The 144,179-nt window shown below is 37.7% G+C and overlaps 1 pseudogene; it reads left to right on the forward strand.

The window, feature by feature from the left end:
- The first annotated feature begins 95,252 nt into the window (after window positions 1–95,252).
- On the forward strand, window positions 95,253–95,660 carry LOC141501910 (large ribosomal subunit protein eL28 pseudogene; annotated as a pseudogene).
- The last annotated feature ends 48,519 nt before the right edge of the window (window positions 95,661–144,179 follow it).

The raw sequence follows: 144,179 nt of genomic DNA on the forward strand, positions 1-144,179 counted from the left end.
GGGGGCTTATAAGAAATATGTTAAAGTAGTCAGGAACATGGACATCACAATCAGCCTTTAGTTTCTGGCCCTAGGCACCTTTTCCTTATGGATACATACTTAAATACATACATACATACATACATACATACATACATACATACACAGAGAGACAGACAGACAAGACACATAGAAAGAGATAGAAAGAGACAGAAAGTCAGAGAGAGAGAGAGAGAGAGAGAAAGAGAGAGAGAGAGGGAGAGGAGAGATAGATAGATAGATAGATAGATAGATAGATAGATAGATAGATAGATGATAGATAGAGAGATCATGTGTCTTCCTGAATTAAAAATCTGGCTTCAGACAACTAGTTGTGTGAACCTGGATAAGTCAATTCATTTTGTTTGCATTTCCTCATCTGTAAAATCCCAAAAAGTCATGAAGAATCAGAGTTGATTTATAAACAACAAAATGTGTGCATATGTGTCTCTGAGTAATATACATACATACATATATATGTATATAAACACACACACACATTATTATATGCATATATATGTAGAGGTAGATAGTCCAGATATTCAAGACTTGTGATTCCATTAGTCTATTGAGCTCCCCAAGGAGGGACTTGGGCTTCACTGGTGTGGATTGGCAACTTTTTTGCAATTGAGTTACTGAGATGTTAAGTGATTTGCCCAGGGTTAGAGTCAGGGTGTGTGTATGTGTGTGCACATATATGTATATGTATGCATGTATTCTTGTTATTTTCCATCTTTTGCTCTGTAAGAGAAGCAATGATATCAGCAGAGTGAAGTCTCGACTTTCCAGTGAATTGAAGTTCAGTGAGGCAGAGCTGTACAGAGTTACCCGCCGCACCCTTCCCTCACACTGTAGCCAAATGGGCTTACTTACAGTACCTGAGCCCATGTGGTCTAATGGGCACAGCCTGCAATGGCCTCTGCAGCCTGGAAGGTCCATCACACTTAGAGCTGTCCTTGCCAAAGTTTGCTTGTTCTGCCTTGAATCTCCTTTTAGGATTGTAGCACCCTGACTATAGAACTAGAAGAGGGATCCCAGAGGTCAGCAGTCTAATCCTGCCATTCATAGAGGAGAAAACTGAGACTCAAAGGGACTATATGACTTGGCCAATGTCACCCAGTTAGCATCAGAGGCAGAATTTTAACTCAGATCTTCCTAGCTCCAAGGCTAGCACTCTCCAAGGCTATATTGCCTTGAGTCAATACTTAACTATAATACTATTTTTTTGAATCTTTACAGTTTTTTGAAAGAAACAAAACATAACTAGAAAGGGAGATGGACAAGAGGGACAGGAAGGGATAGCACAGTCACTCTTCTGACCCAGTAGAGTGTCCACTGCCCCAGATGTTAACCAAGTATTGCTCTCATGTCCAGGACTAATTTTATAGAACCAGAAGGTCTCCAACATGTTGGGGAGGCACCTGCATGAAGGAGCCAGAGGAAATAAATTCTCATATTGCTTCATGTTGTGTGACCTTGGGAAAGTCACCAGTCTGACTGAATTACCTTCTCTATAAAACTGATGGACTGAATCAGTTTATCCCTGTGCCTCTTGCTAGGTCTCCAACCTATGATCTGATGGCATGACCAAGAAATCCCTTGGGCAATGGGAGACCTGAATGGGTAGCTGTCTGTGTGGGTGAGTGTAAACTGATGAGATGGTTGGTCCATCATGGTAGAATTATTGCTATTTTTCTTTCCCTGATGGTCCTTTGACAATGACATTGTAAATTCCTTGAAGCATCATGGAACAGTGGACTAACTATACTGGATCAGAAAACCAGACTTTGACTTATGGCTTTGACAATTTAAAAGCTGTAAGATCTTTTTTTTTAGGTTTATTTTTTGCAAGGCAAACGGGGTTAAGTGGCTTGCCCAAGGCCACACAGCTAGGTAATTATTAGGTGTCTGAGACCAGATTTGAACCCAGGTATTCCTGACTCCAGGGCTGGTGCTTTATCCACTGTGCCACCTAGCCACCCCAAGCTGTAAGATCTTGAACAAGTCACTTCCTCTCTAGGCTTCAAGATCCTCCTCTGAAAAATGAAGAGGTTATATGAGATTCCTTCCAGCATGCATACCATGGCCAAGCATTTGAATGAGAATAAGGATTTCAAATCCTGGAGATCAACTTTAAAAAAAATCAAGTTGAAAGAAATTGGCATGAATTTAACTATATATTTGCATTTGCAAAGAATCTGGCTTGATTTAAAAAAAATTTTTTTGACTTGATTTCTTTTTTAGGTTTTGCAAGGCAGTGGGGTTAAGTGGCTTGGCCAAGGCCACACAGCTAAGTAATCATTAAGTGTCTGAGGCCAGATTTGAACCCAGGCACTCCTGACTACAGGACCAGAGCTCTATCCACTGTACCACCTAGCCGCCCCTTGGCTTGATCTTTAAAAATTTCTTAGCACCATTTTAATATCAGGGAAACTATAATAAGCCCCATAATAATAAACTATAGAAATATAACCAAGATTTTCATAGATTCTCAGAATTATTTTAAATTGCTCAAATAAACTGCCACTGAGAAGGAGAATATCATTTTACCTGTAGAATAGGGGATGGAGAACTGGGAGACCACCCCCCCACCTGTTAATTTCAGGAGTCCTTTCCATCAGCTAGATGGGATTACAGGGTGACAGGGTGTGGACCTTTATCAAAAGGGCAGAACTCCTCTTATTTTTTAAAATAGTTTATGCAGAATAGGAATTCATTTTTCCTTCAATGTTTGGTAGAATTCACTTGTAAATACATCTAGACTTGGAGACTTTTTCTTAGGGAGTTTATCAATGGTTTCTTCAATTTCTTTTTTTTTTCTGAAATGGCGTTATTTAAGTATTTTATTGCCTGTTAATTTGGGAAATTGTTATTTTTGTAAATATTCATTCATTTCACTCAAGTTTTCAAATTTATTGGCATACAATTCAGCAAAATAACTCTAAATTATCTCTTTAATTTCCTCCTCATTGGCGGTTAGTTCATCCTTTTCATTTTTGATTCTGGTAATTTGGTTATCTTCTTTCTTTTTTAAATCAGATTAGCCAGATTTATCTATTTTATTGATTTTTTTCATAAAATCAACTCAGTTTTATTTATTAGGTCAACGGTTTTCTTGCTTTCAGTTTTACTAATCTCTCCTTTGATTTTCAGAGTTTCTAATTTGGTATTTAATTGGGGATCTTTAATTTGTTCTTTTTCTGGCTTTTTAAGTTGCTTATCCAATCCATTGATCTCCTCTTTCTCTGTTTTATTCATATAAGCATTTAGATATATAAATTTTTTTTTTCTAAAAACTGCCGGGGGGGTGTTGCCAAGATGGCAGTATGAAGGCAGGAATTCCCAGAAACCTGTTCCCCCCCCCAAACTCCAAAAGCCGTCAAATTATGACTCTAGCCAAAATTTTGGGGGGGCAGAACCCACAGAACGACTGAGTGGTACAATTTTCCTGTCCAAGACAACTTAGAAGATCCTCAGGAAAAGTCTGTTTCAGTAGGACCAGGGGTTGGAAAGAGTCACAGTTTCAGCACAGCTGGACTGGAGCAAATCAGCTCCAGCCTTCCAGGAAAAGCCCATGGAGTACCTGGGGCCATGGAGGCACTTGGCTCCTTGGTAGAGGGCCTGACTTCCAAACATCTTGTTCCTAGGGATCAGTAGGGACAGCCTGAAGAGGTGGTGAGAGAACTCTACCACACCAGAGTGAGCGTGGAGCACTGTGCTGGCCTCAGAAAAGTCCTGCTGTGAGAACTTGCAGCAGGGATTGGGGAAGTTAGCTAGCACTTCCAGAGGTCCCAGTCCACAGATGATAAGGGGGTTGGAGGACACTGCAGAGGTCACACTGCTCTCCCTGGGGTAGAATTCTGCTGTTTTCCCACACTCAGATACAGGTTTCAGTCTATACTACCCATATTACCCATACTACCATAGCCAAGCAGGGACACTCCTCACAGCTCCAGGGCAGAGGGGAGGGGGAGGGCCTGTGGTCATCCAATACTAGAGCATGCAAGAGAACAGTCAGAATCTCTCATAAGACCTTGAAGGAATTAAGGTCCCAGTGGAGTGTCCCAACCCCCCCCCCCCCAAAGCCTTGGAATTGTGATAAATCAGTCATAGGCTGAGGAAATGAGTAAACAACAGAAAAACAAGAATCTGATCATAGAAAATTACTTTGGTCCCATGGAGGATCAAAATACATACTCAAAAGATATCAAAGTTGAAGCTTCTGTGTCCAAAACCTCCAAAAGAAATAGAAAATGGGCTTAGGCTATGGATGAGCTCAAAAAAGACTTTGAAAAGCAATTAAGGCAGGTAGAGAAAAAGTTGGGAGGAGAAATCAAAGTGATGCAGATAAATCATGAGAACCAAGTCAGCAGCTTGGTGAAAGAAATACAAAAAAAAATACTGAAGAGAATGAAATGTTAAAAGCCAGTTTGGACCAAATGCACAAAGCAACACAAAAGACAAATGAGGAGAAGAATGCCTTAAAAAGCAGAATTAGCCAGCTGGAAAAGGAGATAAAAAAGCTCCCTGAATAAAATAACTCCTTCAAATGTGGAATGGAACTAAAGGAAGTTAATGACTTCGCAAGAAATCAGGAAGAAATAAAACTATACTAAAAGAACAAAAATGAGAAGAAAATATCTCATTGGAAAAACAACTGACCTCAAAAACAGATTTAGAAGAGATAATTTTAAAATTATTGGGCTACCTGAAAATCATGACCAGGAAAAGAGCTTAGACTTCATTGTTTAAGGACTCATACAGCAAAATTGCTGTGAGATCCTAGAAACAGCATATAAAATAGAAATTGAGGGAATTCACCCATCACCTCCTGAAAGAGACCCAAAAAGAAAAACTCCGGGGAATATTATAGCCAAATTCCAAAACTCCTAAGTCAAAGAGAAAATACTAAAACTGCTAGAAACAAACAATTCAGCTATTGTGGCTCTATAGTCAGGATTACACAGGATTCAGTAGTGTCTACATTAAGGGCAAATAGGGCTTGGAATATGATATTCTGGAAAGCAAAATATCTTGATTTACAACCAAGAATCAACTACCCAGGAAAACTGGACATCCTCTTTCAGGGTAAAAGATGGATTCTCAATGAAACAGGAGACTTTCAAACTTTCCTATTGAAGCAACCAGAGCTGAATAGAAAGTTTGATCTCCAAGTACAGGACTCAGGTGAACCATAGAGGGGGTGAACGAGAAGGACTAATTATGAGGAACGTGATGTTGAACGGTTTGCATTCCTGCATGGGAAGAAGATATTGATAACTCATATGAACTTTCTCATGTATAAGAACAGTTAGAAGGAGCATATATAGACAGGGCACAGGAAGGAGCTGAATATAATGGTATAATATAGTAAAAAGATGGAGTCAATGGGTAATAAAGGAATGTACTGGGGAGAAGGGAAAGGAACAGAAGAGGGGGCTAAGTTATTTCACATAAGAGTCAAGTTAAAGCTTTTACAATGGAGTGCAATGAGGGAAGGCAAGGGGGAATGAGTGAGACTTCATTCTCATCAGAAATGGCTCAGTGAAGAAATAACATACACACTAAATAGGGTGAGGAAATCTATCTTACCATAGAGAAAAATGAGAGGAAAGGAATGGGATAAGGGGGAATGGGGTGAGGGAAGAGGGGAGTAGGTGAGAGAAGAGATTAGATAGTGGGAGACGGTGCTCAGATACAACACACTTCTGATCAGGGACAGTGAAAGGAGAGAGATAGAATAGAATAAATGATAGTGGGGAGGAACAGAGTGGACAAAAATATAGCTAGTAATAGCAACTGTGGGAAAAATAGTGAAACAACTTCTCTGGTGGCCTTATGATAAAGGAGGCAACTCATTCCAGAGACAGAGCCATTGGAATCTGAACACAAACTGAATACACTTTTCTTTCTCACTATTCTTGGTTTCTCTATCTTTTTGGGGAGCAGGAGGGGGGTTATGTTTACTATTACAAGAGGATTATTGTAATATTATAAAATAAATAAACCAAAAATAACTGCCTTGGCTGCATCCCATGAATTTTGGTAGGATGTCTCATTGTTATCATTTTCTCAGGTGAAATGATTGATTATTGCTATAATTTGTTGTTTGATCCACTAATTCTTTAAAATTAAGTTATTTAGTTTCCAATTAATTTTTGGTTTTTCTTTCCATGACATTTTATTACATGCAATTTTATTGCATCATGATCTGAAATGTATGCATTCTTAATTTCTGCCTTTCCACATTTGATTGTAAGGTTTTATACCATAGTACATGATCAGTTTTGGTATAGACACAATGTACTGCAGAGAAAAGGGTATATTCCTTTCTTTTTTTAAGGGTTTAAATTTATTTTTATTAAAGCTAATATTTGAGTTTTACAATTTTCCCCCAATCGTGCTTCCCTCCCCCCAACCCCCCCCCAATGAAAACACTCTGTCAGTCTTTACTTTGTTTCCATGTTTACCTTGATCCAAATTGGGTGTGATGAGAGAGAAATCTTATCCTTAAAGAGAAGGGAAGTCTAAGAGGCAACGAGATCAGACAATAAGATATCTGTTTTATTTCTACATTAAAGGGAATAGTCCTTGTACTTTGTTCAAACTCCACAGCTCCTTTTCTGGATATAGATGGTACTCTCCTTTGCAGACAGCCCAAAATTGTTCCCGATTGTTGCACTGATGGAATGAGCAAGTCAGTCAAGATTGAACATCACTCCCCTATTGCTGTTAGGGTGTACAGTATTTTTCTGGTTCTGCTCATCTCACTCAGCATCAATTCATGCAAATCCCTCCTGGTTTCTAATAGAACAATAGTGTTCCATAACATACATATACCACAGTTTGCAAAGCCATCCCCCACTTGAAAGACATTTACTGGATTTCCCATTCTTTGCCACCACAAACAGGGCTGCTATAAATATTTTTGTACAAGTAATGTTTTTACCCTTTTTCCTCATCTTTTCAGGGTATAGACCCAGTAGTGGTATTGCTGGGTCAAAGGGTATGCACATTTTTGTTGCCCTTTGGGCATAGTTCCAAATAGCTCTCCAGAAGGGTTGGATGAGTTCACAGCTCCACCAACAGTGTAATCGTGTCCCAGATTTCCCACATCCCTTCCAACAATGATCATTATCCTTCCTGGTCATACTGGCCAATCTGAGAGGTGTGAGGTGGTACCTCACAGAAGCTTTAATTTGCATTTCTCTAATAATTAATGATTTAGAGCATTTTTTCATATGCCTATGGATTACTTTGATCTCCTCATCTGTAAATTGCCTTTGCATATCCTTTGACCATTTGTCAATTGGGGAATGGCTTTTTGTTTTAAAAATATGACTCAGTTCTCTGTATATTTCAGAAATGAGTCCTTTGTCAGAATCATTAGTTGCAAAGATTGTTTCCCAATTTACTACCTTTCATTTGATCTTGTTTACATTGGTTTTATCTGTGCAAAAGCTTTTTAATATAATGTAATCAAAATCATCTAATTGGTTTTTGGTGATGTTCTCCAACTCTTCCTTAGTCATAAACTGTTTCCCTTTCCATAGATCTGACAGGTAGACTAGTCCTTGATCTTCTAATATGCTTATAGTATTGTTTTTTATGTCTATGTCCTGTAACCATTTGGATCTTATCTTGGTAAAGGGTGTGAGGTGTAGGTCTAATCTAAGTTTCTTCCATACTAACTTCCAATTATTCCAGCAATTTTTATCAAAGAGGGAGTTTTTATCCCAATGGCCAGACTCTTTGGGTTTATCAAACAGCAGATTACTATAATCATCTCTTGCTTTTACACCTAGTCTATTCCACTGGTCCACCACTCTATTTCTTAGCCAATACCAAACAGTTTTCATGACTGATGCTTTATAATATAATTTTAGATCGGGTAGGGCTAAGCCACCTTCTTTTGCACTTTTTTTTTCATTAAGCTCTTGGCAATTCTTGACTTTTTATTTCTCCATATGAATTTACCTACAATTTTTTCTAACTCTTTAAAGTAATTTTTTGGAATTTTGATTGGTAGGGTACTAAACAGATAGTTTAGTTTTGGTAGAATTGTCATTTTTATTATATTAGCTCTCCCTATCCATGAGCAGTTGATATTTGCCCAGTTATTTAAATCTGATTTAATTTGTGTGAGAAGTGTTTTATAATTGTTTACAAAAAGATTCTGAGTCTGTCTTGGCAAATAGACTCCCAAATATTTTATATTGTCTGAGGTTCCTTTGAATGGGATTTCTCTTTCTAGCTCTTCCTGTTGTTTTTTGCTAGACATATATAGAAAAGTTGAGAATTTATGAGGGTTTATTTTATAACCTGCAACTTTGCTAAAATTGCTAATTGTTTCCAGTAGTTTTTTAGATGATTTCTTGGGATTCTCTAGGTAGAGCATCATGTCATCTGCAAAGAGTGAGAGTTTTGTCTCTTCCTTCCCAGTTCCAATTCTTTTGATTTCTTTTTCTTCTCTAATTGCTGATGCTAACATTTCTAATACAATACTGAATAGTAGTGGTGATAATGGGCACCCTTGTTTCACCCCTGATCTTATTGGGAATGCCTCTAGCCACTCCCCATTGAATATAATGCTTGTTGATGGTTTCAGATAGATACTGCTAATTATTTTAAGGAACAGTCCATTTATTCCTATACTCTCTAGTGTTTTCAATAGTAATGGATGCTGTATTTTGTCAAAAGCTTTCTCAGCATCTATTGATATGGTCATATGTTTCCAGATAGGTTTGTTGTTGATATAATTGAGTATACTAACAGTTTTCCTAATACTGAACCAACCCTGTATTCCTGGAATAAATCCTACTTGATCATAATGTATTATCTTAGTGATGACTTGTTGTAATTGTTTTGCTAAGATTTTATTTAGGATTTTTGCATCTATATTCATCAAGGAAATAGGTCTATAATTTTCTTTCTCTGTTTTAACTCTTCCTGGTTTAGGTAACAGTACCATATTGGTTTCATAGAAAGAGTTAGGCAGAGTTCCATCTTTCCCTATTTTTCCAAAGAGTTTATATAGGATTGGAACCAATTGTTCCTTAAATGTTTGGTAGAATTCAGTTTCCAATTTGTTCTGGGACTTTATCTCCTTGGCCCAGTATTACAAATGACTTTTATTGCATTGTGATCTGAAAAAGATGTATTCACTATTTCTGCCTTTCTGCAGTTGATCATTAGGGTTTTATGTCCTAGTACATGGTCAATTTTTGTATAAGTTCCATGTACTGCAGAAGAAAAGGTATATTCCTTTTTATCCCCATTCAGTTTCCTCCATAAGTCTACCATATCTAATTTTTCTAACAATCTATTTACCTCCCTAATTTCTTTCTTGTTTGTTTTATGATTCGATTTATCTAGATCTGATAGCGGTAGGTTGAGGTCTCCCACTAGTAGAGTTTTGCTGTCTATGTCTTCCTGTAGTTCTTTCAGCTTGTCCTCTAAGAATTTGGGTGCTGTTCCACTGGGTGCATGTATATTCAATATTGAAATGACTGTATTGTCTATGGTACCTTTTAGGAGGATAAAGTTTCCTTCTTTATCTCTTTTAACACTATTTTTGCTACTGCTTTGTCTGAGATAAGGATTGCTATCCCTGCTTTATTTACTTCAGCTGAAGCAAAATATATTTTGCTCCAACCTTTTACCTTTACTCTATATGTTTCTCTCTGCTTCAAATGAGTTTCTTGTAAGCAGCATGTTGTGGGATTCTGGTTTTTAATCCACTCTGCAATTTGCTTACATTTTAAGGGAGAGTTCATCCCATTCACATTCAAGGTTATGATTACTGATTCTTTATTGCCCTCCGTGCTATCTTCCCTCTGTTTGTATTTTTCCCCCTTCCCCCCTTTTATCCATATTCCCCAGTCTTTTGTTTCTGAAAACCACCCCTTCAGTGTGTTTGCCCTCCTATATCACACCCTCCACTTTCTTTCCCCTTTCCCTTTTTCCCTTTTCCCTTCCCTTCCTTTTGTTATTTCCCCTTATTTCCCCCACTCCCTTTTCCCTTTCTCTGTCCCCCTTCCCCTTTACCCCTTTTATTACTTGAAAGGTTAAATGTTTTATAAGTTAACTGAATATGTGTAGGTTGACTTTAAGCCAAGTCTGATGAGAAGAAGATTCAGATGTTTCTCCTCTGCTCCCTTCTTCCCCACTATTACCATAGGTTTTTTTGTGCCTCTTAGTGTAATGAGATTTACCCCTTTCATTCCCCTCCCACCTCCAGTCTCTTTCCTGTCCCCCTTTTTAGTGAGGTAGTGTTTTTTAAGGTCATTCTCTCCAAGTCATAGAAAATTCTGAGTGTCTGTCCCTTCTAGTTCTGTATATTCTATCGAATAGAGTCAAAATTCCTGAGAGTTATTAGAGTCTTTCTCCCAAGTGGGGTTAAAGCCAGTTACATCCCATTAGATAGTAGTCTCATGGATAGGTCATGAATGACCATCATTTCTGGCTAGGTGTATTCTCTCTGTTAGAGTTACATTTCTCAAGGTTTATGAGAATCTTTTTTTCCCCCAATGCTGGGATATAGCCAGTTTCAACTTACTGGATTGCATTTTTTTTCCTTTTACCCCCCCCCCTTTTTTTACCTTTTCATGTGTCTCTTGAACCTCCTGTCTGATGTCGAAATTTTCTGTTTAGCTCTGCTCTTTTCATCAGAACTTTTTGGAATTCTTCCATTTCGTTAAATGTCCATCTTTTCCCCTGGAAGAGAAGGCTCAGCTTTGAAGGAAAGTAGATTCTTGGCTGCATTCCAAACTTCCATGCTCTTCAAAATATCTCATTCCAGACCCTTTTATCCCTTAAAGTTGATGCAGCCAGGTCCTGCATGATCCTTACTGTGGCTCCTTGATATTTAAATTGTTTCTTTCTGGCTGCTTGCAGGATTTTCTCTTTTATCTGATAGTTCTGGAGTTTGGCCACAACATTCCTTGGTGTTTTCATTTTAGGATCTTTTTCTGGTGGGGATTGATGTACACTTTCAATAACTACTTTGCCCTCCGTTTCGATGATGTCAGGGCAGTTTTCCATCACTAGATCCTGTAATATTAAGTCCAGGCTTTTTTTCTCTTTAATGTTTTCACGAAGTCCTATAATTTTCAGGTTGCCCCTCCTCGATCTATTCTTAAGATTAGTGGTTTTGTTGATGAGGTATTTTACATTTGCTTCTATTTTTTCTATTTTTTGATTTTGTTTAACTGACTCTTGCTGTCTCATGGAGACATTAGTTTCTGTAGACTCCATTATTTTTTGGGGGGAGGAGTTTTCTTCATTAACCTTTTGCAACTCCTTTTCCAATTGGTCAATTCTACTTTTGAAAGAGCTTTCCATTTGACAAATTGAGGTTTTGAGAGAATTAATTTGTTTTTGCATTTGCTCATTTGAGGATCTGAGAGAATTATTCTCATTTCGTATTGGTCCAATTGATGATCTGAGAGATTTATTCTCATTTTGTAATTGTCCAATTGATGATCTGGGAGATTTATTCTCCTTTTGTGTTTGTCCAATTGTACTTTCTAAGGTTTTGTTTTCTTGTTGCAAGGTATTAATTGTCTCTCCCAAATTTTTAAGCTCCTTTCTTATTTCTTCAAGGAAGTCTTTCTGTGCTGGAGACCAGATTGTATTCTCCTCAGAGGTTACAGGTCTCTCTGAGTTGGGGCCTTTCCCTTCCATGAATTTTTCTATGGATCCACCTTTCCACTGACCCTTCTTCATTATGCTAAGACCTTGCGTTGGGGGGGGGGGGCTGGTTCACCTGGGCTTGGGATTGCTAAAGACTTTACTGAGTGCAGTTTCTCTGGCTGGCCACTAGGAGGTGCTGGTTTCCCTCTCTGGAGTGTCTGTGACCTTGGTTGAGAGACCTTCTCCCTTAGCCGGAAGGGAGGAATTGGAGCTACTGAATTCTTTTGCCTTCAATCAATGGTGGGCTTTACCTTGGCCTGAGGTCATTCCTCATCTGGGCTGGTTCTTCTGCTCACACACCTGGGCCTGAGGCAGAAGTAGTTTGCATTTGTTTGGGAAGAGGCCTCTGTGCAATGGAGGCGTGCACTCAGAGTTTCTCAAACCCGAGGAGCCTAGGGATGGTGTCCACAGCTCTCCTACACCAGAACTCTTCCCCCAGCCTGGTCTCCAAGCTCCAGGGGGACAGCACCAACACCAGCACCTCTGCTTCCCCGTGGACCTAAGCCCCTTTCATCCAGCCCCACCGCTGATCCAGCAGGTCCAGCTCTCCAGCCCTCAGACTCCCAGTTCCAATTCAGCTGTTAATCTGGCTGATCCGGGGCTGATCCTCCCTCTGAGCCCAGACTAACCCGCCCGAATTCGGCCAAAGCTGCTGAGGGAGACAGATCCTGAGGTAGATGTTCTTTCTCCTGGCTTTTCTTTCTGGGTTTTGTGGGTGGGATTTCTTTTAAGAGGTTTGTTTCATGTGATAGACGGGGAAAGAGCAGGAAACTTTAGAATTGTGCCTGTCTTCTCTCCACCATCTTGGCAGGAAAGGAGGTATATTCTTTTCTATCTCTATTAAGTTTTCTCTAGAGGTCTATCATATCTAAGTTTTCTAAGATTTTATTCACCTTCTTAACGTCCTTCTTGTTTATTTTGTGGTTAGATCTATCTAGTTTTCAGAGAGGGAGGTTGAGGTCTCCCCTTATTAAACTTTTGCTGTCTATGTCTCCTTGCAGTTCATTCAGCTTTTCCTCTAGGAATTTGGATGCTGTTACCACTCCCTGGATACATGCTTAATAATGATATAACTTCATTGACTATGGTGTCTTTTAAGAAAAATATAGTTCCCTTCTTTATCCCTTTTAATGTGATTGATTTTTGTTTTTACTTTATCTGAGATCAGGGTCACTAACCCTGATTTTTTTTACGTTTCTTGAAGCATAATATATTTTGCTCCAGCTATGTAGTATCTCTCTGCTTCAAATGTGTTTCTTGTAAACAACATATTGTAGGATTCTGGTTTTTAATTCATTCTGCTATCCACTTCCCTTTCATGGGACAGTTCATCCCATTCGCATTTACAATTAAGATGATGAATTCTGTATTTCCCTTAATGCTATCTTTCCTCATTTATATTTTTCTTTTTGTTCTTTCCTCTTATTCTTCTTCAACAAAGTTTTACTCCCTTTCCCCTTTAACTTTCCTTTTAAATTTTAACTTTAAGTTCATTTTAACTTATACCTTCTCCTTCCCTTTCATCAGTCCCTTCTTCCTTCCCCCCCCCAGTAGGATAGGTTTTTTTTAATAAGATTTTATTATTTTGAGTTTTACAATTTTTCCCCTAATCTTACTTCCATCCCCCCTCCACAGAAGAAAATTTACCAATCTTTACATTTTTTCATGGTATACATTGATCCAAATTGAATGTAATGAGAGAGAAATCACATCCTTAAGGAAGAAACATAAAGTATAAGAGATAGCAAGACCAGACAATAAGATATCAGTTTTTTCTAAATTAAAGGTAATAGTCCTTGGTCTTTGTTCAAACTCCATAGTTCGTTCTCTGGATACAGATGGTATTCTCCATGGCAGACAACCCCAAATTGTCCCTGATTGCTGCACTGATAGAACGAGCAAGTCCATCAAGGTTGATCATCACCCACATGTTGCTGTTAAGGTATACAAAGTTTTACTAGTTCTGCTCATCTCACTCAGCATCAGTTCCTGCAAATCCCTCCAGGCTTCCCTGAATTCCCATCCCTCCTGGTTTCTAATAGAGCAATAGTGTTCCATGTCATACACATACCACAGTTTGCTAAGCCATGCCCCAATTGAAGGACATTTACTTGATTTCCAATTCTTTGCCACCACAAACAGGGCTGCTATGAACATTTTTGTACAAGTGATATTTTTATCCTTTTTCATCATCTCTTCAGGGTATAGGCCCAGTAGTGGTATAACTTGATCAAAGGGTAAGCACATTTTTGTTGCCCTTTGAGCATAGTTCCAGACTGTTCTCCAGAAAGGTTAGATGAGTTCACAGCTCCACCAGCAATGTATTAGTGTCCCAGATTTCCCACAACCCTTCCAACAATGATCATTGCCCTTTCTGGTCATATTGGCCAGTCTGAGAGGTGTGAGGTGGTACCTCAGAGATACTTTAATTTGCATTTCTCTAATAAGTGATGATTTAGAGCAATTTTATATGACTATGGATTGTTTTGATATCTTCCTTTGTGAATTACCTTTGAATATCCTTTGACCATTTGTCAATTGGGAAATGACTTTTTTAAAACTTGACTCTGTTCTCTGCATATTTTAGAAATGAGTCCTTTGCCAGAAATACTAGTTGTAAAGATTGTTTCCCAGTTTACTACATTTCCTTTGGTCTTGGTTACAGTGGTTTTGTCTTTGCAAAAGCTTTTTAATTTAATCTAATCAAAATCATCTAGTTTGTTTAAAGCAATGTTCTTCATGTCTTCCTTAGTCATAAACTGCTCCCCTTTCCATAGCTCTTACAGGTAGACTACTCCTTGATCTTCTATTTTGCTTATAATATTGTTTTCTACATCTAAATCCTGTATCCATTTGGATCTTATCTTAGTATAGGGTGTGAGGTGTTGGTCTAATCTAAGTTTCTTCCATACTATCTTCCAATTTTCCCAACAGTTTTTATCAAAGAGAGAGTTTTTATCCCAATAGCTGGACTCTTTGGATTTATCAAATAGCAGATTACTATAATTATTTCCTGCTATGGTAACTAGTCTATTCCACTGATCCACCGCTCTATTTCTTAGCCAGTATCAGATAGTTTTGGTGACTGATGCTTTATAATATAATTTTAGATCTCGTAGGGCTAAGCCAACTTCTTTTTCACTTTTTTTCATTAAATCCCTGGAAATTCTTGACTTTTTATTTCTCCTTATGAATTTACTTACAACTTTTTCTAACTCATTAAGTAATTTTTTGGAATTTTGATTGGTAGGGCACTAAACAGGTAGTTTAGTATTGGTAGAATTGTCATTTTATTCTATTAGCTGGACCTATCCATGAGTAGTTGATGTTTGCTCAGTTATAGGATAGGTTTTTAAACCCATGTGTGAATGTATCTTATTCTTTCTCTGGGTCAAATCTATTGAATAGAATTTACTTAGTGTTCGAACCCTCCCTTCTTTCCCTCTACTATAATGGATCTTTGTCTCTCTTCATTTGGTGTTGTTTATCAATAGCAGTACTATCAATCATGTACTATCAATCAAATGTTGATTGCTTGCTTGCTTGATTGATAAGCAGCATTGCCCAATAGTTACTAAGTACTCTCCCTTCTTCTGTCTAATTAGAAATACACTTCTCAAGAGTCATGAATCATATCAAATTATAATTACTTTATACCTTACCCCTTTTTCAAATACCCTCCATGTGTATACAATTCTCATGAGTCAAAGCATCATGCAAAGCTAAATCATTTCATGAACCATTTGTATCACCCCCACACTCTCCCTCTTTATCTTCTCATCTCTTTATGTCCAATCCTTCGAAGTAGGTTCTCACCCTCTGCCCCTAAAGTCACTTCTAATTTAATTAACTATAGAATGTCTACAGACTCTAAGTACTGAGACACTCTGAAGCTCTCTTAAGACATTTACAATTGATTGTAAGGTATGGGAGACACTGGTTCAGGACCACCCAGAACAGGATGCCTTCATCATAGAAAGTGCTAATTCTATGAGCAAGGCAGAATTAAAGTAGGTCAAAGAGAACAGACTCATAACTTTAGAGTAAACAGCTTTACATCTGGGCTATTTGTCTCAGACATAGTGATGCCATCTTGGTCCTCCTCATTGGAAAGACAAGAACCAACCATATCCATATCCTCTAAATCCAATCTCTTCAACTATATTCAACCCTTTTACTATCCTAAGAGAAATAAAATTCTTAAGTTACAACTGTTATGTCTTCCCTTATAGTGTTGTATACAATTAAATGTTCTTGACTAATATTTGGTTTTTGTTTACCTTTTTGTGTATCTCTTGAGTCTTGTATTTGGGGATTGAATTCTGTGTTCATTCTGGTCTTATTATTAGGAAAATTTGGAAGTCCTCTATTTCAGTGAGCATTCATCTTATCCCCTGACAGAATATGCTGAATTTTACAGGATAGTAAATTCTTATTAAAAAAAATATATTTATTTATTTTTTTGAATTTCGCAATTTTCCCCCTAATCTCGCTCCCCCCCAACCCCCACGTTCCATGGTATACACTGATCTAAGGTGAATGTGATGAGAGAGAAATAATATCCTTAAGGAAGAAACATAAAGTATAAGAGACAATAAAATTACATAATAAGATAATATTTTTTGTTCAAACTCCACAATTCTTTCTCTGGACACAGATGGTATTCTCCATCATAGATACCCCAAAATTGTGCCTGATTGTTTCACTGATGGAATGAGCAAGTCCATTAAGGTTGATCATCACCCCCACATTGCTGTTAGGGTATACAATGTTCTTCTGGTTTCGGCTCATCTCCCTCAGCATCAGTTCATGCAAATCCTTCCAGGCTTCCCTGGATTCCGATCCCTCCTGGTTTCTAATAGACCAATAGTGTTCCACAACATATATATATATATATATATATATATATATATATATATATATATATATATATATATATATATATATATATACCATGGTTTGTTAAGTCATTCCCCAATTGATCAGGGTGGTAATTTTTTATTGTAATCCAAGATCCTTTGCCCTTCAAAATATGATATTCCAGATTTTCCAGTCCTTCAGTGTTGAAGTTGATAATTCCTGTGTAAGTCTGGTTGTGTTTCCTTTGATTTTAAATTGCTTCTTGTTTGCTGCTTGCAGTATTTTCTCCTTTATTTGGGAATTCTGGAATTTGGCTGTGATAGCCCTTGGAGTTTTTATCCTAAGGTCTCTTTCTGGAGGAGTTCTGTGCATTCTTTCTTTTTTTTTTAGGGTTTTGCAAGGCAGATGGGGTTAAGTGGCTTGCCCAAGGCCACACAGCTAGGTAATTATTAAGTGTCTGAGACCGGATTTGAACCCAGGTACTCCTGACTCCAGAGCTGGTGCTTTATCCACTCTGCCACCTAGCCGCCCCCTGTGCATTCTTTCAATGACTATTTTGTCTTTTTTGCTCTAGAAGATTTGGACAGTTTTTCCTGATAATTTTCTGAAAGATATTTTCCAGGTTCTTTTTTTAATCTAGGTTTCTAGGAATCTAATAATTCATAAATTATTTCTTCTGGATCTATTTTGTTTTTCCTAAAAGTTACTTTACATTTTCTTCAGTTTTTTCAGTTTTTTTTAATTTGCTTGATGGAATCTTATAGTCTCATAGATGCATTGGTTTCTATTTGTCCAATTCTAATTTTTAAGGTTTTATTTTCTTCAGTTAACATTTGTGTTTTCTTTTCCAATTGGTTAATTTTGCTCTTTGCTGAGTTGCATTCCTTTTCTAGATGTTCATTTTGGGTTTTAGATAAGTTGTATTCCTTTTTAGCTGGTCAATTTTATTTTTTGAAGTTATATTCTTTTTTCCAGTTGGTTAGTTTTACTTTTGAAGGAATTGATTTCTTTGGTTGATTTTTCATATTTTTTCTGCATGATTCTCATTTCTTTTTTCTATTTTTCTTCTTCCTCTCATCTCTCATCTTTGGTTTTTAAATTCTTTTTAAGCTCTTCTATGACATTTTGGATGTGAGTCCAATTCATAGACTCTTTTCAGACTTCCCCTGTAGATAATTTTTCACTGTTTTCTTTTTCTGAGATGGTATTGTTAACATCTTTATCTGCATAGTGGCTTTCTACAGTGAGTACTCTTAGTTTTTTTGGCTCATCTTGATTATTTGAGCTCTGCTCCTGAGGTTTAAGGAGTATGGAGTCAAGCTTTTTATGCTGGGGTTGGGGTCTGATCCCTGGTTTGTTGTGGGCCAAGATGTTGCCTATGCAGTCTGGGTGTTGCCTTTGCAGAGGTTGTTTACTCCTTTATGTCTGGATTCTGCCTGTGCAGTGGTTTGTTCCCAACCCAGTCCTATCTTTTGCCCTAGGTTTCCCAGGTTTCAGACATGCTGGCTTGCTATCTAGCTTCCGGGACCTATGTTGTTGTCAAGCTGTCGGGACCAGGACTACACAGGACTGCTAAAAAAACCTCTCACTGGCTTTCCCATTCTGCTACCTAGCTGGCCTTTACTTCCCACTTTCCCCCAAAGAGACAAACCTTCACTAAAGATTCTCCACAATGTCTACAGTTGAAGACTTCTTTGGATCTTATTTTTCTGGTGGGATCTGTAGCTTTAATGTCTGTGCAGCAGCTACATTTTGGGTTATATAGGGGAAAACTCTAAGAGCATGCTAACTTCATGTCATCATCTTGATTCCACCCTGGAAGTGTATAGACTCTTAAAGGCAAGTAGAAAACTATGGAAAAGTAAAGTGCCATTTATATGTTAAAAGTGTCTACAAATTAGACCTCATGAATTTTACTATACCTGCATTCTGTAGTTATTCAACAAATTTGTCTAATGGTCAACTGCCAGAGCATCATCTCAGGGGTCCAGAGAACTAATTCCAAATTGGAAGTGCAAATAGACCAATGGTGTCCAAAGAAACCTGACAAGGAGGAGAACATAATGTGGGGTGAGCAGAGAAAACTCTTATTGATTTAAGGAGGTCCTCATAATGCAGAATAAGATATGACTAAAGTGGGAATTCGTTTTGCTTGATAATGCATATTTGTTACAAGGGTTTTGTTTTCACTTTTTAATGGGAAGGAGGGGGATAGGGTAACAGAGAGAGAGAGAGAGAGAGAGAGAGAGAGAGAGAGAGAGAGAGAGAGAGAGGCAGAGACAGAGAGACATATACATAGAGAGATGCACAGAGAGAGGCAGAGAAGGAAGAAAGGAAAGAAAGAAGGAATGGAAGGAAGAAAGGAAGGAAAGAGATGAGGAAAAAGAAAAGAAAGAAAATTCATTGATTGAAGCAATTTTTTAAGATGCACAAATGAGAACAGAAGAAAGAACAAAAAGAATCACAAAGTTTTTTATACATTTCAGTAAGAAAGTCAGTTGTTCAAACTAGATATATGCTGTTCAAATATAATCCTCTTTTTCTCTTCATTTTTCTGTATATGTGTAAAAGCTCATTTTATTTTTGGTGTTTGCTAAGTTCAACATAAAAACAAATGAAAAGGCACTGGTAATGAGTGCCTCCCACCCCCAATCAGCATGATGAGACTGCAGGATATGGACTTTTGTCATGTGTACTTTGCAGGACATATTGATCTCCTATGAATTGTGTATAATGAACCAAGCAGAGACACTGATCCTTTAGGTTCAGGCCCCCCAGGGTCTTACCTGAGTCCAAATAGCCTGAGGAGTCCATAGGGAGTGAGGAACAGGATGAAGCTGAGCAATGGATAACTATTATTAATTTCTACATTGTTAACTTGTTCAGCATGCTTCTGCTGTTTAATTCCTGCTGTTGATAGAAAAATTATTCCATTAGTTGTTTGAAGCAAAGAAGTTTGATTCTTTTTAAAATTTTTATAGAAAGATTTTATTTTTAGTTTCACAATTTTCCCCCTAATCTTGATCCCCTCCCCCCACCCCCACAGAGGCATTGTGTTAGTTTTTACATTGTTTCCATGGTATACATTGATCTAAGTTGAATGTGATGAGAGAAATCATATCCTTAAGGAAGAAAAATAAAGTATAAGAGACAGTAAAATTACATAATAAGATAATGGTTTTTTTTCTAAATTGAAGGTAATAGTCTTTGGTCTTTGTTCAAACTCCACAGTTCTTTCTCTGGGATACAGATGGTATTCTCCATTGCAGACAGCCCCAAATTGTGCCTGATTGTTGCAAATGAGCAAATCCATTAAGGTTGATCATCACCCCCATGTTGCTCTTACGGTATACAATGTTCTACTGGTTCTGCTCATCTCACTCAGCATCAGTTTATGCAAATCCCTCCAGGCTTCACTGAACTCCCATCCCTCCTGGTTTCTAATAGAATGATAGTGTTCCATGACATACATATACCACACTTTGCTAAGCCATTCTCCAATTGAAGGACATTTACTTAATTTCAAATACTTTGCCACCACAAACAGGGATGCTATGAATATTTTTGTACAAGTGATGTTTTTTCCCTTTTTCATCATCTCTTCAGGGTTAGACCCAAGTAGTGGTATTGCTGGATCAAGGGGTATGCACATTTTTATTGCCCTTTGGGCATAGTTCCAAATCGCTTTCCAGAAAGGTTGGATGAGTTCACAGCTCCACCACCAATGTAATAGTGTCCCAGATTTCCTATATCCCTTCCAACAATGATCATTTTCCTTTCTGGTCATATTGGCTAGTCTGAGAGGTGTGAAGTGGCTCCTCAGAGATGGTTTAATTTGCATTTCTCTATGAAATGATTTAGAACAATTTTTCATATGACTATGGATCACTTTGATTTCCTCATCTGTAAATTGTCTTTGCATATCCTTTGACCATTTGTCTGGAGAATGGCTTGTCTTTTTAAAAATTTGACACAGTTCTCTATATATTTTAGAAATGAGACCTTTGACAGAAAAAATTAGTGGTAAAGATTGTTTCCCAATTTACTACATTTATTTTAATTTTGGTTACAGTAGTTTTGTCTGTGCAAAAGCTTTTTAATTTAATGTAATCGAAATCATCTAGTTTGTTTTGGTGATGTTCTCCATCTCTTCTTTAGTCATAAACTGCTTCCCTTTCCATAGATCTGACAGATAAACTACTCCTTGATCTTCTATTTTGCTTATAATATTGTTTTTTTTTATATCTGATCCTGCATCCATTTTGATCTTATCTTGATCTAGGGTGTGAGGTGTTGGTTCAATATAAACTACTGTCCAATTTTCCCAACAGTTTTTATCAAAGAGAGAGTTTTTATCCCAATAGCTGAACTCTTTGGGTTTATCAAACAGCAGATTACTATAATCATTTCCCGCTATTGCACCTAGTCTATTCCACTGATCCACCACTCTGTTTCTTAGCCAATACCAAACAGTTTTGATGACTGATGTTTCTAATATAATTTTAGATCTGGTAAGGCTAAGCCACCTTCTTTTTCACTTTTTCCCCCATTGAATCTCTGGACCTTCTTGATTTTTTATTTCTCCATATGAATTTATTTACAACTTTTTCTTTTGTTTTTAGGTTTTTGCAAGGCAAATGGAGTTAAAGTGGCTTGCTCAAGGCCACATGGCTAGGTAATTATTAAGTGTCTGAGTCCGGATTTGAACTCAGGTACTCCTGACTCCTGGGCCGGTGTTCTATCCACTGTGCCACCTAGCCACCCCTACAACTTTTCCTAATTCATTAAAGTAATTTTTTGGAATAGGTAGTTTAGTTTAGTTAGAAGTTTGATTCTTTTGTCATAGTCTGACATAGTCTGACACAAAAATTCTCACCATTGGACTGCCCTTATCAATGATGGGGAGAGGGGAGGTTTGAGCTCAGTATATGAAGGATTGTATCTCAATGTAAAGTCTTAAATGTAAGCACAAAAAAGATCAATGTAACAAGTATAAATCTGGGGAAGTCTGGATAAAGAATAATTGTTTTAAAAAAAGATGTGGAAGTTAGTGGACTGAAAGCTCAAGTCGAGTCAGTAGTGTGATATGAAAGCCAGAAAGATAAACATGACCTTATGTTGCATTAAGAGAGACCAAGACTTCAGGAATAAGAATACTCTGCTTTTGTCAGATGTCATTTATCTAAAGGTTTGGATTCATTTCTGGGCACTGTAGTTTACGATGGGCATTGAAAGATGAAAAGCATTCAGACAATGGCTACCAGCATAAGCAAGGCTCTTTGGAATCTACAAGGATTTCTTGGTTAAATGGGGAGAGGAGATGACCTTGGACCTCCTATGGACATCCTATCAGTGTCTCTAGAAGAGGAGTGTGGCAGGAATCGAGGACATACCAGAGACACTGCAGGACACTTCCAGCATCCTACAAAATACTCAATAGAAGGCTACAAGAGGATTTGGGAGATACCCCTTGGCAACCTATAGTCTCCATGGATTCTAACTCCTGTTGACACAGTGTGCCCCTACTTTAGGGGATTGCTTTGTATTAACTGTTCTTCCTACACATCTTTCTAATACTTCTCTCTAAAGTTTCATTTCTATATTTTGAAATACTAAGTCTAAAATCTAGTAAATGCTTCTTACTAAAGCCTAATCTCTAAATTTCTGATTTCTAAATTTCTGAGTCTAAGTCTAATAGTAAATACCTCTTTCTAAAGTCTAAGTCATTCTGGTTAAAACATATCAACTGATAGTCTTAGAGCGGTGCAGACTAACCAGACCTAGTTTGTGAAGGAGGGTACTTCATGCTGAAGATGAAACTTGATCTATGATTAAATGAAGAGAGAAATTCTATTATGCAGATACAAGGAGGAGTTCTAGGCATATCTAATAGCCAGCATTTTAAGTATGGCCAATAGCCATTGTAAAAGCCAGGGGACAGGCAATGCAATCCTGTTTGTGAGGAACAGAGAAGGACCAAAAGTCAGTTTGGTTGGATCACCAAGGGGAGGGTGAGCATTATCCATATTGGTGAGGCTGAAAAGGTGGGCTGGGGCTAGGTTGGAAAGGGCTTTAAAACTAAACAAGGGGAGATGAGATTTGATCCTGGAAGCAATTAGAAGCCATTGGAGCTAATTAAATATGAGAATCACATGATCAGATTGGCACTTAAGGAAAATTACTTTGGGAAACAGATATGTATTGTAGTATATGGGTTGACTTAGACACCAAGGTCCTTCTAACCCTTGATTCTGTGATTCTATAATCAGATTTGCAGCTCTGAAGCAGACTCTACAAGCCTTATTACTAATCACCCCATCATTGCTCCAAGCCCACCTTGAGTGTGCAGTATAGATTCATCTTCAGATCCTACAAGATTTTCAGAGAAAAACTGACTATAAACTTCCTTGTAGGGGGCACTAACTGGATCACACACAGCCAGGCAAGAAAAAGACATTCTTTGGGACCAGCAGAGCTGCTGGAAGCTTCATAGAGATAAACTTTCTTGCCTTTAAACATCACAAGATAGCTTGTAGAAGGCTGAACTTATCAGCTAGCCCCTGAAAGCAGATCTTCCTAAAGCATAGGTCTTATCATTCCCCTCCTCTATCCTTGTACACCTATGGTACACACTCAGTGGTTTCCTGTTGTTGATGATGATGTTGATGATGATGTTTGTCCTTCTTTCTGGAAGAAGACCATAACCTCATGCCATGACAAGCACAAGAATTGGATGTGAATGAGGGGCTGTGCTAAGTCCTTCAGAGCCATCTGGGTCCAGTGTCCAGATATGAATCAGGACAACTGGAGACGGTTTGGGATGTGAGGCAATCAGGGCGAAATGACTTGTCCAAGGTCACACAGCTAGTAAGCGTCAAGTATCTGAGACTGAATTTGAACTCCTCTCCTCCTGACTCCAAGGCCAATGCTCTATCCACTCTATCCACTTCACCATCTAGTTGCTCTCAGCTCCCTATTACAGGATCAAGTACCACCATCTTCTGCTTAACTTTAAATCTCTGCACAACCTAGCTGCTTCCTAACTTGCCAGTCTTTTTACACTTCCCTCCCCCTCTATATTCTCTACCTTACAGGAACACTGACTTTTATCTTGTTCTCTGCAATGGATGCTCCCTCTCCTGATTCTGTCCATGCCTTTTCACTGGCTGTCTCCCATAACTAGAATGCTCTCCCTCCACATCTCTACCCCTAGCTTTTCTAGCTTCCTTCAAATCCCCACTCAAATCCTATCTTCTGCAACAATCTTTTCTCAAATCTCCTTAATTCTAGTATCTTCCCGATGAGATTACATACTACTTACTATAGGCATAGATCATATTATAGAATATTGTTTCATTATATAACTATTATATGACTATGATCTCATTTTGGGTTTTCTTGGCAAAGATACTGGGAGTTTGCTTCTTTACCATGTGGCTCTCTGGATTTGAGCCCACTTTCCTCTGGACTATTATATGTATTTGTAAGAAAATGTGTCACAGACTTTGGAAGGGGAAAATGTTGTAGATTAAGTGTTCTTAGTATACAACCTTAGTATATTTTGGTTATTTAGTCTCATTTTCAGTCATATCCAACTCTTTGTGACCCCTCTTGGGGTTTTCTTGGGAAGAAGCACTGGAGTGGTTTGCCATTTCCTTCTCCAGCTCATTTTACAGATGAGGTCATTAAGGCAAACAGGGTGAAGTGACTTGCCCAGGATCATATAACTAATAAGTGTTTGAGATTAGATTTGAACTCAGGAAGATGAGTTTTCCTGACTCCAGGTCTGATACACTATCCCCGCAGTACTACCTAGCTGTTCAAAATATGATATATACATATATACATACATATACACACACACACACACACACACACACATATATGTTTTGTACATGTAGATATACTTGTTGACTGTCCGTCTGCCTGCCTGCTTACCTAAATAGATATTGGCATCTGCTCTTGCTCTCCTGGGTGTGGGTGAAGCCCTTGAGATCCCTCTCTAAGCACACAGCTGAGTGCCTCCACTTCCATGCTGTTTGCTATTAATTTTGTATTTGATTTTATGAAATTCATCAAGAGCAGAACAACCAGAACCCCCTAGAGATCTGTAAGTTGACACAGCTGCTTCTCCAGCTCCTCCTTTCTTAGCATTCATTTCTCCACCTCCCTAATTGTGCCTCTCAAACCCAAAGCACTGATCCTGCTAAGACCAGCAGTCACTCCCCCCTCCTACCTAATTTGAATTCTTTGCTCAGCCTTAGTGCCATCAGATCCTTTGGATCCAAGATTCAATCAACCCCTTTCCACCATCCCAGACTCCCTCACTCCCCTGCTTTCTGTAAACTCCTTTCACTCTTCTCCAATTCCAGATCCACTCTTCTCCCTCTCCTCTCTTCCTCTCCCACTTTTCTCCAGTCTTGCTCATAGGTCAAAGAGCATCTTGTTGGGGACAGATAAAACAGATCACATAGATTTGGCTTTTAACCATTTTTTTCCTGTTCCATTTGAGTAAGGCTGCATGCCATAGGGGAACAAGTTCCTGCATTTGGAATCTGAGGACCTGGATTCAAATCCTACTTCTGACACTTAACTGAATGTGTGACCTTGGGAAAGCTCTTTTCCCTCATTGGACCTTAGTTTCCTGCTCTGCAAATTGAGGGAGCTGCACTTGATGGCTTCTGATTTCTTTGAACTCCAAATCCTGTACCCATGATTATGGGAGCTTAATCATTTACAGAGTGTTGAATATTTCTGTATTATTCCTTAGCTCTGCTGCCATCTCTACATTTGCTGTGTAAGAGGAAGTAACTGCTGCATCATTCACTATGCCAATATTGTACATTGCATTCCTATTCAGATGTGGGGACCTTGTCACACATATTTTGGGAGACCTAAACACAAACTGCACACTAAGCTTACCATAATGCTCTCTACTCTGGCTTTCTTTTCAATTTTCCTTAATGTCTCAGGAAAAAGTTTCTTGCCTAATGGAATCTAATCTCATCACTTTACCCCATGAGCAGAATGACTTTTCCATTTGAGAGTAAGTCATATCTTTTGAAGGGGCAGAAAGTGGGCTAAATTGGGCACAAACTTCTATTCTGAAGCCATTCGTCTTTTCCCTCATTTACCATCTTTTTCTAGCATCCTCAAATCGCTTCCTTTCCATGGTTTCCTTCTCTTCTACCTTCATACTTGACTAGAATATCTACCTTGATAATCTACATCTATCTATCTTGATATATCTATATTTATCTAGATAAATGCATCTAGACCTATCAATCTTTCTAGATAGAGATATATAGAAAGATAGATAGATTAGATGGGTGGATGGATGGGTAGATAGATAGATAGATAGACAGTTGAGAGCTAAAAGAGACCTTGGGGATGATATAGTCAAACTTTGCATTTCATAGGTGAGGAAATTGAGGCACAAGTTCTCCTATAGTGGAGAAAAGCAAAAAGTGTTCAGGTAACTCTGTTATGCCTTCTAACCACCTTCTCATCTCTCTGTTTGTTTCCAATTTAGGGTCTCAATCTTCTGTCACTTTATATTCACCTCTTCCCTTAATCCCCTCCCATCTGCTGCATTTTCTCCCCATGTCTCCCATGATTTCTATCTTGCTTAATTTGATGGTTTCTTCTTAGTGATAACCCTCCTGGGTCCCTCAGTGGCTTTTGATGCTATTAATCTCTCCTTTAAAATAATCTCTGCCCTTGGTTTCCATGACAATCTGATAGCCTAGTTCTTATTAATCAATTAATCAGCACACATTTATTGTATGACTACTTTGAGCCAGGCTCCCCCTTCTCAGTGGCTCTTCCTCAGCTGATGCCTCCCCCCCTGACCTTGGGGGGGGGTCCATCCCAAATTTTCTGAATAGGACCCTAGACCCTCTCTATTTTCTCTACTTCAGGGAACTCCTTGACACTCAAGGATTCACTTCTCTCTGCATCTAATTGCCAAATCTTTATACCAGGGAGAATAACAGGCCCTAGAAGAGATGGAGGAAAATGAAACTCAGATAGAGGAAGTGATATTCCCATGACCACATAGGGAACAAATGACAACGGGGATTTGAATCTCTTCCCCTCCCCTGACCTTTTCTTTCTTTTTTCTTCAGTATTGACAGTTACTTATAGGACATCTGTACTTGAATCTCCCAGACTAGAAGTACCTTTGGCTCTATGTTTTCCTTTTCTCATATATCACCAGGTGATAATTTTTCCTTTCCTCAAACAATTTGTCTGATTCATCCCTTTCCTCTTCCTTCCTTCTATAAGCACAAAGAGTCCCCATCAATTCAAGCTTGGATTATTGCAGCAACCAAGACATAGTTGTCTCATCTCTGTTGTTGGCTCCAACCTTGGCCCCCTCCAGGCTGACCTGAGGACCACTGTTGGACTCTTGTTTTCTGAAACACAATTTTGGTCATGTCATTCTCATGCTTGAGGAGCTAGGACCTTTCTAGATTGTCTTATCTAAAGATGGGCAAAACTGGAATGGGCTTCTTTGGAAAAGTAGTGAATTGTTCTTCACTTAAGGTCCTTGAGCAAACCCTGGAAGACCTCTGGTTGGGAATCAGAAACTCAGGAACTGAGAACTAGGAGGGTTCTTACAGGTCATCTAGTCTGGTTGCCTCATTTTTTACAGTTGAGGAAGCTGTTGCCCAAAGGTAAGGTGATACCCAATGATAGTGAAGGATAGATCCAAGAATTAAAACTAGGTTGTTTGACTCCATAATTCACTAATAATAGTTAATATTTATATAGTGCTATAGGTTTACAATGCATTTTATAGACTTTTCCTCTAACTTGGTTTGCTGTAGAGAAGTCTATTAAGCTATAGGTTGGATGGTATGACCTTTGAGATAGCCAGACAGGATATGTAGATAGCTAGGCAGACAGGTAGATAAATAGATGAGAGATATTTAGATAGATGGTAGATAATAAATTGATAGATGATATCTAAATAGGCAAGCAGATAGGGAGATGATAGATTGGTAAAAGACATAGTTTAGATAGAGAAATGAAAGATAGACAGACAGATGGATAGATAGATAGATAGATAGATAGATAGATAAAAAGATATTTATTAAGTGCTTGTATGTCTCAGGCCCTCTCCTAAGCACTGGAAAGACAAATATCACTAAAGAGAAAGAAGTCCTATCCTCCAGGAGTTAATAGTCTAATGGGGAAGGGAGTGAAGGTCCCCACAGGGGTCAAAATCCAGAAGGAATCCGAGGAGTCATGGGCTGAGTTGTAGTTGGAGAATGACTGGCATGTGTACTTCCTCCAATGGAAGTACTAGCAAGGAATCCACCAATTGGAGAAAGGGATTGTAGAGGTGGGAGCACTGCCATTTTAAAGAAGGTCACTGGAGCAAAAGCCCAACTGGAGTGGGGTGAATCAAGGATTGGGAGTGAGGAGCCTTCCAACGAGTTCCTAGGATTCTAAGACCAGCCCCCTCCAATTGAATTTTAAATTTCTTCAAAATCTGGGTCAAGCCAACCTTATCCAACTGTATTTCTTCTAATTTTCAAATATTTTCTGTTGGACCAGTTTATTCTTGGTTCTGCTTTGTTTTTACATTCTGATTTTCCCTCTCTCTGCCCCCCAAATGAATTTCTTTATATTATCCATTTGTTCTAAATTCTCTCCATCCTTTATGGTCCTGATGAAATTTGACTTCTCCTATGAATCCATCTCCAATACCTCCTGTCCATATCCATCACTCCTTTCATTGTACTCTTTTAAGCTAATCACTGGTTTCATATATGTTAGTCTTCATACTCCAGACAGTTCCTTGGGGAGAATGATGATTTCTTATTCGAGAGCATATCAAATAAATGAAATGGGCGAAGAAGAGGTGGGAGATGGTTGGTGAGCAGGTGCAGTGGGTTTGGCTGTTGCAATCCCCACATGGGATTTGTAGCAAGTACAATTTCGATATTTCGCAACTGTTTCTGCTTTGCAAACCACGTGAAGAAAATGAGCCTCATTTGATTGGTTGTGGAACTGGCACTGGGGATGCATTAAATAACCAAGCAAGTCTTTTGGTCAGATTCATTCCTTCCAATCTGAGGGTTGGTTTTAATTATTTTTGCTTAACAACACAGAGATAGAACTAGTTAGAATATTCATATACAGTGCAAACAAGTAATTTCACACTTCGCTAATTTCAAATTTGATTGAAATTTTATAATTCAGATTTTGATTTATTTTGCCATTTGTAACCAATCCTTAGCTTAATCATAAAAACATATTTTTTTCTTTTTAAAAAATAAATTGTCATAATACACCCAAGAAAAACAATTGCAAGAGCAGCAACACTTGCGTAGACTTTGAAAGAACTGATAGCATTTTTTCAAACATGAAGTTTTGTAGATGAGAATGGAACAAATTCATAAAAACATCAACCAGAAGCTTTAGATTGTGTAGAAGGCCTTTGCAGAAAGTGATAGCCATATCACTAATGAACCAACACTGTTTCCATACAGCAGTAGTAATTTCATAGAGATAAAAAAGAAATCTAAAAATACTATCCAACCAAACATTGAAATTATCAAAATGTGATTGTTTATAGATGGTTGTGAAATCTATGTTTTTATATGCTATACATTTAATGCTATACTTTGTTCAGATCAAGACATACATCATTATCATTCTCATCATAATCAACACCATCATCATCATCATGATCCAGAGATTTCAGTAAACTGGGTCCTAAGGCAAATAAATCTGCAAACTTAGATAAAAGTGATCCCAGGAAATAATTAAAAGAAAGGGAGAGGAGAGATTCCTATTACTCTTAGAGCAAGTAAGATACTTAGGTGTTTTGCTTTTCTTTAATTTAAACAAATAGAATTCTGTGGAATGAGTATTTAACAGGGTGAGATGCACAAAATCAGAGTAGTGCCATCTCTGCTCCAAATGCTCATTTGGACCATTTGTTCTCCACCTGTAGTAGAGTCTTTTGAGTTCATATTGGTCTGATCAGTTACAGTCAGACATGTTGGCTCCAACATAGTCTTTTTGTCATTTTGGTCTTCTTCAAGAATGAAGGACAACACCCAGCAATGTGTACAGTGCTCAAATATGTCCTCATGGCCACAAGGAAATCATATGGTGATGAACACTTTCTAGATTGGCTAATTATTTCAATGGGAAAAAATTATGTACTTTTATAGGATAGGCATAAAAGCTGTTAGCATTAGAGAAAGATACTCTAAATCCAAGGGGCTTCCTCTAGAATCCCAAAGGGCTACTGTCCCTGCCATAGAGAAGGAATTCAGATTTTGATCTCATGTATTTTTGGTCTTTGAGAAAATAGTTACTCTTTAAAGCAGGGGTGAAGAATGTAGGGCCTTCAGACCACAGAAAGCCCATTGTGTGGTGCAGGTACACATAGGCAGGATTTGAAATTCAATAAATCTAGGAGCTTTTTAGGGGTGAATTAATTACATGTTTGATCAAACATAGCAGATGAATGATGTTATAAATACCCAAATAGCTCTTGGCAGAAAAATGGTTTTCCCATACCAGCTTTAAAGCTTGATGCCACAACTTTGAAACACTTTGGTTATTGTGAAAGTAGAAAATTGGGAGTTTGTGTGGTGTACTCTTGCTTCATCTTTTTTTTCTCAGAGTTATCAAAACTCAAAGAAATGAGAAGCTGATTAAATGTTTTCATCGAAAAATCTCTTCTCATGGTTTCTTGTCTTATCTAAAAGGTGCGAATTCGTGACACACTGACACTTATTTTTTGCCTCCTCAGGGTGCCGGCACCACTATTCTGGAGAAAGAGATTGGAATTGAGCAGTTCCTATAAATGTCCCAACACTTTAGTCTGGCTCTAAGGAGACTGTTCTTATTTTTAAATGCTATTTTTCAATTTTATCTTTTCAGTCAGATAAGATTCTCTTTTCAAAACTTTATCTGGGGCTGTGGGATTTTTTTCTAGCATTAAGTTGAAAATTATTTAAATCATGGTTTGGAAACACACACATATATGTATATGTATATGTATATCTATATCTGTATCTATAGATATATCTATAGATGCTAATTTATTGAAAATTTTCATTTCTACAAAAATATTCTGTTATAGTTCTATAGATTGGGTAGGACAAAGATGTGATTTTGATAAAGTGGAACGAACAGTCTGAAGTCAGAGGACTTGGTTCAAATCCCACCTATGATAGTTCCTACCTATGAGACCTTGGACAAGTCTTATTGGCTTCCAAGTTTCCTCCTCTATAAAGTTTAGGAATTGTATTAGATGGTCTTTGAGATCCTTCCTTCCTTCCTTCCTTCCTTCCTTCCTTCATTTTTTCCTTTTCTTGGGCTTTAAACCTTCACAGGATCTTACATTTAGATCTCGAACCATTTAGTTCATCTCTCCCATTTCAGAGAAGAAGCTACTGAGGTCTGGGGAAGTTAAGTAAAATCATTTTATTACAAGTGACAGTGTCAGAGGCAGAATTTTACCCTATATTCTCTTTCTTCAAGTCTCGTGCTTGTTCTATTTTCTTATGCCTACCTATGTAACTTTGGTCAAATAACATAATTTCTTTATGTCTCAGTTTTCCTATCTGTAAATAAGAGGAAGTTGTATAAATGACATCTAAGGGACTTTCCAGCTTCACGGTGCTCTTATTCTAGCAATATCGTTATTACCTTAGATTCCTTCAGGAAAAAAAGAATGCTACCTCCTCAGTATGCAAACTTGCTATCTCATGATCTCTTTTAAACAGTTTAGGTGGTGCAGAGAAGACAGTGCTATCTCTTGAATCAGGAAGACCTGAGTTAAAATTTGCTCCCAGATTATTCCCTAGCTGTGTGACCAGAGACAAGTCACTAAAGCTTTGTCTGTCTCAGTTTCCTCATCTATAAAATAGGGATAATAAAAGCACCCCCCTCCCCTGGCTGTTGTGAGGATCAATCATGATCATATTTGTAAAGAACTTAGCATAGTGCTGAACACATAGTAGGTGCTTAATAAAGAACTATTCCCCTCCTCAAAGCCATTGAGATTTAAGTGAGTTTTTAAAAAGCAGCTGGTTCTTGCCATTCCACTTATTTCCCCTATTAACCAAAGTTGCTTTCTACCCTCACTATTATTCTTCATTTTCTGAGAAGTCCTCATGGGTGTGGCCATAAGGATCACTGTTTAAATTCACTTGTGAAGAAGCATTCCCTGAAAAAATGAGAAATAAACAATCATTTCAAAAATCATCTACTGCCTTCATGAAACTTAATGAAGCAACAAAACAGAGACATAAAATAGGGGGTTGTTGCTATGGGCCAGAGAGCAATGAGACCTAACATTTATACTACTAAACAAATCCTAAATCTTTCTTTAAAAAATACAAAAGTAAATTGAGGACAAGAAACCAGATGTATATCCAATTCTCGACCATTTGCAGTAAAGAAGAAAGAAAGGGGGAGTGGGGAGTGTAAATCTTAAAAAATAATGGAAAATCATAAAAGTTCATTTTAGCTAAGTTTTGCCTTCCTATTCTACCAGATCGGGAATTGCTCATAGAAAACAAAATTGAATGATGGGAGTTTCATTTCCTTTGTACATCCTCTGGCAGAGGTGCAAACCAACAGCGAATTGTCCAAATCGAATCCGTGGGAGGGAGGAGGAGATGAAACCAGCTGGCTAAGAAGTTTGGGAATACTTGAGAATTGATGTTTCTTCATAGGTCATCTTCATTATCCAACCTTGTTCATAATGGGCTGCGAGCCCATTGAAGAGGAAGTTTCAGGCAGTGGGAATTTGGGAAATCTGTCTGAGTTAAATATGGGTGAGAGTGATCTCCATGCTTTATTTTAGAGTCATGAAATTCATGCCAAAGCTCCCTTCCATGTACACTTTGTTTGGACTTTGCTGTCTGATGCAGCAGTAGGAGAAACATACCCACAAGGGAGTGATTTTGTATAAAAACAGAGCTAAAGAAACCCCAATACATTCATAAAAGTCCTTCCACAAAGGGTTCTGCTCTACCCAAGTTTCTGTAATTTACCCAAGCATTCCTCTAAAATTGATCTGGAAGAAAAATATGAAAAGCAAAAGCTTGCAAAAGGATGGATGTTGAAAACTGTCTTTACATGTAATTGGGAAAAAAAATTAAAAATAAAACTGACCTGTCTCAGAGGAGTTTAGCCTTACAGGCATGAGAAGGACTCAACAGGGCAAACTAGTTAATTGTGAATAAGAGGTCACAGCAGAATTTCCACCCTAATGAATCTGGGGTCAGAATTTCCATGTAGGAGGCACTACTAATGAAGTAGGACCACTGAATGGGAGGTTATGGTGAGAGACGCTTCTGTAAATATTTAGAGAGAACATTTGGCTCTGCCGCTCTAGCAGATCCAATATTTAGGTTCCAATTTAGTCACCCTGGACCCCTTCCCACAGTCAGAGAGCTTCACATCATTTGTATAAATAGAGACATGCATGCTCACCCTGCTATTTAATTGTAGAGATGACAACTTACCAAGGTTTTCAAAATTCCCCATTTACTTCATTTTCTATTTTAAAAAAACTTTTGTGTTATTTTAAATATCTTTTTTTACATTTTGCATTTATTTTTGAATCTAGCCTGTCTTCCTCTATTATCCAAAAAGTTATTCATTATAAAAGAGATAAAAAAGTGATAATAAGAAGGAGCCCCTCTGTTTGACAATATCCCCATTGTACATCTGTAGTCCCTGACCTCTTCCATGAAGGGAGAAGGGTATGTTTTTCCCACACTTCTCCGGAGTCAATTTGCAGTGATTAATATAATTACATAGCATTCAGTTGCAAATGTTTTTTTTAATTCTTTCTGTTTACATTGTTGGAATTTTTGTCTATATTGTTTTCCTAATTCTGCTTACTTTCCTTTGCAGCAATTCATACAAGTCTTTCCACACTTCTCTGTATTCATCATGTTTGTCATTTCTTATGGCACAATAATATTTCATCAAATTCATGGACCACAACTTATTCAACCATTCCCCAATTAATAGGCATCTGCTTTGTTTTCATGTTTTTACTCCCATAGAAACCCTATTTTATTGTAAACGTGGGCTTCCTTTTTGTCTTTAATCTTTTTGGGACATATACCTAACAGTGGAATCTCTACGTCAAAGGATATGGACACCCAAATCTCTTCACTGTAACAGAATTCTTAATTGTTTTTCAGAATAACTGGACCAGTTCACAACCCCCATTAAAACTACACTGCTATTCCTGTCTTTCTATAACTCTTTCTTCATTGAATATGTCTATCTTTTGTCATCTTTGCCAATTTGCTGGGTCCAGTGAAATCTCAAGAGATGCTTTGATTTCCCATCTAAAATGAGGTGACATTGGTAATAACTTAACACAGTGTCTGTCACTTAGTTGGTGCTTAAATGTTCATTTCTTTCCCTTTTTCATTTCTCTTATTATCAGTGATAGATCTTTCATATGATTGTTGATAGTTGGCAAGTCTTTTGAACGCTCTTCATTCTTTGACCAGCTATCAAGTGGGGGATGGCTCTCACACTTATACAGCTGTATTAACTCCTTCTATATTCAGGATATCAAGCTCTTATCAGTATTTGCTGGAAAGATTTCTCCCCCTCTCTCCTCTACTTGACAGATTTCTTTCTCATCCCAGTGCATTTCCTGTGAAAGTTGTTCAATTTCATGTGCAACAGGGTTCCACCACACCCCAGGGACATGCTTGGGATTGAGCTCCTGTGACCACTTCCAGGGACACACTTGGTCAGTTCTAAAGGATATGGGGATAACATAGCCATCTGTTGGTCTTTGTGATAGGAGAGTGGAAGGAAACTGGATTGAAGAGGATTGACCACTGAGCCTAAAAGAATGTCTCCTCAAAAGATTTTATATTTTTAGTCTTTTTTTTGCAAGGAAAATGGGGTTAAGTGGCTTGCCCAAGGGCACACAGCTAGGCAATTATTAAGTGTCTGAGGCTGGATTTGAACTCAGGTACTCCTGACTCCAGCCTGACTGCCACCTAGCCACCTCTCCTCAATAGATTTTAAAGGGGGAACTGAGTTCTGCTCTCCCTCTTTTCTTCTCCCTCACCTGAACATGTGGCTTAGAACTCTCCCTGAGATTTTCCATGAGAAGATTACAAACTACAACAGAAATGTTGACTAATTGATGAGTTGACTAGACTGAGACTGGATCTTGAGGCCTTGGTTGCCTCTTGTTTGTGGAGTTTTTTTCCTCCTGAGCATATGTGATTGAATAGTGATCTTGAGATGGACATTTCTAGGCTTGGAGACAACTCTATGAGCTTGAGAGCTTGGCAATACCTGAGTCCCTAAGTAGAGCTGACTGGGAGCAAGAATTTCCAGCAACTATGTCTTTCTCAGAGAAGAAGACCACCAATATGGAAGATGATCCCAAGTCACAGGATGACTTGACAAAATGTAGGGATGTTTAGGGAGCTATTTGGACACTACAGAAAAATGTGAAGATGAAGTTCAACAGTCCCAGGAAATGTTTTGTGTTTTGTTGCCTTGAGCATCAACTTTCTGAGAGTGGATATTAAAACGTTATGGACTGATGTTTCATGCTTTAAGTCTTTGTTAATATTCTCCTTTAGTGTTTTTTGGTTTAAGCATTTTTTTCTTTTCTTTTTTGCAAGGCAATGGTGTTAAGTGGCCACAAGGCCACACACTTAGGTAGTTATTAGGTAGTTATTAGGTAATTATTAAGTGTCTGAGACCAAATTTGAACTCAGGTCCTCCTGACTCCAGGGCCGGTGCTCTATCCACTGTGCCACCTAGCTGCCCATGTTTTAAGCATTTCTTTTGGATGAAAGAGATAAATATCTATTCTCAATAGAACAATTGTCCTATTAGCTACTTTAATCTATGCTCCTATGTGGTACAGTAAATAGAGTGTTAAACCTGGGCTCAGAAAAGTCAAGATTGAAATCTGACCTCAGACACCTCGCTCTGATACTCTGGACAAGTCATTTAATTCCTGCTGGCCTCAGTTCTCATCTGTAAAATGGGGATGTTCTTCTTATCCCTACTTCCCAGGATTATTATGAGGATCAAAAGAGAATGATATTTGTAAAGCATTTTGCAAATCTTAAAGCAAATATGCAAATGCTAGCTATTATTATTATTATCTATGCTATCTTTTATAATTCTTGTTTGGTTAAAAATTCTCCTCTAGGCATCAGTGTGAAGCATAAAATAATATTGTTCTCTTTTTCTTTAAAAAAATAGTACCCCGTATCCATTTTGAGTTTTAATATAGGGAAATATATAGTAAGGTATTGGTCTAAATCTAATTTGTTACATTGTAATTTTCCTTGCAATTCTTGTCAGTGAATTTTTCTCAAGCAATTGATGTTCTTGGGTTTATAAAAGCTCAGATTTTTTTAGTTTAGTTGTTTCTAATGATATGACTATCCACAAAGACAAGTCAAAGTAGATTAAGAATGACTATTAATAAAATTATGAAATGAAGTTGAATGGCCAGTCTCTAGATCTCATCTTTCAGCATGTGTATCTTGGACAGTTAGTAGAAATAGACAATGTATTGGACCCAGAATGAAATAGGAATTGCAGAGTGGACTGCAATATTTTCAGAAAATAGCAGTGCTCTGCTATCAGTCCCTAAATTTTCCAAGAAATGAAAGTTCATCTGTTCAATACCAGCATTGCACCAGTGCAGCTGTTGCTGTTGGGCCATTTTTCAGTTTTGTCCAACTCTCCATGACCTCAGTTGAAGTGTTCTTGGCAAAGATACAAAAATGGTTTGCTATTTCCTTTTTTAGCTCATTTTACAGATGTGATACTAAGGAAAATAGGGTGAAGTGACTTGTCTAGAGTCACACAATCAGTTAATGTTCTGAGGCCATATTTAAACTCAGGAAGATGAGTCTTTCTGATTTCGGTCCCCACGCTGTCTTCACTACAGCCTAGCTGCCTACCAATATTGTTAAATGTCTAAAGGAGAGGCTAGGTGGTGAGGGGGCGGCTAGGTGGCACAGTGGATAAAGCACCGGCCCTGGAGTCAGGAGTACCTGGGTTCAAATCTGGTCTCAGACACTTAATAATTACCTAGCTGTGTGGTCTTGGGCAAGCCACTTAACCCCATTGCCTAGCAAAAACCTAAAAAAAGTGTCTATAAAACATGGAACATTAGAATTTCTGAAGAAGTTAAAGTGAATATCATGCAGAAGGTAATGGATAAGAGCATGGTTAGTGTGAGAAAACTGTAACCACAAAGTTCAATGTAAGAAAGTTTTCTACAATCTTACAACAATATGTAACTAAATTCTTAATTAATTTGAGAGGATTATGGAGATGTTTTGTACCAATTGTTCTTACTTTATCATTTTAGCAAATACCTTTTCTAAAAGCTAATTAAGTCTCCTGACTGATTGTTACAATGGAAAACACTCTAGTGGGGGTTTGTGAGTGGTCACCCTGTGGCAAAATAATTAAAGAACATGGATAGGAATCACACAGAATGGGAAGGCATGATGGACTGTTTCTGGATAAGAGCACAGATTCATATGAGCATTTCAGCACATTAAAAAGTGCTAAAGGTTTATGTGGATTTATTTTGTTTATTCATTTTGCATTCTGCAAAAGCTATTAATTATCTCAATTAGCTGCTTTGTTGACTCTCTGGGATTTTCTAAGTAAACCATCATATTGTCTACAAATAGGGATAATTTTCTTTCCTCTCTGCCAACTTCTATGCCTTTAATTCTTTTCAATTGATTTATTACTATCATTAGCGTTTCCAGAACTGTATTAAATAACAGTGGTTTAAAAAGGCTATATTTGCTTTACTCTTTTGTTGATCAAACTTTTTATGCTTCTCTCATGATAAACAGCATAAATTTTAAGATATATGTATATATCCATATGTATGTTTAAATATGTGTATATGTACATAGATATCTATGTCTATACATGAATAATAAGGATTGCTGTGTTGTTTTGCCCATGGAAATTATGTGTCTAGATGTATTCCACAGGGAAGTGAGAAAAGATGACTCCAGAGTCCCCTTTGATTCTTGGCAGAAGGGAACCTAGAGGTTGGGACCAGAGGCTGGCCAATCCACTCTTAGTGAGCTGGAATTAGAGCTACTTGCTCCCTTAAATATTGTTTATCAAAGGGCCATAATTTTTAGGGTCAGGTTGTGCTTTTGATAATTATCTCTTTTTTTTATTTTTGCAAGGCAATTGGGTTAAGTGACTTGCCCGAGGCCACACAGCTAGGTAATTAACCTAGCTGCCCTTGATCATTATCTCTTAATGGGGAAAGAAGACCCTGAATTCTACAGCCAAGACTTGATTCCCTTCCCACAAAATTCCATGTCCACAATGAACATATATGGAAATAGAAAATAAACTCTTTTGTCTAAGTTTGTTAGCATGACAAAAATCAGAAAAAGTATGAATATTAGAATTTATATCAGGCAAAAAAGAGTGAATGAGCTCTCCCACTGGGACTGACATAACTCAACTTAACCAAGAATCTCAGATCTCTCCCAAGGAGAAATTCCCTGAAATCTCTAATGGGGAATAGAGGCTGTGGGCTCTGTAGCCCATCAGCTATGTGGTTTTGAAGCAGAGATACTCAAGTGGTAAGCAGAATTGGTATCCAGAAAGGATCAGAGTTATATACCATTCAGATATAGATTCAGAGAGGTAGTCAGCAATTTCAAAGGATGGAGACCCTTGGCAAAAGAGAAAGGAGTATCAGACCCTGGGAAACAAGCAGAGCAACCTACCCCAAAGAGATACTACAGTTGTAGACTCTGTGGAAAGGGAAAGGACCTTTGAACCTTCAAGTCTCAGGGATTGTGAGTTCCCATATGCCTCACTATCACTATCTTATTTATGGAAGAATAAGATAAAGCAATGGAGAAGAGGTATTGTAGTAGGGGAGTGGAAAGGAGTGGAAAAGGAGGGCTCTTGAAGCAGAAGGATAAAGGAAAGGAACCTTTTAAAGAAAGTTCTAAAGAACATTCCCATGAGGGGGAAACACAGACAGACCTTGGGAGTAAGTCTGTGATTTCACTGATATAGATAACTTTCTGGGTGAAGAAATTTCTCTGTCAATATATGCAAGACGGCACTTTCTCTATCATTTATAACCTTAGAGAGTTGCCTAGAGAATTAAGAGGTTGGAAGGATTTTCTGAAGAGCACAAAATGTACCAAGCATGAGACTCTAACGTATTTCTTTCCGACTTAGAGGTAGATATTGTTGACTATATCATATTGCCTCTTCATAAGAGACAGGTATGTATTATGAATTTCATCCAGGAATAATGGACACGTTAGAGGGATACCTTCTCTGAGAGAAGGTTGTATCTCTCAGAATTGCATACCACTCCAAAAGAAAGAATTCATGAGTTTCCAGGGGCAACTAGCTCCTAGAGCAAAAGAACAGGACATAGAACCAGAGACAGGATAACTTTGCCTTAGGGATAGAAATTAGTCATGAAAAGAGCAGAAGATAGGAATGGGTATTATGGGATGTTTGATTTTCATTCTGGAAGAAGACCCTAACATCAGGGAGGTGATGACATGACAAGCACATGGATTAGATTTGAGTTGGGGGAGGGGGGCTGTGCTCCTTCACCAGCCTCACATTCTCCTACAAAGCCATTTGAATCTAGTGTCCAGATATAGATCAGGGCGACTGGAGATTGCCCTGGATGTGAGGCAATCTCAAGTGACTTGCCTAAGGTCACACAAATAGAAAGAGTCAAGTGTCTAAATGACTTGAGACACAGAATGACCAACACCAGATGACAAAGTTCTCATTTGACATCACTTTCTTCAAGAATTGATATTTCTAAGAATAAAGTGCAGTATAAAATGGTAAGGATAATTATGACAGGGACAATCTCCTAGCCTCCTATCTCCATACAAGGCTGGCTGATTTTTCCATAAAAGGTATTGAAACTGTCTTTTAAAGTTTACTCACTTATTGGACTAATGATATCAACTTCCTGTTGACCTCACTTTCTGGTCATTTAAGTTAAAAAAAAAAAACAACTACTCCATCCTCTCACTGATGCTTGGTTAGCAGATAACCATGACTGACAACTCAGGGGCATGGGAATTGATAGAAATATTAATTCTTGAAGAAAGTGATGTCAAATGGGAGCATTGGCATGTGGTGGCAGGCACTCTGTGTCCCAAGGCATAATACCCATTCTTATCCTCTGTTCTTTTCATGACTGGTTTCTATTCACTAAGTTGAATCAACTTGCAGTGTCCTCAGTAAAGATCCTCAACTTTCCCATACTGTAGCTAAGTGAATTTTTTGAAATTCCCTATTCAATATTAAATAGCATATAAATGTTTCCTTTCATTCCAATATTGAACTTAAAATACCTATTGAACCTAAATTACTATACCTCTGAATTAGTCCCAGTCCAGAAGGAGATGGTAACATTACAATGGGGTACTATACAAATATATATTTGATACTTCAGAAGTTATAGTATTTTGATGAGATATATAGGGATTAGAGGGAGAATAAATAAGAATAGTAATTCACCCATCAGAAAAAATAATCAGAGTAGACTGGAATTAAAGAGAAACAGTCAAAAAGGACAAGGCAAAAAAAAAAACCTTGGGAAAAGGCATAGGTGAAATAATGTTACTCCAAATAATGAGTTGGAGGGAGAAGTGAGATTTTGAATCACATGCTTAACTTTGCAGAGAAGGAAGGATCAAAGGAGAGGGAAATCACTGAATTCATTACAAAAAAAGAAATTATTCAAATGATTAAGTTTAAAACAATTATGATGGGCAGGTAAATGAAAAGCATCGTATTGGTGTCAGCCAAACGAATTGTGAGGACTGGTTCAAAATAAAGGGAGTGAAATTAATATGAAACTCTGTAGCTCTCTCTTGGCTGCCTTCAATCAATGCTGAGTCAAACAAATTGCTAGGGACTTTGCTTTTTACCATCTGGCTTCTGGCAAATCACAGCATGGATTCTAGCTCCTTAACTTCTGGCACTTGCTATTTCAACCTTTCAAAGCTCACAAGGATGTAACCATCTCCACTACCTTTTCACCAAAAACAGGAACAAAAACCAAATGCAAAGAGGTAAGGAAACCATTATATGTGACATGGGTTACATACCTGTCCCAAAGAGGGGAGGGCCTGAATCCCTTTCCCATCCACTCTAGTACAGAATGTCTTTGTCACTGGAACACAGACAGGTAGGGTAGAAGAAGAGAAAGAGTCTTACTTCCCCTGTTAGTCCCATTTAAATGGTCCTCAGTTCCAGTTACAACAATGTGTCTTTTTTGCCACATGGTCAGCAGACTGGAACCAATTAGAGAATGTCTCTGTAAATTCCAGATCTATCTATCCACCCATCTATCTAGTATAATACTAGATCATTTTACGCTGCTCTTTTATTTTTCAGGTTTTTGCAAGGCAAATGGGGTTAAGTGACAAAGGCCACACAGCTAGGTCATTATTAATTATCTGAGGCCGGATTTGAACTCAGGGACTCCTGACTCCAGGGCTAGTGCTCTATCCACTTCGCCACCTAGCTGCCCCATACTCTGGTCTCTTTTAACAATATTGTTGTTCAGTCATGTTTGACTCTTCATGACCCCATTTATGGGAGGGGCAAAAGAAACTGAGGCAAATTGAAGGTTAAATGACTCGTCCGAGGTTACATAGCTAGTAAGTGCCTGAGGTGGAATTTGAACTCAGGTCTTCCTGACTCCAGATCCACTTCTTTCTCTCTACTGCCCCTTTAAAGATATTATGCAATTATTCTGTCTTGATGATTCTATCTTTTGTTTTATCTGTTTGTAAGCTAGCTTTTTATTCAGGCCTTTCTCTCTTGAACTTTGGTCTCTCAGTCATTTGTGTCCCTAATTACTTGTCTCTAGTTACTCTCCTCACTCTTTCTTCCCTTCCCCTTCCATTGGTTAATGAATCCCCATTGCCAGATGTGGTAAGCATCATCCATCTCCACACACTGAAAGGTATGGGGGTTGACTTGGCCCAGGTAATTACTCAGAGAAAATTCTGGGTAGAAAATACAGACCTCATTGGATTTCTAATCCTTTTCCCCTTGAGGATGAATTCTCCCTTTACTCTGTGGTTCAGCTCTGCACTTGCTGCCTCTTCACCCTCTCCTCTTCCAATTACTCTACCTTCACTTTAGGTGACTGATCATAATCAGTATTTGCCATATTATATGGTGATAAGGGTTCTGTGAGGTGATCAGGCTAGATAACTGTCATGGAGAGTCAGGGAGGAATTCCTACAACCCTACCCTGAGGCACAAGCCTCAACTTGAAGTTGGTTGGAGACTGGTCATGTGGAATGGGAGCTATAAGTATTTGTCTTCTGATAATATTTCATGATTTTTTAAAAACCATTTTGCCTTATCTTGTTAATTCAGCTTTGCTATCTTGTGTATTCCCTTTCTGAGATTTTTGCATGGTCGAGGAAACCATCTATTCCACCATCTTGGTGGTCACATGACCTTTGCTTGCTTTATTTTCAGCTAGTACATCTAGGAAAGCCATGTCCAACCCGTGATACAGACAAATTAGGGCAGCCAAAGACTGTTAATTTAACTTATCGAATCAAATTGCCTGCCACAAGAAGTGAGAGTTTTTACTAGAGATATTTCGAAGCACTTTGGTGAGGCCAGCAGCTGCAAAAGCTATAAAATTTTCTTGTTGACAACTCAGTGCTGCAAATGGAAACTATTAAGTATTCCTGAGTTATAATTGCTCTCATTCACTTCATCAGTAGCAATAATGGTAATACCGACTCACATATCTGTGGCATTTTCCTTACAATACTCCACTTTATACAATACTAATCTAAAGCTCAAAAAATTGAAATGATTTGTCCAGTGTCATACAACTAAGACCCTCTGGAGCCAGTTCTTGTCCTCAGATTTTCTGTTTTGAAAGACCTTTCCATTACAGCCCCATCGCTTCTCACTACTCCCAGTTGCCACCCTTTATAATCCCCTTAAGCCGACAAGACAGATTTTTTGGCAGCGGAGTTGAAAAGTGGACTCCTGTAATAATATACACTTATTTAATTTCCCAAAGTCTGATATGGTTACTCAAATATTGTTTGCCTGGAGCAACACTTTGTTAACTCATTTGATTTAAGTGGCTTTTGTTTTCTTGTGTTCTCAGACAGCAAATAAGGGCACTGAATCATCCAGTAAGGGGCGATGACTGTTCCTAGGCTTCTGAGGTTTGCACCAGTAATGGGGAAAATGGAAGGCATGTCATACTGTTATATAAATAACCAGAGCTCTAAAGAGTGTACAGGAAAAAAAGAAGATGAGATCTGAACAACAGAATCTCAATTTAGTATTTGCTCCCTTGGACAGACAGATCCTTATGGAGAAATTACCAATGTATTTCCAGTACATTTAATAGATTTCCAATAATTTCTCTGGAGATTTAAGTTTTTCATGGGTATATTCTAATTCTAAATCTCTCCACCACAATCTTTTTTCCCCTTGTTTGTCAATTAGGCAGAGAACAACATAGGTTCGTTTGTTTTTCTTTTTGGGGGTGTGAGGGAGACTAGAAACAGAGACAGAAAACAGAGAGATATAGACAAAGATAGAGACAAATGGAGAGATAGGGAGAGAGATGAGGAGACAGAGTGACAGAAAAACAGAGTCAGAGTCAGAAACACAGGGAGAGAGATAGGGAGGGCGAGCAAGAGACAGAGAAACACAGATCTATACATAAAGAGATACACAGAGAGAATATTAGATTGTGAGTCAGAAGATCTGGATTCAAATTCTAGCTCTGACTCTGTATTATCCTGGGTAAGTCACTTTAACCTTACTAATCTCAGAGTCTTCATGTAATAAAGGGAGGAACCATTTATATTCTAGCTCCCCCCAACTCACCATGAGGAAAGGACTTTATAAACCATAAAACAATAAATGGGAGTGATTATTATTCTAAATCCATGGCAGAGTGAAAGTATAAAACAACAGATAATTTGTTTGGGGTCTGAATCACGATACATTTACCACAGAAAGTTTATTAATCCACTATCAACTGCCAGTGTTAAGTGTTCTCTGTCCATCCCCCCATAACTCCCCCTCTCCCCCATCAATTCTTTTTTTTTTTTTTTAGGTTTTGCAAGGCAGTGGGGTTAAGTGGCTTGCCCAAGGCCACATAGCTAGGTAATAAGTGTCTGAGGTCGAATTTGAACCCAGGTACTCCTGCCTCCAGGACCAGTGCTCTATCCACTGCACCACCTAGCTGCCCCAATCCCTTTTAATAAAGAAAACTTAATGACAAAAGTTGAGCTTGGGAATAAAGAAAATCACTTTCCAGATAGCTTGACATGGACAAGTTTAAGACAGTCAATTCACAATAATGGAAGAGTTGCAGGAGAGGGGATAAATTTGATTGGAGAATGGTTGGTAATGAATTACAGATGGAAACCACAGAATGAACAAAACCTCCCAATCCAGCCTATTTCAGAATTAGTTTCAGAGATTTGAAACCAGTAACAGGGGAAGAAGAGGAAGCCAAATCTTTGTCTCCCTCCCCACCCCTGATCTACAGTAGAGAACTTTTGTTAAAAATACAAATTCAGCTATTCAGGCCAGGTGTCTTGGATATAAAATTTCCAAGACTTTGGTTTCTCTCTCTCCTCCTTCTATGAATAGAATACTGGCTTCTAGAATTTTCAAGTTGGAAGAGACCCTTAGAAATCAAGCTTATTTCTAAAAGAGAGATAAGAGCATGAGGCTGATTTGAAAAAGTGGATGTAAAATATTGCACAAACTACCATTCTCAGTTGATGTGTTGGTTAGTTTGCTGAATTGCTTTCCTTCCTTCCTTCCTTCCTTCCTTCCTTCCTTCCTTCCTTCCTTCCTTCCTTCCTTCCTTCCTTCCTTTCTTTCTTTCTTTCTTTCTTTATTTCTTTCTTTCTTCTTTCTTTATAAATTGGTTAAAATAGATAGTTCCATAGGTAGAGAAACTTGGAGGATATACATTCAGAAATGAAGGCATATTAATGTAAGAAATATGTATAAATTTAAAAAAGAAATTAGACCATGAAAAATAACCTAGAATATATCGCATACAGTTGAAAGGTACAGATGGAAGACCCCTAAATGTGAAGTAATTTATCCAAGGTCACATAAAAGTAGCAAATGCCAGTCAGTTAGTTAGTACGTAAGTATTTACTATGTGATAGGCACTATTCTAAGATCTAGGGACAAACGTGACAAAAAGAACTATGGGTGTGTGACTCTGTGTGTGTGTGTGTGTGTGTGTGTGTGTGTGTGTGTGTGTGTATCCATGTGTGGGAGATTTTGTGTGTGTATATTGTCTTGACTGTACTTTGTTTCATGGATGTTTTCATCAAACACACCAGAGAGATGGAAGAAGATTTTTGCAGTAAAATATCTTATACTAATGTAAGAGATGGCTAGTTAGTACAGTGGCTACAGCACTAGATCTGGGATCAGCAAGAACTGAGTTCATATCTCACCTCCAATACTTCCTAGCTATGAGACCCCCACCTAAGTCATGAAACTTCAGTTTTCTCATCTACCAGGGTTGTTGTGAGAATAAAAAGAGATAATACTTTGTCAGCTTTAAAACACTAGAAAGTAATGCTGGCTATTATTATTGTTACATTAGTGTAAGAGTTATGCCTCTTTAATGCTCTTTCTAGCTTTGATATCTCCCTTTTCTTCTTCCACCTATCCTTCACTCAGTTGCCTGTGTAATCACCCAGATCCAAAGGACTCTCCTAATCAAATGCTTTAAGTAACTGCCCACTGTGTATATGTATACACAAACACACACACACACACACATATACGTGTGTGTGTGTGTGTGTATCTTAATTACCAAATATAATGATCTTGTTCGTTTGACTTTCATTATTAACATTTTATCCATCACTTTTTAGGGCAGCTAAGTAAAGCAATGGATAGCACACTGGGCCTAGAATCAGAAAAACACATCTTTCTGAGTTCAAATTTTGTCTTGGGAACTTACTAGTTATGTGACCCTAGGCAAGTCACTTAGTTCTGTTTACCTCAGTTTTCCCATATGTAAAATGAGCTGGAGAAGGAAATGGCAAACCACTCCAGTATCTTTGTCAAGAAAATCCCAAATGAGGACACAAGGAGTTGGGCACGACTAAACAATTAAAACAACCATCATTTTCTTAAGTCTAGGATTTTAAAAGCTCTTATCAGTTATCTCCAGCACAATCCTATTTGGGGATTGAAGAAGTCAAAACTATTTTCACAAAAATACTAAGACTTTTTAATTTCTAATTTGGCAAATATTAATAGATATTTTTAATCTCTGACAACTAAGAGGTCTACTCTTCATCCCTATTTTTCATCATTTCATCTTTTCATATTTTGTTTTTCCAAATAAATTTTGTTGTTATTTTATCAAGCTCTATAAAATAGCCCATTGATAAATTGATTGATATAGCATTAAAAATGGAAAATGACATTAGAAGCATTGTCATTTTTGTTATATTGGTACAGCTTAGCCATGAACATTGAATATTCCTCCAGCTATTTAAGTTGTTCTTATTCCTTTAACACTTTGTAATTGAATCTCTACCAGTCTTTTGTGTGTTTTGGGGGAGGGGAAGAGATTGATTCCCCAGATATTTTTTGTTTTTGTTTTTGTTTTTTTAGCAAGGTAATAGGGTTAAGTGACTTGCCCAACTTAGCCCTACCTGATCTAAAATTATATTAATAAAGCATCAATCACCAAAACTGTCTGGTATTGGCTAGGAAATAGAGTAGTAGACCAGTGGAATAGACTAGGTGCAATAGCAGGAAATGATTATAGTAATCTACTGTTTGATAAATCCAAAGAGTCCAGCTATTGGGATAAAAACTCTCTCTTTGATAAAAACTGTTGGGAAAATTGGAAGCTAATATGGAAGGAACTTAGATTAGATCAACACCTCACACCCCTTACCAAGATAAGATCCAAATGGATACAGGATTTCGACATAAAAAGCAATACTATAAGCAAACTAGAAGATCAAGGACTAGTTTACCTGTCACATCTATGGAAAGGGGAGCAGTTTATGACTAAAAAACAGATGGAGAACATCACTAAAAACAAACTAGATGATTTTGATTACATTAAGTTAAAAAGCATTTGCACAGACAAAACCACTGTAACCAAGATCAAAAGAAATGCAGTAAACTGGGAAGCAATCTTTACAACTAATGATTCTGGCAAAGGATTCATTTCTAAAATATACAGAGAACTGAGTCAATTGTTTTTTAAAAGCCATTCCCCAATTGACAAATGGTCAAAGGATCTGGAAAGGCAATTTACAGTTGAGGAGATCAAAGCAATCCATAGTCACATGAAAAATTGCTCTAAATCATTACTTATTAGAGAAATGCAAATTAAAGCTTCTCTGAGGTACCACCTCACATCTCTCAGACTGGCCAATATGACCAGAAAAGATAATGATCACTGTTGGAAGGGTTTTGAGAAATCTGGGACACTATTATATTGTTGGTGGAGCTGTGAACTCATCCAACTTTTCTGGAGAGAAATTTGGAATTATGCCCAAAGGGCAACAAAAATGTGCATACCCTTTGATCCAGCAATACTACTACTGGGTCTATACCCTGAAGAGATAATTAAAAAGGTAAAAACATCACTTGTACAAAAATATTCATAGAAGCCCTGTTTGTGGTGGCAAAAATTGGGAATCAAGTAAATGTCCTTCAATGGGGGAATGGCTTAGCAAAGTGTGGTATATGTATGTCATGGAATACTATTGTTCTATTAGAAACCAGGAGGGATGGTAATTCAGGGAAGCCTGGAGGGATTTGCATGAACTAATGCTGAGTGAGATGAGCAGAACTAGAAAAACACTGTACACTCTAACAGCAACATGGGGGTGATGATCAACCTTGAATGGACTCGTTCATTCCATCAGTGCAACAATCAGGGACAATTTTGGGCTGTCTGCAATAGAAAATACCATCTGTATCCAGAGAAAGAACTATGGAGTTTGAACAAAGACCAAGGACTATTTCCCTTAATTTAGAAAAAAAACTGATACCTTATTGTCTGATCTTTCTATCTCTTATACTTTATGTTTCTTCCCTAAGGATATGATTTCTCTCTCATCACATTCAATTTGGATCAATGTATACCATGGAAACAATGTAAGGACTGACAAATTGCCTTCTGTGGGGGGTGGGGAGAGTGAAGTAAGATCAGGGGAAAAAATTGTAAAACTCGAAATAAATAAAATCTTTTTTTCTAAAAAGTGACTTGCCCAAGGTCACACAGCTAGGTAATTATTAAGTGTCTGAAGCCAAATTTGAACTCAGGTCCTCCTGACTTCAGGGTTGGTGCTCTATCTACTGTGCCCCCTAGCTGCCCCTACCCCAGATATTTTTTTGGGAATTTTCTGATGATTTGGAATAATATAACCCTTTCTATTTCTTCTTGTGTTTTGTTATTATTATTATAAACAAATACTGTTGATTTTTTGGGTTTTTTTTTTTTTTTGCAAAGCAATGTGGTTAAGTGACTTGCCCAAGGCCACACAGGTAGGTAATTATTAAGTGTCTGAGGCCAAAATTGGACTCAGGTACTCCTGACTGCAGAGCTGGTGCTCTATCCACTGTGCAACCTAGCCACCCCAAATGCTGTTGATTTTTGAAGATCGTTTGGTGGCCTGATGAAGCTATTGTCTCATTATCTTTGTTGGTTATCTAGGATTTTCCAAGTATACTATCATATCATTAGCATATAGGGATGATTTTAACTTGTCTTTACCTATCTTTATGCCTTTGATTGCTTTTTCTTTTTTTATTACTGTTGCTAACACTTCCAGAACTATAACAGACAATAGTGGGGAGAGGGAGTCTCCTTGTTTCACTCCCATATTTACTGGAAATGGTTCTTATGCATCCCCATTGATATGAAATTTGCTTTTGACTCTAGACAGATGTTTTTAAACAATATTTATAAAGTCCTTCTATGCCTGTACATTGTAGAGGTTTGGGTTTTTGCTTGTTTCATTTGGTCTGGTTTTAGCATAAAAAATGTCCTCTGGCAAAGTTTTTTTCTGCATCTGTTGAGATGATCATGTGATTTTGGATGGTTTGATTTTTAATTATCTTGATTGTTTCCTTAATGTTGGATCATCCTTTTATTACTTGTTTAAATACTATTTGGTCATTTCTTGGATCATTTCTTCTGCTTTAGCTATCAATATGATCTTTTTCTCATAAAAGGATTCTGATAGAGATTTTTCTTTCTTTTCTTTGTATATTTTTTCATTTGTTTTTTCAATTATATGCAAATATAGTTTTCAACATTCATCTTTTTGTAAGCTTTTGAGTTCTACATTTTCCCTCCCTCTTTTCCCTTCCCCTTCCCATGACAGTGAGTAATCTAATATAGATTATACATTTGCAATCATGTTTAACATATTTCCATATTAGTCATGCTGCGAAAGAAGAATCAGAACAAAAGGGGGAAAATGCCATGAGAAAAAAAGGGGGGAAAAGTAATGCAAGTTTTAAAAAGTGATAGCTTTCCTCTGGCTGTGGATGGCAGTTCCTATCACAAGTCTCTCAGAATTGTCTTTGATCATTGTAGTGCTGAGAAGAACTAAGTCATGATGATCATAGTTGATCATTATACAATGCTACTCTGTGTGTATAATATTCTCCTAGTTCTGTTCACTTCACTCTGATGTCTCTTTTAACCCTCCATCCCATCTAGATCTACAAGCCCATTCAGTCTCTACCCCCATATCTATACCCTCCCCATGTTAGCAAAGTAGCCCCCCAATCCTTTCCCCCAAGCTGAGAAAGCCCTGCTAGTTGAATGCTTTCCCTTGGGGCAGCCCCAAATCAGCAAGTCCATTCAAATCCTAAAGACTACTATCAATATTTTTGTACATGTGAGTCTTTTCTCCTTTTTTATGATCTCTTTGGAATACAGACCTAGTAATAGTATTGTTGAATCAAAGGATATGCACAGTTTTATAGTCCTTTGTATATAGTCACAAGTTGTTCTCAAGAATGGTTGGATAAGTTCACAACTCCACCAATGGTGCATTAGTTGTCCTAGTTTCCCCACATCCCCTCCAAAATTGATCATTTTCCTTTTTTGCCATTTAGCCAATTTTAGGTGTGAGGTGGTACCACAGAGTTGTTTTATTTGCATTTCTCTAATCACTAAAGATTTAAAGAATTTTTTCATGTGACTAAGCTTTAATTTCTTTATCTGAAAATTGCCTGTTCATATCCTTTGACCATTTATCAATTGAGGAATGTCTTGTATCCTTATAAATTTGATTCATTTCTCTATATATTTTAGAAATGAGTACTTTATCAGAAATGACAGCTGTGAAAATTGTTTTCTAGCTTTCTACATTCCTTCTAACTTCTAACTTCTAACTTTGATTGCATTGCTTTTATATGTGCAAAACCTTTTTAATTTAATGTAGTTGAAATTATCCATTTTGCATTTTGTAATATGCTCTATCTCTTGTTTGTTCATAAACTCTTCCCCTCTTCATAGATCTGATAGATAATCTATTCCTTATTCTCCTAATTGGCTTATGGTATCACACTTTATGTCTAAATCCTGTACCCATTTTGACTTTATCTTGATAGCCAAACTATTTTCCAGTTTTCCCATTAGATTTTGCTGAATAGTGAGTTCTTGTTCCAGAAGCTGTAGTCTTTGAGTTTATCAAAAAGATTACTGTAGTCATTGACTACAGTTTCTTTTGTACATAATCGAATCCACTAATCCACCAATTTATTTCTTAGCCAGTATCAAGCAATTTTGATGTCTTGTCATTTTATAACATATGAAAGGGAGTTTTCTTTCTCAACTTTTAATAAGTATTGTGAAGTATTGGTGATAAATTTTTAATTGATAGAATTTTCCAGTGAATACATTTAGGACTAGAACATTTTTCATTTAAATTTTCATTTTTGTTTTTATGTAATTCCTTTATGACTAGGTCTATTTCTTTTTTTCTAATTGGATTACCTAAGATTGTCTTCTGATAGTCTTGATATTTTGTCTTTTTAAAGGTATTTTTCTATTTATTTTGTATTCTCAGGTTTGTTGGAATGTAAATGTGCATAATATGTCCTAATTATCCTTTTTATTTTGCTGTCATTTCACCTTGATTATTTACTATTTTATAGATTTTAGTTTCTGCCTTCTTTTAATAAAATTGGCTAAAGGTTTAGAAATTTTATTAATCTTTTGGAAGAATCTACTTTTATCTAGTCTACCATTTATTTTCTTTTCTGTTTCCAATTTATCTATTTCTCCTCTAATTTTTATATCTGCTATTTTATGCTTATTTTTAGCTATTTTGTTTGTTGACTTTCTTATTTTTTTAAGAAAAATGCAGATTCAGTTCATTAGCCTTCTCTTTTTTCCATTTTGTCAATGGATCTTTGTAGTTATGATTTTTTCCCTTTCAGACTATCTTAGCTGTATCCCAGAAATTTTGGTATATTGTTTCATTATTAAAATTTTATTTTACATAGTTATTAATTGTTCTATGATTTGTTATTTGATCTACTTATCATTCAGGATTTCATCATTAAATCTCCATATGAGTTTATGTCTTTTGCTTGTGGTCCATGGTTCAGATACTATTTTTATTGCACTAAGGTCTGTAAAGAAGTATTAATTCTTTCTCCTTCCTTACATTTGTTTGCAATGTCTCTGTGATCTATTTTGTAAAAGTTTCATGTGGTGCTTCTAATCACGTATGTGGTTTTGCTATTCCATTTAGAAGATACCATTGGCATTTTAGCTCTGGTTTCTGCAGCAACTTTGTTTCATATTTTACTTTTTTATCTTTCTGTTAGACTTATCCAAAACTAGAAGAGGGATATAGAAGCCTCCTGTCCTTGCTATGTAACTGTTTATGCCTTCTTGTAATTCAGTTAAATTTTCTTTTATGAAATTAGATGCTAAAGTAGTTGGATCATATAAGTATGTTATGGATATTGTTTCATTGTCTATGATTCCTTTCACCAAAATGGATTTTTTCTTGTTTGTCTCTTTCTATTTTTTTCATGTTGGTTTTTTGCTTTGCCAAATAATATGACTGCAAGCCCTGCTTTTTTTATTCACTTGATGCATAGTAAAAATTTCCCATCACCTCATTTTTATTTCCATTTTAAAAATATGTTTCTTGTAAGCAGCAGATAGCAAGATTTTGTTTTCTTATCCAATCTGTCACTCATTTTATTTGATTGGATTGTTTAATCCATTCATATTTGAAGTTATGAAAGTTAGATTTATATTTTTCTCCATTTGTTCTAAACATTTTTTCAAATTATGATTATTTTCTCTCTTCTGCTGTAAACACAGTACTATGTTCCTTAAGTTTTTTAGATTGCTCATTTTTAAAAGTGGCCTTATTCCCAATGACTCTTCCTCTCACCTCTGATCTCTAACTCCTTTCCTTTGGGAAGATGTTTGCTTATAAGTTCCTTTTCTTTTATATTTTTATCTAGTTATTTAATTCTTACACTCCTTTTACCCCTCTCAGTCAAGGAGATTTCCTTTTCTTTCCTCCCTTTCCACTAGTCCTATTCATTAGCTTTTAAAATTTCATTTTTACACCCCTTTACAGAGTATTTCTGTCACTCTCTTCATTCTTTATCCTTGCTTTCTGTCTATTCTGGATCCTCATTCTCTAATTCTAATTATCTGGTCTCTTCCTATTCATTGTATTCTTCATGAATTCAAACATTCGCAAGGTATCCATTCTAGGATCTCCCTCTAAGCAGTTTCCACCACTGCTTTCTAGAGCTTGTCCCATGGGTTTCATTCTATTGTGCCTCATTACCAGAACAAAGCCAATTCCTGCAGATTGCAGAGGACAATGCCTCATGGGAAGCGCCCCCTTCCTTTTCTATATCCCTGATTATGTCATCCACCATTGATCTATTCACTTCTCCTAGTTACTTTCTTTATTCTATTTACTTCAAAAATCTTTCCCCTGACTACATGCTCTACCAACTCCCCTCTCCCAAGGTAAAACATGGTCTTTTCAAGTATGAAATTCCCCAGATCACACCCAGCATTACAAGATCCCCATCTCCCTTCACAGAACATCTGTCCATATATAGAAGTATTTATCAGTGAAACCCTCTCCCACTTCATAAACAAGGTCTCTATCCTTCCCTTCTTTTCAGTTCTCTCTTCTTTCTCACCCATTTCATGCAAACTCTTTTCTTCCTGAGACCAAAGGGCTTGTCTTCCCCTAATTGCTTGTCTTTACACATCACATATTCCCCTCTGTTCCCCTCCTCCCCTTCTCCTTTTTTGACATATCCTCCTATTGTACAATGTAGTCCTACAGGAAGACATTGATTAATTTGTAGATATGGTATCACCAAGTTCTGTCCTTAATATTCCAGGCCTTCCTCTTAGCTGTTACCTTCACCTGATTTCCACTGTCATCTCTATTTCTTTTTATATCTTAGTGGATTTTGTCACCCTGTGGTTGATGCTGTCATGGCTGCTGCATTCATTTATCTCTCTTGCATTTCTGTTGTCTATGGTGTTCTAGAAATAAATAATCTCTAGCTCATGTTTTCTTATTAAGAATATTTTAAAAACCTTTTTATCATTTTCATTTAAAATTAAGCTCATATTTGTAGAATAGGTCAACTTGGACTTCATCTTGAGCCCCTTTGCTCTTCAGAATACATTATTCCACTCCTTCCTGCATTTTTCTGGTAAGTGCAAAATAGTCTTGTGCTACTTCAATTTCTTTTTTGTTGTTGTTGTTGTTGTATTTGAAGGCATTTCTCCTGATGGTTTGCAGAACTTGTTACTTTTGGATTGAATTATTAAATTTAACCACTGTGTCTTGGAATTGGAAGTCTTTTTGGTGGAGGAGATATATGAATCATCTCAATGGGTATCTCATTTTCTATGTTCAAAAGTTATGGGCAATTTTCTTGTATTGTTTTCCGCATTATAGTATTTATACTTTTTGTTCTGTCTTGTTCTTCTGGAGACCTGACCTCATGTATCCTGTCTTCAAGGTCAGTATGTTTTGCTTGTGTAGTGAGTATATGTTCTTTTAATGTTACTGCTTTTTGCCTCTCTTCTTCTAGATTGTCTTTCACTTCTGTGTATTTGCATTCCCCATCTAGTATTCTCTCTTCTATTTCTTTGGTGAGAATTGTTCTCATAGATTCCACTTTTTATACTCTGTCCATTATTTTTTCTGTGCAGGTCATAAATTATGATCTCATTATTTTGCTTTTTAAAAAACATAATTCAGGAACAATTTGCTATAGCTCCATGTTTCCCACAAATTCCACTGAGTCCTCTGTCTCATAAAGTGTTGAATCATTTTCTTTTGTCTTACCACATTTATTCATGAATGCGTGACTTTATATACTAGATCTGGAGACCATATTTTCTACTGCTATTAATGTTTTTTTCCTGTTGACTTATCTGTTTATGTTAAACCATTGAGTTTTCTTCCTCCTGAAATCTTTTGTACTTTCAGTCTTTTTGTCCTTTTTCCCCCTTATTGTTCAGTTTCTGAATATCTCCTCTCTAATGATGATATCCTTTGGGACTGCAACTCAAAGCCTCTCCACGTCTTCACATGCTAGACAATTGATGTTTCACTGGCCTAGGTCTCAACCCCAGTGGCTTTTTTTTGAAGGGGAGGGACCCAATTGACCCCAGATGGATGTTGAGCTTTTTCCCTTGGGCTTAATGAAATACCTCACATTCTATCCTCACCCCCATATGCACATGGTAACATATTCTAGTCTTTCCCAATTCCTTCTATTCCTCAGTTCTCTGGCCTGACACTGGCAGTTCAAAATGCTGCCCACACCAGTGCTACAGAATTGATTTCTGTAGTTAGGGTCTCTGAGGTAGAGTGTTATGTTGAGTCCTATTTCAAGGCCCAGATACATGTCCCTACTTCTGGCTCTCCTGTAGAAAGAATATTTCGTAGCATTGGATGCTTCCTACTGAAGCCCTGGCTGTCTGGCCCCAGAGAGTTTCTGCCCCTGAAGAACTGCCATGACACTGGCACTAATTGTCTTGCATGGCCCAAGCTGGCATCTCCACATCATTGGCATGAGGCATGTGTGGGGGGGGGGAGGTGGGGTGGCTATGAGGTTGGGTTTGGTTACAAGCCTGTATGTCATAGCCTTGGGTCAGCTAGTGCAGTCTCACTGCCAATGGCGTGGGACATAGGGAAGACAGGCTAAGTGAGCTCTGGGTGGGCACCAATTCATAAGTTGGGTTGGGTTTTTTTTAACCTTCTGGATTCTGAATGTTCTAAATTGTGGAGACAATTGAAGTTGCTTCATCTTTGATGTATAATTTGTTTTACAGAGATTAATGAGGTTGGGGGATTCACAGAAAATTTCTAGTCTTCTATCTTGTTGGTCAAATGACCTAAAAAAATCTAGATCTTTTTTACTCAAAACATTTTCTAATTAAACGTCCCCCAAATTGGTGTAATTGTTATTTAGAAACTCAGTGTGCTGTAGCAGAAGAGCAGTAAACTTGGGGTCAGCAGAAAGGGGCTCAAATTCCAGTAAATAGTAGATCTTGTCTGACTTTAACCTCATTCCTACCTGTTCCTTTACATTAGATTCCGCCTCTATTAGTCAAGGTAGCTGAATTAGATTATTTCTAGGATCTCTTATGGGTCCAAAGTCCATGTGTCTATCCCCCCAACACACACACACACACACACACACACACACACACACACACAAATGTTATATTATTAAATTCAATCCACTGAATTTTCGTGATATTGCTTATAAAGTGTGTCAATGAGGAGTCTAGGATCTAGTGCAAACTTGACAAATTTAGGAGTAGACTGAATCTCTAAAAAATAGCTCAAAATGAATCAAAGTCAGATCTGCTGAATGAAGTGGGAGATCACTCTGGGTCATCCCATTTGAGGTTAAAAAAAGGAGATAAGACAAAGAAGCAGCAGACTTGATTTATTTGTATGTTTCCTAAGCCATGCTCTGAAGGCCAGTTCTGAAGGTCACTCTCAAGAAGAGATCCTAAGTAGATAGGCACTCTCTACAGGAGGAACAAATGGGTTTGCTGGCACTCACTTCAGTACAGGTCTTTCTGATTCTGAGGTCAGTGCTTTCTCCATTGTGCCTATTTATCCTTTAGATACCTTTTGTGTGATGACCAGTTTTTCAATAGGAGACTGGGCTGCAATTCTGTGGCTACACTTGTTCTCCCAGAACCTCTCTGGCAAAACATCTTTGGAGACTTTCAAGAAAGGAGGATTGTTTTCAGACTTTCAGCAAACTAGTGAAGACTGCCAGTTCCTCTTTCCCAGCCAATTAGTGTCTCAGTTTCCTTCTAGGTCTACTCTTTTCTTATCTTATGAGTATTTTGAGAGAGGAGTGCTCAACTAATGGGTGAGCCTGAGGAAGTAACAACAGCCAATAAGTGACATACTTGGCCAAGTTTGGCAACTGATTGACCCAACAACTGGACTACTGAGCCCTTCAGGAAGCTAGAATAGTTGAGCAAGTGGCCAATGCATTCACTGGTTGTATCAAACTCAGAATGAACTTGGTCAGAAGGAAAATGAAAGAAGAGATGAACTGCCAAAGGTACCCCTTCAGTTCCCCATGCCCTCTATCTGTGTTCCTTGTGACCTCTGTACTTCCAAATTGAACCCATCCTCCCCAGGTGGGCTTATGCACATACAAGGTGAAGATATACCTGCCCCCACCCCTCAGTTTGGGTGGGTTATTTTTTGCAACTACTACTTTTGTTATATTTTCTCAATATTTTCTCAAAAAACCCTCTTGTAAAATCTGACTGATTGATTTGGAAGAGAGCAATGATTTGGGGAACTTAGTGAGCAATGATATTAGAAACAGCTCTCTAGCTCTGAGGGGAGCAGTTGTGTTCCCCACTCTGGGAACTTAGCCTACTAGGGCAATGTGAGTTGGGTGAATGGTTACTTTCCCAAGGGAATAGCTTTGAAGGATAACCCATGACAAACATCCAACTTTTACTCTGTTTATTTTTCATTTAGACTTCATCACACTATAGGTACATCTTTTATATACTTTTGGAAATAAAATTCCCAAGATATCTGTAAATGGCAAATGTGTCTTTTGCTTGAAGATGTCACACGTCCAACAACCACATGGCTAAGGCAATCCCACTGAGCTTTAAACAGAGTCTAGGGGACCAATGCAATGAGACCCTGAAAAAATGTCTGAACAGATCATTTCCAACTAAATTCAAAAATAATTTTTGAACTACCTACTGTATACAAGACCCTCTGTCAACCAGCAGGGATAAAAAACTGAAATAATACAGGATCTTTGTGTCCAAGGGAACAAGAGTGGGAGGTAGAAAACGTACAGGATAATTTGTGATACAAGGCAGAATGAGATAATGTCATCATTGATCTCAAGCTGAAAGGGGCCCTAGGATCATCTGAGAGCTAGCATGGTGTATTGAAGGCTTTTGAAAAGGCTAAAATCAATGACGCCAGCTAGCTGAACTCTTGTTGTGAAATTAAAGAACTAGAACATATTTTAAGAGGTATTTTTAGCTATAAGGAAACCATTCTGCCAATACAAAAGTATAGGATTTAGTTAGTACTCACCTCAGTCAATTAACAAGCATTTATTAAGCACCTACTACATACTAGGTGTTACGTAAGGCATGTAAGAGATACCAAGAGTAGGAAGGGACTTTGGAGTTCTAACCATCTTCATTTTGTAGATGAGAAGGATGAGATGGAGAGAAAGGACCTGCCTTGTCCAAAGACAAGTTGGTGAGAATTAGTGGCAGAACTGTGATTCAAGCTTGCAAAGTCCTCCAAGTCTGATGCTGTTACTTTTTCTTCTCCACCAGGATTGAAAGTTTAGACTTACATCTGTACTTTTCAATTCCTATTTCAACTTTCTGTCAAACCACATTACCACTTAATATAAGTACATAGGAAATAGTTGGCATTGACTTTCCTTCTATATAATGCTGTCCAGGATGTTTATGAAATGTAAGGAATGAACCAATTAGGAATGGTTTGGAGCAGATTTTGCACATCTCCTTCATTCATTATGAGTCTGCTGGTTGGGAGTCAGACTTTAAATCAAGTAGGGAATACTGGAATAAGACAAACTAAATTATGTTTGTTTACCAATAACTCAACAACTTTATCACACCCACATAATTTGCATTGCTTAACAAACACAGGTATATTCAGCTTTGATATGCACATCCCAGAGGACTCAAAAGTTAAAACAGCCTGATTTTTTTTTTTTGCCATGGAAAAAGAACTTAATTTCCAGAGTTTAAACTAGCTACACTACATCTTTTTAAAGTTTCAAATCATAGACCAGTGGGGAACTGAGTCACAGCAAATTCTCTCTAATTGGCTGTTTCAATGAGAAGGGCTTCAGCTCTTCATAGTGTCAATTTCAGACTATCAACCACAAAGTGCCTGTATTTTAGGGCCATTTGTCAAAATGACCACTTGGCTAAGAAATGATTTGCAGTGTCTCTAAGGAGACTTCACTATGTTTAAGAAGGAAATTGGATTTTTTTCCTCCTATGATTAAAGTCCTTTTTTTAATACAACTCCTGATTTTACGGAGTGATTGCCTTTTCTCTGCCCACGTTGCTAAACTGATGATAGAAAATGATAGAATCTGAGAGTTAGATGGAAAGCTAGTTATCTTCTCAAACTCTCTCTAACTTTCTTTTCTTTTGTGATTAAAGAATAGTCTTTGTTGTTTTAACTTAACAGTCATCAACAAGCCGAGACTTTTAAATATTCCAAAGACAAAAAAAGAGGTGATTGACTGGGAAGGCATGAACAATTTTAAATGTATATTGAGTTTAGCAAGGTAAGAAATCAGTTGCCCTACTTGTGTCTCCCTTCCGTATGATTTTGTTTGTTGTATATCCCTTTCGCTTTCCAAGCATGGAAACTGAGGCCAAGAGAGGGAGCAAGACTCAACCAAAGATATGGAATAAATTGATGTTACCTAGAGAATCAGGGCTCAGGAAATTGGGGTTCAAATTAAAGAACTTAAATTAGATGGTTTCTAAGATTCTTCACATAAAGGACCTCTAAGTTTAGGGGAACAGGTTGTATAGCATGGGTAGAGCTGAATCTTAAGGCTGAGGCAGGACTGTTTGAAATTTGGTTGAAGTTTTGCTAAAAGATTCAACCAGTTGTCTTCACTCAATTTGTGAATGTTGTTCTTTGTCCTTCATTCTCCAAGAGGACTATGACATTAGAAGACATCAGGACATGTGAGTGAATTAGATTTAAATGAGGGAGGGATGTGTGGAATCAACAACCTTACTTTGTCTTCTGGAACCATCTGGGTCCAGTGACCAGATATAGATCAGTGCAATTGGATGTAGTGGGAGACATTGGCCTTGACATTGACAGGCATAGCCATTGTCTTTATTCTCCTTATGGAGTGATTGCCTTAGTCGAATCTCAATACACTTGCTGCTATGGGAGCTATTATGAAAAAAAAGTAATTTGGGGTCTGGCAGAGATTATGGTTCATAAGAAGAATAAGGAAAGTAACTGTGAAAAGCAAGTACAGTTTAGGGAAGACTGGGTGGACCAGTAGCTTTAAATTTTAATTTGGAAGGAAGTTCCTTCCACTGACAAGACACAAGACTGAGACTCAGAAAAGAAATTCAAAAAGAAGGAAGAGAAGGTAGACTATGGATCATAATTGTCCTAAAAGCTTCTTCTGCCAAGTCAATAGAGGACTGTAGGGACAGGAAGCAAATGGTGGAGAAAGTAAATAGAGTAGAGTTGAAAACTCATGAAATGACAGCAGCCAGGAAGATAAAGAGAGACATGGTGGACTGGCACCATGGCTCTGTCCTGGAGAATAGAGTTGGAAAGATAACCTGAATCTAGTCCACTGCATATGTCTTCCCCATGCTTCTCTGGAGCATTAGCTAAGGAAAAAAACAACCCTGCTCCTCTTCCTCCAAGATTACTTTATTTCCTCTTTCTTCTCCTAGATAGCCCAGTGCCTACCACCCAATAAGCCCTTTAATCTATGCTTGTTGACTTGACTTGTTGACTACTGGTAGAAAGAGGTTCTGGTACTAGAGAAAAGGTTCAACCATTTGGTTATTCTTTTTTCATTTTTATGTTACTTGAAATTGCATTAAAGTCTATGGCCATTTGCTATGATTTGTGTCTATACACAAGTAAAGAGTTTGGGGACAGAGAGAGAAGGGGGAGGCAACCCAAAAGGGAGCAGAGATTTTCGTCAGCTCGGGCCAAAGAGGGGGAGTGAACCAATTAGAGAAAGAATTTCTGCAATTCCAATAAGCTCTGAGATCTCTGTACCCTGGACTGTTTTGGAGCCAGAGAGAGATTGAATAAGTAAATGAGCCAATAGCACCAAGAGGCGGGGGTTGGTGTGATTGTTTAGGTAATCACACAGCATCAAACAACCCAGCATCCCCACCTGGCAATCTGCGTACACAAATGCCTTTGGGAGAGTTGAGAAACTGTTGCTCATAGATCCATGTAAATTAATTCAACCAGATTGTCGAGACCTATTGTACTGAGGGATTCACAAACTCTCAGAGTTTATCTGAGGCCATCTAGTCCAAAGTGAACTAAAACAGAAATTCCCTCCACAACATCCCTGACTTCAAGTTTCCATTTGAAGACCCCTCAGTGATGGGGAACTCATCCTTAGAAACTATTTTGCAAGATGTAAAATGCCATAAAAATGTTATAATTTTTGTTATTAATGATTGTTTATTATTATTATTATAAATTGGTAATTTCCAATTTTCATTAGAAAGTTTTTAGCTAAAATCAACCACTGTACAATTTCTGCCCATTTGTCCTAGTCCAACCCTCTAATTCTCAGTAGAATGAATCTAGTCTTTTCCATGACAGTCTTCTAGATACTAAGTCTTCTCTTCTCCTGGCTAAGCATCCCTAGTTAAGACCTTCAGCTGATCTGCAATGTGGCATATCTTCCAGTCCACTCACCATTCTTGTCTCCCTACACTGGACATGCTCCAGTCTATTCATGTTTATCCAATCTCATGTGCCTATAACTGAATACAGTGTGCCAGATGTGACTACATGTATAAATTAAATCAAACATATTCCATTTTTAGCATAAGGGGGCAAAGGGAGAGAGGGAGGGAGAAAAAGTTGGAATTTAAAATCTTGTAAAAATGGAAGCTTAAAATTTTCTTAATATGTAATTGTGGAACAAATAAAATATGGATTTCATCACAGGGCAGTTCAGGCCTCACCACAGGGTGAGTGACCTACTAGAGAGAAGGAGTACAGTCTACAACCCAACCTAGTTAGAATAGACAATGTACACTCTTCTATTCCTTTTTTCTGAATCATTCCTGTGCCATAATTTTCCAAACACCTTCCTTCAGAGTTGGATTTTGGCTTTCATTAATTAGAGCAGTGACACAGTTGTCATGGGGCAAATTTAACTCCCTGATGCTATCCCTTCATCACCCATGGCTGCATCCCTTGGAGGACAGGCTCTATGCTGGAGGGACAGTGATCAGAAAGCAAGATTTCTCCCTTATCCTTTCACGTGGGACAGAACTGTGTCACCCAGGATAAGCAGGTGTAGATGGATAGAGATTGTTATCTTTCCCCTTATAATCACCCCTCTTCCCACCTTCTCTATTATTATCAAGGACAGCCTTCATCTTTCCAGGTTCTCACAACCCTGGTGTCACTTCTGACTCCTCACATAGAGACTAGAGGCTCTATTTGGCCAGGATAGTATTGCCAGGGGTGTGCTGGAACCAGATCATACTGCCTCTCAAGGGATGTTCCCTAAATTTTTCATAGGAGCATTCATATCTCAGAAACAGAAAAACTATAAATCAGGACTTGAATGAATGCTTTAGTGAATGTCTAAGCTTATAACAACCTAAGCTTCACAGTGGCAAAGAAAATGATTGTAAAACAGATAAAATTTAAGAGTGTGCTATGCAGAGCCAGGTGTTAAACATCTTGAGACATCTGGAGAGTCAATTTAACCCTGAAAGGGTCTCAATACATGCATATCTAATCTGTTGCCTAATCTAATCAGTTCTACCTCCACTTCTCTCCCAACTATCCCCTTCTCTCCACTCACACAGCCATGACCCTAGTTCATCATCTCTTTCCTGGGCTATTTCAGGAGTCTCTTAAATGCCACAGACCTCTTTCCTGTTGTAGTCCATCCTTTATATCTGCCAAAGTGATTTTACTAAATCAAAGATCTGATCATGTCATTTTCCTATTTAATAAACACTAGTGAATTCCTATTGGGCTATAGTATAAAGAATTATTTAATCTTTATATTATTCTTTTCATGCATAATTTGAGTAAATTTCACAATGTAAATGATGATTAGCATAGTAGTACACTAACAAATTTTACGTACTCTGAATTTACTTTTTACTCGCAGTCTCAGTTTCCTTGCCTCCAAAGGTTATCAATATAATAGAAGCAAAGTGTACTTGAAAGTATGCACTAGAAATGGTGTCTATAGTCATCTTGAACAAGTACAACAGATGCACTATGGGTTAAACATAAAACTGAAAAGCAAACTAAGAGTAGTTCAAATAGAATTTAGGAAATTTATGCAATTCCCATAATAGCAGTTTGCTTCTCTTCTTATTGTTCTAATTCTGCTTCTCCTCAACCTGCTCCTCCTCCTCCTCTTCTGCTACCACTTCCTCTGTCTCTGTCTCTTCCTCTTCTTCATCTTCATCATCATCATCATCTTCTTCTCCTTCTTCTGCTTCTACTTCTGCTTATTCTCCTGCTTTTCATCATCATCATCATCATCTTCTTCTTCTTCTCCTTCTTCTGCTTCTACTTCTGCTTATTCTCCTGCTTTTCATCATCATCATCATCATCATCATCATCATCATCTTCTTCTTCTTCCTCTTCTTCTTCTTTCTCTACTTCTTCTTCTTCGGCTTGTTCTTTTTCTTCTTCTTCCTCCTCTGCTTCTGCTGATTATTCTGTTTTTCTTCTTCTTCTGGTTCTTATTTTTCTTTTGGTTTTCTTGTTCTTGTTCTTCTCCTTCTTCTGCTTCGTTCTTCTTGTTCTTTGACTTCTTCTAGTGCTCCTCTCCTCGTCCTCCTCCTCCTCCTCCTCCTCCTCTTCCTCCTCCTCCTCCTCCTTCTTCTTCTAATTCTTCATGGTCTTGCTTTTCCTCTTCTTTTTCTTTTTATTCTTCTGCTACTTCTTTTTTGTTCTTTTTCTTCTTCTGTTTCTGCTTCTGCTTCTTCTTCCTCTTCCTCTTCTTTTATTCTTCTTTTTCTTCTTCTTACACTTCTTCATCTTCTTTCTCATCTTCTTTGCTTATTTTTCTTCTTACTTTTCTTCTCTTTTTATCTTCTTGTTTTTCTTCTTCTCCTTCTCCTTCTCCTTCTCCTCCTCCTCCTCCTCCTCCTCCTCCTCCTCCTCCTCCTCCTCCTCCTCCTCCTCCTCCTCCTTCATGGCCTTGTTTTTCCTCTTCTTTTTCTTTTTCTTCTTCTGCTACTTCTTTTTCATTCTCCTTTTTCTTCTTCTGTTTCTGTTTCTGCTTCTTCTTCTTCCTTGTCCTCTTCTTTTATTCTTCTTCTTTTTCTTCTTATGCTTCTTCTTCATCTTCTTTCTCATCTTCTTTACTTCTTTTTCTTCTTACTTTTCTTCTCTTTTTATCTTCTTCTTCTTCTTCTTCTTCTCCTTCCTTCTCCTTCTCCTTCTCCTTGTCCTCCTCCTCCTCCTCTTTCTTCTTTTGCTTCTTCTTTGTCTTCTGTTTCTGCTTCTGCTACTCCTTCCTCTTCTTTTATTCTTTTTTTCTTACGCTTCTTATTCTTCATCATCATCTTATTCTGCTTATTTTTCTTCTTGTTTTTCTTCTTGTTGTTATTCTTTTCCCTCTTCTTCTTCTTCTTCTTCTTCTTCTTCTTCTCCTTCTTTTCTGTTTCTGCTACTCCTTCCTCTTCTTTTATTCTACTTTTTTCTTATGCTTCTTATTCTTCATAATCATCTTCTTCTGCTTCTTTGTCTTCTTGTTTTTCTTCTTCTTTTCCCTCTGATTCTTCTTCCTCTTCTTTTCTTCTTCTTCTCCTCCTCCTCCTCCTTCTTCTTCTAATTTTTCTGCTTCTTCTCCTTCTTCTCCTTCATCACCATAATCATCATCATCATCTTCTTCTCCTTCTCCTTCATTTTCTTCTTCTTCTTTTACTTCTTCTTCTGCTTTTTCTTCTTCTCTGCTTTTTCTTCTTATTCTGATTCTTCTTCCTCCTCTGCTTCTGCTGATTATTCTGCTTTTCTCCTTCTTCTGGTTCTTATTTTTCTTCTGGTTTTTCTTGGTCTTATTTTTCTCCTTCTTTTCCTTCTTCTCCTCCTTCTCCTTCTTCTTCCTCTTCTTCTTCTTCCTCTTCCTCCTCCTCTTCTTCTTGTTCTTCTTCTTTCCTCCTCCTCCTCCTCCTTCTTCTCCTCCTTCTTTTGCTTCTTCTGCTAATGCTTCTTATTTTGCTGCTGCTGCTTCTTCTTTTTCTTTTTCTTCCTTTTCTTCTACTTCTTCTTTTTCTTCTTCTGCTTTTGCTTCTTTCTCCTGCTTCATCTTTATTTCCTCTTCCTCATCCTTCTCTTCCTCTTTCTCCTTCATTTCATCTAATTAATTACCTTGAGGAAGTGCAGGCTCAGAAAAAGGGATGGACAGGACAATGTACTTAATTATTAGCATAGTAGTACACTGAATCATTTATACACTCTCGATTTACTTTTTTCTTCCATCTCAGTTGTAGTTAAAAGGAGAGATTTTTATTCGTCTGTCTTGGATCCACAATAAATAAAAAAGGATATAGGAAATCCAGTAGCACATTGGGTTGACCCTTCGTGGAAGAATAATTGGAGGAAACACAGACAAGACTTACATAGGGTGTAAAGTTTTGCACTGATAGAGAATTCCCACTTCAATAAGATGTGAGCCCATTGGAGTACTTAGAAATAATTTTTATTTAAATGAGTCTTGCATTGAACTAGCCTGTGAACCTAGAAATCACAGATTATGGAAGGATAGATTTTGGTAGCATCAATCAGTAACCATTGTACCCTGCTTAACACTGATACTTTTTTATTGAGTGAGATTCTTTCTTAACTGCATCAAAGACATACACCATGTATAAATCAGACGTAGACATTTCCAGTGAAACTTCTCACTTAATCAAAAATTTTAGACTGGGCCTTTGATCAATTTGGAAGTCCCAGAAAACCACTGGAGGAAAGGGTGTGATGTTGTATAGGAAGTATACTTGAGGATATTGAGGGGACTTGGTTGCTGTGCTGTGGGTTTTGTTTCAAATAGGAAGCTAATTAATAACTCAAGTATTTTTAAGCATCTGGCAACTTGGTAATATGAGCCATCCCAGTCAATCCTGAGGGTGAATCACTTGGTGGTGAGAAGGAAAGCTCTGGCTCTAGCCTTTCCCTTCTAGCCTTAGTCTCTTCCCTCCACCCTTGACCAGAAGAGTGTTTTATGAAATTTGGAAGAATAGAAAATTTAGACTTTTGCACTGAACCATTTTCCTAGAATAGCACTGACTAGCAGGCAGCTGGGTCTGAGTATCTGCATTGAGAGCATAGAACAAACTATACTTGGTGAGCAAAGGCAGCATTAGGATTCTCCAAGGAACCTCACAGAAACCCACAAGATCCCTAAGTAGAGCTTTTTTTATGGATATCCCATGAAGGGAAGAAGAGGACTCTGGCAAAAGAACATCCAGGAGTTGTGAGTTCACTTATATACTTTCTATGTTTTAGTTCACTGTGCCCTGACTTCTATATGTACTGATGAAGGAGTGGGTCACTGACTTGTTAGGGAATTTGTGGGGGCAATGTGCCAGCTCTACCACCTTAGAGATACCACTACTCCTTCTAAAAGCTAGTTAAGTTTGGTTGACTAATGGATAACACTTGGTAATCATTTTGAGGGAGCACACCAGTGGAAGATCATGAGAAAGATACACAAAACCATCCGAAGTACCCCTAGAAACCCATAAGTAGTAGCCACTGTCCATGGATTAAGCCTACCAATGTGAGTGTGGGTTGAAAAAGTAAATCTACAGCATGTGATATACAAAGAAGAAATGTGTCTTTGGGAAAATAGGTCCTAAGATTCAAATCCTTCCTCTCCAGCCATCTTCAGCTTATGGTGACTTGTGTGGCCTTTCCTGCTTCCACCCACCCCTCACCAGGCCTCTAGTTTGGGGACAGGGATGGAAAAGAGATTGTGATTTCATTGACATATGGAACTATTACATGAAGAAACTCTATTTACCAATGTAGAGAGAATTTATCTGAGAGTTCTTCAAAGCATATCTCTAAAACAGTTATCAGTTTACTTCTATATTCTTGGAAAGGATGAATCACTTTCTCTATAGCTCTACTTACCCCCCTTTTCTTCCCAGATCAAAATACCTTTCTCTGGTCAGCACTCCTCTTTAAATATATCAACATACATCTCTGTGTATATGTGTGTGCATGTGTGTATACACAGGTTTGTACATATATATATATACATAAAATATACTTATATAGAGAGAGAGCAAGTCAATCACCTCTAAATATATAAATACATGTGCATTTGTATTTATGTATATATGTACATTTATGTGTTAGATTTCAGTCATGTCTAACTCTGTGACCACAGAGTTTTCCTAGCAAAGCTACTATAGTGCTTTGCCATTTCCTTCTCCAGCTCATTTTACAGAAGAGGAAACTGAGTCAAATAGGGTGAAGTGTCTTGCCCAGGGTCACACAGCTAGGAAGTGTCTGAGGCCAGATACATAAACATGTGTATGTGTGTGTGTGTGTGTGTGTGTGTGTGTGTGTATAGCTAGTCAGTTTCTATCTTACAGCCTAATATGATTGTACATGTGTGTATGTGTGGTCTTCCCTTATTATGCTCTAAGAGTTCCTTGAAGGCTTAGGCTGACTTGCTTTTTGTATTTGTGCCCCTAGATTACACAGTAGGTGCTTGATAAATGTTCTTATTTCATTTATCCAAACAACGTTACTCCATAACTTCACGATGTTTCCAATTTAGTAGGGTACAAGGAATAGAATAAAAAGGATGCATAATACATGAAGAATAGATAGACACACAGATATTCTGATCACTCCAATCAGAAAAAAGATCATTTCTCTCTGACAACACTTATTTGGTGAAAAAGAAGAAAGAGGGCAGCTAGGTGGCACAGTGCATAGGGCACCAGCCCTGGAGTCAGGAGGACCTGAGTTCAAATTCAGCCTCAGATACTTAATTGCCTGGCTGTATGACCTTGGGCAAGTCACTTAACCCCATTGCCTTAAATAAATATTTTTTTTAAAAAGGAAGGAGAAAAGAAAGACAGATGGGAACAAAGAATTGGAACCTGAGCTAGAACCTTGAAAGATGACTAGGATTTCGGATGGCTAGCTGGAATTTCTATACTGCTTTAAGATTTACAAAAATGATTTTATTTGATCCTCGCAAAGGCCCTGGAAGATAGTGTTGCTATTATCCTCATTTTATAAATGATGACACTGAGTGAAGCAGAATTGAAGTGAGTTGCTCAAGGTCACATAACTAATAAGTGTATGAGGTTGCCTTGGAGTATGCTCTTTCATTTAGTCTCTGAGAAGGGCACTAGACTTGAATAGTATCTGTATTCTCTCCTGAATATTACTAGTCTGTAGGTAAAATAGGTTTAAAACAAAAGTCATTAGCTTCCCAGGTCACTATTCTTTAAAGAGGTTGGGTAACCTCTAAGTGACATTCAACAGTTTGATTCCTTCCTATCAACTGTTACTTATACAAAGGACTACCATAAATAGTGAATAGTTACTAAACTCATTTATCGAAGCTAATACTAAAGAGGAATCAGGGAAGTTGTATATTTTAGAATATACTTAGAGTAAATGAGATCTCCAGAAAGACGTCAGGTTTAATTAAGAAAGAGAGAGAAGCCCTCCTCTCACCCAATGGGAAATTCTCTGGAATCTCTAGAGATGCAAGTGAAGAAATTGGGCATGTTGAAGATCCAGATTCAATTACATGTCTTAGCTTCCAGAGCCTTTCTCCCTTTCCCCATGTGTATGGAGTTGGTCCTAGCAGTAATTGGGAACCATATGGATCTTCTTTTCTTTTTTTCAAGACAATGGATTTAAGTGACTTGCCCAAGATCACACAGCTAAGTAAGTATTAAGTGTCTGAGGCTGAATTTGAACTCAAGTCCTCCCGACTCCAGGGCCAGGGCTATATCCTCTGTGCCATCTAGCTGTCCTTTAGATCTTCTTTCAAAGAACAGGATAAAAAGGATGTCTTTCCTCTCCAAAATTCTTGCACCTTTCCTGGTCATGTCCTAATTGTATCAGCATTTTCTTCATCCCTTCAGAATGAAATATTCCCTCAGCTTTGCTAGAAACCTGTATGCCATTAATCTCTTCCTGAGTCCTGCCATAGGACCACTTTGTAGTCATTTCCTGATCTTTCCCTGGTCATGGCCCCCAGACTCTTTATATATTCTGTCCCCCCCACAACATTAAAATATCAGCTCCATGTAAACAGGAACTGCCCTGCTGGCATCTGTTAGTATTCCACAGGACTTAGCACGGTAGTGACACATAATAAGAACTTAATAAATGCTTTATTATTCATCACTCATTCACAAACAGCTCTCATTTCCACAGTGCCTTTATATTTCCAAGGTACTTTCTTTTTAAAGCTTTTTTAATTAGGAACTTAGCCATCATCTGCATGAATATCTCGATATGTGAAGAACAACAGAAAAGGAGATTGGGTATGAAACAGCAAATTTCTGGTAGGTACAATTTGGAAAAGTGTGTTTGAAATTTCATATGGTGCTAAATAAATAGCCCTTTTTATTTGTGTCCCCTTCTGAGCTTCTTTTTGTTTCCTTTGACAGATTCTTAATGCTTTAGTGATGCTCTTTCTTTTTTCTTTTTTTTTTCTTTTTTGCATCTCCATTGCTACCCACTGACTCAGCTTCCCACTTCCACCTAAACAGAAACTCTCCTGTATAACAAATAAATATAGCAAAAAGTACTTTCCTCCCAAGAGTCCTGTGAAATAGCCAGGGCAAGCACTAATATATTCATTTGACAGTTGAGTGAACTGAGGATCGGAGAACTTCTGTGATCAGCTAATGCCAGGTCTGAAGCCCAGGCCTTTACACTGCAAGACCAGAGCTATGCCCACCTATACCATGCTAACTTTTGTGTTCTCGAATTTGGGAAATGCAAATAAAGTAGCTCTTAGAAGGAAATTTATAACTCTATGCATTTTCATTAAGAAAATGGAGAAAGAAATTAAGGATGCAGCTAAAAATACTTTACAAAACCAACAAATTAAAGCAAAAATAATAAAAACAGCAATTAAATACCAAACTGGAAATTCTGGAAGTCAAAGAGCATATTAACAAAATTAAAAGCAAAATCAAATTAAATGAATAAACTAAAAGCTATTTTTAAAAATAGACTAAACATTAACCAATTTGATTTAAAGAAAAATGATGAAAACTTAATTTACCAATATCAAAGATTAAAAAGAATCCCTGATAAATAAAGGAGAAATTATAAGAAATTATTTTGCTCGATCACATGGCATGAAAACTGACAACCAAAATGCAAAAGATGAATATTTATAAAAATATAAAGTGCTCTCAGATTAACTGAATAAGAAATAGCAAAATGAAATAACCCTATCTCAGAATGAGAAACTGAAGAAGTCATAAATGAAATACTAAAGGGAAGAAAATACTGAGACCATATGGATTGACTAACAAAGTCTATGGAACATTTGAAGAATTTTGAATTATAATATTACATAAACTATTTGAAGCATAATAAAAGGAGGAATCCTACCAAATTCCTTCTATGATACAAATATGTTTTGATGCTTAAGTTAGGGAGAGTCAAAATAGAGAAAAAAACTATAAATTCTATAAATTAATATCCTTAAGTAACATTTATGCAAAAAAAATTTAAATTCAACATGGAAGACTACAACAAAATTTCACAAAGACTGTGTCTTTGACCAATTCTTGCTTATGGTAGGAATTCTGAATTGATTCAGTATTAGGAAAACGATCAAGATAATATTCATAATAAGGCCATGTTAATCATATTAGCAACTATATTAATAACAATAACAACAAAATCATATGATTATATCAGTAAATATAATAGCTGTGCTTTAAAGATTATAAGATAGAGGGATAACTAGACCTTTCCTGAAAGTGATAAAACCACATAAATCTAAAACCAAGTGTCAATATTATATGTAATAGGAATAAACTAGAGACCTTTCTAGTAAGATCAGGGGTAAATCAAGAATTTGTGTTGTCACCACTAATATTAGATATGGTGCTATGGCACTGACAAGAAATGGAAATTGAGGAAATAAACACAAGCAAAGCGGAAATGACATTGTCGCCCTTTGCAGATGATATGATAGTTTACTTAGAGAACCCTAGATTGTCAAAAAAATTTGATTGAAACAATAATTTCATCAAAGTTGCAGCAAATAAAGTAAGTCCACACAAATCATCAATATTTCAGTACATTATCAGTAAAACCCATAAGGAAAAGATAGAAAGAGATATTTAATTCAAATTAAAAGTAAAGAATGTATAAAATACCTGACAGTTTATGTAAAAAGGCACACAGGAACTATATGAATTCTTGTACAAAACACTCTTTACACAAATAAAGACATTCCTGAATGACTGAAGAAATGTCAATTTCTCATGGATAAACTAGACCAATATAATTACGATAACAACACCAGTTAAATTAGCTCAGTGCCATACCAATCAAATTAACAAAAGATTATTATACAGAGCTATAAAAATAACAAGAAAATTCATCTGGAAGAATAAAAGATCAAGGCTCTCAAGGAAAATCATGGAAAATAAAAGTGGGAAAGAATGGACTTAGGAGTACCAGATCTCAAATATATTAATAAGCCAAAGTCCTCAAAACAGTTTGGCTGCTGATTAATAGTCAGGTCAATCAGTGGAATAGTATGGGTACATAACATCAGAAGCAAATAAGCACAATAGCCTAGTGTTTTATAAATCCCAACTCCCCAACTACAAAGTCCAGGATTCATTACTTGACAAAAACTTCTGGGAAAACTAGAAAGCAATCTGACAAAAATTAGGTGTAGAGATAGACTTTCTATCAAGGTAAGAACCATATGAAAGGATGATCTAGACAAAAAGTATGATATGATAAACAAAGTAGAAAAACAACAAAGAAATTGCCCTTCAGATCCATGGATGGAAGAAGAGTTCATGACCAAGTGAGGGATAGAGAGGATCTCAAATGGTAAAATGGACAATTTTGATTATAAAAAAAAAAATTTAAAGTTTTTGCACAAACAAAACCAAAGTATCTTAAATTAGAAGAAAAGCAAATAAATGGTAGGGAAGGAAGGAAGTCTGCAGCAAACTCTGATAAAGGTCTCATTTCTAAGATAAATGTAGAACTAATTCAATTTTACAGGAATAATAGTCATTCCTCAATTCATACATGTCCAAATGAGAGAAAACAGAAAGTTCTTAGGGGAAGACATTCAACCTTTCAAAAAAAGTCATATGAAAAAATGCTCTAAATAATTAATAATTTAAGAAATGTAAATTAAAGCAATTCTGGTTCTACCTCATACCCATCAGATTTATGAAATTGACAAAAAAGAAAAATGACAAATATTGGAAGGGTAGTAAGAAAACTTAATTATTCTATTATGTGCACTGTTGATGGAGCTATGAACTGGTCTGTCATTCTGGAAGGCAATTTGAAACTATGAAAAACAAGGAAATCATTTATACTCTTTGAACAAGTCTACCACTAGTAGGTCTTGATCCAAAGAGATTTAAAAAAAAGAGGAAAAGGAGTCACATATACTAGTTAGGATGTGTGGCTCTTTTTGTAGTGGCAAAGAATTAGAAAGTGAGGGAGTGGCCAACAATTGGGAAATGGCTGAAAAAGTATGGTTTATGAATATGATGAAATACTGCTGTGAAGTATGAAATGATGAAGGGGACAGTTTCAGAGAAACCTGAAAAGCTTTGTATGAATTGATACAGAATGAGGTGAACAGAACCTGGAGAAAAAAATATTATAAAATAATGATATTATGAAACTAATTTGGAAAGACTTAAGAACTTTTTTTTAATATAATGATCAACTACATTTCCAGAGAACTCTTAATGAAATATGCTACCTGACATATGATGGACTCTGAGTGCTAATGTAGACAAATATTCTTTTGCTTGACTATACATTTTGTAACAGTTTTTTAAATTTCTTTTTCAATATGGGAGGATGGAGAGGTAGATTTTGGTTAATTAAAATAAAATTTAATTACAAAAAAGAATCAAGTAACTGGGAGGAAAATCTTTTCCACAAGTTTTTAGAATAAACTAGGGTCTCATTTTCCAACTTTATTAGGAACGAATTCAAACTGATAAGAATAATAGCCATCGGGGCAGCTAGATGGTACAGTGGCTAGAACAACAGCCCTGGAGTCAGGAGGACCTGAATTCAAATCCGATCTCAGACATTTAATAATTATCTAAATGTTTGACCTTGGTCAAGTTACTTAACTTTATTGCCTTGTAGACAAAAAAGAAAAATAGTCATTTTCCAATTGATAAATAGCAAAGGGATATAAACAAGCAGTTTTTACAACCACAAAATGAAAAACAAGAAAAAGGGACAATGAAATGTGTATAATAAGAAATGCAGTAAGTGGCTGACATAGAACTAAGCAAGCATGGAGAAAACAAGCCCAATTAAGTTTCCCTTGGTAAGTCAGATGTTGGGAATTAACATACTGTCAGCAGAGGCCTGCATATGTGACCCATTGTTGTCATCAAAGGAAGCCATACAAAATTATTCCTTGACCTAGGTAACTAGCATACCATTGATTTATCAAAAAGTTTTGCTAAGATGTAGGTAAATTATGTATGAAGCCTTTGCCTCATCTACTCTTTAATAATCCTGTCCAAACTGGGGGGGGGGGAGGAATTAGATTAGTCTGACTTAACTTATTTTTGATGAAGCTATTCTACATATTCATCAACTATCTCACTAAGGAAATGTTCTAGTCTTAGTGATGTCAAACTCAAATAGCAATGGGGACTATAATCCATACATAAAGCTCCTTGTGGGATACAGATTGACTTAGTTTTAAAATGGAATTTTTAACTATGTTGTATTGTATTTTTATTTATTTTGTGAAATGCTACATTACATTTTAATCTTTTTGGCTCAGGCCACACTGGTGAATGTTGGAAGCCTCATGACGCTGCCAGGCAGAGTATATGCCATCTCTGTTCCCGAGTTTTCTTAGGAATCAGAGTCAAATTCACCAACTTATGGTTTGCAGATTTTATTCTCTTCTTTTTTTTTTTTGCAAATTAGGAATACATTTGTCCATCTCCAATCTTGCATTATCTTTCTTGTTTTCCCTTATCTTTCAAATAGCAGTGACTGAAACAGAAACATCTCTATATTATTTCTTGGCATCATCAAATCATCTGTTAATCTGTAATTATTTAAGTAATTATGTCCAATTCTAGTGATTAGTTCTGACAGCCACTTTGAGTAATTATTAATATTCTATTGTCACTTTCTTTGCTGTAGGCTAATCGTCCTACTATAGCATTGCTTGGTATGATTTGCTTTGGTTTTTCCACAGCTGTATGATCTCATCAATGTAAGGAGTGCCCTTATCAATTCATAGGGACACTTTCTCTGCAACTTCTGATGATGTTTGTCCTTCATCCTCAAAGAAGACTGACATCATAGAGGTGATGCCATCACAAGCATATGAATTAGATGTGAGTGAGGGGTCTGTGCTAAGTCGCCAGCCTCACTTTCTCCTCCAGAGCCATCTGGGTCCAGTGGCCAGAGATATAACAAGATGACTGGAGATCACCCTGGATGCAAGGCAGTCAGGGTGAAGTGATTTGCCCAAGGTCACACAGCTCACAGATGTCAAGTGTCTGAGGTTGGATTCAAACTTATATCCTCTGACTCTGAGGCCACTGCTCTATCCACTGTGAGTTATCTCTTGCCTGAGAAGTGAAGTGACAAAAGGTCAAACTCATAGGATTAGGTTATGTGTTCCTCACTTGTTGGTTCCCTTACTTGTTTTCCAAAATCATTTTTAGAGTGGGCATTTCTCAGTAATAAAGCTCACTAAGTCCATTTGCTGGTGAGTCAGTTGCAAGTATTAATATATTCATTGAAAGGCACATCAAGAAAGTTACAGTGGAAAATCCAGTTGTATAGAAGCTTTGAATTTCAGTGATTGAAAGGGTCAGTTCTCTCGGAGATGTCTGTAATACATCGCGTCCAGCAAGCAACGCCTCCTTGGTTCCATCTTCTTTTCAATAAGGATAAGGATATTGCCTTCTGTTAGGACAGATGTAAAATAATTGCTCTTTGGTGTCTTGTTCTTTAAGAAAGTAGAGCTTTTGAAAAGATGTTCAGAAGTCCACATTATATACAATTCCTTAGAGATTTTAAAGGTCAGTCTCTACGTTTTACATGAAGCACGGAGCTACTTTGGTGATATGTCTGTCATAATGGACAATTTTCTTGCCATCTCACAGGATGCTGAGCTGACCCTGGATACATAAAAGCTCAGACTTTTTGTGTATTTCTCCACAGACACAATCCCCGTTTGCTAGGCATAAGAGATGCTAACAGGGATTGTGTCAAGGAAACCTCTGGTATAGACTTTACCCTCTCTTTCCTGAAGTACTTTCCATTCTTAAAACAAAAAGAAAAAACATTCTCTTGCAGTGGATTTTTCAGGACAGGAACTTGATTGCATCTAGCAATCACCACTAGCACCCCTATATTTACAAATAGGTCAGAACTTCACAAACTCTAGTCCATTAAGTGATCCGAAGAAATGGTCCTGGGGTGACTCTTTCTGTTCTTGGCTGTTCAAACCCTGGCAACCTTGGAACTAGGACTGTGGGATTAATGTGGCCAACCCACCCAGCAGGGAAGCCCTGAGAAGTCAGGGAACCTTCCAGGTGTCCCATGGGAACCAACGAATTGCCTGCCTCTCCCCCTTCCCCAGACTAAGTTGGTCCTGAGGGGGAGGGATATGGTGTCTCCTACACATGGATCAGAAGTATGTTTGTATGTTTGTGATTATGTCTTCTGAAGTAAACATCATTTTGTAATACCTTATGTATGTATACATATATATATATATATATGTATACACACATCTAGGTGAACATGAATTCATGTGATTTATATATGTGAGTAAACTCTCAACATATATGTAGATATATAGATATATAAGAATATGAACTAACATTTCCTAAACTAAAAATTTTAAAAACCATTAACAACTACATGAAAACATGTTCCAGATCACTTCTAACCAAGGAAATGCAAAATGAATAACTAAGAGGTTTTGCTACACAACCAGCCAATTGACAGAAGAAGACAAAAAAATGAGACTAATTCGTGTTAGAGGAGCACTACTATGCTGCTGGAAAACCTGTGACTTGGGGAAAGTTCAAGTTTTTTATTTGAAAGAAATATGAATAAACAACAAACTAACAAGTTAATAGGACTTTCTGGAGAACATTTTGGAATTATGCTAAAAAATGACCAAACTGCCTATACCCAGAGATCCCTCTGTCAGGCAGGTATCCCAAGGAGGTTTAAGACACAAAGAAAATCTCAATATGTGGGAAAATATTCTTAGAAACACTTCCTGTGGTAGCAAAGAAGTGGAAACAAAATGATGTCTGTTGATAAAAAAAAATGGTCAAATAAATCATGATAATGAATGCAATAGGATATTATTGTATCCTAAGAAGTGATAATTATGAAAATTTCAGAGGAAGAGAACCAGACTTATATGATGTTATATAATGTACTAATCAGAATCAGGAAAACACATAGTAACCACAACAATGTAAACAGAAAGAAAAACAGCAAAAGAAACTACTAACTGGGTGGTAATAATGTCACAAGGACCATACTTGTCTCCAATGAAGATATAAGAAAATGAAGTTTCATCCATTCTTGGAGAGGTGGCAGGCTACATTGATATCATGGCTAGTTTCACTAAATTGCTTTTTTTCTTCTCATTTTTATTTTTTCTTACAAGAGACAGCTCACTTGTGGGTTGGGGCAATTAACTAGAAAGAATATATCAAGAAATGAAGGAAATAAAAATTATAATCTATTTTTAAAAGTCCTATTAACTTTCATTTTGTTGTTTATTCATATTTCTTTCAAATAATAAAATAAACCCTTGAGTTTTCCCCAAACTTTAAGTCTGCATTCAGTGGTGATTGGGGCAAGATAAACAAGATAACACTTCTGTGTTAGATCCCAAGACCTGATTCTCCATGGGATTATTTTGTGATGATGGTTTTTTGGTTTGCTTGTTTTGCACTGACCTGGAGCAAGTCATTTTATCTAGCTAGAACTGACTTTCTTTTTGTGGTTAATACTAGAAATTGACTGCTGTGTTAATGGAGAGGAGAAAGATTTTGATGAAATAGAATGATAATTCAGAGATCTCATGGTGGCAATTATTCTCAGCCCCTTTTCCTCCAACCTTTCACAAGAGCAGCTAACAAGGAGGAAAATAGGCTGATTTGAATATTACCTCTTTCTTCCCTTCACCTGCCCACAAAGAACTAATGAGAAATGTAATTCCCCAAAGATATGATAAGGGTAAAAGGAAGTGGATCCAAAATGATGAATAATTCAAAAACTGGATGATTATTTGAATAATTGAGATGTTGCCTGTATTTAGTATACCCTGAAACCTAGGCTTCATTCCCCCAAGGCCTCTGAGCTGTGACTGATCTTGGGGTCAGTTTCTTTATTCTGCTCTTTGTGAGCATGTGAGTACAACTGAGGAAATCCGAAGCTAAATTATAGGTAAGCAGAGGCTCAAAGTCAAGGTTTCCCAATAACAGGGTTCCTACTACATACAGGCTTCCTGATACATAGGAGCCAGTACATAAAAGTGATTATTTAATGAAGAACAGACTTTATTTTGCCCTCCCACCCACACTTATGGAAAATTCACCAGAGCCCATGACCAAATGGACAAGCAAACAAACAAGCAAACAAATCTTTCCAATTGCCCAATAGATCCACTGGACACCATTTGTAAGGTAAAGATACTTTGTGGTAGAACTTCTCCCATTTCACCTCAAAGCTGCATTGCCTAAGAAACTCCCAGCCAATATATGGAAAGGCTGACAAGATCTCTTGATTCCCCATGACATAGCTTTTTTCCTTTGATTTTAAGGAGATCTTCTGTGGAGAACACTCTTGTTCTTGAAGAAGTACACTTTAAGGAAGATATCTCCCTCTAAGAAGCTAAGCTCCTAACCCACAAGCCTGATAATTCTAGGTCTCTTAGGATTTCTTGAAGTCATTTGGATTTTTTTCTGATAGCTAGTCTCTGAACTGTACTCAGAAAGGTAGGAAAAATCTTCATCAGAAACTGAAAGTCCAGAAATTCTCTTCCAAGTTCACCTAAGTAAATCATTTTCTACTCACTCCAATAAAGAAATCCAAAGGAGAAAAAGAAAAACATTATAAAAAAGGTTGAAGAGATGAACTAATTCATAGTTTTTTTGGTTTGGGTTATTTTTTTTGTAGATCACAGAGGGGGCAGTCTGTCCAATAAATGACTCAGTTAACCAGTCACCAGGAGGTGGGTCCAACGTCAGAAATTCAATTAGTAAAGTTTCAGTGCTCAAGACCACTTTCATGGGAGGTACCCTTCAGGTGTCTGCAGCAAGGCCCAGGCTCTATAATATCATTGAGAAAATTGGAAGGAACTCAACAGTTTGATTGGTGGATCTAACACTATTTAGATTAGAAACATTTTTCCAAAGAGTTCTAGGAAATAATATTGTAAATGGTTGTAAACTGATTAGAAAGAAGAGAGAGAGAGAGAGAGAGAGAGAGAGAGAGAGAGAGAGAGAGAAGAGAGAGAGAGAGAAAAAGAAAGAAAGAAAGGGAGAGAGAAAGAAAGAGAAAGAAAAGAAAAGCATTTGTTGCACATTTGCTATGTCTCAGGCAATGTAATAAGTATTAGAGGTAAAAATAAAAAGCAAGACAGTTCCTGTGCTCAATGACTCTAGCTATCTTGTAGCAAGAGGAAACAACATATATAAGGAAATGGTGGTCAGGAAGAGGAATTTTAGTGTGGGAAGCCACAGGAACCCTAATTCTAGATCTTCCTGGGTTCTCTGGTTTCCTTCAAGTCTCAGTTAATGCAAGTCTATTCTGGTTCCCCTTGATGCTACAATATTCCCTCTGAGATTGTCACATTATCCTGTCTATATGTTGTCTGTACTTAATTCTTTGTACATTATTTGTGCAATTTATTTGAGGGCAGGAACTGTTTCTCCTCCTCTTCCTCCTCCTCCTCCTCTCTTCTTCTCTTTCTTCTCCTTTTTCATATTCTTCTTCTTCTCCTTCTCCTTCTTCTTCATCTTTTCCTCCTCCTCCTCCTCCACCTCCTCCTCCTCCTCTTCCACCTCCTCCTCCTCCTCCTCCTCCTCCTCCTCCTTCTTCTTCTTCCTCTTCTTCTTCTTCTTCTTCTTCTTCTTCTTCTTCTTCTTCTCCTCCTCCTCCTCCTCCTCCTCCTTCTCCTTCTCCTTCATCTTCTTCTTCTCCTTCTCCTTCTCCTTCTCCTTCTCCTTCTCCTTCTCCTCTATCTTCTCCTTCTCCTTCTCCTTCTCCTTCTCCTCTTCCTCCTCCTCCTCCTCCTCCTTCTTCTTTTGTTCATCTCCAGCTCTTAGCATATTACACAAATGATAAACATTTAATAAATACTTGTTCACTTGACTTCGGGTTATTGGAGAATCTGTTGACCGATGCCTTTTCAAGAACAGTGATAGAATTGATCAGATCCCTGTTCCCAGAGAAAGAGGTAGAAGAGTTAGGAGGGGGGAGGAAAGCAAGGTGAATAGAAAGGACATGGTTGGGATAAATAGTGAAATAAAATGTAAATCATGGTCTAGGGTCAGCTTGATGTAGTGGGGCATGTGTATTTGTGTTGAAAGGAACATCAGTCAAGAAAGCATTGAGACAGTGCTGTGGTTCCAATTTTATTGTGGTTGTTCAGTCATTTCAGGTATGTCCAATTCTTTATGAACTCATTTGGGGTTTTCTTGGTAGATAATGGAGTGATTTACTATTTCCTTCTCCAGTTCATTTTACAGATGGGGAAACTGAGGTAAACAGGGATAAGTGACTTACCCAAGAACACAGAGTTAGGAAATGTCTGAAGCCAGATTGAAACTCAAGAAGATGAATGTTCCTGACTCCAGGCCCAGCACTCTATCCAGTGTGCCACCTAAGCTGGTTCCAAATCTGAGTGGATTAAATCACCCGGGGTATGGGTTTAGGAGATCTAGTAGTGGCAACAGCAGCGATGCCAGAGATGGTCAGGATGGTAGAACACGATGTGAAGCCAAACATGATCTCAGGTCTGGATATAGTGGGACATGGGCATTTGCACTATGTCACTTACCAATTAGGGCATCAAAGACTCATAGATAGATGAGATGTTAATATGTATTGTTCAAAATAAAGTATCAAAGAAACAATAACACTTGAAAGTTCTCCCTTCTTTCTCCCTCTCAATCTCTGTCTCTGGATTTGACTCATTGTTTCTCATTTTATTTTGACTTGTTTTTCTTTAATAAATTTTTAATTTAATATATTTTTTCAGTGAAAAAAATTAATTTCTCTCCTTCTCATTGGAAAGTAAAAAGAAAACAATTGAAACATAATCAAACAAAACAAATTCCTACATTCGCCATGTCCAAAAATGTATGTCTCATTCTCCAGGTTCTGCTCACATCTCTGCAATAATTCACACAAATCTTCCCAGCTGTCACTGAAATCACCCCCTTCATCATTTCCTACAGCCCGATAGTATTCCATCACATTCATGCAACATCATTTGTTCAGTCATTCCCCAAATAATGAGCACCCCCTTAGTTTTCAATTCTTTGGCATCACAAAAAGAACTACTAGAAATAGTTATGTACATATGGTTGGCCAGTTTTTTCAACACCTGCTTTTGTGATTCTGTTCTGCAGACATTTTATTCTTGCCATTAATATCAGGGAAATTTTTTTGGCATATTAAGTGAAGCCCCAGAAGAAGAAAACACTTGAACAGCTTTGCCATGCAGAAGAAAAACAGTGAGCATCATCCCACTCAAGAAATTTATCTCTCATCAAAGATAGAAAATGGTAATTTTTTTACTATAGTCTGAAACTCCTAAAATACCCCCTTTTGTATACTTCCCAGACACATACATTTTCGTTGGAAATTTGGGTTTTTTGAGGGCTTTAGTTTCCTTAAATCTGATTTCTCAGAATGTTTCTCTTTGTCGTGGCTAAAAAAAAAGTAACAGACGTCTACCATGGCAGTAGGATTTTTAATTTGACTACTATTCTCTTTCAACAAACAGCACAATGATCATTACTCACCAAAATGACTCCTGGCTCCTTGGGTTAAAAGTATAGAGAAAAGAACACCCAATTTGGAATTTGAACACTTGGGTTCAACTTTATCTGTAACTTTCTCCTCTGTGTGACTTTGGGAAAATAATTTAACATTGCATGACCATAAGTTCATTATTTATGAGATGGAAGAATTGAATTGGATGATTTATTTTCTTGCTAGACAATGTGTTGTCCCCAGAAAGGAACGGGGCATGCTAATTTTCCATCATTTTGACCAAACACTCATTTCCTGCCTTTTCTCCAGGTTTTTGTTAGCAAGCTTGCCCAGCATCAAGGAGGAGTAAATATAAAGCCAGGACTGAGTCAATAACCAAAAAGGCCATTAAGTTTCCCAGACTAAAAGGCTTTTTCTTCTTTCCTTACAGTAAGTAGTACCCTGATGTGCTAATGATGTTGGTAAGTGCTCTTGATAAACTTGCTGTTTTCAGTTTTGTTTGGTAAAGATATGCAACAAGATGACCATGAATTCTTCAACTCCCACTAAACACTATTATTGACCTCTGAATGACTCTTTCCAGAGTGGAAGCATTGAGAATGACAAAATCGGTTTGACCTGTTCCATTTTATGAAAGCTTCCAGGGGATATGAACAAATGAAAACAATGTCTAAATTGGGAATGCAGATATCAAAGAAGAAATGAAAAGATTTCTGAGTTTTAATCTGGTTTTTAGAAATATTCTGTTTTTCTTTATTTTTCTGTAAAGTTTTATTGGCTTTTTTGGCCAGCTAGACCCCCATTTCCCAGGTAGGATGGGAAATGGTGTTGATACAAGATAGTTGAGTTGATTCCTGGTCATCTTGCTCCTACTGTTCCCCCTTCCCCAAGTTACCTTGAATTATGCGCATATTGCATATACTTAATATATTTACTCACAGTCAAAATTTTTGAGGGCAAATTCCATTTCTTTTAGTCTTGGATTCCCCAGGGTCTAGCACAGCAACTGTGGGTAGTATTGAAAACTACTTATAGCCTGATTGATCAAGTGATTGATGGATACACTGTAGAGAACTTTGGACTTGTTCTCCTGCTTGCTTCTTCACAATGGAGTTTCCTGGCTTTGTGTAGGTCACATGACATTACTTTCCTCTGTCAAAGAAAGGGTATCTTAAAGAATCAGTAGTTCTCAAAGTTCTCTGCAAGCAATGACTTTCAAGGGGCAGCTAGGTGGCGCAGTGGATAAAGCACCGGCCCTGGAGTCAGGAGTACCTGGGTTCAAATCTGGTCTCAGACACTTAATAATTACCTAGCTGTGTGGCCTTGGGCAAGCCACTTAACCCCATTTGCCTTGCAAAGAAAATCTGAAAAAAAAGAAATGACTTTCGTAATAATATTACGAAGTTTTCATTTCTAGTATGATGAATATCGATGGATATAAACCACATAAAAACTCTTTGGAGATCATTAATAATTTTTAAGAATATAAAGGAGAAATTAAAACAATTCATAGTCATAAGAAAAAATGCTCTAAATCATTACTGATTAGAGAAATGAAAATTAAAACAACCTTGACATATTATTTTAGACCTGCCAGATTAACTAAAATGATTGAAAGGGAAAGGGACAAATGTTGGAGGAGATGTGGAAAAATTGGGACACTAATTCATTGCTGGTAGAACTGTGAACTTATCTATTTTGGAAAGCAATTTGGAATTTAGCCCCCAAAGTTATAACACTGTCATTATCCTTTGATCCGGCAATAACACTATTATGTCTGTTTCCTAAAATGATTGGGGGGGGGGGAAATGGAAAAGAATCTACATGTTCTAAAATATTTATAGCGGCTTTCTTTGTGGTGGCAAGGAACTGGACATCCATCAATTGGGAAATGACTGAACCAGTTGTGGCATATGATTGTAATATAATACTACTGCTTGATGACTTTAGAAAAACATGGATATACTGGCATGAAATAACAAAGAGCAAAATGAGCAGAACCAAAAGAATGTTGTGTATAATAACAACAATATTGTTTTAAGAAAAACTTTAAATGACTAAGTCATTTTGACTATTATAAATACCTAAATTAACTACAAAGGACAAATGAAAGAAGTTGCTATGAGCATTCAGAGAAAGAACTGATAAATAGAAATATGCATAGAATGATTTCATATATATCTAATTATATATACACACACATGTTTTGTCTAATAGTAGCTATCTCTAGGGCAAGGGAGAGGAAGATGGAAGAAAAAAGAAAATTACATGATAATGTTATTATATATTCAAAAGGAATAGAAAATTGCACAAAATATATTTGTAGTTTCATGTATAATCATCTTTTATTTCTATTCTACTATATTATGGAAAGACTTGCTTTATTTTTTAAATGAAGTATAAAATAAATAAAATTTTTGAAAAGAGTAAAGAGGAGTCCTGAAACCAATATGTCTGAGAATGATTGGCATAGATGATTTCTGAGGACCTTGACAGGTTTGTTACATAAGAAACAGCATACTTTGCATATTTCAACTTTTTTTTCACTCCAAGTCATCACATTGGTTCTCTTGGAAAACTTCAGCTATCCAGAACTCTTACTGTTGAAATCCCACTTTTAAGCATATACCCTAAGGAAGTCAAGCAAAGAAAGAAAGTTCTCATTTTCACTGAAATGTTCATATCAATAAAGATCTGGAAACCAAGGTGGTGCTTCCTTTTGGGCAAATGGCTAGCAACCTGTGGTAGAAGAATGTTATGGAATACAAATGTGACTTAAGAGGTGATGATATGATGAATTCAGAGAAGCAGAAGAAGAGATCAAAAGTGAAGTTAAAAAGCAGGGAAACAACAGGCCCAATGTCTATAATGATGTAAACGAAAAGAACCTATTTCCTGAACTACCAAATGTGGTTACTGTATTGTTTGGGGGGAGGGATATATTTGCAAATGAAGGTGGCACAAGATATCAGCCAGAATAAGATAAAAGTGTTCTTTTCTATTTTAAAAATTGACATTTACATAGTACTTTAAGCTTTGCAAAACAGTTTACATGAATTATCTCATTTAAGACTCAACATGCTTGTGAGTGGGGGTTACTATCATTTTTTTTTTAATTAAGGAGGAAACTGAGATTCAGTACCTTGTTTATGGTCACAGAGTTAATAAATGTTCTAAGTGGGATCTGAATCCAGATCTTGTTTTTTCATGTTTATTACACGAACCATGGGCAACTAGGTGGCTCACTGGATGGAGTTCCAGGCCTGGAATCAGGAAGACTAGTTTAAATCCAACCTCAGATGCTTACTAGCTATGTGATGTTGGGCAAGTCACTTCACCCAGCTTGCCTCAGTTTCCTCATCTGTATTATGAATTAGAGAAAAAAAATGACAAACCACTCAAGTATCTTTGTTAATGGGGTCACAAAGAGTCTGACACAACTGAAAACAACTGAACAGCAGTACACTAGTCACTAGTCTATGCTGCTTCTCACATTCCCTTTTGAAAAAAATAAACAAAAAAGATACAAAATCAATAAACTTGGAGGCAAACAGTGGATTTGGAGATTGAACAAGCTGGTTCAAATCACTTATTTTGGGAAAATCAATTCCTCCCTTGGGCTATAGTGCTAATTTAGGAAATGATTTGCTTGGGGCAGGTAATTGGTCAGGTCTCTTTTATCTCCAAAAACTTTCCCATCCTAACAGCTACCTGTGCATTTATTTTCCAAGACTCCAGGGGAATAAACACTATTGTTCTGGAGTCATGGAAATTGGGTTCAAGTCCTAGTTCTGTTTCTTACTATCTTAATGATCTGGGTAAGTCCTTTCATTTCTCCAGACCTCATAGGATTGTGGGTTCATTGTAGAAACCTCAGAAATCTTTGAGTCTACAGGTGTCACACAGCCAGTCCTTAGGCCCTCCTTAGTACAGCTGGAACCACTTTAAAATACCATGGGAGGCCAGCTAGGTGGTGCAGTATATAGAGTTTGGTCCCTAGAATCAGGAGGACCTGAGTGCAAACTCAGTCTCAAACAATGGATACTTAGTAGCTATGTGACTTTGGGCAAGTCATCCCATTGCTTCACAAAAACAAAAAATATATAATTGGGAAATATTTTAAATGAACAAAAAATCAAATATAGATACCATGATATCTACAAACAGAATCAATACACAGCCCATAGGGCATTCATTATGTGTCGATGGTAGTCTATTGTTGTTTGAGTTTGACATCACTGATGGTGCCCAACTCCCTTATTTTGTGCAACTCTGCCTCACTCAATCCAATTCATGGGCAAGTCAAACCATCATACTTGATGCCATTGGTTCTCTTAAGAAACGAAAGATGAACAATAATGAGTGAGGAAACCAGGACCCAAAGTGATGTTCACCTTTGTCCAAGGTCATTCAGGTATTGAGTAACAGAAATGAGATTCAAATCCAGGTCATCTGACTTCAAATCCAACACGTTTTTCATTGTACTGTATTGTGGCCCCCTTCCCTGTAAACTCAACATTGGATCAGGTGATTTCTAAGGGTTCATCCATTCCAAAGCCCATGAATCCTTATGCTTTCTATATTGAACTTAGATCAACAGACTACCATCACTATGTTTTCAGGCCCAATGATTACTCTTCCCAGTGAAGAAATGTGTGCCGACATCCAAACAGAACAGAGTTTTGTTTTATTTTTCCAAAGTAGGAGAAAGTACAAAAAACCAGATTGTAGAGATCCTACATTTTACTTTTCTTATTTGTTAAAGATGATTTCTGTTAGGGACTCACAGTCTCTCATAGGCCGCATCTTTAGCTTTATAGTTATTTGGATAGCCCTGCTGATGCAGGAACCTTCCAAAATACACGTTTTAAAAAGCTATAGACACTCCCCAGTGGCAGACATAGAGGAATTCACATCAAAACACGTTATCATAGAAATAAAGGATAGGAAAGATGCTTGATGTCTCTAGTCCATAAAGAAGTGCTCTGGATAGCTTTCTCTTAGCAAGTACAAGGGGTTCAAAGACCATTCTCCAATTGGGAGGTCCTTCCATTGCAATTCCTCCAAAATTGTCTTGAAAGCAGCCCCTTTCTGTATGTAGCAAACACAGGAGCAACAGATGTGCTTTTAATCCCTCTAAGTGATTTCTGAAATGTCCTTCTGTAGTCCAGAACAGCTGCCACCCATTAGGACCTTGAGTCTTTTTCAAAAACCTGACTGAGGAAGAACGATTGTTGGTGTTAGAAGAGAAAGCTGTTCTTATCTGGTATGGGGCATGGTCAGTAGTCAAGACAAAGATGCTCTGGAGCTTTCTGTCAATACAGTACAAAATGCATTCTTTATGGGTTGTTTGAGGCAATTGCACACAGTAATAACTAGAACTCTGTTTTGGAGAACTGTAACAAGATGGATTGCCAACTTCTTGAACTATATTTGCTTAAATATCTAGGAAAGTGAGATTATTGAGTGATGTATAATCTTGAATGGTTGGATTTGGAGCTAGAAGGAATTTGAGAGACTGTGAAATCTAATCTCATCATCTTACCAATGAGGAAACTGAGGCTCAGAGAGGGCAAAAGACTTGCCTAAAGTCACACAGGATGTATCAAAGACAAGATTTCATCCCAAGTCCTGAGATCCTATGATCCCAGATCTAGAGTTGCAAGGGACCATAGAGACTGCCAAGTCCAATCCACTCATTTTACAGAAGAGGAAATTGAGCCCAGAGAGTTTAAGAGGCTTACCCAAGGTCACAAGGGAGAAATTGTCAGAAATGGATTTGAATCCAGGGTCTCTGACTCTAAATTGAAAACTCTTTCCATATTTCAGAAAGCCTGAAGTTTCTCTTTTCTCCTTGAGATCCTGTGTAAATATCTGGCAAGATTTGTCATTTCAGAACGGGATTTATTTCATATTCAGTTTTAAAATTTCTTTTCCAACTGAATGTGTATCTTTTCTTTCTAATAGGCTGCTTTCCCCTTAGCTAGTTTTTTAACCTTTCCTCTGGCCAGTCTAGTGTTCTTTCTCTTTCAAGAGCATGAGCTAGATCCTTCCATCTGCTGCTTCCCTACTCTGTGGGATGTTACTAAATAAATTCATAATCATAATCAGGAATGCAAAATGCCTAGGTTCCCTTAGTGTATCTGAAGTTCTAATATTCATCTAGACTGGGGTGATGGTATGATCTCTCCCAGAGATGCCTTCCCAGCTTGCCTTGGTTTTGAAACTGCGAGAAGGAATATTTATTTGGGCCTGGGAAACAGCTCTTGTAGGTGAAAAGAACCCTAAATTTGGAGTCAGAGCAACCACGGGTCTGGTCCCCCCCTTCTCCGAGCCTCAGTTTTCCCATCCACAAAATGGCAGGTGGGGTTAGATGAGGACTGTGCCTAGAACAAAGTAGGCTTTGAAAAAATGTTGGTTGTTTGATTGATTCCAGCTCAAATCTTATCTCTTGTCTAAGGTGTGGGGCTGAAAGCTACAGGTGGCAGCTGAGAATTGGGTGTTTCCTTTGGTATTTACAATTTAGATGTTTGTCCTAATTCTCAGAGAGGTCTGGAAAACACAGAAACTATCAGGAGCAAAGAGAAATGCTGCTATGAGCAGCATTATAACAAACTAGCAACCCCCAAAGAGGTCAGCTTCAAGGGACAGATTCAGTGATGGCAGTGCCATCTGCTACTGTGTGGCCAGCCCTGGGCAAAGGAAAAGAGGAAAGTGTGCACAACTTTATCTTGTGGGCAAAACTCTACAGAAGACAAAGGGGACTGAAGAGCAGAAAGGCTGGAAGTCCTTCAGTGTCAGCAGCAGAGCAGAGGGCACAGACCTTGAAATCTGAAGTCAGGGTCTCCAGGGATCCCTTCTGGCCTGTGTGCATGGGATTCCTCTCTCTGAAGATGGAACAGTTGGAGACAATGTCTCTTTCCAAATGTGCTCTTGCCAAATGTGCAGCCCAGTCAAGGCAGCAGAGCTATACAAGTGCAGACGGGAGTGTACCTGGCAAACTTCCCCTTTGACCCATCTCAAAGTGTGTAAACTAATAGGGGCGTTGACAGCTGGTCCATGTTTGGGAAGTATTTTGAAGCATAGATACTGACCTTAAAATAGAGGAACCAACCTCGCCTTCAGCCCCATGCAATATCAGAGCCATGTCTGCCCCAGTTATTAATAGACTTTAGGCATGCACAGTTCTCACTCATCCTTTAAAAAAACTTCTCTCTTGACCCTATCATTATCCCCTCAAGCTATCATCTAAAAAATAGGGCCACTCATTGCAGCAATTTGAATAATGACCCTCTATGTGATTTTGAAGAATTTTTAAATGAGAAGGAGAATTAATCAGTTTCTTCCACCCATTTTGCTTCCTATATATAGCTTCAAAGGCCTCTCCAAAGGACTGATTAAGTGGTAGCTCAACTCATCATCTGAACTAGGGAAAGGAAAAGGATAAAGTCTATACACAATCCTTCTGTGCCCAAAGTATATTTGGTAAAAGACATTGCAGGTATGTGATCAAGGCCTCAGGAGGACGACATAGGATGAGGCCACTGAGCCTCCAAATCTGTATCCAGATGGTAGGGGTGGAGGTGACATCTCTCCAAGGCGGCTCCCCAGGCTTCCCTTTTTGGTCAGGAAAAGTCCCATCTCTGCTGCATGTCAAGGATGTTCCTTCCTACCTTCCAGAACAGTGATTGGTAGGGACAAAGGTTGCATCTGTTACCTTTGCTTCCAGATTTATGCTTTTGGGATCTTTAAGCTCAGTAATTAATTAAGGAGAATGAGACATCTAGGATCAGGGTGGGGGCCATCTGTTCAAGGCCGTTTACAATAGGGTTGTGGAGGAACACATCTAGAATCCCACATGCAGTGGAGCCATTTGGGCCCAGATGGAACCTTGCTTATCTGAGAAGTTAGAATTGGGGAGATGGGAAAAAAGCTTATCAGTTGGTTTTAGGAGTTAAAGAAAAAGAAATTAAGAAGCCATTGCAATCACCTACTTATCCAGGAGAGTAGATAACAAATACAGTATATGTCTTCCCAGGGAGTTCTGCCTCTAAGTCACATGACAAGAGAATGGCCATGGGTTCCTCTGGGAAGTCAGGATTAAAGGTTCTCCATTTGAGATGAGTGTAACTATTTGGGGATATATCTTGGGATTTTTATACGTAAGAATGCTCATTCAGATCCTATAGAGAAGGGGAAATAAACTTACAGGACACAGAGATGGTGATGTGTAGGCTGTGGCCTCAATTATGACCATCACTGTGTAGAAATGGGTGTCTGCATGTATATGTTTAGGAAACAAGACTGATTCATTTGCTGCATCCTTCAGAGGGAGGAGGGTACTTGTAGTAACAAAAGTCTAAGAAGATTCTTTGAACCCATTATGACATGGGAAATGTCATGGCAGTCATGGATAACTATGAAATGAATCACAGCAGTCATAGTTTAACTTCTATTACATTTAAATATTAGTAAATCCTAAGTCCTTCAACTTTCTATTCTACTCAATTTCTCAACCAAAAGTCTAGAAACAGCTACTTCTAGCCTTGCCTCCATTTCCTCTCTTCTCACTTCTCTGTCCTTTGCAACTTAGCTTCTTATTTCCTCCCACCACTGAAATCAATCTCCCCAGAGTGACCAGGGAGTTCTTGATTGCCAAATCTCATGGCTTTTTCCTTCAGTCCTCATGTTTATTGACTCATCTGAAGTATTTGGCACTATTAAACATACATTCTTTTCGGAAATATTCTGGATTTTTAATATTCCTGGTTTTCCAAAATTTCTCTTGGTTCTTCCCTTATCTGTCTTGTTCCTTCTCTATCTTCTTTGTTGGGTTTCTATCACTCTGTTCAGGACTCTATTCTCTTTCTACATTCTCTCTAAGTGCCCTCACCATTTACAATAAGTTCAGTTATCAATCATCTCTATACAAATGTCTCATATTTTACATCTAGTCCTTGTATCTCCTGACCTCCAGTCCCACAAACACCAACTGCCTACCACCATGAACATTTCCGAATGTTTATCTCAAAGGCATCTCAAAACCAATATGTCCAAAACCAACTCATTATCTTTTCCCCCAAAATCTATCCTTCCTCCTAATTTCCCTATTTCTGTCAAGGGCATTTGCAATCTATTCACCTAGATTCTCAAACTCAGTATCATCCTCAACATTCTCAAAGGTCATTTTCATTTCCCATCTCCATCCCCACATACATACAATAAGTTTTGATCCAGGAGGAACATTAAGTAATGGTCTGTTTTCAAAGATGATTGGAGAAAAAGAAAAAGAACTTCTGTGTTCTAAAATATTTCTAACAGCTCTCTTTGTGGTGGTAAAGAACTGGGAATTGTGGAGTTATCCATCAGTTGGAGAATGCCTAAAAAAGTCATAGTATATAATTGTGCTGGAATTCTGCTGTGCTATAAGAAATGATGAGCTTGATGATCTTAGAAAAACATGGAAAGACTTGAAGAGCAAAATGAGCAGATCCAAAATCTTTGATAATTTGATTTCTACATCTCTCACATTTGTTCCCTTCTCCCCTTTTTTTAAGTACCACCCTATTGATGTCCTCATTACCTCTTACCAGACAGTTGTACAAGCTTCCTATTTACTCTCCATGCCTCCAGTCTCTTTCCTCTCCAATCCATCCTCTACACAATTGCCAAAGTGATCTTCCTGAAATACAGGTCTAACCAAGTCATTCCCTTGCTCAAGAAGCTACAGTGGCTCCCTATTGTCTCTAGGATCAAAAACAAACTCTTCAGCTTAGTATTTCAAGATCTAGTTTTGTCCCACTATTACAAGCTTATTGCCCATTTCTCTCTTTTCATGCATGCACTTGGTGGTCCTGTCAAATAGACTTTCTTGCTAGTCCTTATAAGCAACCTTGCAGATGTTCCATTTCCCTCATCCATGCCTTTATATTTACTGTCTTCCATGCCTAGAATATTTTCCTTGCTCACCTCTTCCTGGTAGAATCCTTCCTTTACTTCTCAGCTCATGTGCAACTTTCCTATACAAGGTCTTTTCTTATCTCCCCAGTTACTGGTGCCTCCCCCCTAGAAATTACTCTGAATATATTTTGTTTTTAATTTTCATAATATTTTGTCCTCCCTTCCTCCCTGCTTTATGCTTTCCCTAGATGTGAGCTCCTTGAGAGAAGTGTTTATTGTTGGGCTCTGGGACTCCAGATGTAGTAGAGTGCTAGACCCACAGAACAAACACAATAAAGAGTGTGATGGAGTGCAGCAGCAGTTTTGTATTTAGCCAGAAATTCAATGAAAGGCAAGCTTTTCACAATTGCCCATCATAAAAGTTGAAGTTTTCTATATTTCATCTTAATCCAAGGAAAATTGTAGGTTCTTATGAGATACACAATGGGGAGAGTGGTAGAGAGAGTAGTGGAGAGCAGTAGATTCATTGAGAACATTGAACAAGAGTTTTTCTCCACCCCCACCCCATCTCTCCATATCTCTCTCTCTCTCTCTCTCTCTCTCTCTCTCTCTCTATCTATCTATCTCTCTCTCTCTATATATATATATATATATATATATATATATATATATATATATATATGGAGAAAGATAGATAACATCTTTTTTGTAGTGAGTGACAGAAAGCTAGCCATGGAATAAGATGAACCTGCATTCAAATCCTGCCTCAAACACTCATTAGCTGTATGATCCTAGGTAATTCACTTCTCTGTGCCTTAGTTTCTTCACCTATTAAATGAGGGCTTTGAAATTGATGGTCTCTGAGGTCCCTTCTGACTCTAGACTTTGGATTCATCTGATATTAATAACTAACATTTCTACAGCACCTTTACATTTGCAAAGCATTCTACCTCCTTTATCTCTTATTCTAATAACAGCCCTGTGGGGTAAGTGCTATGAATGGTTCCCATTTTATTGATGAAGAGACTTAGGATGGAGGTGATTCTGAGCAAGGATTCAGAATGATATCTTCCTGATCAAAGTCTGACTCTGTGTCCAGTAGACTTCCTTGCTTGCCTGAAGAAAATTGAAGGACCCTATGACCCTAACCCCGAACTTAAAACCATTCCAGTCCATGGATTCTCTGCCCCAAGACTCTCTTACCAGGGTAACATTCCTTTAGGTGCATCTTTATCAAGTTTTCTCGCCCATTGGAAGATGCTCCATCAGGAGAACCTAATGAGAAAATCACCTTTGTGACTGAGTTTGATCATGGACCAGGTATATTTCCTTTGTCTCTGCTTAGTAACAAATTCCTACCAGAGAATATCTTACTAAGCCCATACCCTGGTTATGCTCCTTGAGCACCAATAAAATTTCATTATAGTGGCCAATTAGAAAATGGCAGCAGCTTCTATAGATTCATAAATTTAAGCATTTAAATTGTGTCTCTTACTTATTCATGAAAGTCAGTACTTTGGAAAATGGAATTAACTGATGAATTGAATTAACATACGTAGACTTGCTCTGGGTTTCTTTTAAATATTATATTTATAGGGGGCAGCTTGGTGGTGTAGTGGATAGACTACTGGCCCTGAAATCAGGATTATCTGGGTTCAAATCTCCAGCCTCAGACACTTAATAATTGCCTAGTTGTGTGACTTTGGCCAAGTCACTTAACCTCACTGCCTTGCAAAAATCAATAAAATGTATAAATAAACAGAAGTACTGCATTTATAGCCAGTAGTGCTGGTGAAATATATAGGAACTCTGAGAATGTTTATTCTTGTTCCCTGATTTTTTCTTTTGCCCCCTTACTCTTAATCTTCCTCTCCATTCCACAGATATGGCTAACAACTGCCCCATCAAAAGATGTGATGTATGCAGGTGCCATTGTAGTGCTGGCTCCATCAACAAATGGCCATCTCCTCCTCATCTTGCTCCCAAGCCAGAGAACAGTGGAGCACCTTTTTAAGGACCCTAACATTTTGACACTCAAAACTTGAGTTTTTAAAGTCCTGAACCAATACACTGGAAATTTTTAGAGAAGTCTTGGATTCTTTTTGTTATAATATTCTCGGGTTTGGACCTCCACAATGAGTATTTTAATTCATAGTCAACCTGAAATAGAAGTGTTTCTTATCAAATTCATTTTTTTCTAACTATCTTAAAAAGAAGACTCTTGGGGAGGCAGTAGGGAAGTGATTAACCCTTAGAGAACTTCTCATGAAGTTTGCTTGATCAAGTTCACCTTAAAAAATTGGTGCCACCAAGTGGTGAAATTAAGAATGTTTGAAATTCCCTATCAATTAGGGTATGGCTGAACAAGGAATGGGTGGAGAGGAATTGGAAGAAGGAAGAGAATTAGAAACTCAATTTTCTTTAAATAAATGTCAACAAAAAAGAATATTTTTAGACTTATTTGTTGTTTTGACATATCATAAAACCAATAACCAATCATGTTTTTGAATCTTGGTTATTATAGAAAAGGAAGAACTGACTTTTATCATTCATTTTGCATTTGTAGGAAAGTGTACTTTTCATGCCAACAAGAAAATGCTAAGCATATCATGATAACAAGAAGAGCAATAATGATTATTAATAGCATTTCCACTTTGCATACATCATATGATAACTAGTACTCTAGACTTGGAGTCAGGAAGACTTGCCTTTCAATTCCATCTTTGATCCTATCTGTTTGACAGAAAAATCACTTAACCTCTGTCATCTTCCATTTCTTCCTCTGTAAAATTAAGGTCTTGGATTTGATGACCTCTTAGGCCCCTTCTGGTTTGAAATCTAGCATCCTATACCCTCCATTAAAATTCTCCTCTGCTGTCTTATTAAGATAGTGGCTCCTGAATAATGTAAGGTTCTGTCAGTAAGATATTGGTTCTTACAGGCCTACAAAGCTGACTCTGTGTATGGAATGAGCACCAGTCCAACTAATTCTAAGAGTCTTATTTCCCAAAGTATCAACCACAAGCTACAACATTGTTTGAAATTATAGCATTTTACCAGGAGTATCTCCTTAGGCCACTGCAACAGTGGAAAGTATGCCTGCATCAGGGATTCTCAGACTTTCTTGACTTGTGGTATAGGATCAACTAAGAAAGGTGTGTGGACTTAAGTTTTGTCACTGGACTTTGATGACTAGAGTAGAAAGTTGGACTGATGACTTCACAGTTCTGCCTCACTTAACAATTCATGCCCAAGTCAACACATCACACTCATGATGTTACTAGTCCTCTTCAAGAATGAAGGACAAACGAGAACCCACAAAGGGACCCAGGGAGTCAGTTCTCCTACTCAAGGTAACCTGGAAAAGAGCAGAAAGGCTCTGCACCCCGGGGTTGGAGGGGTGGCCCGCCAGAGGGGTGGCCCAGCAGAGCAAAAGAACTTCAGCCTCCCGGAGGCAGCCCCAGGGTGCTGGGAGCTGCGGCTCACAGCAGCGGGGGAGTCTCCTGAGCTGCACCCTGGGGAGCACTGGGCACAAAGTGGGGGAACAATGGGGGACCTCTGGCAGAGTGAGCACGTGGAGCCCAGCCCTCAGGGCACACAGCAAGCAGCTTGGTCTTTCTGCAGCCCAGATCCAAAACAGAAGCAAGTGGAGCCAGTAAGCAGGAGCCCCCAGGGCATGAGCCCATTGAGCTGAGGGAGGGGAGTGAAGAGAAACTGCAGAGCTCTGTTGTCTGCCTCTGGAACAGGACTCTGGGGCTCTGACCACATTCAGATGCTGATCGCAGTCTAGGCCCCCCCATAGAACAGCAGGGCCCCCCACCTCAGCCCCATGACAGAGGTGGGCGCTTATGGTCATTCACAGACCAGGAGGGAGGACAGAGCCTCACACACTGAGAAATTTGTGGGAGTGTTCTAAAAGCTCAGGAAGCACCCCAAAACCAGGCCCAGGCTGGGAAAATGAGCAAGCAGAGAAACAAGAGGAAGACCATTGAGAAATATTTTGCCTGTGAGCCCAAGAGGGATCAAAATACTCAATCTGAAGATGAGGAAGCACAAGCTCCTGCATCTAAAGACTCCATGAAAGAATGAAGGACAAACTACAATAGGAACATCAGACTTCTCTTCCATGACTAATGGTTGGATAGCTTCTGAAACTGACAACACATTCCTAGACCCTGGACCATACTAATGAAATCATCAATACTTGAAGCATTTTCCTATATTCGCTTATCTGATAGGTATGTGAAATTGGGCAAAGTAACGTAATTTGTCTGAATCTATTTCTTCATCTGTAAAATGGCCTCAATGGCCTCTGAATTTGTTTTTAGAACCTAGAACTATGATCCTATGCATAACTTTGGGCAAGTCATTTCACCACCCTGGACTTTAGTTTTCTTCTGTGTAAAAAAAGGATGTTGAACTAGATGACATCTGAAGTTCCTTCCACATCTGTATATATGATCCTATGATCTCATAATCCTCAATACAATTCTATGGGGAAAATATGGTTGATATCCCCCCCACTTACACAGATTAGGAAATTTGCTAAAAGAGGTAATCATGGGTTCATAGATTTAGACCTATGGGTGAGATATCAACTGAGTTTTGAAGGAAGGCAGGGAGTCCAGAAGGTGGAATGAAGAGAGAAAGACTATTTCAGACATGGGAGTCAGTCAGAGAAAAGGCAGGGTCAGGAGCTGGAGTTTCAGACTTTGCTGACTCCCTTTTCCTCAACCGTTCAATGGGAATGACAAATCATACCTGTCTTACAGAGCTGTTGTGAGGATCAAATAAGCTCATATTTTCAAAATAAACTGTACAGTACCTAGCACATAGTTAAGTATATATAGTTGTGGTGTGTGTGTGTGTGTGTGTGTGTGTGTATGATATAAAATCTTATTCCTTTCCTCTGACTTCAACCACGGCACTCTAAGTACTGTACCACTAAGCTGCCAAGACATTAAATGAATGTCCCAAAGTCATGGCCAATATGTATCAGAATCAAGAGTTGAACCCTCGGCTTGATTTCAAGGCCAGTTTTCTATTCACTACGCTATGCTTTAGAAAAGTTGTAGGATGTAAAATAAATCCAGGCCTTTCTGTCTCTGGAAGCTGCTGCGAGAGCAGCACCCCCCTCCGCACTCCGCCCCCATGTCGGCCCACCTGCAGTGGATGGTCCTTCAGAATTGCTCCAGCTTCCTCATCAAGCGCAACGAGCAGACGTCCAGCACCGAGCCCAACAACCTCAAGGCCTGGAACTCGTTCTGCTAGAACGGGCTGAATCACCGGAAGACAGTGGGCATCGAGCCGCTGCGGATGGCAAGGGCATCTTGGTGGTGCTGAAGCAGGGAAGATCAGAGGAAGTCTGCCACTTCCTACATGAGGATCACAATCAACAAAAACGCTTGGGCTACCCTCAACGGTGTCCGACATATCATCCACAAGGATAAATACCGGAAAGATCTCCGCTTGGCTGCTCTTCGTTGGGCCAGTGCTATCCTGCGAAGCCAGAAGCCTGTGGTGGTGAAGAAGCGAACCCGCCCACCCAAGAACACCTAAGGTGCCAGGCCTGCCTTTGGTTAATAAAGTCAACATGCCTAACCAAAAGAAACCATAAGTAAATCCACATAAATCTCCAGCATTTCTGTTTTATTACTATTTATTATTTTATTTATTATTTAATTGAAAATTAAAAGGAAGAGATGGAAAGAAAAAAACTACAGAATGCATCAAATAGGGGCAGCTAGGTAGCATAGTGGATAGAGCACTGGCCCTGGAGTCAGGAGGAATCAAGTTCAAATCTGGTTTCAGAGACTTAATAATTACCTAGCTATGTGACTTTGAGCAAGTCACTTAATCCCAATGCCTTAAATAATTTTTTTAAAAAAAAGAATGCATCAAATATTAGAAGTCTGACTACATAAATACAATAGCAAAATATTCTTTATGGAGAAAAGAAAAACCTAAATTCCTTGCCCTGGGTTGCCTAAACAAATAGAATAGAATGACAATGGCGCCTAAATTAATTTACTCATTAATTGCCATAAAATTTCTAACTACCAAAGGATTATTTGAAAAACTTAGGCAAATTAAAATGAAATTCACATGACAAAACAAAAAGGTCAAGAATCTCAAGATGAATTTCATTTTAATTTTTCTAACTTTCTCAAGTAATCCATTGATTAATTGGATTATTCTGGCATTGAATAAGTAAATTTAGGTATTACTGTCATTTTGTATGATACCAGCTTGACTAACCATGGGCAGTTAATGTTTCTCCAAGTATTTAAGTCTGTCTTTATTTCTTCAAAGAGTATTTTATAGTTGGACCCATAGATGTAACTTGGTGGAAAATGTTCAGTCATTTCTTTGTGATCCCATTTGGGATTTTCTTGGCAAAGAGACCAGTGGTTTGCCACTTCTTTCTTCAACTCATTTTATAGATGAGAAAGCTGAGGGAAACAGGGTGAAGTGATTTGCCCATAGTCACATGGGTAATAAGTGTCTGAGACCAGATTTGAATTTAGGATTAAGAGTCTTCGAGACTCCAGCCTTGAAACTCTAGCACTGTGTCACTGTCCCACCTTGGTAGATACTTTCCCAAATATTTTATGTCTTCTGTGGCTGTCTTGAAGAAGATTTCTCTTTTGAGTTCTTCCGCTAGGATTTATCAGTAATATTCAGGAATACCAATGACTAATGTGGCTTTATTTAATATCCTGCAACTTTGCCAAATTTTTAAATATATATTTTATGTATAAATCTAATAATGTTTTAAAATAAACTTTAGTTGACTCTTTTGCATTTTATAAGTAAATCATCATGCCTGCAAATATTTTTCCCCCCTCTCTCCTGCTTATTCCCTTGGTTTCTCTTTCTTATCATATCACTAAAACTAAAATGTCTAAGGCTATGTCAAATACTAATAGGAATTCTTCTCTATATTACTGGTCTTATTGGAAGGGTCTTTTCCACTTTTTCCCATTACATATAATATTTGCTCTTGGGTCTAGAAAGGTATTATTTACTCTATGACAAAAGCCCATTTATTGTTATGATTTTGTTGGATATGGCCTTTTCAGTTTCTATTGATATAATCATGTAATTTTGAGTATTTATATGATTAACAATTTTTTTAAATTATTGTCTTCCTAAAATTGAGCTAACCCTGTATACCTGTTAATAATATAATTCTTGGGGGACAGTTAGGTGGTGCAGTGGATAGAGCATCAACCGTGGAGTCAGGAAGACCTGAGTACCTGAGTTCAAATCCAACTTCAGACACTTAATTACCTAGCTATGTGACCTTGGGTAAGTCACTTAACCCCATTGCCTTGCCAAAAATAAATATAATTCTTGGGATAAATCCAATATGGTCATGGTGTATAATCTTTCTAAGATGTTGCTATAGTCTATTTGCTAATAGTTTGTTTAAAATTTTTATGTTCATATTCCTTAAAAATATTGATCTATAATTTTCTTTCTCTACTTTGACTGTCCCTTGTTTAGAAATCAAAATCATGTTTGTGTCACAGAAAGATATCAAAAGGATAGCTTCTTTTGCTATTTTTGAAAATTGTTTATATAATTTTAAAGTTAATTATCTTTGACAAATTTATAGAAAATTCATCATTTTATAGAAAATTCATGGTCCGAGAGTCTTTTATCCCCTTTTTAGGGGACTCATTCCATTTTTGCTCTGATATTGGGTTATTGAAATAGTGTATTTCTTCCTTCATTAATAATATGAGTCTTCTGTAATTTTGTAAGCATTCTTCCATTTTATCACTGTTGTTGGTATATAATTGGGCCAAATAGCTTTTTGAAAATTTCCTTTATTTCCTTTTCAATTGCTAAGAATTCTCCTTTTTAAAAATTATTTATACAATTTAATTTTTTTCTATCTTTTTAAATCAGTCTAACTGGCTATTTTATTAGATTAAAAACAACTCTTGAACTCATTTATTAAGTCAATAATTTTTTTCTTTCAATTTTGTTATTATTTCTTTAATTTTCAAATTTTCATATACCTTATTTATTGATTGGTTCTTTCTAGTTTTTTATTGGTGAAAATATTTAGAAATAAGAAATGTAGAAAATAAGAAATAAGAATTATTTTGGCTGCATCCCGAAAGTTTTGGTATGTTGTCTCATTATTGACATTTCCTTTGATAAAATTTTCTATTGTTTCTATAACTTATGATCTTTAAGTCTTTAGAATTATGTTCTTAATTTTCAATTATTTTAATTATTTATTTAAGTATCCTTTATTGAATATAATTGTTCTTACACTGCTATAAGTAAATAATATAATTAATATTTCTTCTTTTCTACATTTTTGGATGAGATCTTTATACCTCAAAACATAGTTGGTTTTTGTAAAGATGCCATGTATAGCTAGGCATGTAAAACTCTTTCCATTCAGTATTTCCATTCATATTTTCATATTTTATATTCAGTAATTCATATTTTTATTCAGTAATTGCTGATAATGTATTATCTCTTACTTTTCTAAAGTTGTTTTCATATCTTTACCATCTTTCTTGTTTATCTTCTGGTTAGATTTGTCTAGGTCTGAAAAGGATACATTGCATTTAGTTTTACTATTGATTTCTTCCTCCAATTTTATTAACTTCTTCTTTAAGTATTTAGAGGTGATTCCCCTAGCTTCATTATATATTAAATATTGATGTCAATTCATCATCTATGGTATCTTTAAATCTAATATATCTTCCTAGCTGATTTTTTAAATTTTAACTTTACTGTCAACCTATCTCAAATAATGATTATTATTCTTGCTTTTTTTATTTGGTTGCAACATAGCAGAATTTGCTTTAACCATTTATTTTAATTCTATGTGACTCTTAGGTTTTTCTTCTAAGCAATATATTATTAGATTTTGTTTTCTGATTGATTCTGCTCATTTTAATGGATGAATTCAAACCATATATATCATCTTCCATTCTATTACTGTGTTTTTTCTCCTTTTAGCAAATAAGAAAGTAGAAAAGAGATGGAATTTACCTGACACTTGCTTCTGCTCTGTTGTGACTCATTTCTTTCTTTACTTCTCTCTCTGGATCCCAACTTTTTACTTTCTTCCAATTCTTTTGATTACCCCTTCATGCTCCTCTCTCCAACATTCAAATTTATTTTTCTTTTGACTATTCCCTTACTTATCCTGCACTCCCCTTAAATCCTTCTCGCTTCCACCCTTGTCCCAGTGCCCTCCTATTTCATTTTTATGTTTATTATGTTTCTAAACCAATATCTTTATTTCTGTATGTCTCCATTTATGTGTTGGTGGGGGGGGGGAGGTTAGGGAGGATAAGGTAATGTGTGCTTGTATTTAATCTTCCTTTATCTAGTCCAGATGACAATGAAGTTCTTGGAATGCTCAATCCCCTAATCCCTTCTTCCATGATTAAATACTCTTCATCTTATGCACCTAATGTCTGTGCATTTGATTTCTATCAACACCACCCTTTCTTTCTTCCTCAGTATAATATCCAGTCCTTCTCTTTTTTGTCTTCTCCTGAGACCATTAAAATAGAACAAAACCACCCACAAACTCTCTCTCATGTTTACCTTTCTCTATAACTTTAAACATTTTAAGGTTTTGAGAAGATATTTGTTTATCTCCCTATTCTCATGTAAACAATCCATCCTCACATATTTTCAATTAAGTAAATGTGTGTTCTTTTCTATGTTTCTCTTATCTGTTTTTCATTTTCAAACTGTCTATTCAGTTTCATTCCTTTCATTAGGAATAATTGGAAAACATTTCTTTCATTAAAGGACTCCTTTCCCCCATATAAGATTGTATTTCATTTTGCCTGATGTTTTTAGTTGCAAGCTTCTCTCTCTGACCTTTTGGAATATTAGATTCTAAGCACTCTTACCTTTTATAGGGGATGCTGCAAGATCTTGTGTGATCCTTATTGTGACTTTTTGTTATTTGAACAATTTGGGCAGCTAGGTGACACAGTGGACAGAGCACTGGACCTAGAATTAGGAATTACTGATTTCAAACCCAGCTCCAGGCAATTATAAATCATGTGACCCAAGGCAAGTCACTTAACCTCTGATTCTTCAATTGTAAAATGAGGATAAGAATAGCATTTACCTCTCAGGATTGTTGTAAAGATCAGATGAGATAATATTTGCAAAGTGTTTAGCCTAGTGCCTTGTTGGCACATAGTAGGCACTGTATAAATTATTATTCCCTTTCCCCTTCCTCTTTGACTTTAAGCAGTGAGACAGGACAGGTTCTATGTTTATGTCAGACTCTAATCCTCCATCCCTGCCTGGTATGGAGTGTAGTTGCCAAGACTTGGCCTTTTTTCCCAAGAGAATATAAGGCTCCTGGGTTGTCCTCTGATTCAGTTCCTGTTTAGGATCCTTTCCTCCTCCTGCTAGGCCACTTGCAGACCATCTTCCACTCCTCCTGGACTTTCCCACTTGCACTGAGACTACTTTGCATCCTTTCTCAGCTTGTCCATTTCAAGATCCCTGTAAGATTCCTGTAGTTTTTGTGTGCACCATGGGTCTCCTTATTTTGCTCATGAAGAGTATCATTAATAGTGTTGGGGGGGGCGGGGTTAGTCTCATCTTACCACTATCTTCCCCCTACAACACTAAAGTATAGTATGGTATTCATGAGTTTTCTTTGATACCACATTCCTTCCAAGAATATGTTCCCCATTCTAATCCAGCTTGCATACTACTGCCCAAATGATTTTTCCTAAAGCCCACATCTGACCTTGTCACTTCCCTGATCAATAAACTCTAGCAGCCCCTTACTGCCTCTAGGATCACATATAAACTCATCTGGCATTTAAAGTCCTCCCAACTTGCCCTCAATTGATCTTTCCAGGCTTATGCAGTCCATCTCTTCCCACCCTCTCCAATCCAGTCAAACTGGCCTCCTTTCTACTTCTCACATATGATCTCCATCTCTCAATCCTGTGCCATTGGACTGGCTGACCCTCATTTCCCCCCTCCTCCTTCCCACCTCTTAAAATCCCTAATTTCCTTTCAATTTGGCTCAAGGATTGTCTCTTACACAAAGTTATTCCTTATCTCCTCAGGGGTGAATGCCCCCCTCCTACAATTATCCTGTATTAATTTATAATTTTATATTTTACATTAAAATTATTTCTTTTATAACAAAATGCATTTTATAGCATTTTTAAAAATTTAAATATTTTGTTCATACTACATATATATGTGTATATATACACACACATATATATGACAAGATACATGCATGCATGTATATATATATATATATATATACATGCATGCATGTATCTTGTCTCCCTCAAAACAATGTGAGCTCCTTGATGGCAAGAAATATTTTGCTTCTGTCTGTGTTCTCATTACCTAATAGAGTATCTTGGCATATAATAGATACTGAGGAAATGTTTGTTGGATGATTGATAGAAGGAAAACAAAACAGCTGTCACAGAGTGGAAATGTTTCCACTTCCTACTCCCTACCCCAACTGAAGGCCTTCAGCCAAAGGTTAGCTGACCACTTGTCAGGTGTGGGTGTATATGTATGGATGTATGGATGTGTAGTAAGCGTTCCTCTGGGGTCCATATTGCATTAGGAGGCCACTGGGATCTCTCAAAACTTTAAAATTCTGTTTTCTGAAAAGGAAAACGAGAACCCAAACTTATGGTTGAAACTGACAAATACTTAATATGGAATGTTAGTTACCAGAGACCCTGAGGGTCTGAACATCACCAGCCTGAAATATCTTTGTGTTTACTTTCATTAGTAAAGTGAGATGCATTGGGATTTGGGGGCAAGGTGTTAAAAATCTTAATTACATAATTTGATGATGCATGATTTCAGAGTTCAGTGGGTAAGCACCAAAGAAGTGGCAGCAGAAGTAGCAGTTGATGGTACACTTCTACCCAGACACCCATCTTCCTTTCTTTGTCCCCCTTTTTTCTTTCTCTAGCTCTTTCCCTCTTTTCCTGCTTTTTTCAGCCCCCATCCCCTTTAATCAGGTTTTCTTGTCCCTGACTATGCCTTCAGCCCATCAGTGACTTTTAGAGGGGAAGAAGTAGCTCAGTTCTATCTACCAATACCCCCAAAAGACCCTGAATTTTACTTTGTTATGTATTTGGAACAGGAGACAGGAACTGCGTGCTTAAAGCACTGAAGCATGTTTTGTAGAGGAGACAAGAGCTTAAAATCTAAGTACAATTAAGGTCCAGTAAACCAAATTAATTTGCAAATGGCAGGTGATTAATCCCTTAAAAGGAATATGAATGAAACTTTCTCCATAACAATGATAAATAGCAGTAGCACTCAAATGAAATCTACAGGGTTGACAGCTAAGGTTTAGTTAAGGTTGACTTGATGCTTATACTGATACTGCAGGATTTATTAAATTTTCCATGAGGATGGAATTTTGTAAATGACTTTGCTGATGAAACTGACTTTAAAAATCACTTGCAATTGTTTTAGGGGCATTTTTTAGAATGTTCTTGTTCCTTAAAAGAACATTCCTTTTAATTTTTCAATCCCGGACCTATGACTTTATCAGTGTAGTTAACTTAGAACTTGGAAACAAGGGATTTGAGTTGAATTCTGACTCTACTTAACCACTGCCTGGGTGACCTTGGACAAAATCCTCAATGAATCTTTTTCTGAAACCATGAGAGAAGGGAATTGACTTCTAACAACTGTTCTAATTGTTTATTTGTGGGTCTACAGCTTCAAATACCCTCCACCAATGCAAGCACCCAACAACACAGCAACCTATCAAGCTAGAAAGTTGCCTGGGTGAATGGAGAAAATGGAAGGACATGTCTAATCACCCAGTTAGTACCTGGAAGAGTCAAAACATGAACCCAGGTTGGCCTAACTCTGAGGTCAGATCTCTATCCCTCTGCCTCTCCTCTTCTTACTTTGTCAGAAGACGAAAGAAGTCAAGTTGCAAAAATGGAACTTGGATGGTCTATTTAGAAGTTCATTTTACAATTTTTGAAAAAAAAGAACTGCTTGATTTCCATCAAAATACATAATTATGATCTTCCACTAAATTCTTCTCATGCCACATGGAGGGAAAGAGGGGAGCTTGGGCCAATAAGCTGTGGCAGGGGCTGCCAACTGGAAGGACTTTGAATTCGAGCCTAGTACCATCCAAGCACCAGCCAAGCTCAAATAAGAGGCTTTTTGCTTCACAGTCAGACTGTAGGTAGTGATGGGTTTTTTTCCAACACTGAATAAGAATGGTTCACACTAGAGGGTCTATGATCACTACTAAATTAGGATGTACAACAACAATGAAATCATTTATCATCTGAAGGTCTCCAGTCCAGGTAGGGGGTAGGAAGTGGAATCACTACCACCCCAAGACATTTGGAAATAACTCTCATTGTTAGGTAGCCTTAAATCACTGAGTCCTCTGAATAGGTACAGCCTCAGACAAATTGAAACCAGGAAATACTTTATCTTAAAAAGGCCACAGTTTCCCATTGCATTGCATTGAACTATCTTCCAGTTATCTTAACCTATGTCTTGCCATTGAACTCAGAAGAGCCTGGATGAGAGAGTGAGGCTGATGACTTTGCACAGCTCTTCTTCACTTATATCAAATTCACCTGCAAGACAAAACATCCCCTTCCTGATGTCATTGATGCTCTTTGAGAAGGAAGGGCAAACAACAATATTATTCGATAGCTCTTTCTAATAAACTTGAGTTTGCTTCCTTACAACTTCTGCCCATGGCTCTTAATTCTGCACTCTAGGGACAAACAAACAAGTTTAATTCCTCTTCTGATGCATCAAAATAGCTATTGAGGTCTTCTGAGTGTTTTCCCCCCCAGTACAAACTGGCTTAGTCGTTGAATAATAGATTTTGAGAATTGGAAAGGAGGTTGACTTCCATCTAGACTAATTACTGCTTTAAAAAGACTTGATGAGAGGTCACCTAGTCTCCTGAAGTAACTCATTCCATTTTTGGGACAACTTGAATTGTGAAGCATTTCTTGGCATCAAGCCAAAATTAACTTCTTTGCCCCTCTCTTCCATTGTTCCTGGTTCTGCCCTTTGGTGTCAAAAAGAATAAGCCTAATAACTCCTCCTTCACATGCCAGATTTTCCAAAAGTATCATGTCCTCCTATGACTTATTTTCTCCAGTTGAAGCATTTTCTGTTTTTTCAACAGATCATCATATGTTATAAATTCAATAGCATTTACCATCTCGGTTGAATGAATGAGAAAGAGTATATTAAGTCAGTAGTATATAACAAGCAGTGTGCTTAGTTCTAGGTACACAAATAAAAAGAGTAAGCCAGTTCTTACTCCCAAGGACCTCAAGCTCCAACAGAGGAGACAACACAGAAAACAAAGAAGGAAAGACCTGGAAGTTCTAAGGAGACAGGGGTGAGGCTATTGGTAAGGTACAGGAGAAAAGGGTTGTACCTTGGGATAATTCTACACAGAGGGTCCTGAACAATCTAAATCACTCGCCTCATTCAACAGACCTCTTTCTAACTACTAATATTCTGTCTGGATCCATTAATTTCTTTTATTTCTTTACTTATTTTTTACAAGGCAAATGGGGTTAAGTGGCTTGCCCAAGGCCACATAGCTAGGTAATTATTAAGTGTCTGAGGTCAGATTTGAACTCAGATACTCCTGACTCCAGGGCCGGTGCTCTATCCACTTCACCACCTAGCTGCCCCTCCATTAATTTCTTAATGGTCAGCATATGCCCACAACCTGATACTCTTCCCATCCCAATAATCTGAACCCCAAACTATCCTCATACAAACCCTATTTTACAAACAACTCCCTGCTCCCTTGTTCCCATATCCTTCAAGTCTCTCCACACATAACCCATTTCTACCCATGCCTTCCACTTTGCTTTCTGGAATGCCTCCTCCATAGATAACAGAATGACTTCTTCCTTTTTCTGCACTGAGTCCTAGTTCTCTCCCAACGATAGAGCTTTCTTGATCTCTCTTTCCAGCAGTGGTTGTACTTTCAGTCATTATCATTCACTTCACTCCCACCCCCCAAAAATTCACGGTGGTAGTATTGTACTCAATTTGCTCCTCTTCCCCACCATAGTACCTTTGCCAAACATTTTTATCCTTCTTCAAGGCTCCAATAGTACACCCCTCCCACTTTTGCCAGCTAAGGACCTTACATTAAAGTGTAGACCATTCTCCAACAACTCCCTCTTTTATTTCCCTTTCCTCATCTCACATGATTCAGATTCCTTCTGTCACTATCTTCTCCCTAACCCCATCTCCCATGAAGAGGTGACCTTTCTTTTTGACAAGATAAGGCCTGCCTTCACATATAGATATTTGATCCCATTCTATCCTGTCTTCTCCAGAAGACTGCCCCCTCTAAAGATTACTTATAATCTTTCCTGGTCTACTGGTTCTTTCCTGCTGCCTATAAACACATCCACGTCTGTTCCAGCCTTTAAAAAATAATCTCTGGAGTCAAAAAGGCGAAGAGAGATTAACAACTTTGTCTCATCTTTCCCCAACCTCCTCCACAATAATCTAAAAAAAACCACACAAAACTAAATACTAAGTACCAAAGCCTAGAAAAAGTTGAAATGAGTCATATTTCTAGCCAAGGAAAGCTTAGGAAAATAGACAGAGAGGTCTGTGGATACTGGGGTGGGGATTGGCCAGGAGTGCAATGCAGTAGTGGAAGCAGTACCAGTTTAGGGTGGTGATGCAAAGTGAGCCCAGTGTACCCCTGTACTAGCACAGTGATCAGGAACGGGTGCCATTTAGCAGCTCAGATGGTGCTACTACACAGTTCTGGATCATAGTTCCAGCTTGGAGAGGTGTGGTCACATTCCTGAAGAAGCAGAGACTTCAGCTGTATAAAGACCACAGGGCAGACCAGAAGAGCAGTGGACAGACTTTTTGGATCATACCACATTTAAAGCACTGAAAACTTACCGACCATTAGACTAAGCCACAAAAGCTGCAGTAGATATAAAAGACAAGCTCAGGTCAGTCATCCTGTATCCCCCATTCTCCCAGAGGTTGAGTAGAATCCAAGCCTAAATAAAGTCCAAAATCAAGAAGTAGGCTGGACAAAATGAATAAACAACAACAACAAAAAAGAACCCAATCCTAAAAAGTTTCTATGGTCACAGGGAAGATCAAGATACAAACTCAGAAGAAAACAATGAGTTGAAAACATATTAAAGCAAGCAGCTAGATGGTACTGCAGTTGATAAAATTGCAGGCCTGAAATCAGAAAGACTCATCTTTATGAGTTCAAATCTGACCTCAGACACTAATTAGCTATGTGACTCTGGGCAAGTCATTTAGCACTGTTTACCTCAGTTTCCTCATCTGTAAAATGCTGGAGAAGGGAATGGCAAATCACTCCAGTATCTCTGCCAAGAAAACCCTGGATCATGAAGAATCAGACACTAAACAACAACAAGTAAAACCATAAAGAAAAAATGCAAATTAGATACAAATCCAGCAAGGATTTCTAGAAGAGCTAAAGAAAGCAAGTAAAAAAACAGCAAAAACTGATTTTATAAATCAAATAAGAATAGTAGAGGAAAACTGGGAAAAGAAATTCAAGAAATACAAGAAAATTATGAAAAAGAAATCAACAACTTGGTAAAAACAAGTATCTGAAATATTAAAGAAAACAACTCCTTAAAAATCAGAATTACCTAAATAGGAAAGAGGTACAAATCTTATTGAAAAAATAACTTTTGTTTAAAATTAGAATTGTTCAAATAAAAATTGTTTCCATGAGACCTAAGGAAACAAAAGAATAAAGTCAAAAGACTGAAAAAATAGAACAAATTTTAAAATATCTCACAAGAAAGTAACCTACCTGGAAATTAGATGAAGGAGAGATAATTTAAAAATCATTTGACTACCTGGAAGTCATTAACAACAACAACAAAAGTCCACACATTTCAAGACATTATAAAGGAAAACTGTCCAGATATTTTGGAACCAGAGGAAAAAATAGAAATTGAAAAGCGGCACCCATCACTTCCTGAAAGTAATCTCAAAATGAAAATTTCTGGGAAAATTATGCCAAAATCCAGAACTCCAAGGAGAAAATACTGGAAGTAGTTAGAAAGAAACCACTGGATTTCACAAGTCAAGATTACACAATATAGGAGTAGAGGGCTTAGAATATGATATTTCAGAAGGCAAAGGTGTAGGATTATAATCAAGAACTACTTACTACTCAGAAAAACTGAATATAATCCTAAAGGAAAAAATGGATATTTAATGAAATAGAGGATTTTCAAGGATTCCTGATAAAAAGAGTGGAGCTAAATAAAAAAATGTGATTCAAACCCAAGACTCAAGAAAAGCATCAAAAGATAAACATGAGATAAAAATCATAAGGGATTCAATAAGGCTAAACTGTTTACATTCATATAAGGAAAGCATATATATATATATATATATATATATATATATATATATATATATATATATCCCCTAAAACTTTCATCTAGGGTAATTAGAGGGAGTTCACTTAAAAGACATGAATATGAGTCTATTTGTTAGAGTGACCCCAAAAGAAGAATTTTAAAAAAAGGAAAAAGCAGAAAAAGAAGGATAAAAAAAGAGGGATGCACTGAAAGAAAGGGGAAGGGATAGGAAAAATAGGGAAAATTATCTCATGCTGATGAGTCCCCACAGGGGAATGTATGAGAGAATGAGCAACTCTTGAACCTCCCCTGAATTTATTCAAGGAGGGAAGAACATACATATACATAGTGGGGTGCAGAAATTCATCTTATCTATTAAGGAAATAGAGGGGAGGATGAAAAAGCAAAGCAGACTCTTGAGGAAAAGATCAGAGTCAAAATGTCCTCTTCTGGATAGTCTCCAGCTCAGTTATCCTTCTGTTGAATTGTGATGCCCACTTCTGAACATAGTGCTCCAGAGGAGGTCTTACCGCATTCATGCTATGACCTCTACCCATGTCAAATAAATGACTGTTTCAGAAACCAAGATTATAGTCATTCGCTGTCTCAATCTGTCATTATATCCCTATGGCAAAGAGCCACAGGCTCTGGTTGCTCTTTGGCAAGGATGCTGTTGAACAAGGTGGAGATGGTGTGAATGAACCAGAAGCTAATCTAAAGAACTTTCCAGGGATAAGGAGATGATTTGTTTTCACAAAGGATCTAAAGCTTAAAGGGACTTATAGCCAAAGCTCCTCATTTTACAGAGGAAGAAACTGAGCCTCAGGGAAGGGAAAAGACCTGCCCAAGGTCACACATATGCTCCTAGATCTGAGAAGGTAAAATGGTTTTATCTTAACATCTTTGGTGCCCAGCCCAGTATCTGCCACAAAGCAGAATGCTTATTGATTGATTGTCTAGTTTCATACAAATAATAAATGCCTGAGGCAAGATTGGAACTCAGGTCTTCTGAGCCAAAGGTCCTTCCCATAAACTCTATAATGAAAGTTTGTTGCATAAACATTGGTGGAGTTTCACCCATTATATGCCCTGTATGTCCTTTCTCTCTCCTTCATCTGCTCTGCTCCTTTCAGTTTCTGCATTTTGGATGGTAGGAAAGGAAAACAAACAAATAAATGTGGGTGCATGAATTCCACCTTAATGAGATGCTAAATGCACCATCTGGTAGTGGGGGAAGATCAAAGGACACTTCCTGTAGCTTACCTGCTTCAAGAGTCTCCCATGCTCTTGTCCAATGATGCTACCCATGATGCCAGGTCAAGGAGGAGAATGGTTTCTTTTGGGAGGTGGCCCCTTGCCATAGCCCTCTGGAGAATTTTCCAATTTGTTCTCTTGAAAGAAAGCCAAGTGAGAGTGCCCACAGTTTCTCTTTTAACAAAGTATGTTTGTGGTTAGTGGAAAAAAAGCCAAACTAAAATACCAATAACATTTCAGTGTCATTCCCATTTTCTAAACACAAACTCTTTGGCCATGGTCTAATCAATCAATCAAAGTGAAATTGCCTTTTTAAAAGGCCCCAAAAGGTTCACCCTAAAGTACCTGACAATCTGTCATCATTCCACCTTCTGCTGTCTCACTAACCATAACCACCTACAAATATTTTGGACTCCAGACTTTAGGTGGTAATTAAGTGGGTGTGACATCAGAGAAAATTGTTCCTGCAGCAAATATGGACTCTAGTGTACTGGCTTGTTTTGTCAGTAATCCAGGCAGGTATGACTCAGACCACTCGCAAGGAGTCAATTGTTATAGCTCAGGCAGAATATTGTTTTCTTGAGGCCTCTGGGGTTCAGAGCTGCCCTTTAAGCCAACTCATTGAACTAGTCTTCAGAATCTTGGCTCTTTTTTTTGGTTGAGAGCCTTCCTCATTACTTTGCCCCAGCCATATCCCTTATCTGAGACTCTATTTGTCCAATCAATCTGGATGGAGTTGGACATCCTTGTTTCTTTCTTTCATAAAGAACACATCTCTTTTACTATAAACCCAATGAGCATCACTAAGATAGTGTTTAAAACTGGAAACTTGTTTGCTTTTATTTAAAGTGTATGTTAATCCACTCAAACTCTTCATAGATTCCTTCTCCAAAGCCTTCCTGCCATAGACCCCTACTATCTTGATTAAGGACTGTCTCTCCTGGATCACTATTTCAGGATAAACCCCAGCTATGCTTCACTTTTCTCCCTCCTCTCTGGCCACAGTTCACAAACAGCCTTGTGTCTGTCACCACTCACCAACTCACAGCCCCATCCACTACTTAAATGAATATATTTGAGAAAAAAAACAAATCAACTCAGAAAGCAAGGCTGAAAATGTATGTCTTCTACACCTTTAGTCCACAGCCCTATCTGCCAAGAAGAAACAAGAGGCATGCTTTCCTATCGGTCTTTTGAAGTAAGTGGTCAGTGCCTTGGTCAGAACTTTGGAGTCTTTCAATGGGGGAAATCCAAAGGCTGCCTTTAAATTTCATCTTTTGCATCTATTTTTGAATTGATTTTAAGTGGAATTGCTTACTTACTGTACAAGCCCACTTCTTCATAGTTTTATTTGGAAGCTAGTGTCAGATCAGTCATATTGACACTGTTATTCTGAGCTAGACCAAATTTCAGAGTCATCTTATGTTTCTGTTTCTGTTCATAGACAGTCAAGTTACCTTCATTGGTAAAACACTGGACTTACTCCGGAGCAATAAATAGAAAAGGTTTGTCATCACTCATAATCCATAAGTCCTTGTACTGCCTGAGAGAATTCATATGCAGCTTGCATGCCATTAGGCAAACAACTTAGCACTTCTACCTTTTTATAGCAAAAATATTTTTCAGCTTCAGCACCTATGACTACTTAACTTGATCCTTTATTGAAAAGTTAGCCATGATACAGACAAGAATGTACTTGCTAAGAAGTGCTATGTTTTCCTTGTCTCAGGAATTGTTGCTGTTTTCCCACTCAATGAAGCTAAGTTTGGTAAGACTTTTGCTTTCTTTGATATGAATGACATCACTTGGTGAACAGGAAGAATAAATAAAATAATTTCCCTCTGCCATAATTCAAATAAAAAGTTTGCTTTTTCAGAATTAGTATTTAACAGTAACTGGACTTCACAGTTAAAAGATGGAATTCTATAGGCAGCCCCAAATGGCCACCTGGGGAAACCAAGACTGGGATGGGATGGTATATTATGAATCTACAGGCTATGTGTACAATGGGTCATAGGCAATTTGATGATATTACTCCTTCATTCTCACAGAAGTCCATGACATCAGGGAGGTGATGCCATGACAAGCACATGAATTGGATTTGAGTGAGGGGGTTGTGCTAACTCATCAGCCTCACTTTCACTCTAGTCATCTGGGTCCAGGGACCAGATATGAAACAGGATGACTTGAGATGCCCTGGAGGAGAGGGAATCAAGATTAAGTGACTTGCCCAAGGTCACACAGCTAGTAAGTGGCAAATGTCTGAATCTGGATTTGAACTCTAGTCCTCCTGACTCAAAGACTGGTGTTCTATCCACTGCACTACCCAGCTATCCTATTGGTAGCATTGGCAATTTAGGCAAAGATGAAAAGTGTGAATACAGCTTTGTCAATTCTGATGTTCAGTTGATCTGAATTCATATGCTGTTCTACATGATACTCATCTTCCAACTCCCTGCCTTCTTGATGGCTATGTCCCATTCCCAAAATGCTTTCCCTCTCTTTCCTGATTTCCTTGGAAACTCAGCTCAAATTCCACCTTACGCAGGAAGCCTTTTCCACCCCTCCTCCCTTCCTCAATGATGGTTCCTTACTCTCTCAGACTACCTATTATTTATAGTGGGGAGATCCCATATGTACAAAATAATTCACATACTTAGAAACATGAACTCCTTAAGGGCAAAGATTATGTTTTTGCCCTTCTTTGAATCCTCAAGGATTTAAAGTATATAGCAAATGCTTGGTCTCAAATATTAATGCAAAAATGATAAAATATATGCACAGCTTTGATTTTTAGCTCTTTATCCAATTCCCTTCCAAATTCAACAGGAGTAGAGAGAAAGAGAAACTCCATGTGAAATTACTTCAGAAAGTATAAAATATTTGAGAGTCTATCCGCCAAGTCACAGAAAGGAACCATATGAATATAGTTATGAATAATCTTCATATATATAAAGATCTGAATAATTGCAGAAATATGAATTGCTCAGGAGTAGGCCAGGTCAATATTATAAAAGTGATAAGATCATATAAATTAATGTACTTATTTAGTGACATAACTACCAACAAATTATTTTAAAGAGCTAGAAAAAATACCAAAATTCATTTAGAGGAACAAAAGGTCAAGAATATTGAAGGAATCAAAGGAAAGAAATGAAAAGGAAGGGGGCCCAATAGTACCAGATATCAACCTATACTACAAAGTTGTAAGTGTCAAAACAATTTTACTGGACAAGAAATAAAGTGGTTGCAAAATCAGTAATCTAGTGTTTGATGAACCCAAAGAACTTATGTATTAGAACATGAATTCATTATTTGACATAAAGTGTTGGGAAAAATGGCAGTCACAAAGCATTGATCTATATCTCATACCATAAAATAAGTTCAAAATGGGTAGAATGACAAAGAAATTAGTTATCAGATCTATGGATGGGGAAAAAATAATTCATGACCAAACAAGAGATGGAGAGGTTCACAGGAGGGAAAATGGATGTAGCTAAATTGAGAAGAAAAGCAAGAAACTGGAAAAAAATATTTGTCCCAAGTTTAACTGGTAAAGGTCTTTAAATATATGGGAACCTGAGTCAAATCTACATTAATAGCAATCATTCTCCAATGGATAAATGGACAAAGTATTTGAACAGACAGTTTTCAGAGGAAGAAATCAACGTGACAACATCCTTATCAAAAATGCTCTAAGCTGTCAATAATTAGAGAAACAAAAATTAAAACAACTCAGAGGTATCACTTTATACTTAGCAAATGGATTCAGATGACAGAAAAGAAATATGATAAATGCTAGAGGGAATGTGGGGAAATAATTTCACTTAAACACTATTAGTGGAGCTGTGAACTAGTCTAAACTTTTTTTTTCTTTTTTTTTTGATTTTTTTTGTAAATGACTTGCCCAAGGTCACATAGCTAAGGAAGTATTAAGTTTCTGAGGCTGGATTTGAACTCAAGTCCTCCTGACTCTAGGGTGGGTGCTCTTTCCACTGAACCACCTAGCTGCCTCTAGTCCAAACTTTTTGAAAACAATTTATAACTATGTCTAAAAAATTATTAAACTGTGCTTTCCCCTTGCCCCAATAATATTATGACTAGAGCTATAGCCTAAAGAAATGAAAAAAAGGAAGAAAAGAATTCATGTACACATGAAAATATTTATAGCAGCTTTTTCTCTGGTGACAAAGAATTGAAACCTGAGAGGGTGTCCATCAAATGTGGAATGAGTGAATAAGTCATGGTATATGAATGTGATGAATTATTGCTGTAATAAATGATGGAGATGGATTCTGAAAAATCTGGAAAGATTTGTATGAACAGATGCAAAGTGAAAAGAGCAGAAACAGAACACTATATGTAATAACAGTAATATTGTAAAGCTAATCAACTTTGAAAGACTTCATATCTCTGATCAATTTAATAACCACAATTCCAAAAGATTCATGATGAAATATGCTACCTACCTCAAGATAGGGAACTGATGGACTCAGAGTATAAATTGAAGCATATTTTCTTCTATTTCTTTTTTGTTTTAAAAATGCTTTTGGAACATGCCTAATTTGGAAATTTGTTTTGTATAACTATATAAAATTGTAATAGTTTGAGTTTTTGCCTCCTCATTGGTAGAGGAGAGAGTAGAGGGATAGATATTTATAATTGGAAAAAAAGAATAAAAAGTCTCTGTGGTGTAAAATATAGACACATAGTATAAATATAAAGTCAACAGACACAAATATATACAAAATAATTCAATACAAGGTAGTCTGGAGGGGATGGAATTAGAAATTTGGGGAAATTAGAAAAAGACTTCATTCAGAAGATAGTGTTTGAGCTACATCTTGAAAGAAGAGACTTTATGAGTAGAGGTCAGGATGATTTCATGCCAGATATGTGGGATAGTTGGTGTAAAGGCACAGGGAGGAAAAGAATTGAGTGTTATGTGTGAGGAATACATTATCATAGCAATATCCAATGAGGATTGAAAAAATAGATTGGGGGTAGGGGCAGGTGGTTTTATCCTAAAGATAATACTATCTAGTCTTTGTGATCTATATTCTATTGTAATAACCAGCTCTGATATTATATTTGGGGTTTTAAAGTTCCTTCTGGCTCTAACATTTATGTTTTTTCCCTAAGATCTCTAATTCTCAAAATAAAAAATACTACTCTAATGTTTATTATAGAGATAACTCAGATTCCATAATGGCCTGGGGCAGTTAGGTGGTACAGTGGATAGAGCACCAGCCCTGGAGTCAGGAGGACCTGAGTTCAAATACAGACTCAGACACTTAATAATGACCTAACTGTGTGGCCTTGGGCAAGTCACTTAACCCCATTGCCTTGCAAAAAAACCCATAATGTACCATAATTGGATAGGAAAAAATCAAGTAGGGTAGCCCTTAAGAAACTGTGTATCTCTCCTTGTAAAAGAAATACATTAATTTTCATGGACTATTCTCATAGAATGCTACAGTCTGTAAAGAATAAAAATGGGAGGTGATACAAAAGATCATAGAAAGGGATGGAAGTAGGCTATAGATTGTAACCAATGATGACATCTGGGCAAGAAATAGTGAAAGACACTACCAAGAAATGACTGATAAGAAACACAGGGAAGTCAGTTATGCTATAAGAGAAAGTAATAACAATAAGAAACATGGTCCCAAAGTATTTTGGGAGCAATATGCTAACCTTGCATCCATATGAGTTAGGCTATGTTTTCTTTAAAAGATTTTGGGACCATGCTTGATTCTTTGTTAGCTCAAGGGCCTGGCTAAAGGTTCAAACAGCCACCATCACTTGCTTATTTCCTGAGTACAAAGCAGCCAGGGATGCCCCAGGGGCTTCTGATGACTGGCTGGTAAGTCAGTTGATAGACAGTTCAGGTCAGCAAGTCTCAATCTGCTGCATTAAATCTAATTGTCCTCAATGCCTATCCTTGTTGAATATCCTATTCCTGTTTTGGCTAAGTAAATCTCCTTTTTCAACTGTGATAAATGAATGAATGAGTAAAATAAATAAATGAATGAATGACTAAAAGACAGATAAAATTCTGACTAGGGAATTTTGAAATTCGCCAGCTGCCATGTTGTGACTCCAGGGATGAATGATTAAGGAAAGGTCCTTCTCTATCCTATACCAATATCATGATGACCCCATTGCCATGCTCCATATTAACTGTGGATTTAACAAGGGACATTCCTGCCAGGGGCTCTTGTTTGCCTTTCTCTTCCTAATGCACACTCGTGAGTGCTTTTAATGTTTAGCCTTTCTTATGTGCGTAGGAATAAATTATCTGTCTCATATCCAATTCATATCATACTGAATCTTTCAAAAATTTTTTCCTGGGGCGGCTAGGTGGCGCAGTGGATAAAGCACCGGCCCTAGAGTCAGGAGTACCTGGGTTCAAATCCGATCTCAGACACTTAATAATTACCTAGCCATGTGGCCTTGGGCAAGCCACTTAACCCCATTTGCCTTGCAAAAATCTAAAAAACAATTTTCCTTTTGGGGTATCCCACACACTGGTGAACTATGTATTAATTCACTCTAAATATCATCCTGGGGTTGTTGGGGTGAGGATTTAAAGGACGATGAGAAAAGGGATCTCCCTCTTCCCATACAAAGCTCTATGGATATGAACCTAGTCCAAACTACATGGCAGAGTACTGGGCATGGGGGAGTGAATACCCCAGTCCTTGTGAGCCCAGACTAAGGGTGATTAAATAAAAATGCCAAACAGAGAGATAGACAGATAAAATGCTAAATTCAAAAGTTTATGAGAATAATACATACATAAATAGAGGGCATCGCTGATGAGGATATTAAGATGGAAAAGAGATTTTCACAAGTGATATTCTACAGTACACTGCATTTTTACTATCATACAATTGATTAAAAGATGTTGAGAATAAAAGATCCTGCTGTGCCCATCATTTCTTTGCTATAAATGAAGGCCTCTGATTTGATAGACACAAACACGCCTTTCTTTTAGGCCATTTCCCATACAGTCATCAAAACTATTAAAAATTTCTCAAATGATATAACAGTAGAGACAACTCTGAGGTTCCTCTGACCATAAATATCAGGTGAGGCACAAAAGAGGAAGATGTATGCTCACCCAATGTGGTCTCCATTCTGATTGAGGAAATCCATCCAGGGTTTGAGTTGAGGAGAGTATCCAAGTGAAATCAAGAGACAGAAAATAAAGTCCCCCAAACATTGAGAGGACCCACTAATGTGACCTTATGAAAGGTCATGGACCAAAGTCATGGAAAAAAATGGATAGGCATGAATGGGCTGGGGATTTCATCACTGTAGGGAGCATCCAGTACAAAGACATCACAGATCCATCTCAGTATTGAGTATATCAATACTCTTTCCTGCTAACACACACACACACACACACACACACACACACACACAGAGTTTAATTGTTATTAGTCATATGCATCATATAAAATCACAGAATAATAGAGACAACAGTAACTTTAGTGTTCATCTGAGCCAACCACTTCATTTTACCACTTTGCACTTTATTTATTTATTTGTTTGTTTATTTATTTATTTGGGTTTTTTTTCAAGGCAAATGGGGTTAAGTGGCTTGCCCAAGGCCACACGGCTAGGTAATTATTAAGTGTCTGAGACCGGATTTGAACTCAGATACTCCTGACTCCAGGGCCGGTGCTTTATCCACTGTGCCACCTAGCCACCCCTTACATTTTACATTTTAAAAAGGAAGAGGTTTGTTTAATGTTATGGATTCAAACTCAGGTTCCTTAATCAATTATTTCTTGTTATTTTGATATTTTTCTAGGTACATAGGATTTTTACTTAAATTAAAGAGAAGACACTGGTGTTGGGAAATCCTGGGGAGATGTTAAAATGAAAGGTTTCCTAGAAATGACTTCCTACCACTACAACAAATAATATAAGGAAAATGTCCCCAAATCCACAGGGCTCATCAGTGACAAAGAGATGATCTATGCAGTTATCTAGGAAAGCAAGAAACAAAATTAATAAAAAATAATTACAGTGTTTAGTAAACTAAGACTAGGCTAATATGGTATACTACATACTCCAGAAAAAAGCAACATGGATATATGACTTAGATACAAGTGGTCACGGTATTTTTTTAAAGATTAGAAGAAAAAGAGACCATGTAACTTTAGGACAATTCTTAACCAAGCAAGGATTAGAGAAGATTATACAAGATAAAATAGACATACATAACTACATACATGACTACATAAAATTAAAACACTTTTGCACAAAAAAAATCAATGATGACATAATTAGAAGAGAAATTTTATGCTGGAAAAAAATAAAGTCTTTACACACTATCAATAAAAACCTGGTGTCCAAAATATACAAGGAACTTGCACAGATATGTAACTCCAAAAATCACTTTCCAATTGGGATATGATCAAAGGATGTGAACATTTTTCAAAGAATTTACTTGCTATAAATTACCATAAAAACAAACTCCAAGTCCCTAGTAGTAAGAGAAAAGCAATTCCAAACAATCTTGAGGTTTTACCTCACCCCATGCAAATTGACAAAGATGATTAAAAAATAAGAACAGTGATGGAGGGGCTGTGGGACAATAGGAATACTGAAGCATTGTTAATAGAGTTATGGAGTCATTTAAATCACTGTAAATTTGCACTTGGAATTTTGCAAAAACTCCTGACTAAACTTTCCAAACCCTTTGACCCAACAATTTCATTTCTGGAACAAAAAAACCCAAGAAGTCCAAGGCAGAAGCTAAGGTTCAATGTTCATCAAAATGTTCAGAGTAGCACACCTTGTGGTTACAAGGAACTGAAAAGAAATTGGGTTCCCACTGAATGGAAAAAGGCAAAAACAAAACAAATGGAAACTATAGCTAATGAACATAATGGAATAGTATTTATCAGTGAGAAATGGAAATCACCCTTGCAGGTGAAATTCCAGATGTTCGTCGTGGATGTTCCAGCTGTTGTTCAGACGCAGTATCACCATTGAAAAGAAAAAAAGGAAAAAGTAATGAAATAGATTTAAACTTCTATGAGGAAAGATATGGACTTCACAACATATGGCTGTCCTGATCACTTTGAGAAATGTTGTTTTATGTGTTCAAGGAAGGCTACACAACCTATCCCCTTACATAAGAAGTATTGGGAAAGTTGTATTTCATTCTATGTATGGGATGGAAAAAAGTAATTAAAAGAGGGAAGGCATTAATTTAGATTGGGAAAGGCTTTTTATAGAAGATGAATTTTAGTGGCATATTAAAGGAAGCCAGGTAAATGTGCTTATAAAGGAGGTTGAAATGTCAGTAATGATGACAAAGATAGAGAATTCATCTGGTTTAGACCAACAATACATAGAGTAGATCTAAGCTGGAGGTGATAATATTTTGAACTGGATGTTCATGAACTTGATTGGTTTAAAAAATATTTGGATAACTGAATTTCATTATAGTTGATTTTTCTCAGTAATCTTATATATTTTATTTTATGCATCTGAAACTATATTTCTGAGAAGGGCTCCACATGCTTCACCAGACTAACTTCCAGAGAGGTCCAGGACACAAAAAGGTTAAGACCCTTTCACCCTCATTTAAAAGAACCTTTCCCAGAAACAATGGAATTTTATGTGACTGCTCAGGAACCCCTCCATCTTTCATTCCTAACTGAATACAAATAAATACTTGGAAGGAGATTTCCTTTAAAGGAGGTAAAAAGTTTAGTGATGGATTGAAAGGGAAAACACTTATGATATTTTATTTGTTATCAAGTTGCTGGTATCCTCCCTAATGAAGGTAGAGCAGGTCCATTGCTTTAATCACTTTAAAAGTAGGCTTAACAAGTCATTTTCTCCAATTGAGAGGAATCACAAATTGTCTGAGGAAAAAGTAATGGGTAACTGAACCAGGGTCTTTTCCATTGCTAATTTCTCTTCTGGCATTACTGGCAAGGCAGTTCAACCTCAAAATATTTCTAAAAATATCAGTGGTGTAATTATGTGAGACCCTAAGAACACTTCTGGGTGATCTTCAAAATTCCAAGTAGAGGAAATAACGTTGATTTCATTGCAAAATCAGGTGACATTTAAGTTAAATATCAAAAGATGTTTCAGAGCTCACTAATAATTATACAATAAAAGCCAGTGTGGGAAGATAAAATACTCAAATAGAGTATTGTGATGTGAATCACAAGGGAGGGAAAGGGAAGGAGGAAAGAAGCAGCAATTATTAAGTGCCTACTGTGTGTCAGCATCTGTGTTAAATGCTCTACAGATATGCTCTCATTTGGTCCTTACAACAACCCTATGAGGTAGGCGTTATTATGTCCTCCATATTACTGGAGGACTTTTGTTTCTGGAAGAAATTTGGAGTCATTCAAGGAGCTTTATAAATTCCAAAGGACACTCCAAATGGTTCTCCTCCTACTGCCTAATTCTGGGTCCACCAGATAAATATATCAATGGATGAATTGTAAAGGTGATCCATTCAATGACATGTCATAATCTGGACAATAGACTTTGGCTGTCTACTTGGCTCTTTCCCATGTGGAAGGTCTAGCCTTTTTCTTTAGTGGTTATGGATCTGCAATTTTTGGAGGCTTGATGCAACCAGTACACTATCATCCAACAACAGGAACATCTGGAGGATCAAACAATTGATAGGGAATACCTCTACTATTTGGATTGAACCTCCTCCATTGAATCTCCTCCATTTTTGGTGAATTTACATTTTCCTGTTTTTTTCCCAGTCTTACATATATGTCTGAAAGGTCTTTGAATAAGGTTATCTTTGTTATGCTTTTTGAGAAATTTTAATAATTTGAATTTATGGATCTTTGTTGGAAAAGTATCTTGGGAGGAGTTTTCCTTAAAAAGAGGTAAAAAGTTTAGGCAATGACTGATGAATTGAAAGGAAAGACAACTGTAATACTTTACTTGTCATCAGATTGTCAAATATCCTTTTCCAAGGCTGAATCAAATGCTTTTTATAATTGACAAGCAATAAGTACAATCAGATCTTGTATTCTCTAAATCATCCAGTTATTTGCAGTAGTTAAGAAGGGGTCTACAGTCAATTCTCATTTAAGAGGCCCTGTTTATTCTCTGCCACCCTCTTATGATCTCAACACATGTCTGGATATTTTCAATATTGTTTTACATCCATGGGAAAGCAAGTGTATCAGTTAGTGGTTGATATTCCTTTGGTCACCTATTTCAGTCTTAATAAGACTCAAACTTTCATCACAAGATTTCTCCCTCAACACCCTCAAAACGTTGTCATCTCCAGCTTAGATCTATGTACAGTTGGTCTCATCTAGATACTTTCCTCTATTTTTGTCATCATTACTACCATTTCAACCTCCTCTTTAAGCACATTTATCTAACTTCCTTTAAATTGCAACAAAAAAACTCATCTTCTACAAGAAGCCTTTTCCAACCCCTCTTAATATTAATATTTTCTCTCTTTTAATTGCTTCTTTTTCATCCTGTATATAGTCTGTTTGTACTTATTTCCTTGCTTGCTGATTCTCCCATTTGATTGGGAGCTCTTTGAGGCCAGGGCCTGTCTTTTGCCTTTTTTTGTATCCCCCAATGCTTAACATAGTATCTGGCTTAATAAATGCTGACTGACTAGCTTAATGTCAGAGTCCAAGTATAATGATTCTATTGCCTTTGATAGTGGAAAAAAACACTTTATATTAGAAATCTTTGCAACAATAAAATCAATACTAGCATTGTAACTGCCGTATGAGTTCCCTTACCAAGTCAGATTATTTCTGTGGCCCCTGCTTTCCTAATGTGATCTGTAGGCTTGTACATAATTTATATTTTGTATTATGTTTCATATCTGTCTAGATGTTATTTTCTTCAAATGGAAGGTAAGCACCATGAGGGTAGGCATTGTTTCACTTTGATATTTGTGTTTCCAGTGTCTGACAGAGAATAGATGCTCACTATATGCAGAATCCATGGTAAATGCTGCTGCTACCAGTCTCTGACACTCTTGCTGGAGAGGTATGAAAGAAATGGGTCCCAAATCTTCAAAATGACCCTAGGCTTCTAGAGGACCTGACTGGGTTTTTAGTAGGGCTATACTCAGGGTCTCAGTATTCTTCTTTGTGTGGAGTTATGAAAAAACTCCTGACCTTGGATGGAAGTAGGGCCATTTCTTAACCATTATCCAGGGATGCTACACATACAGGAACACAATGCACAGGAGATGTTGTCATCTGTGCCCTGGATGAACACCAAGGGCCTCCCTCACAAAAGGCACTACTGGCCACGTCTCGTGCACAGTGACTTATCAAGGTTCACACCCGTCTTTGGGGAACCCAATTCAATTCTGTAAGACAGAGATGTGGAAACTAGCTCTTTCTCTATTCCACTTTTACTAATTTTGGTTCCTTTGAAGAACTAGAGTGACTTTGTGAGTGGTCAAAGTTTCTGGGGCAGGACCCTTCTTCTGTTTTCATGTATTTCAGAAAATGAATAACTAGGCCATTTATAGATCTAGTCAAAAAACTCATGAGGATTCAGTTTTTCTCCTATATCTGTTATGTCCTACTGCTCTCTAACCCTAATAAATGCTTATTGGCTGACTTATAGAATGGTTAACTTCAAGAAACAGCAATGAAGGACAAAAGAGGATGGGGTGGCACAGTGGATAGAGCACCAGCCCTGGAGTCAGGAGTCCCTGAGTCCAAATTTGGCCTCAGACACTTAATAATTACCAAGCTGTGTGGCCTTGGGCAAGCCACTTAACCCCACTGCCTTGCAAAAACCTAAAATAAAGAGGATGAGTAAAAAAAAGAAAAAAAGAGAATGAGGCAATGGCAAGAGTGACTTCCAGTTCTTTACTGAATGATGGTCAAATACGTTCAACAGAGAGGGGAAAGTTTCTTTGTCTCTGCCCCTTTCTCTCTATATTTCTCTACCCCTACCCTTCTCTCTAAACACCAGTAAAAGATGGGAGGTCCAACATCCTCTTGACCTTCCAAATCACATGGTCCTCCTCCAGCCAAAAGTGAAAAGCACGCATTGGGAAGGAGACCTGGCCAAGACTAAGGTCTGTACTCCTTCCCCAGGTAATGATCCTTCTCTCAAATGGGCTTCTAACTAACTCGATAATTTGTAGACATCCCTTGGGGAATGGCCAAATTTCCTTAGCCTGTCCAACACTAAGTGTCTGCAACATCTCAGGCCAAAGAACTTTTTGTACTTGGTCTAAACTCTAAAGCCAATGATCTCACCTAGTTAAGTATCAGGCTAACATTAAGTGGAGGGGGAATAGCTTCTACCAATTTGGCTGGCTTATGCTTCTTTCTATTTTGAAACTCACTTTCTGTTTGAAACTCACTTACTTCTTAGCTTCTGTTATAGAAGGAGGACTTTTTCTTAAGTGGCATTGTTGATGGTAGGAACCAATTATTTGGCCATATCCCATTCCCAGTTTTCTCTTTGTTTTTCGCTATATTAACAGGATAATTTTCATATGCTTTGTTAGTGGAAGAAATTTTAAGAACTGAGTAGTAGCTAGTTTCTAGATATTTTTGGTGACTAAGGCACAAGAAACAGTACAATCCTAAGATACACTGAAAATGTCATGTCTCTAATTTTTGGTAAGGAAGAAATTAATCTTTGCTGAATTAAAATCCCTCAGAATGTTTCTCTTTGGATTTAGAGCATGGCAATATGTCAATCTTTTTATATTATTGTTTTTCCAATCTCATCCTTTCCCTTATGAAGGTTGTGTTATTTTCATATGCAATTTAGTCTACTCAACTGATATTTAAGAAAAAAATTAATCAAAAGTTTTGCAAAGTAGAGACTCCTTGAAGCTCCATCTGACAAGAAATGGACAAATTATCAACTTTTTAGAGCCAAGAAAGATTAAAAATGAAGAGAGAAGAGAGATGAGGAAGGTGGCAGTCAAGAGAGGGACAAACAGATACAAAGAGAGTCATATAGCGGCAACTCTCTGTCCAGGTAGAACACCAACTTGTCAGAGCAAAGATAAAAGTTAATACAAAGGTAGAAAAAAAGAATAAAAATAAGGAGAGAGGGAGAAGATAGAAAAAATTAAGGATAAGAGAGGAAAGGAGGGAGGGAGGGAGACCCAAGAAATTGACCATTGTGGTCAAATCCATCACCATAAAAGCAGGGAGAGATCAGGGAAACCAGGTCTATTGAACTTTACATTTAGACAAGAAAGAAAAGACTCTTCAGCCCAGATCCAGAACCTCCTTACCAAGGTACTGAGCAACAAGGGAGTTTATAACTTGCTGGGCCTAGGTGTCTTGGTTCTTCCTTAAGAGTGACCCCTATGATTTCAGCTTTGCTTAAATGGGGACTGAACTCAGTACAATTCAACAAAAATACAATTAAACTCTCAGTAAGCACCTACTACATACAAAATCTAACAAAATGCATTTTTAGGTGTAGAGTTTTCCTTTTGATTGGTTGGCATATTTGGGGATATTTGAAGGATTTATTTAATAAGGGAAAGAATATTGATGCCACAAAGTCCCAAGCTAGAGTCAATAGGTGTGTATGTGTTATCTCAAGGCTGAGTAGAAAAAGAAATTAAAACTCAGAGAGGATTTATAAGAAATCCCTGAAAAAAAATGTTCTTTTCAGTGAATGCTGAAGCATTGAAAAGCCAGCTCACAGCAGACAAGGATGTTTTTCACTTTTTCATATGATTAACCTCCCACCTTGCTAGGTCTGCCAATGAGGAGAAAGGATTTTTCCTCATGGGGTTTTTGTCTCATGATATAGCCTAGAGGATGACCATGGTGTGGCTTTGGGACAAGTGGGGCTTTTTGATGACCAGGACCCCCAGGACCTTCTTTCCACCTGTTATAAGCAGCAAGCTGAAGATATTTGATTTTCTCCCACTATTAAAGAAGAAATCATTCAATGATTTTGTGCTCAGGATGAGTAGGGCAGCCTTTTCCAGTAACGAAAAGAACAAACCTGTGTGAATTGATATTTCCTGACTTTTTCATCCTTTATTATGCAAGATTACTCTTGTTTCTAGACTGTATAAATATTCATATTATATTAGCAAAAAAAATGAATGTAACTTTGGCATAACTTGAGATGATTACCCACCTTTCCGGGTTCTCTCTCTCTCTCTCTCTCTCTCTCTCTCTCTCTCTCCCTCCCTCCTTCCCTCTCTTATCCTTAATTTTTTCTATCTTCTCCCTCTCTCCTTATTTTTATTCTTTTTTTCTGGCTTTCTATTAGCTTTTATCTTTGTTCTGACAAGTTGGTGTTCTACCTGGACAGATAGTTGCCACTATATGATTCTCTCTCTCTCTGTCTCTCTTTGTAGCTGTTTGTCCCTCTCTGATGCCCCCCTTCCTCATCTCTCTTTTCTATTCATTTTTAATCTTTCTTGGTTCTAAAAAGTTGATAATCTGACCATATACAAACAATTGATTCTATTCTCTGTCTTCATCTCTCTCTCTCCCCTTCTCTCCTCTTTCCTAATTTTTATTCTTCCTTCAATACTATAATTAATAGTCTTATACTACTTATAATCTTTATATCAATTATAACATATAATAACCAACTTGTTCTAACAAGTTGAAGTTCTGACTGTTCATGAACAGCAAATTCTCTTCTATTCTTCTCCATGCCATACATGCTTTCTTTTCTTCTCTGCTCCTTAATCATTTGAATTTTGTACTGTATTAATATTATTTTTAATTCTAATAAGTCAATGGTCTGTCCACAAACAGATTCCCTTTTTCTCAATCTGATTCTGTCTCTTTGTTTCTCTCTCTATTTCTGTCTACTTAAAGCCAGAGATACTTGAGTTCAAATGTAATGGACATTTGCTAGCCATGTTGCTTATTTTTCCTTGCCTCAGTTTTTTCAACTGTAAAGTGGGAATAACAGCATGTACCTCAGGACTGTTGTGAGAACTAGATGAGATGATTTTTGTAAAGTGCTTAGCACAAGGTCTGATCCATTATAGGTACTAGAGAAATGCTTATTCCCTTTCTTTTTCTTTTGTGTCCATCTTTCTCTGTGCCTGTCTATTTCTCTGTCTGTCTGTCTCAGTTTCTCTCTCATACACACACATACACACAGCCTCTATTTTCTTCTTTTCATTTTAACACTTCCTTCTGGTTTTATATTAATTATGATCTTGATTCTAGTGAGTTCTGGGGCTTTGACTAATTCTATTATCCTCTGTGTCACTTTATGTCTCTCTGGCTCTTTGTCTCTGTTTCTGGCTGGCTGGCTGGCTCTCTCTCTCTCTTTCTCTCACTCTCTCTTTCCTCTCTATCTGTCTCTATCTACTCCTTCCCCCACCTTAGAATAAGAAGTGATGGAGGACTCTATTGCAAGTTTAGAGTACAAGGATGAGAAAATACATGAGAAAAGTTGAGGTAACCTGAGGATGGGCCCGTTTTGGCAGATTTGGGATGTATATAAAGGAGAGTAATGTAAGATGAAGCTGGAAAATGCTAAAGCCCTTTAGGGTACTACCTGCACCTGTGGTTTGTCTCTACACAAATCTATACCTCCATTTACCTTGGTGTTCCCAAATTAGGAGAATTCTGTTTGCCCCAATCATACATTACAGGACCACATGGGTATGGATAGGAGAATATCCTATTCTTATTCAACTCCTTGGAGATGTTTCTTCCATTTGATTTAATAATAGAAATTCCTCACATTTATATAGAGCTTCCCAAACTGCTTTCTTCCCTTCAATCCATGGAGGTAAGAGGTCATCCTCCATGGAGGCAGGAGGTCATCCTCCATGAAGGCAGGAGGTTATCCTTACTCTTTTACTTATTCTCAATCTCTCCCTCTCCACTACTTCCCTCCTGCCTACAAACATGCCCATGTCTCTCTCATACTGAAAACCCCCCACTCAATCGAACCTCCCATTCCTGCTAACTTCTAACTCTTTATCTCTTCTGTTCTCTATCTCTACATTAGATGCCTCCACTTTCTTTCTCTTACTCTCTTCTTAACCCCCAATAATCTGCCTTCTGACCTTATCATTCCACCAAAATTGCTCTCTCTGAAGTTACCATTGATATCTTATCTGTCAAATCCAACAGCCATTCTCATTTTCTTTGACCTCTCTGTAGTTTTTAACACTGTTCATCACCTTCTTCTCCTTAATACCCACTTATCTCTAGCTTTTCCCCTGGTTCTCCTCCTCCCTCTCTGGCCACTCTTTCTCTAGCTCCTTTACTGAATCCTCTTCCAGATCACACCCTCCAACTGTAGGTGTCCCCCAAGGCTCTCTTCTCCTCTCCCCCTAGACAACTTCCCTGGGGGATCCCATCAGCTCCCCTGGATTAATGATTCTCATATCTATCTTTACTGCTTCAATTTCTTCGATTTCTCTGGCTCAATCTCTCACAGCTCCAACTGCCTTTCAGTCAACTAGAAGTGGACATCCAGTAGACATCTTAAATTCAAATTCCCCAAACAGAATTCATTGTCTTTCCCCCAAAGTCTCCCCCCCCCCCCATTACTGTAAAAGGCAACACCATCCTCTCAGGGCCCCCAGGCTTGGAACCTAGGAGTCATCCTGGACTCTTCACTCTCACTCACCCTCAATATCCAATCTATTGTCATGGTTACCAATTTTGCCATTGCAACATCTCTGAATATACCCTCTTCTCTCCTCTCACACTGCCACTACCCTGTTGCAGGCCCTCATCATCTCACTCCTGGACTATTGCAAAAGAGTCTGCTGAAGTGTGGCTCTGGGTGGGGTCTAGCTTCCTTAAACCTTTCCTCACTTCAATTCATCCTCCATTCAACTACTAAAGTGATTTTCCTGAAGCCTGAGTCTGATTATATCATAAGCAACCTCCCCACCCCCAATAAACTCCAGTGACTTCTTATTGCCTCTAAGATTAAACACAAATTCTGTTTGACCTTCAAAGACCTTCATAATGTAGCCCCACCTTGACCTTTACAGTCTTCTTATACAATATTAACTGATACATATTCTTCAATACAGTGACACTGGCCTTATGCCTATTCCACAAACAAGACCCTCCATCTGTAGGTTCTGGGAATCTTCTCTGGCTTCTCATGCTTAGAAGGCTCTTCCTCCTCCTCTCTGATTGTTGGCCTCTCTGGTTTCCTTTAAGTCTTAACTAAAATCCTACCTTCTATAGGACACATCTTAATTTCAGTCCCTCCTTTCTGTTAATTATTTCTAATTTATCCTGTATCTTAATAGCTTGCTTTGTATATATTTGCTTGCATGGTTGCTTCCATTACATTGTAAATTCCTTGAGAACAAGGTTGTCTTTTGCTTTTTTGTGTCACAGCACTTAACATAGTAGCTAGCACACAGTAGGCACTTAATATATGCTATTTGATTGATTGAAGGCCATGGAACTTGTGATGTGTAAGAATCTGACCTTTACCGAAGCCAATCATTCATATTATGGTGGAGGAGACTCAGGACCAAAGATTCTAAAGTCAATTAGACAGTAACAGAGTCATAATCAGAATCTGGTTCCTCAGGTTCCAAACTCAGTGGATTTTTTTCCATTCTACCATAGCTATCTTTATTATTTTCATTTTGCAGAGGGGGAAACTGAGAAGACCAAGTTGAATATTACTTTGGTTCAGTCATCCATTTTAATTAATTATAATCCCTTTGACAGAACTGCCAACATTGGAACATCACTATTTAAGTATCTGTGAGAGAAAGTTGGCTCAGTGTTCCATGAATCAGAGTTACAGGAAGCAATTCAAACAATATTGAGCACCTACTCTGCACCAGTCATTATGCTCAGGATACAAAGTCTAAAATAAAACAGTCCCTGCCCTTAAGAGATTTGCATTCTATAGGGAGATAAGCATGTGCACCCAAATAAGTTTGTGTTCAATCAGTATATAAAATATAGATAAACCAAAAACAACTTCATTTAGGGAGGGGCAGCACTAACTCCTATCCCAGAGGAGGAAAATATTGCTCCAGTGGTTTTTATCTTTTTTTTCCTTTTCCTCTCCCATTCATTTTCTTGGAATACAGTTGTCTCTGATGGTCCATCAGTGGATTCTAAATGTCTTTGTAGAGGTCTTTGGCCTCTGTAGCACACGCCTTCTTGAACACTAGAGAGTGCTGGGTAAATATTTCCCAGTACTGATGATCAGAACAGTCATTTGGGACTAGATTGCCATCCTACTGGGTTTCAAGTGCTTTCCTTGGAGCTACTTCTAAAATTCGAACTTTGCAGCCCCCTGGTTTCATTAGATAGTTCTTCTCTGACACTTCTGAGCATCAGGGTTCAATCATCATAGTCAGGAGGTAGGGAAATCTCATCAGTGGGGTGACTTTTGAGCACAGATATTAGTTATTACTTTGGCAGTGAAAAGGGGGACAGATTAAAAATCAGCTCTCATTTAGAATACCAGGAAGTCTCAACCAGATTTTTCCCGCATTAAATTGAATTATCTCCTCTGATAATGTGTTGACCTCTTTAACAAATATAAGCAGTGAGAGTCTAATCAGTTAATTTAAAGTCAAGAGTAGGATGAGAGGTTCCCGCTTTGTTTCCTAAAGAGGTATGTCATTTCTGCTCTAATGCTGTTGTTTACTGTTAATAAATTGTCCCTCACTTACTGTTGGTAATATGGCTAATATAGAACCTCAGGTGGCTTTAGTTTGCAACTGATAACTGAAGTCCAACAGTTCGTGTTGACTGATCTGGAGGGTATCAGGTTATCTCTTTTAGAGAACTTTTAAAAAGAAAGTTCAATTTAAAAAGTAAAGAGAACAAACTCATCAGGGCAGCCCCCATCAGCATCAGCATCAGTATCCCCATTAGCATCTGCATCAACACCAGCACCAGCACCAACATCCTCATCAGCATCAGCTCCAGCATCAGCCAACTTCACATTAGTCTGCAGTGTTTGTGAAAGGGCACCCTCCTTGAAAATCCAATTAGTGACCAAGATGTGGATTTCCAGTAAGTGGTTTACCTAGATGCACTGACAAGCCCTCAAGCTGTTTCTAAAGCTCTTTCCCCCTCCTAATATGAAATGAGTGAGCTGTGTTTTCAGATCAGCTTCAGTCTATATTTGGTCAAGTCTCCTTTGACTGTGGGCTGGGTGGCAATTGGCAGGTAATGTAGAGACAAGGAAATAGGTGAACATTGCTCTTATCCACTGATCAATAAAGCCACGTTGGGTAAAGGACAACCATATTTGAGCTTTTTCAACTAATTCTGAATTCATTTGATTGCCATTACTTTGGGTTAAATGTCTTATGCTTATCAAATGAAAAGGAGGAAATGGTGAAAGTTTAAATTCTCTAGAATGAAAGGTAAATATTGTGTTTCTAGTCCTACACTCAAGGAGGCTTTGGGCAAGCCTTCTAATGTCTATGCCTAAGTTTCTCATCAGTTGAGTGGAAATTAATAGTGCCAGACTATTTGAGGGCCATGAGATGCTGAAAATAAAGACATATGAATGTCAGGAACCATCGAGGGTTCCAGCCTACCTTTCCAGTCTTCTATATCACTCACCCAAACTGTTCTTCATGCTTTTCCTCAGATGTGACCCTCCATATTCCCTCTCAGGCCTTTGTACTAACTATCCCTACTGTCTGGAAAGAATACACATTCTCTTCTCTTTACCTCTTAGAATCTTTAAAGGAAGCTAGCTTCCTTTAAAACTCAAGGGGCAGCTAGAAGATGCAGTGGATAGAGCACTGGCCCTGGAGTCAGGAGGACCTGAGTCCAAATCCAGTCTCAGACACTTAATAATTACCTAACTCTATGACCTTGGTCAAGTCACTTAATTCCATAGCCCCACAGAAAACCAAAAAGAAGTAGTAACCTAAGATCTGTCTCTTAAATGAAGCCTGACTCCTTCCCAAGTTACACTGTAATTATTTTGAATATATTTGACATATATTTGTGTGTGTGTATGTGTATATGTTTTCTCCCTCAAGAGGATGCAAATTCCTTGCAGATGAGGGATGGTTCTCTTTTGTTTTTGAATCCCCAGTGCCCTGGTATGTAATAGTTGCTTAACTATTGCTCTCATAGAGTTTAAAGACTAGTGGGGATGGTTTCTGATTTCCAAATAGTCATAATTCATAATAGCACAGAAGTATAACTAAAAGGCACAAACAAAATTCGAGGAGAGGCTTGAAGGAGGAAAGGTCATTACTAACTTGGAGTGGAGGTGGGAGCTTTTCTAGAAGAGTTGGCATTTCAGTTGACCTTTCAAATATAGAATTTCAGACACCATTGGGGGTGAAGCATTCTGGGGAATGGTATGAGCAAAAACATGGGAAATTTTGGGATAACTATAGGAGACAAACAGTCTGGTTTGACTGGGACATAGAATATGTGGAAGTCAAATGAGTAAGATGAGACAAGGCTGAAAAATGAGAAGGGTACCAAACAGTGGAGGACCTCAAATGCCAAGCAAAGAAGAGAACTTGGCAGACAAAAGGGAATCACTGAAGATCACAAATATAGAAGTTGAAAATAACCCCACTTACTCAACACTTAGCATATGCAACTGGTGTTTAGATATACTATTGCACCTTCAACTTAGATGCACTGATACTTTCTTTTCTTGGCAAGCTTTGTAACAAAGGATGGGGTACAGCCAATAATCAATCAGAAGTTCTTAGCTGCTGAGAAGCCATGACTCCTTTCATAGTTTGCTTGGAACCTTTTCAATACCCTCACCAAACCTGGTGCCCAGCATGTCATGTCAATGGCAAGGCCGGAGTCCATGATAGGTTTTATGTTATATGAATGGGGAAGTTGCTGGAGCCCCCATGAGTTGCAAACCCTGAACTGGCTGGTTATTAGATTCCCCTGATTGGTGTGGTCTGTTATTGTTAGCTAGACCAGATAATTCTCCCCCCTGTATCATTGATAATTTTGCCTGTCCAGAACGCCTTTCACCCTCCTCTCTTTCTGTCCAAATCCTCCCTAATCTTGCAGAATCAGTTCCAAGACCTTTTCTCCAAGCAGTCTACCTTGGCTACTAATGCTGTCTGACTTACTCTTCTATCCACTGTGTCACCTAGCTGCCTTCCCATTTAATTTTAAAAAATTCATCAATCGACATGAAAGAGCACTTAATATGTATCAAACACTGCTAAGCACTTGAGACATAAACAAAAACAAAAGTAATTTCCACTCTTGGGAAGGTTATATTCTTCTTAAAAATTTTATTAAATTTTTTCTGTTATCTATTATTTGTCTGTGTTCCAGCTGACCCCATCCTCCTAGTCTTGAAAAAAGAAAGAAAAAGAAAAAAGAAAATCCTTGTAATAAATATGCATACTTAAGCAAAACATATTCTGTTATTGGCCATGACCAAACAATATGTCTCCTTCTGCACCCAGAGCCCTCACTTCTTTTCTTCATCATAGGTCCTCTGGGAAAAAACATGGGGTAGAGTGAGATCATTGCAGTGATCACAGTTCTAAAGTCTTTCAAAAGGTATTTTTCCTTTCAATGATGTGATTATTGTATAAATTGCTCTATTGCTTCTACTCACTTCACTCTGCAACAGTTCATTCACGTTTTCCCGGGTTACTCCAAAACCATCCCTTCCATCGTTTATTTTTTTGTTATTTAATTTTGTCTTCAAGGAACAAAAATCCATTTTCCCCCTCACCCTCCATCCCATTGGAAAAAAAAAACCTTGTAACAAATCAAAGTCAAGCAAAATAAATTTTTACAGTGGCCATGTCCAAAAATGGACATCTTGCTCTTTCCTCTGAGTTCCCCACCTCTTTGTCAGGAAATGGGAAGCATACTTCATAAGGAGTTTTCTGGAACTGCAGTTGATCACTGTATTGATCAGAGTTCTTAATCTCTTAAAGTTGTCTCTCTTTACAGTGATGTTGAAATTGTTGAAAATGCTCTCTTGGTTCTGCTCTTTCACTCAACATCACTTAATAAAAATCTCCCTAGGTGTTTTATTTGACCTCATGTCTCTGATTAAAGAAAACACCTGAGTTCAGGAATTTCTGAAAATTGGTACACAGAAAGATGATGCAATCACAAGCTTTATTATTATGAAACACAGAGACAAAAGAAAGTATATATACATGTACTATATCGATATAAAGAGGCAGAAGAGGCAGGGCAGCTAGGTGGTGCAGTAGATAGAGCACCATCCCTGAAGTCAAGAGGACCTGAGTTCAAATGCAGCCTCAGACACTTAATAATTACCTAGGTGTGTGGCCTTGGGCAAGTCACTTAACCCCATTGCCTTACAAAATAAAACAAAATATAAAGAGGCAGAGGTTGATCCCCACATGCAAGAAACTCATCCCAGTCTGAGGGGTAGGGAGATGTATTGGTGTGGGAACACACTCAAATTTAGGGTTCAGATGGCAAAATCATATATCCCAAGGAAGGTCTTTGTTTAGAACAAGTAATCAGTGCCAGATATAGATGAGGACATTCCTAATAGAACTCAGAAATAGTGGAAAAGTTCTTGGGTCACATATTTGTTTCAGGGTGACAGCTACTGGAACCACAAAATGGTGGAAAGATCTGATGTTAGCATTAACAATATAAAGTTTACAATAATCTCACCAAGTTTTCGTTTTTTTTTTATTTTTTAATTTATTTATTTATTTTCATCCATATACACACATGTATATTTTTAAGTTACAAAATTTCCTTCCACCCATCCTTCCCACCCACCTCCTCTCAGTGGCAAACAGTCAGGTTAGCATTGTACATATATATTTTGATAAACATGTTTACAGATTAGTCATTTTTCATTATGAGGAATTAGGATTAAGGAAGAGATAAGTAAGAGATACTTTTTATAAAGTGTTCATCAGATTCTGTTGTGTGTGTGTGTGTGTGTGTGTGTGTGTGTGTGTGTGTGTTTTGTTTTGTTTTGTTTTGTTTTTGTTTCTCTTCCTCTGGATGGGGATAATGTAGTCCATAGCCAGTCTAATATGGTTGTCCTAGCTCTCTGGGCTACTGAGAGGATACCAACTTTTTTGAAACCATCCCCTTTATCATTTCTTATAGCACAATCATTTTCTATCACATTCATGTACCATAATTTGTTCAGTCATTCCCCAAGTGATGGACACCCCCTCAGTTTTAAGTTCTTAGTCATCACAAAAAAGCCACTGCAACAAATGCTGAGGCCCAGGGAGAGGAAGTGAGTTGCCCAAGGTTAGACAGGCCATAGGCATCAGAGGCAAAATCAAACAGAAATCATTGGCTCCAAGATTAAAGTTCACTCTATCTCTCCCTCTTCATAGTTTCCTAAAGTATTTTGACAAGCTCACTCCTTTGCTCTAACACTTTCTTGTTTTTATTTTACTTGTGTACATATCCCACACTTCCCCTTCACCCCAGAATGTAAACTCCATGAGGGCAAGGACTATTTCGGGTTTTTTTTCGGTTCTGTATTCCCAGTACAGTGTCAGGCCCAGCTATGATTAGGAACAAGGAAGGGATTTGTGATTTCATTGGCACAGGGAAACACTAGGATGCTGAGATTCAGTCTATCAGTGTTTAGAGTCTTAAATAGTTTCAGGAGAGCACTGAGAGGTTAGTTTGCTAGCACAACTTAAGTCCCTAATCATTGAGTTTAATTTTTCATCTTGATTATGGGACCTTGTCCTTAGCAGGAACTTCCTATTTGTAGCATCTATGTGGTTTCCTCAACATTTGTTGCCCAAGTCTCTGAATGATAAGTTCAGAACTTCTAAACTTTCAACTGATTAAAAGCAAACAAATGAACAAACCAACTAACCTGGGCAGCTAAGTGACACTACAGTGGATAGCACACTGGGTCTGGAGTCAGGAAGACCTAAGTCCTAATTTGGTCTCAGACATCTTACCAGTTGTGTGACTCTGGGCAAGTCACTTCACCCTGTTTTCCTCAACTATAAAACAGGATGGATAATAATACCTCATTTCCAGAATTGCTGTGAGGATCAATAGAGATCATATTTGTAAAGGGCTTAGAATCATGCATGGCCCATAGTAAGTGCTAGAGAAATGTTAATTATTAGTATCATTTTGTTGCTGTGTTGTTTCAGTCATGTCTGATTCTCTGTGACCCCATTTGGGGTCATCTTGGCAGGGATTGTGGAGAGATTTGATAGAAGAAGAAAGTGAGACAAACAGGATTAATTGACTTGCTCAGGGTCACAAAGCTAGTAAGTATCTGAGGTGGGATTTAAACTCAGGTACTCCTGACCATAGGATTGGCATTCTGTCCATTGCAACCTATCTGGTTACCCATCATTCTTAGCTTATCTGGACATTACTTGGAGATGTCTATTATAGGAAACATATCAGTCATCCCATAGGGTTGATTTTGCAAAATCAAAGTTGAAGAGCTTATTTTGTCTTCTCAGATACTTTGCCTAGAGTGAGGCTATGATGGCAGCAGTGATGCTCAAGTGTCTCGCTTCTGTGACCTGTGATCCATGCCAAGGGGCAAACTTTAATCTGACAGCCAGTCCCAAAGCATCATTTTTTTCAAGTTAACATGTTTTTACTGAAATAAAAAATTAAAGAGTACAGTGGGAGTGAAGCAGTCCTGGGGAGTGGCAAGGGTCATTTATGGGAAGACAGAAGCCCTCAGGTTTAGCTTCTGCCAGCCTCTGATATTTACCGACTGAATGACAAGGGGCAAACTGCTTCACCGTGGGAGCCTCAGTTCCCTGTTTTGCTAATCTGAGGGTCTGTCCTTCCTACCCCTCAGGGTTAGAAAAGCACATTGTCCAAACCTTAAAGCCTTAAAGAAATGTGACATCATCATCATTTTACAGCTAAAAACATAATTACCTTAACCAGTTTAACTTGTCTCCAGTTTAAAAATTTTTTAAATGGGGCCTAGGTGGGGAGGTAAAAGAAGGCTTAATTAGAACAAATTTAAGGAGAGCTTTAGATATAGATTGATACCCTCGGGCTCTGCTCTGAAAGAGTTTATGGTCCATTGGGGAAGATCATCATAAAATAAATAAAAAGTAACTAATTGGCTGGGGAAGAGTGGAGACACACTAGCAGCTGGAGGGACCAGAACAGACCTCATGGAAGACATGGGTCAACTTGAGCTGAACTTTGAAGGAATTCAGTCACCATGATCTGAGCCTGGAGCATCCTAAGAACCAACACTTTGCCTCTGACCTTGGACAGATCCCTGGTCCTAAAGTCTCTGGGCAAGGCAGGAGACTGAGTTCCTGAATCTCTCATCATTTCTCTCAGGCCAGGTACTGACTGGGGTTCACAATTCATCCTCAAACTGAGCATTAGTTTTCTGTTTCCCTAAACTCATGTTAACCTGGAGATGAGCTTCAATTTTCCTCACCTTTTTTGCCTCTTTATCCACAGTCAGAAGAAGAGACAGAGACTGAGACAGGAGATAGACCGTCAGGAGTAAGACAGGGACGGAAAGTCAAGAGAGACCAAGAGAGAGACAGAGAACAGAGTCATGCTGGAGGTGTCTAACTTGCTTCTCTAGTAAGCACAGAACCCACTCCCCAATTTTTGAACTTTAGCACTTGGTCCTTGGGAAGCAGGACTTCTCTTCCTGAATATTCACATCAAAGGGTTCACTAGCAACTATTGGTTTACTGAATCATACAGACTTACTTCTTGGGATAGTCTGAGTTAACTAAAATATCAGTCAATCTAGAAAATCATCACCAAGCAAGCACACCTTCCAATATTTTTAACAGAGAGAGAAAATGGTTTCACTCCAGGCTTTTAGTTGCCTTTCTCACTAAGACTGATGGTGTTAGATTTAGGTAAGCCTTCCTGTGGGAAGCCAAGGAGACAGATAGGTAGACACCTACTCTAAGTAAACTTTGTGTCTGGAAAGTTGAGTTTACGCAACAGCTTCTTTACTGACAACTTTCTATAAATATGACTTGTTTTTCATTTTATTTCATTTCCATCCACTTAATTTCCAAATATATCTCTGTCTTCTTCCTCCCCAATGATCCTTGTAACAATCAATGAAGAAAAGACTAAAATAAAAATACTTCAGTGAAACTGACTCATCAACTGAATCTGACAGTGTATACAGTCCTCCATCTCTGCTAAGAAGAGAGGAATGTACTCTGTCATCTCTTTTGGATCAAGTTGGCCTTCCCTTTTTCTTGTTCTTCCTGCTTACATAATTGGAGTCACTATGGATCTTGTTTCTCTCATTCTATTTACTTCACTCTTCATTAATTCATGTCTTCCCATTCTTCTCTGAATAAATTTTGGTTCTATTAACAAAACAACAATTTGCTATTACATTCCTATTACTTTTTATTCCCCAATAAATGAGTATTTTATGTTTCTGATTATTTACTACCACAAAAAGTACTACATGAATGTTGTGAGATTTTTTTTTTTTACTTTGACCTTCTTGGGGTACATACCACATGGTGAGATCTCTGACCCAAAGGGTGTGAAAATTTTTATCATTTTAAAAAACATAATTCCAGAGGGCTGTCCAGAATGGTTGGGTCAATTGGTTCCACCAGTTGTCCAATGCTTCTAGCAATAATGTGCCTAATTTTCTGCAGCTCCTCTGATATTGACTACTGACATATTCTGTCCTATTTGTCAACTTGGTGGTTATAAGTTGAAGTCTAAAATGAAAAAGTGCTGAACTTGGAGTCACATAGCATCTGACTTCAAATTCCAGCTATGCCATTTCCTACCAGAGGCAGCAAAGTGGTGCAGTGGTTAGAACATTGGACCTGGAGTCAGGAAAATCTATCAAATCCAACCTCAGACACTTTCTAGCTGTGTAAACTGGGGAAGTCACTTGACTGCTATTTGTCTCAGTTTCCTCAACTGTATAATGGGGAGCATAATGTCATGAAGATTATTGTGAGGGTCAAATGAAATAATACTCGTGAAACACAAGGTACAGTGACTAGTTAATTGTGGATGTTTAATAAATATTTGTTTCCTTCCTTACTTTCTTCATACAAGCATGATCTTGCACAAGTTATTCTCCTTCTCTGAGCCTCAGTTTCCTCCTCTGTAAAAAGAGGGACATGGGCTGAACTCTGGGGTCCCTTTCAGTTCTAAATATGTGATCTTATGTGTAAACTTGAGCAAGACACTTGACCTTTCCTTATCTGTAATAGGAGGAGCCTGAGTCTGAGAAGGGCTAAGGGAGAAAGATTCAGAATAAGGGAGAAAAGAAAAAAGAGAAAAGAGGTAGAAAATGAAAGAAAGAGGAAAAAGGAAAGAACTCTTTTAATTTGCATTCTCTTATTCTTGGTCTTTTGGAGTAATCTTTCTGATGATTGCTGAGAATTTTAGATTTTTCTTTTGGGAATCATTTGTTCATATCATTTGACTATTTCCCATAGGGAGGTCATTCTTGGGAAGCTCATGTTTTTGACATCACCCTCTTCACAGCCAAATCCATTATGATCAGGGGTCCCTTTCTTTCATGCTTGGATACCCTGTGAGACAATGAGTAGCTCACTTGACTCCCCACTTGATGGTCGAAGGGCAGAGGCAGTTTCCCCTCTGAGAATGAGGCCATCCAGCTGCTCTTTCTCCAAGGGCCTAGCCCATTGCTTCTCAGTGATGTCAGTGTGTCCTCATTTCTCACCCTGAGGGAAGAGAAAAATCAGATTCTGTTTTCCAGAAAAGGGACTCCCACATATTGCCCCAATAGCTCATCCATTTCTGCAAATTTATGAAGACCATGTATTGTTACACACACATAGGCTGTGCTAGAGAGTTGGCTCTAATGTGGGACAGGTCTTGATAGACTATTCCAATCTGCATGATTGATTGAATGAGACTCTGGATGAGGAAAAGGTCGAACAAACCACCTGAGGACTCTCTGGAAATAGTTTCGTATAGGAAGGGGAGGGGAAGGGAGGCATTGGGGTGGCAGTGATCTCAAGCCAGAGGGAAATGAGAATATATGGAATGTTCAAGTTGAAAGGAATGAGAGAGATCACCTACTCCCTCATTTTACAAAGGAGTAAACTGAGGCTCAGAGGGGAGTGAGACTTACTTGAGGACATAAAGTGTGCAAATGGCAGAGCAAGGTCTCAAACTTCACTTGAAGTCACTTTTAGTCTTTTTTGTAAGTCATTTCTTTGCAACATATTACTTTCCAGTAGTGCTTACCTTCTTCCCCCTGCCCCCCACTGCCAGGCTCAGGAGAACTCTCCTTTCTAGCAAGAAAGCAGAAGGTAAAAAAACAAATCCATACCTTGGCAAGCATATACCTCACCTAGTCTAATACCTCATGGATTCTGTTCATTTCTCTAACACCAGAGTCCAAACTGACTGCTCATATTGAATCAAAAGAGAAGCATTACAAGGGACCTTTGCTAAATCTCTTTCAGCTTCTTGAGTTCATGTCAGAATGGATTTGGGCTTTGTTTCCAACTCTTTCCTTTGACCATTGGTCTGTCTAGTCTGCCCTCTATGCTGGAGAGTGGGAGACATCTCTTGTGGCCAAAACCCAGAGCACAGCACAGAGTTTAGAAGCCTTCCATCTTCTTGCCCCTTACTTTGCTGTGGTCACTATGGAAATTGAGCTGCTGGTCCAATACATTTCACTCTGTATCAGTTCATCTAAGTCCTCTCAAGTTTCTCTGAATTTCCCATATTCATCGCTTCTTATGTAAAATAATTGTCCTTATATTCACATGCCACAACTTGTTTAGCCATCTCAGAGGCTGTGGAGACCCACTTTGTTTCCAGGTCTTTGATATCACTCTGAATATTGGGGAAGGGTGCATTGACCTTTTCCTTTCATCTTCCTGAAGTAGATGCAGAGATCAAAAGTTATAGACAATATAGTGACTTTTTGCAGAATCCTCTCCCAAGGGCATCTAGGTGGCGCAGTGGATAAAGCACCAGCCCTAGAGTCAGGAGTACCTGGGTTCAAATCTGGTCTCAGACACTTAATAATTACCTAGATGTGTGGCCTTGGGCAAGCCACTTAACCCCGTTTGCCTTGCAAAAAAAGAAAGAATCCTCTCTCATACATTTATTTAGTAAGAACCTACTATTTGCACATATGTCAGTGTGGTACAACAGAGAAAGCATTGACTCCATCAATCAAAGGTGCTGATTTTCAATCCTATCTTTTAGTTAATCTTAAATTACTTGAATATGATATGCCATCTCCTACCTCTGTGCTTTTTCCTTGACAATTCCCATTTTCCCCCTGAAATGTTCTTATCCCGCACCTTTATCTCTCAGTTTCTATGGCTTCCTTCAGGTCTTCACAGCTGTCATTTTTAGCAAGAGATCTGTTCCAGTCCCCCCACCTCTGCCAGTGTCTTCCCCTTTTGAATTACTTTTAAATACTCTGTCCATATCTCATAGGTACCTAGTTATTTATGTTATCTCCCCTACCCATTAGAATCGAGAGCTAGAATGGTGCGTAGTTTTCTTGTTTCTGTCATTTGGAAGTTGATTCTGGAACACAGTAGGTATTTAATAAATGCCTTAACTTCCTTGGGCCTCAGTTTCCTCTTCTGTAAAAGGAGGAAATGGGACTTCATGGTCTCTGAGATCCCTTCTAGTTGTAGAGCTAGGATCCAATGTCCAGAATAAGTCACTACCCCTCCTTGGGCCTCAGTTTCCTCACCTGTAAAGTGAAAAGATTGAGCTAGTCTACCTCTGAGGTTCTTTCCAGTTCTAGAGATAAGATCTTCTGATCCCTATTTCACATATCCTTGCTTTTCAGTCAGGAAGACATACAAGCTGGAAGGAATCTCAGAGAACCTGCTCATTTTATAAATGTGGAAACTGAATAGAATTTAAGTGGTTTCAGACTTGGCTTAAAGTTAACTTACACAAACTCCCAGTTAAGTTACGAAACTTATCTTACCTTTCAAGTATTAAAAGGGAAGGGGGAGAAAAAAGGGAACTAACAGAAGGAAGGGAGGGAAGAAGGGGAAAAGGGAAAGGGGAAAGAAAGGTGAGGGGCATAGATATAGGAGGGCAAATACACTGAAGGGGGAGATATTCAGAAACAAAATACTGGGGAATATGGAAAAAGAGAAAAAAGGGGAAAAATACAAACAGGGAAAACAGCATGGAGGGCAATAAAGAGTTAATAATTATAACTTTGAATGTGGATGGCATGAACTCTCCCTTAAAATGTAAGTGAATAGCAGAGTGGATTAAAAACCAGAATCCTACAATATGCTGCTTACAAGAAGCTCATTTGAAGCAGAGAGATACATATAGAGTAAAGGTAAAAGGTTGGAGCAGAATATATTTTGCTTCAGCTGAAGTGAAAAAAGCAGGGGTAGCAATCCTTACTTCAGACAAAGCAGCGACAACAATAGTGATAAAGGAGATAAGGAAGGAAACTATATCCTCCTAAAAGGCAACATAGAAAATAAAGTAATTTCAATACTGAATATGTATGTACCCAATGGGATAGCATGCAAATTGTTAGAGGGGAAGTTAAAAGAGCTATAGGAAGACACAGACAGAAAAACTCTACTAGTGGGAAACCTCAACCTCCCATTCTCAGATTTAGACAAATCTAACCATAAAATAAACAAGAAGGACATTAAGGAGATAAATACATTGCTAGAAAATCTAGATATGATAGACTTATAGAGGAAACTGAATTGGAATAGAAAGGAATATACATTTTTTTCCTGCGGGACATGGCACTTACACAAAAATTGACCATGTGTTAGGGCATAAAAACCTAATGACCTACTACAGAAAGGCAGAAATAGTGAATACATTTTTCTCAGATCATAATGCAATAAAAATCATATGCAATACTCCAGTATTGCTACAGGGAGATACAGATACAAAACTAATTGGAAACTAAATAACCTCATTTTAAAAAATGAGTGGATCAAACAACAAATTATAGAAAGAATTAATCATTTCATCCTAGATAATGACAATAATGAAACAACATACCAAAACCTATGGGATTCCCTCAAGGCAGCTGTCAGAGGATATATTATAACTTGAAATGCTTACATGGATAAATTAGAGAAAGAGGAAATCAACAAACTAAATATGCAACTAAAAAATTAGAGAAAGAACAAATTAAAAACCCTCAATTAAATACCAAATTAGAAATTCTAAAAGTTAAAGGAGAAATTAATAAAAGCAAAAGCAAAAAAACTATGGAACTACTAAATAAAACCAAGGGTTGGTTTTTATGAAAAAAACAATAACATTGATAAACCTCTGGTGAATTTGATTTAAAAAAAAGAAGAAAACCAAATTATTAGTAACATAAATGAAAAAGGTGAACTCACCACCAATGAGGAGGAAATTAAAGTAATAATTTCCAATTATTTTGCACGACTTTATGCCAATAAATTTGAAAATCTAAGTGAAATGGAAGAATATTTACAAAAATATAAGTTTCCCAGGTTACGTGAAGAGGAAATTAAAAACCTAAACAATCCTATCTCAGAAGAAGAAATTCAACAAGCCATTATTGAACACACTAAGAAAAAAAATCTCCAGGGCCAGATGGATTCACAAGTGAATTCTAGGGGCAGCTAGGTGGTGCAATGGATAGAGCACTGGCCCTGGAGTCAGGAGTACCTGAGCTCAAATCCGGCCTCATACACTTAATAATTACCTAACTATGTGGCCTTGGGCAAGTCACTTAACCCCATTTTCCTGGCAAAAACGAAAACACACACACACACACACACACACACACACACACACAAGTAAATTCTATCAAACATTTAAGGAACAATTGGTTACAATTCTATATACACTCTTTGGAAAAAAGGTGAAGATGGAACTCTGCCTAACTCTTTCTATGACACCAATATGGTGCTGATATCTAAACCAGGAAGAGTTAAAACAAGAGAAAGAAAATTATAGACCTATGTCCCTGAAGAATATAGATGCAAAAATCTTAAATAAAATCTTAGTAAACCTATTACAACGAGTTATCACTAGGATAATACATTATGATCAAGTAGGATTGATCCCAGGAATGCAGGGTTGGTTCAATATTAGGAAAACTGTTAGTGTAATTAATTATATCAATAACAAACCCATCAGAAATCATATGATCATATCAATAGAGGCTGAAAAAGCTTTTGACTAAATACAGCATCTATTCCTACTAAAAACACTAGAGAGTGTAGGAATAAGTGGTTTATTCCTTAGAATAATAAGCAGTATCAATCTGAAACCATCAACAAGCATTATATGCGACAGGAATAGGCTTGAGGCATTCTCAATAAGATCAGGGGTGAAACAAGGATGTCCATTATTACTACTATTCAATATCATATTAGAAATGTTAGCTTCAGCAATTAGAGAAGAAAAGGAAATTGAAGGAATTAGAATTGGGCAGAAAGAGACAAAACTCTCACTCTTTACAGATGACATGATGGTATACCGAGAGAATCCAAAAAAATCATCTAAAAAACTAGTAGAAATAATTAGCAACTTTAGCAAAGTCGCAGGATATAAAATAAACCCTCATAAAACTGCGACATTTCTATATATGATGAGCAAGATACATCAGAAAGAGCTAAAATGAGAAATCCCATTCAAAGTAACCTCAGAAAATATAAAATACCTAGAAGTCTATCTGTCAAGGTAGATACAAAATTTTTTTGAAAACAATTACAAAACACTTCTCACACAAATAAAATCAGACATATAACTGGGCCAAACATCAAGAGCGCATGGATAGGCCAAGCTAATATGACAAAAATGACAATTCTACCAAAACTAAATTATCTGATTATTTCCCTACCAATCAAAATTACAAAAAAATTACTTTAATGACTTAGAAAAATTTGTAAGTAAATTCATATGGAGAAATAAAAAGTCAAGAATTTCCAGTGATTTAATGAAAAAAAAGTGAAAAAGTAGGGGGCTTAGCACTACCTTATCTAAAATTATATTATAAAGCATCAGTCATCAAAACTGTCTGTTATTGGCTAAGAAATAGAGCGGTGGACCAGTGGAATAGAATAGGAGTAATAGCAGGAAACAATTATAGTAATCTGCTGTTTGATAAACCCAAAGAGTTCAGCTATTGGGATAAAAATTCTCTCTTTGATAAAAACTGCTGGGGAAAATTGAAAGTTAGTATGGAAGAAACTTAGATTAGACCAACCCTTCACACCCTTTACCAAGATAAGATCAAAGTGGATACAGGATTTAGACAAAGAAAACAATACTATAACCAAATTAGAAGATCAAGAACTAGTCTACCTGTCAGATCTATGGAAAGGGAAGCAGTTTATGACTAAGGAAGACATGGAGAACATCACTAAAAACAAACTAGATGATTTCAATTACATTAAATTAAAAAGGTTTTGCACAGATAAAACCACTGCAACCAAGATCAAAATAAATGCAGTAAACTGGGAAACAATCTTTACAACTAATGTTTCTGGCAAAGGACTCATTTCTAAAATATACAGAGAACTAAGTCAAATTTTTAAAAAAGCCATTCTGCAACTGACAAATGGTCAAAGGATATGCAAGGGCAATTTACAGATGAGGAGATCAAAGCAATCCATAGTCATATGAAAAATTGCTCTAAATCATTACTTATTAGAGAAATGCAAATTAAAGTATCTCTGAGGTACCACCTCACACCTCTCAGACTGACCAATATGACCAGAAAGGATAATGATGAATTTTGGAAGGGATGTAGGAAATCTGGGCCACTAATACATTGTTGGTGGAGCTGTGAACTCATTCAACCTTTCTAGAAAGAGATTTGGAACTACGCCCAAAAGGCAACAAAAATGGCATACCCTTTGATCCAGCAATATCACTACTGGGTCTATACCCTGAAGGGATGATTAAAAAGGGTAGAAACATCACTTGTACAAAAATATTCATAGCAGCCCTGTTTGTGGTGGCAAAGAATTGGAAATCAAGTAAATGTCCTTCAATTGGGGAATGGTTTAGCAAACTGCTGTATATGTATGTCATGGAACACTATTGTTTTATTAGAAACCAGGAGGGATGGGAATTCAGGGAAGCCTGGAGGAATTTGCATGAACTGATGCTGAGTGAGATGAGCAGAACCCGTAAAACACTATACACCCTAATAGCAACATAGGGGCAATGATCAACCTTGATGGACTTGCTCATTCCATCAGTGCAACAATCAGGGACAATTTGGGGCTGTCTGCAATGGAGAATAACATCTGTATTCAGATAAAGAGCTGTAGAGTTTAAATAAATCCAAGGACTATTCCCTTTAATTTAGGGGCGAAAAACTGATATCTTATTGTCTGATCTTGTTATCTCTTATACTTTTTGTTTCTTAAGGATATGATTTCTCTCTCATCACACTCAATTTGGATCAATGTACAACATGAAAACAAAGACTGACAAATTGCTTTCTATAGGGTGGGGTGGGGGGAGGGAAGTAAGATTGGGGGAAACATTGTAAAACTCAA

Source organism: Macrotis lagotis, chromosome X (genome assembly GCF_037893015.1).
Source record: "Macrotis lagotis isolate mMagLag1 chromosome X, bilby.v1.9.chrom.fasta, whole genome shotgun sequence".
NCBI classification, from domain to species: Eukaryota; Metazoa; Chordata; class Mammalia; order Peramelemorphia; family Peramelidae; genus Macrotis; species Macrotis lagotis.